Genomic DNA, 102,694 nt, shown 5'->3' on the forward strand with positions numbered 1-102,694 from the left:
GGTGTTATCTAGCTCCTGCAGGGAGGGCACTGTGCAAAGATCACCGGTGCTGAAAATCCCGCTAATAGCAATTCCATCCTCTTAGGAACTCCATACCATCACTACCATGACATTACAGTGGGGAAAAAAAGTATTTAGTCAGCCACCAATTGTGCAAGTTCTCCCACTTAAAAAGATGAGAGAGGCCTGTAATTTTCATCATAGGTACACGTCAACTATGACAGACAAAATGAGAAAAAATATTCCAGAAAATCACATTGTAGGATTTTTAATGAATTTATTTGCAAATTATGGTGGAAAATAAGTATTTGGTCAATAACAAAAGTTTCTCAATACTTTGTTATATACCCTTTGTTGGCAATGACACAGGTCAAACGTTTTCTGTAAGTCTTCACAAGGTTTTCACACACTGTTGCTGGTATTTTGGCCCATTCCTCCATGCAGATCTCCTCTAGAGCAGTGATGTTTTGGGGCTGTCGCTGGGCAACACGGACTTTCAACTCCCTCCAAAGATTTTCTATGGGGTTGAGATCTGGAGACTCCAGGACCTTGAAATGCTTCTTACGAAGCCACTCCTTCGTTGCCCGGGTGGTGTGTTTGGGATCATTGTCATGCTGAAAGACCCAGCCACGTTTCATCTTCAATGCCCTTGCTGATGGAAGGAGGTTTTCACTCAAAATCTCACGATACATGGCCCCATTCATTTTTCCTTTACACGGATCAGTCGTCCTGGTCCCTTTGCAGAAAAACAGCCCCAAAGTATGATGTTTTCCCTCCCATGCTTCACAGTAGGTATGGTGTTCTTTGGATGCAACTCAGCATTCTTTGTCCTCCAAACACGACAAGTTGAGTTTTTACCAAAAAGTTATATTTTGGTTTCATCTGACCATATGACTTTCTCCCAATCCTCTTCTGGATGCACTCTAGCAAACTTCAGACGGGCCTGGACATGTACTGGCTTAAGCAGGGGGACACGTCTAGCACTGCAGGATTTGAGTCCCTGGCGGCGTAGTGTGTTACTGATGGTAGGCTTTGTTACTTTGGTCCCAGCTCTCTGCAGGTCATTCACTAGGTCCCCCCGTGTGGTTCTGGGATTTTTGCTCACCGTTCTTGTGATCATTTTGACCCCACGGGGTGAGATCTTGCGTGGAGCCCCAGATCGAGGGAGATTATCAGTGGTCTTGTATGTCTTCCATTTCCTAATAATTGCTCCCACAGTTGATTTCTTCAAACCAAGCTGCTTACCTATTGCAGATTCAGTCTTCCCAGCCTGGTGCAGGTCTACAATTTTGTTTCTGGTGTCCTTTGACAGCTCTTTGGTCTTGGCCATAGTGGAGTTTGGAGTGTGACTGTTTGAAGTTGTGGACAGGTGTCTTTTATACTGATAACAAGTTCAAACAGGTGCCATTAATACAGGGAACGAGTGGAGGACAGAGGAGCCTCTTAATGAATAAGTTACAGGTCTGTGAAAGCCAGAAATCTTGCTTGTTTGTAGGTGACCAAATACTTATTTTCCACCATAATTTGCAAATAAATTCATAAAAAATCCTACAATGTGATTTTCTGGAATTTCTTTTCTCAATTTGTCTGTCATAGTTGACGTGTACCTATGATGAAAATTACAGGCCTCTCTCATCTTTTTAAGTGGGAGAACTTGCACAATTGGTGGCTGACTAAATACTTTTTTTCCCCACTGTATTTTACTTTCCATCCTGCTAATATTATTTCCTGCACTGGACCGGTTTCATACTGTTACTGTATTCCTTCTATCCAATTGACTCCTACCAATGCTTATAGGCTAACTGACTAACATAAAACATGAGCTGAGTCTCTGTTTTCCTAAACCAATTACAGTGGGGGAAAAAAGTATTTAGTCAGCCACCAATTGTGCAAGTTCTCCCACTTAAAAAGATGAGAGGCCTGTAATTTTCATCATAGGTACACATCAACTATGACAGACAAAATGAGAAAAAAAAATCCAGAAAATCACATTGTAGGATTTTTTATGAATTTATTTGCAAATTATGGTGGAAAATAAGTATTTGGTCAATAACAAAAGTTTCTCAATACTTTGTTATATACCCTTTGTTGGCAATGACACAGGTCAAACGTTTTATGTAAGTCTTCACAAGGTTTTCACACACTGTTGCTGGTATTTTGGCCCATTCCTCCATGCAGATTTCCTCTAGAGCAGTGATGTTTTGTGGCTGTCGCTGGGCAACACGGACTAACAACTCCCTCCAAAGATTTTCTATGGGGTTGAGATCTGGAGACTGGCTAGGCCACTCCAGGACCTTGAAATGCTTCTTACGAAGCCACTCCTTCGTTGCCCGGGCGGTGTGTTTGGGATCATTGTCATGCTGAAAGACCCAGCCACGTTTCATCTTCAATGCCCTTGCTGATGGAAGGAGGTTTTCACTCAAAATCTCACGATACATGGCCCCATTCATTCTTTCCTTTACACGGATCAGTCGTCCTGGTCCCTTTGCAGAAAAACAGCCCCAAAGCATGATGTTTACACCCCCATGCTTCACAGTAGGTATGGTGTTCTTTGGATGCAACTCAGCATTCTTTGTCCTCCAAACACAACAAGTTGAGTTTTTACCAAAAAGTTCTATTTTGGTTTCATCTGACCATATGACATTCTCCCAATCCTCTTCTGGATCATCCAAATGCACTCTAGCAAACTTCAGACGGGCCTGGACATGTACTGGCTTAAGCAGGGGGACACGTCTGGCACTGCAGGATTTGAGTCCCTGGCGGCGTAGTGTGTTACTGATGGTAGGCTTTGTTACTTTGGTCCCAGCTCTCTGCAGGTCATTCACTAGGTCCCCCTGTGTGGTTCTGGGATTTTTGCTCACCGTTCTTGTGATCATTTTGACCCCACGGGGTGAGATCTTGCGTGGAGCCCCAGATCGAGGGAGATTATCAGTGGTCTTGTATGTCTTCCATTTCCTAATAATTGCTCCCACAGTTGATTTCTTCAAACCAAGCTGCTTACCTATTGCAGATTCAGTCTTCCCAGCCTGGTGCAGGTCTACAATTTTGTTTCTGGTGTCCTTTGACAGCTCTTTGGTCTTGGCCATAGTGGAGTTTGGAGTGTGACTGTTTGAGGTTGTGGACAGGTGTCTTTTATACTGATAACAAGTTCAAACAGGTGCCATTAATACAGGTAACGAGTGGAGGACAGAGGAGCCTCTTAAAGAAGAAGTTACAGGTCTGTGAGAGCCATAAATCTTGCATGTTTGTAGGTGACCAAATACTTATTTTCCACCATAATTTGCAAATAAATTCATTAAAAATCCTACAATGTGATTTTCTGGAGAAAAAAAAATTCTCAATTTGTCTGTCATAGTTGATGTGTACCTATCATGAAAATTACAGGCCTCTCTCATCTTTTTAAGTGGGAGAACTTGCACAATTGGTGGCTGACTAAATACTTTTTTCCCCCACTGTATAGGCTAACTGACTAACATGAAACATGAGCTGAGTCTCTGATATCCTTTGACCTTTCTGTTGCCACTGATGCACACACACACCCTTGAGCTCTATTAATCATGGAACAACGTCAGGGGTGAATAAAGTCAACGTAGAGGACAGGCACGGCTTACACCGTGAATACACAACACCTGCCTGTGTGCTGTGAGCATACTAATACTTGTAGAGAAGAGACTAGCATAGACCTTCTTTGCTAGTAGGAGTATAGAAGGTGGATATTCCACAGCTCTGAGGTTCAGGGGAAAAGGGACATCAAGTAAAGAGAAGTTGCATCTCAGTTCAGGGAAGTCATAACACATACCTCCACAGGAGGGGAAATCCCGCCGTTGTTCCATATGTCTGTGGACTGTACAGGACAGTTTCTCCAAACCAAAATACGGCTACTACTGGGTTCAATGGAGAATCTCCATCAAAAGTGCTTTTTAGACCAGGAATGATCTTAATCTGGGTCAGAGAAACCGACCCAAGTATTTCCTCACCAAATAAAGTAAACAGGTAACAGGGCTGACTGACAGTGCAGGTAACGGGGCTGACTGACCTGGCTGCTATCTTCTGGTTGCAGGGAACATGGGGTCGGTGGTGGTGTCGGTGGTCCCGGCCTGTGGCCTCTTCGCCTGGCAGGGCCTCAGGGCTGGCTGCGTAGATAGTGCATCCCATTAACCCCTGCGCTGTCGGCTGCCGCACCCTCGTCGTCGCAGAGCAAGAAGAGCTTCCGCTGCGTACTACCGTGCCGTCCCGCGTTGTCCCTGCCAGTGAGTCTCTACCCTGCTCCTCCTACTCCCAGGCGCCTGCTGTAAAAGCCATTGCCTCAGCACATCTCCACCCCCTCAACACCCTCTCTCCTCTAGCTAACCCCTCTCACCCACCTCCCCCCGGACCTTACGCTCTCCCTCCGCCACTGGGAACACAGGGGATAATCAGATTTCACATTTACACTGAACAAAATCATCCTTGCATAATCTCTCCCCCGCTGTTACAGCAGAATCATCACGTTGTTGCACGCGGAGCACCCTGGATGGGCAGAAGGCACTTGGGGGCATTTAGGAAAATGTCCTAACTGTTGGCTGGGCTGGTTCAGCAGCCATTAAGACAAACTACACATTTGAAAGGTTTACCAAAAGGTGAAAGGTGCATTGAAGTATGGATGAAGTGGGGATAGTCAATGAAAATGTTCTCAAAATGTTATTTGTACTAAGCCTCAAACTTTTAGAAAGCCTTGAATTTCACATTGAGGTAAGTTTATGTAAATTGTTTAGGTCAATGGAGGCTTTTGTTACTGGTGCGTATTATGACATTCTATATGGATAATTTGCATAATACCTACTTCTCAATTATTTGGGAAGATAACCCTCTAGTGGTTATTTGAGCTCATTGCTTTAATACATCCCTGTAAGGGACCAATCAGCAACATCCCAGGGGCCAGTGCTGGTCCTGTACCCAGCTGTTGAGAAACCGTGCCAAGTCAACACACTGTAGTATCATATCTTCATGTATTTGATCATATTAACGGAAGTCTGTTGAGTATTGACATTCAACTTAATGAAGAAGAAGCATTGACACGCATTTGATAAACAAAATAATTTCGCAACATATGCAATAGCTATTATTTAGCTGTCCCACTTCCAACCCCTGATAATGACATGTCAGAATGAAGCAAGCCACTCAGATATAACAGATATGATTGTCTTATAAAAAGATTTATTTTTCGCCCAAATGTACAAAGGCAAATTACAGTATTGTATAAAAAAAAAAAGAACTGTGGTGGTAATGCACACTTTCCATAAAGTCCTGAAGGGGAGGATGGAGGAGGAGGAGAGGGATGGAAGGGGTGAGACCACAGGAGACAGGCTTCAACCATAGAAATGAAAACCGTTGTAAACATCCTTACAAGTACCAGTGACTGATACTTTGAGGGTTTCGAGAGAGAGAGAGGCCCGTGAGGGAGGTGAGGAGTGAGACGAGACATGCTCTGGTCATTTAAGATGTCGGAAAGAGTGTCTTTGTTCCCAAGGGATAAAGGATGTTTTTATAAGCACCAATTGAGATGACTGAAGCAACTGCCTTTCTGGAGAACAAAAAACAACTAAATCAAAGAGTAGCTAACAAAGAAAGGAAGTCCTCCAAAAATAACACAGAATCAAGAGCTTTTTCCTTTAAGTGGCTGGATAGCAAGTACTCGCTTGTGTGGCTTTATCATACCCCCAAGGCAATATGATTCTTATTCAACCTACTACCAAGTCTAAATCACTGTCCTCTGGAGCGATGCACTAGTCTCTTCCTCCAGTGTAGTGGAAAGCGGTTCTTACACCACCTGCTAGTGACATGTAGAAATTACACTCCACTGACGCGTCAGACAACATCACAGCGGCCTATATTTCTATTAGATATTAGCTGTACAGGACATCTCAAACACGGTCACATTCAGATATACAGGTCAGAACACCGTTCAATTTAAGAACGCTGACACTCGTGGACAAGAAACCAGCAACACAATGAGACTAATATGTTAACTGTCCTAGTCCTTTACCAGGGGATTCATCACCAAGCTTGCAGTTTCAAGTTAGTGAGATAGAGGTGTATATATGTTCTTCAATACTGTAAAAAACAAAAAACTAAGAAGCTACCTGACAATCGTGATAATGTTCTGGCCAGCAGTATGTTGACTTCTGGAACATTCAACTTTTGTTTCTTACAGGCCTGACCGTCAACAAGCCTTGTTTGTATGGCGGAAGTACCCCTCCCTGAAAATATAAAAAATAAAATATACATCTTTCACTTTTAATGACTGGTTTAGCTTCACTCTCACCGACTCCGTCTCACGCACCGTATGAAGCCTTTTCTATACACTGTATAGCGACTACTTTGTGTGAATAGGAAAGGAGCTGGCTATAAGGTGTATGCACCAATGTGTAAGTGGCTCTGGATAAGAGCGTCTGCTAAATGACGTAAATGTAAATGAGTCTTTTTGCAGCGCCTGCATTAGTGGAGGGGAGGACATTGTGTTGTGTTTTAAGTGCTATACCACACCAGAGGTATAATTGCATGGCTCCTGGCTTAAATGGACACAAAAGGTTAAATGAAGCTTCTCAACTCAAGAGTTCATCCAGCATCCCTAGCTCTTCTTCAAAAAGGGTTCTTGAATAAATAACAGGTTAAGAACAACCTAAGATCACTGTGACTGTTTTGAAACAACTGTTGATGTACACCCCGTCCTCATCTCCAAAACCCCTACTGCCCCACTGGTCTGATAGATACTACACTCCCCCCTCATGTCCTCCTCTTCCAAGTCAAGGAGGACCTTCGAACCCTCCATCCCATCACTTCTATCCCAGCCTGGTTGTCCTGCCATTCTTTGACCAACCTAGGTCCAGGCAGAGGCTATGATCCCTGCAGTTTGCCTTGGTTTCCACAGCGAGTCCCCTGGTTTCTAATGTCACTGTTATACTGTATCACACATATCTTTGTTTCTCAGAGATCCCAAAGCAGGAGCCCAATAACTAATACCAATCATCATAGTGATATAATTAATCTTTTGAGAGCAAGCAAGAGGGGGTTGAATGAGGTGAGTGGCAGAGAGGGGGTTGAATGAGGTGAGTGGCAGAGAGGGGGTTGAATGAGGTGAGTGGGAGAGAGGGGGTTGAATGAGGCGTGTGGGAGAGAGGGGGTTGAATGAGGTGAGTGGGAGAGAGGGGGTTGAATGAGGTGAGTGGGAGAGAGGGGGTTGAATGAGGTGAGTGGCAGAGAGGGGGTTGAATGAGGGGAGTGGGAGAGAGGGGGTTGAATGAGGGGAGTGGGAGAGAGGGGGTTGAATGAGGGGAGTGGGAGAGAGGGGGTTGAATGAGGGGAGTGGCAGAGAGGGGGTTGAATGAGGGGAGTGGGAGAGAGGGGGTTGAATGAGGTGAGTGGGAGAGAGGGGGTTGAATGAGGGGAGTGGGAGAGAGGGGGTTGAATGAGGGGAGTGGCAGAGAGGGGGTTGAATGAGGGGAGTGGGAGAGAGGGGGTTGAATGAGGTGAGTGGGAGAGAGGGGGTTGAATGAGGTGAGTGGCAGAGAGGGGGTTGAATGAGGTGAGTGGGAGAGAGGGGGTTGAATGAGGTGAGTGGGAGAGAGGGGGTTGAATGAGGGGAGTGGGAGAGAGGGGGTTGAATGAGGGGAGTGGCAGAGAGGGGGTTGAATGAGGGGAGTGGGAGAGAGGGGGTTGAATGAGGTGAGTGGGAGAGAGGGGGTTGAATGAGGGGAGTGGGAGAGAGGGGGTTGAATGAGGGGAGTGGGAGAGAGGGGGTTGAATGAGGGGAGTGGGAGAGAGGGGGTTGAATGAGGGGAGTGGGAGAGAGGGGGTTGAATGAGGGGAGTGGGAGAGAGGGGGTTGAATGAGGGGAGTGGGAGAGAGGGGGTTGAATGAGGGGAGTGGGAGAGAGGGGGTTGAATGAGGGGAGTGGGAGAGAGGGGGTTGAATGAGGGGAGTGGGAGTCAAGACAGGTGATGTTCCTCTACTGAGGGGCTCCCAGCTGTAATGTGACCATGTAACAGTCTCTGGCAGTTGTCACCTGAGGGGCCACCCAGTGATAGGAGGGCCAGACATTGGCCAGGCTTGGTTGAATCAACTGGGGCTCCCCCATTGGCTCAGTGCTGCACTACTGTAATACCAAGGGAAGGGTTCCTAAGGCAAGGATATGTAGGAGTGAAGCGCTGCCCACACAGGTGGTGTTGCTGACGGGATGGGGTCGCTCTGTGAGCTAGCAGCCAGATGTGCGTGGTTGGTTGTGTGTTGTATGGTCGGGCGCCGCTCCTCCCTGGTTCTGCCTTGACTTTACGTTGTGCATCCTTCCTCCTCCTCCTCCTCCTCTGCAATCAGTTGTTTGATACTTCCTCCATGGAAATTGACAGGATAACGAGCTGGTCCATTTGCTGTGCCGATTGAAGGACCAGTACTGTACTGTAGGCTGACAGGTGAAAATGGCCGACCTCTTCAGTAGATGATCCCCAGTGTTCTGAGGTAACAAACAGCTCTACACTTCTGAACAGAAACCATGGTTACAACTGTCCATCAGTCAGTGCAATATTGATCAGACTGAGCCACGGTATGCGTGTGGTTTGGTTGATTCAGTGAAGTAAGACTGGCATATCAAAAACACATTAAAAGGATGGATTGGGAAGTGGGGAGGAATCAAATTAACTGAAAAAAGTCACTCATGCCGTGAAATGAACAATACAAATGTCAGGAAAACACAAAACATGAACTGTATTGAGGTGAATGTGTTCCCTTCACACAATAATTATGTCTATCCCTGAAAAGTGAACCAAGAGGTGGTTAAGTGAGCAAATGTCTGAGGGAGGAGAAAACAAACCCTTCAACACCTATAGAAGTCTGAAGAGGTTGAGCAGCTCCCCTCAAGCTTCATCTCACCACACACAGTAAACCTACTAATGACAATAGTCAGGATATACTGGCACATTGCGTACAACAGGCCAACGACAGCAAGTTCAAACATTTCAACATGATTCACTTGTTTAGTTTTGTCAGTCTTTATTTTAGTTTGACCCCTCCCCCATCATCCCTCCAGCCACCCAACCCCCTGCCCCGTTCTGCAAGGGACAAAAAAATTACTAAGCAGTCAAAACACCTTTTTAGCTTTTCAGGCAGTCAGTTGGTCTATTTTTGCATGTGTTTGTTCATCAACAGTGCAAAGACCGATAGATATCAGCGGTGGGGTGCACGTGGGCAGAGAGTGATGGCTTTGAACCTTGGGTGTGGTCAGTCCTAGTCCACGGTGGGGCCGGAGGGAACCGAGGAAGAGAGATGCTGCTAGGAGAAGAAGAATAAAAATCTGCCGGACATTCAGGCAGAGAACTAAAAATATAGAAACACCATTCAACTGATGTCTAAAATGGACTCGGAGCCGAGGGCTTCCTCATGTGAGCCAGTCACATGAATCTTTGCAGGGTGGTGAGGTGCCGGTCACGTCTCCCTGTGGCAATGACACAAAAGAGACAGAAAACGGTTGGTTTAATTCACGTTCAAAACCATGTTCAAGACATGTAGATTACCCAATATAATGATTAGTATCACTACTATGGTAAATTACAATATTAGTTCAAAATGTAAAATCGCTAAAATATTTAAATGCAGTTGTTTTGACCACTGTGATGTCTACTTGAGTGACATTTTACACTTGAATAGCAAGCTGAGGAGCAAAATACAGAAGTCCAGAGGTCCAGAAACAAGGCAGAGCTCTGCCACTAGAGGTCAGGGCAGCCTGTGATAACAGAGCTCTGCCACTAGAGGTCAGGGCAGCCTGTGATAACAGAGCTCTGCCACTAGAGGTCAGGGCAGCCTGTGATAACACGGTGGATCCCACTGCGGACACCACGTCTATTACCACAGTATCACCACTGTGATTCACTGGGCTCTGCTGCTGTCCTACCTGATTAGGATGAACAACTGAACTGAAGGCATAAGAGCTGTTGCTGCTGCATACAAAGGCTTCTAGCTAGCACAGTCTGGCCTATATCAAAGTATTTTCCCAGGGAGCTGTGTATCAGACTGTTATACAGTAGTACTAAGTATTTTCCCAGAGAGCTGTGTATCAGACTGTTATACAGTAGTACTAAGTATTTTCCCAGAGAGCTGTGTATCAGACTGTTATACAGTAGTACTAAGTATTTTCCCAGGGAGCTGTGTATCAGACTGTTATACAGGACAGTAGTACTAAGTATTTTCCCAGGGAGCTGTGTATCAGACTGTTATACAGGACAGTAGTACTAAGTATTTTCCCAGGGAGCTGTGTATCAGACTGTTATACAGGACAGTAGTACTAAGTATTTTCCCAGGGAGCTGTGTATCAGACTGTTATACAGGACAGTAGTACTAAGTATTTTCCCAGGGAGCTGTGTATCAGACTGTTATACAGGACAGTAGTACTAAGTATTTTCCCAGGGAGCTGTGTATCAGACTGTTATACAGGACAGTAGTACTAAGTATTTTCCCAGGGAGCTGTGTATCAGACTGTTATACAGGACAGTAGTACTACGTATTTTCCCAGGGAGCTGTGTATCAGACTGTTATACAGGACAGTAGTACTAAGTATTTTCCCAGGGAGCTGTGTATCAGACTGTTATACAGTAGTACTAAGTATTTTCCCAGGGAGCTGTGTATCAGACTGTTATACAGGACAGTAGTACTAAGTATTTTCCCAGGGAGCTGTGTATCAGACTGTTATACAGGACAGTAGTACTAAGTATTTTCCCAGGGAGCTGTGTATCAGACTGTTATACAGTAGTACTAAGTATTTTCCCAGGGAGCTGTGTATCAGACTGTTATACAGGACAGTAGTACTAAGTATTTTCCCAGGGAGCTGTGTATCAGACTGTTATACAGGACAGTAGTACTAAGTATTTTCCCAGGGAGCTGTGTATCAGACTGTTATACAGGACAGTAGTACTAAGTATTTTCCCAGAGAGCTGTGTATCAGACTGTTATACAGGACAGTAGTACGAAGTATTTTCCCAGGGAGCTGTGTATCAGACTGTTATACAGGACAGTAGTACTAAGTATTTTCCCAGGGAGCTGTGTATCAGACTGTTATACAGGACAGTAGTACTAAGTATTTTCCCAAGGAGCTGTGTATCAGACTGTTATACAGTAGTACTAAGTATTTTCCCAGGGAGCTGTGTATCAGACTGTTATACAGGACAGTAGTACTAAGTATTTTCCCAGGGAGCTGTGTATCAGACTGTTATACAGGACAGTAGTACTAAGTATTTTCCCAGGGAGCTGTGTATCAGACTGTTATACAGGACAGTAGTACTAAGTATTTTCCCAGGGAGCTGTGTATCAGACTGTTATACAGTAGTACTAAGTATTTTTCCAGGGAGCTGTGTATCAGACTGTTATACAGGACAGTAGTACTAAGTATTTTCCCAGGGAGCTGTGTATCAGACTGTTATACAGGACAGTAGTACTAAGTATTTTCCCAGGGAGCTGTGTATCAGACTGTTATACAGTAGTACTAAGTATTTTCCCAGAGAGCTGTGTATCAGACTGTTATACAGGACAGTAGTACTACGTATTTTCCCAGGGAGCTGTGTATCAGACTGTTATACAGGACAGTAGTACTACGTATTTTCCCAGGGAGCTGTGTATCAGACTGTTATACAGGACAGTAGTACTACGTATTTTCCCAGGGAGCTGTGTATCAGACTGTTATACAGGACAGTAGTACTAAGTATTTTCCCAGGGAGCTGTGTATCAGACTGTTATACAGTAGTACTAAGTATTTTTCCAGGGAGCTGTGTATCAGACTGTTATACAGGACAGTAGTACTAAGTATTTTCCCAGGGAGCTGTGTATCAGACTGTTATACAGGACAGTAGTACTAAGTATTTTCCCAGGGAGCTGTGTATCAGACTGTTATACAGGACAGTAGTACTAAGTATTTTCCCAGGGAGCTGTGTATCAGACTGTTATACAGTAGTACTAAGTATTTTCCCAGAGAGCTGTGTATCAGACTGTTATACAGGACAGTAGTACTAAGTATTTTCCCAGGGAGCTGTGTATCAGACTGTTATACAGGACAGTAGTACTAAGTATTTTCCCAGAGAGCTGTGTATCAGACTGTTATACAGGACAGTAGTACTAAGTATTTTCCCAGGGAGCTGTGTATCAGACTGTTATACAGGACAGTAGTACTAAGTATTTTCCCAGGGAGCTGTGTATCAGACTGTTATACAGGACAGTAGTACTAAGTATTTTCCCAGGGAGCTGTGTATCAGACTGTTATACAGGACAGTAGTACTAAGTATTTTCCCAGGGAGCTGTGTATCAGACTGTTATACAGGACAGTAGCACTAAGTCAGTGCGATGGTAAAGAAGGAAAGCATCATTTATCATATGCAATGAAGCATAGAAGCTATGGGTTGTCAAAGTACTGCATGTCTACATCTTTTCCTCCCACGCTTTCTGTCCAAAAGGCCACATCTGACCCCAGCGTCTGTCTGTCTGTCTGACCCCAGTGTCTGTCTGTCTGTCTGACCCCAGTGTCTGTCTGTCTGACCCCAGTGTCTGTCTGTCTGTCTGACCCCATTGTCTGTCTGTCTGTCTGTCTGTCTGACCCCAGTGTCTGTCTGTCTGTCTGACCCCAGTGTCTGTCTGTCTGTCTGACCCCAGTGTCCGTCCGTCTGTCTGTCTGTCTGTCTAGGGGCTTTACCGTTTTCATCTCCGCGCCGGGGGGTAGAGGGAAGGGGCTGCGGCTTGCTGACTGGCAACAATAGCTGATGACGAGAGACCTGTGCGAGGTGGAAAATGTATGTACATCAGTCAGGGTTGGTACATCAGTCAGGGTTGGTACATCAGTCAGGGTTGGTACATCAGTCAGGGTTGGTACATCAGTCAGGGTTGGTACATCAGTCAGGGTTGGTACATCAGTCAGGGTTGGTACATCAGTCAGGGTTGGTACATCAGTCAGGGTTAGTACATCAGTCAGGGTTTCTGAGAACCCCGCCAGTCATAACAGTGAGAGTGGTGATTGGCTGAGGCTGACCTGTGGTGCAGGACAGATCATACTGGCCCGAGAGCAGCGGGTAGCCCAGGTGGTGATGGGAGGGCATGATGCGCTGGGAGGGCGAGGAGCGTGGCCGCTCCATGTCCCTCTCTCGTTCCCTCTCCCCGCCAGTCCTCTCTCCCCTGTCCCTCTCATGGGACGGCTTGTCGCCCACTGTGGGGGACTTGCTCTTGTACTGGCTGGCGTGCTGCTGCAGGATGTCCAGGGCCTTGGAGTCCACCGCTTTGCTGCTCACCGTGGGGCTGGCGCGCGACTTGTCACCTCCCCTCGCCTCCTCCTCACCTCCGGCCATCTTGCCGCCGTAAGGTGAGAACGGGTAGCCTGCGGGCAGGTAGGGGGAACCTAACAGGGGGGGGGGACAGGTCATTGTGTTAATTCCATTTATGGCTTAATATTTAAAACATTGTATAGTGTATAGAGATTTTTTGGGCAAATGCGCTTTCCCCCAAGTGGTTCCTTTCTATACCAATAGTTGATCTGGTTACCTGGGTAGTTGTGCATCATGACCGTGGGCATGCCTCTGTACCCGGGGTGGCTGGGGTCATAGCCCTGCCCATAAGGGTAACCATGCATGTAGGGCATGTATCCCTGATGCTGCGCCAGGGCCGAGGAGAACTGCATGTGGGCATTGGCGCGAGGGTCTTTGCCCATGGCCCGGTGGTCCTCAGTGGAAGACGTTCGGGGGTCTGTGCCCTCTTTGGGACCAGCGCCATCCTCCTCTTTGGGACCACCACTCTCCTTGGGCCTGCTGGGCCTGTCATCCTTTCCTTTACGGTCCCGCTCTCGCTCTCTGTCTCGCTCGTCTTTCCACCGCGGTGGTTGTTGCTGCTGGAGCTCGTCCTCCTGCTGGGTCTGCTTGGGGTGACAGAAGGTGGGAAGGAGTTAACTCAGGGCTTCCTCTCCCAAACAACTACACAACTCTCTAGAAGGGCTACAAGTGATCTAAACATGATCTAAAATTAACGTCAATCACCACATTACACTGCATTAATTCACATAAAATATGTACAAATAATAGAATATAAGAACACATACAAGTATGAAATATAATAGTTTTTTCTTTTTACCTGTCTGTACCACATGGCTTGCTCTATCCCCGCTCTGGTGTCCAGTCCTGGCTTGGAGTCCTCCTTCCCATGGTGCCCCCCTTCGCTCAGCTTCATCTTCAGCCCCTCGGACTTGGATACCTCTCCTTTCAGGCCTGTGGCAGAGGCCTTGGAGGGCTCCGAGGGAGAGTCTCTGGTCTTACCCTGGTTCTGTTGGGTCTTGTTGGCCAGGCTGTCTGTTTTGCTGGGCGCCTTTGAGAGAGTGGGCGGCCCAGAGGCCTTCTGCTTCCACTCCTCCTTCATGGAGGCCTCGCGTTCCTTCATGGCCGCCACGTCAGAGCTCTTCTTCTCCGCCACTGCCGCCCGGTGCTGCTCGGAGAGCACCTGGCGCTGGCGCTCCTCGTACTGCTGCCGGTAGGCCGGGTTGGTGTTGAGCAGGTGGTTGTGGTAGGCCTGGTCCGGGTGGTAGGCGTACGGGGGAACGTAGGCGTACTGGTTGTAGTAGAGAGGCTGCATGTACATGTTGGAGCGCTGTTGAATGACTGACTGCTGCTGCTGTTGTTGTTGTTGTTGTTGTTGATGATGATGTTGTTGACTGGAGGCGTTCATCTCGAGTTTGCGCTCTTCGTGAGGCTCCACTTTGACCTTGTCCTCCACATGCTCCTGGTCGTCCTCACGCTTCACTTTCACCACCGGACTTTCGCTGTGCGGCATGCCCGGGTTGGCGGCACCGGGGCTGGGGCAGGTGTAGTTGGGTGAGTAGTAGGCCTCGTAGCCGGCGTAGTACGGAGACTCCTTGTTGGGCGTCTGGTTGGGGAACAGGGCTTTCTTGGCTCCTTCTCTGATGCCTTGGTCCTCCACCTTGACCTTCACCCCTTCCACTAGTCTGCCCTCGCCGTCCTCCCCTGCGTCTGAGATGTCCGAGTACGCCGGGCTGTTGGTCTTGACCGAGGAGTTGTCGGCTCCGCCACCATTCTGGGTGACCACGTGGAGGGGCGTGAGGGGCTGAGGCATTCCCGTGCCGTCTATCCGGCTGGCCACCCCTATGGACAGACTGGGGGCGTTGTCGGTGAAGCTGTAGATCTTATCCGCCTCGGCCTTGATGCTTGCCAGACGGCTCTGGTGGGGGTCCGAGGAGCCGTTAAGGAGCCCGTCTCCTTTGCCCGGCTCCGAGGACTCAGAGTAGGGGCTCTTGCCCTCCTCTGGTTTCCCCCCTTTCCCCAGAGGCTTGGGACTGTCTGCCTCCTTCCCACTCTCTTTCTTCTTCTTCTCCTTCTTCTTCTTCTCTTTTGAAGCACCGGAAGCAGGGTTCAGAGCGGCAGGGTCTCCCATCGCGGCGGGGGGTTTGGGGGGCTGGGCGCCCTTCATCTGGGGGCTTTTGGGGACACCCTGCATCATAGGGGGCATCCCTAAGGAGGCATTGGGGTTCCCCCCTGCAGGGAAAGAGGAGGCCTGCAGGGAGTAGAGCTGCTGGGAGGCTAAGCTCCCTGGGGGTACGGGCCGGGATGATGACTTCATGTTCTTCTGAGAAGGTTTGTCGGTCTTGGACTTTTTGTGAGACTTGGACTTTTCCATGCCGTCATTGCTGGCCTCGTCGGTGAGACAGGGCGCGTCGTCGCAGCCTTCCATTGGCGTGCCGCTTGCTTCAGGGTCAGCGTCACCACCCTTCTTTTTACTCTGTTTGGAACTAAACTTGCCCGGGGAAGGGGACGGACTCTGGCAGTCAAAACCCCTGCCTTTGGGGGTGACGGACCGTGCAGGAGACAGGCAGCCTTTGTGAGAGCTGGAGGCCCCGTTGCAGTTCCCCGGCTCAGGGTGAAGCGTGGAGTCCTCCCCGTACTCACTGTCCCCATCCAGGTCCAGCTTGATGTCCTCGTCGTCGTTGTGGGCGCGTGCCTGGTGGTACTTGAGTCCGTTGATGTGCTTGTACTTCTTGTTGCAGCCGGGGTGCGGGCAGTCGATGAGGACCGGCGAGGGGCAGTTGCGGTCGAGCGTCGGGGGCTGGGGCTCAGTTTTAACAGAGGGGACGGGGGGAAGGATTGGAGGAGGCACCCCTCCTCCTCCGCTGTTGGAGTTGGTGCGCATGCGCTTGTTGCCTTTGGTGTCCTCAGAGCTGGAGTTGGGCTCCATGTCGGAGGCGGGTTTGGACTTGCGCTTGCTGGCTGACGAGGGGCTGGCCTTGACGTCCTCTGTGTTGCTGTTGGGCGGCGTGCGGCGCTCTGACGACGTCTGGCTGCCCCGCCGGCCCTTGCTGTTGTTGTTGTTGGCAGCACGCGTCTTGCTGGTGCCGCTGCCCTTGTTGTCCGAGGAGTTGCTGTTCTCGTTGACGGGTGTGTTGCTGTTGGGTCTCATCCTCTTGCCCCGGCCCTTCCTCATCTCCAAGTCACTGGTGGGGGACTCACAGAACCTGAGCAGACAAGAGGACGTAGACGTTAGCAAATTACATTATGCATGCCAAAGACTAAATGTCATTTAAAAAGGGTTGACTGACAGAAATGTAGGCAGAATACAAAATTACACTAAATAGCTAGGTTCCATCCAATTTGCAACAGATTTTGATGAGAATATTTTAAGATCTCCATAAAACAATATGCGCATTTACCACCAGAGATGCGTTTCCATCAAAATGACTTGTTGCGGATAAAAGGCTGTGCGTGATGACATAGTGCACATAAAAATAACTTTTGTCACAAAAACTGTTGGTTATATAGCGAGGGTGCCCACTCTGATCTTGGCACGTGCACTTTACCCAACAGTGTGGGTCGGCTACCCACATTACGAGATTATTATTTGTATTTGTCAAAACGGCAGCCAAGCATCGATCATCATGTCATCAGAATAAGACCCTTGATATTTATTGGAAAGGAGCATCAACCTTTTCACCTTGCACTTTCACCACCCTGTGAAGCTCATCATCATTTTAAATTCATCTGTAGCCTAATAAACGGCATGCTTTCCCGAGTCGTAATGGGAGGACCACACAACATACGTTTATTTCGATATGATGGTTATTACATCAATATTTGCGCATAAAGGCGTATCCACCGCCATTTCTCGCATAATCAATTTTACCGACACAAAAAGACTCCACCATGTCGAGTGAACAAATAGTCTGTCGCCGTTTATAAAATTGTACCGGCACATCCTGTTTCCATCAGCCCGGTTGTGAATTTTTTCATGCGTCAGGTAATTCAATCGCATTAAATGTTTGGATGGAAACCTGGTTAATGATATGCTCCAAAGTAATGCTCAAATTCTACATTTCTAGATAAGACAACATTAAATTGGGTCTGTAACATCAAGCCTTACACAAAAAATATAGGGTGAAATTCCTTTTCTGTTTTAACCAAATAATGAGTGAACATTAGTTGCAGAAGAAAGAGTGAACATCTACACTATATATTTGAAAGTATGTGGACACCCCTTCAAATTAGTGGATTCGGCTATTTCCGCCACACCCATTGCTGACAGGTGTATAAAATCGAGCACACAGCCATGCAATCTCCATGGACAAACCATGGCAGTAAAATGGCCTTACTGAAGTGCACAGTGACTTTCAATGTGGCACCGTCATAGGATGCCACCTTTCCAACAAGTCAGTTCGTCAAATTTCAGCCCTGCAAGAGCTTCCCCGGTCAACTGTAAGTGCTGTTATTGTGAAGTGGAAAAGTCTAGGAGCAACAACGGCTCAGCCACGAAGTGGTAGGCCACACAAGCTCACAGAACGGGACCGCCGAGTGCTGAAGCGCGTAAAAAAGGTTGCAACCCTCACTACAGAGTTCCAAACTGCCTCTGGAAGCAACGTCAGCACAATAACTGTTCATTGGGAGCTTCACAAAATGGGTTTCCATGGCCGTGCAGCCGCACACAAGCCTAAGATCACCATGCACAATGGCAAGTGTCGGCTGGAGTGGTGTAAAGCTCGCCGCCATTGGACTCTGGAGCAGTGGAAACGCGTTCTCTGGAGTGATGAATCAAGGTTCACCATCTGACAGTCCAACGGACGAAATTGGGTTTGGCAGATGCCAGGAGAACGCTACCTGTGCCCCAATGCATAGTGCCAACTGTAAAGTTTGGTGGAGGAGGAATAACGGCCTGGGGCTGTTTTTCATGGTTCGGGCTAGGCCCCTTAGTTCCAGTGAAGGGAAATCTTAACGCTACAGCATACAGTCATGGTAAAAAGTTTTGAGAATGACACAAATATACATTTTCACAAAGTCTGCTGCCTCAGTTTTTATGATGGCAATTTGCATATACTCCAGAATGTTATGAAGAGTGATTAGATGAATTGCAATTAATTGCAAAGTCCCTCTTTGCCATGAAAATGAACTTAATCCCCCCAAAACATTTCCACTGCATTTCAGCCCTGCCACAAAAGGACCAGCTGACATCATGTCAGTGATTCTCTCCTTAACACAGGTGAGAGTGTTGACGAGGACAAGGCTGGAGATCACTCTGTCATGCTGATTGAGTTAGAATAACAGACTGAAAGCTTTAAAAGGAGGGTGGTGCTTGAAATCATTGTTCTTCCTCTGTTAACCATGGTTGCCTGCAAGGAAACACGTGCCGTCATCATTGCATTGCACAAAAAGGGCTTCACAGGCAAGGATATTGCTGCTAGTAAGATTGCACCTAAATCAACCATTTATCGGATCATCAAGAACTTCAAGGAGAGAGGTTAAATTGTTGTGAAGAAGGCTTCAGGGCGCCCAAGAAAGTCCAGCAAGCGCCAGGACCGTCTCCTAAAGTTGATTCAGCTGCAGGATCGGGGCACCACCAGTGCAGAGCTTGCTCAGGAATGTCAGCAGGCAGGTATGAGTGCATCTGCACGCACAGTGAGGCAAATACTTTTGGAGGATGGCCCTGGTGTCAAGAAAGGCAGCGAGGAAGCCACTTCTCTCCAGGAAAAACATCAGGGACAGACTGATATTCTGCAAAAGGTACAGGGATTGGACTGCTGAGGACTGGGGTAAAGTAATTTTCTCTGATGAATCTCCTTTCCGATTGTTTGGGGCATCCGGAAAAAAGCTTGTCCGGAGAAGACAAGGTGAGCGCTACCATCAGTCCTGTGTCATGCCAACAGTAAAGCATCCTGAGACCATTCATGTGTGGGGTTGCTTCTCAGCCAAGGGAGTGGGCTCACTCACAATTTTGCCTAAGAACACAGCCATGAATAAAGAATGGTACCAACACGTCCTCCGAGAGCAACTTCTCCCAACCATCCAAGAACAGTTTGGTGACAAACAATGCCTTTTACAGCATGATGGAGCACCTTGCCATAAGGCAAAAGTGATAACTAAGTGGCTCGGGGAACAAAACATCAACATTTTGGGTCCACGGCCAGGAAACTCCCCAGACCTTAATCTCATTGAGAACTTGTGGTCAATCCTCAAGAGGCGGGTGGACAAACAAAAACCCACAAATTCTGACAAACTCCAAGCATTGATTATGCAAGAATGGGCTGCCATCAGTCAGGATGTGGCCCAGAAGTTAATTGACAGCATGTCAGGGCGGATTGCAGAGGTCTTGAAAAAGAAGGGTCAACACTGCAAATATTGACTCTTTGCATAAACTTAATGTAATTGTCAATAAAAGCCTTTGACACTTATGGAATGCTTGTAATATACTTCAGTATACCATAGTAACAAATGACAAAAAATATCTAAAAACACTGAAGCAGCAAACTTTGTGAAGACCAATACTTGTGTCATTCTCAAAACTTTTCACCACGACTGTACAATGACATTCTAGACAATTCTGTGCTTCCAACTTTGTGGCAACAGTTTGGGGAAGGCCCTTTCCTGTTTCAGAATGACAATGCCCCTGTGCACAAAGCGAGGTCCATACAGAAATGGTTTGTCGAGATCGATGTGGAAGAATGGCCTGCACAGAGCCCTGACCTTAACCTCATCGAACACCTTTGGGATGAATTGGAACGTCGACTGCGAGCCAGACCTAATCGCCCTACATCAGTGCCCGACCTCACTAATGCTCGTGGCTGAATGGAAGCAAGTCCCCACAGCAATGTTCCAACATCTAGTGGCAAGCCTTCCCCGAATAGTGGAGGATGTTATAGTAGCAAAGAGTGGACCAACTCCATATTAATGCCCATACTTTTGGTCATGTAGTGTACCTGCCTGGCAAATAATAAGTGGCATAATTCCCATCCCTAAAATAGAGTTGGGCCCCATGTCTCTTTGATAATAATGTAATTATCCCAGCAGTGAAGGTTAACAGTCTGTGACAAAGACACCGGTGCCCGGGATGACTCATAACTTCCCCCCTCCAACCACTCCAAACTATTTCACCAGCAGCAGGGGATGAGAGTAAATCCGTAGGCCCACGGAGATGGAGGAATACAGACTCATTACTCATCGTGGAGCAGGAGAGAAGGCGGATTTGGTTTCCTGAAAGTTTGTTGAGCTGTTACTTTGCTGAGAGCCTTCAAATCAAACTGTCACAGTAAGCCCAGCTACAATGCAATTCTGAAAGCCAGTCTGTCGCAGGATAAAAGTGATAGAACACACTGTCATTCTCCCACGTCTCCTAGTACACAGTGAGACGTTTTGACTAAAGGTGGATGTGGCTGTGCAGAGCTTGAGTGGTATGGTCTTATCAAAAAATGTAAGCTAAACTCTCTGCGGTAGTTAAATGAGATGGGGATTCCAGGAATTAAAGAGCATGAGAAAATGAGCCAGTGCTGAGACAATGCTGCTGATAGGCGTTCTGGTCCCACCACGGCACTGGAGAATGTGATACAGTGTTGGGAAAAGCTATTAGCGCAATAATTGGATCCGGCAATCTGGCTTGGTGGACGATTCTATTTCTATCACGTCCTCTCGGGACGTCAGCAGTTTGCAGAACGTATCTCCGAGCCCAAGATAAAGACTACAGTGGATAGGCAAGCACTGCTGCCCCCCTAGAGACGGGAGGTGAGGACTAACATCCAACAGCTAGCGTGATATAGATGGCAGATGGGCAGATTCATATCGGAGGAAAGGTGAGAGACCAAGTGCTAGAAGGGTAAATGATTTGTTTTAAATTGAGTATCTGATGTTTGATGGCCCCTGGAAATGCTCATATTTAACATCAAACACTACTAAGTACAAGACTTATGGTACTGTGGAAAGATTATGGCCAGCGACCATTTTTCAATTACAATTCAGTATACGGAAGCCGTATGCCTAACGCCGATACCCGATTTCAAAATGTTCAGTTGAATCCAATGAATGTTTAAAGAGACAAAGTACCTAAAAATGTGAACAGTCTAGAATGAAAGTGGAGAGAACTAATAAATGGTGGCGATGTGCTTACCTGGGAGGTGCCCAATCGTGTCGAGTACAGTCCAACAGGGTGCCGACGTAGCTCTTGTTTCTCCAGGTCACATTCACCACCAGCATGCCTGTGGGAAAACAACACCAAAAAGTCTTCATTTTTCATTGACAAGAGTCACGAGACTCCTATACATCTGGACTAATGCTCTCACAACACCACCAAAGGGATAAGGCAGAAGAGAACGGTTGCTCCATCATTAAGAATGACCTCACGTTGTATTCTTCAACTCACCGGGGCCACTGCAACAGATCAGACAGGGGTTCCTGGGCATACTCTCAGAGCAGCCTCCCTATTATAATGTGTCAGTTCCCCCATTACTGCTGTCTATTATAATGGGTCAGTTCTCCATTACTGCTGTCTATTATAATGTGTCAGTTCCCCATTACTGCTGTCTATTATAATGTGTCAGTTCTCCATTACTGCTGTCTATTATAATGTGTCAGTTCTCCATTACTGCTGTCTATTATAATGTGTCAGTTCCCCATTACTGCTGTCTATTATAATGTGTCAGTTCTCCATTACTGCTGTCTATTATAATGTGTCAGTTCTCCATTACTGCTGTCTATTATAATGTGTCAGTTCTCCATTCCTGCTGTCTATTATAATGTGTCAGTTCTCCATTCCTGCTGTCTATTATAATGTGTCAGTTCTCCATTACTGCTGTCTATTATAATGTGTCAGTTCTCCATTACTGCTGTCTATTATAATGTGTCAGTTCTCCATTACTGCTGTCTATTATAATGGGTCAGTTCTCCATTACTGCTGTCTATTATAATGTGTCAGTTCCCCATTACTGCTGTCTATTATAATGTGTCAGTTCCCCATTACTGCTGTCTATTATAATGTGTCAGTTCTCCATTACTGCTGTCTATTATAATGTGTGTCAGTTCTCCATTACTGCTGTCTATTATAATGTGTCAGTTCCCCATTACTGATGTCTATTATAATGTGTCAGTTCTCCATTACTGCTGTCTATTATAATGTGTCAGTTCTCCATTACTGCTGTCTATTATAATGTGTGTCAGTTCTCCATTACTGCTGTCTATTATAATGTGTGTCAGTTCTCCATTACTGCTGTCTATTATAATGTGTGTCAGTTCTCCATTACTGCTGTCTATTATAATGTGTGTCAGTTCTCCATTACTGCTGTCTATTATAATGTGTCAGTTCTCCATTACTGATGTCTATTATAATGTGTCAGTTCTCCATTACTGCTGTCTATTATAATGTGTCAGTTCTCCATTACTGCTGTCTATTATAATGTGTCAGTTCTCCATTACTGCTGTCTATTATAATGTGTCAGTTCCCCATTACTGCTGTCTATTATAATGGGTCAGTTCTCCATTACTGCTGTCTATTATAATGGGTCAGTTCTCCATTACGGCTGTCTATTATAATGTGTCAGTTCCCCATTACTGCTGTCTATTATAATGTGTCAGTTCTCCATTACTGCTGTCTATTATAATGTGTGTCAGTTCTCCATTACTGCTGTCTATTATAATGTGTCAGTTCTCCATTACTGCTGTCTATTATAATGTGTCAGTTCTCCATTACCGCTGTCTATTATAATGTGTCAGTTCTCCATTACTGCTGTCTATTATAATGTGTCAGTTCTCCATTACTGCTGTCTATTATAATGTGTCAGTTCTCCATTACTGCTGTCTATTATAATGTGTCAGTTCCCCATTACTGCTGTCTATTATAATGGGTCAGTTCTCCATTACTGCTGTCTATTATAATGGGTCAGTTCTCCATTACGGCTGTCTATTATAATGTGTCAGTTCCCCATTACTGCTGTCTATTATAATGTGTGTCAGTTCTCCATTACTGCTGTCTATTATAATGTGTCAGTTCTCCATTACTGCTGTCTATTATAATGTGTCAGTTCTCCATTACTGCTGTCTATTATAATGTGTCAGTTCTCCATTACTGCGGTCTATTATAATGTGTCAGTTCTCCATTATTCGGTAGCACCGAGGGTTCCTTCTTATTTGTATGTAAAATGATTTGCTGTCCTCCATCTTAACTTTGCTACCAAGCAACATATGAGGCCTTTGCTTTAGTGATGGCTCTGTAGTTCATATTCAGCCTGCGGGTTTAACGATCCAGCCGAGCTTAATGATTCTGCTAGGAGCCCTTAGCGGAGTGCCAAAGCAAAGATATTGTTAAATGAATGTCTGATGTTCTGGGCATCAGCAGCCAGCGCCGCAAGAGAGAAGCTGGAACCCGATATAGGAATATCCTCCACTTTGCTGGTATGGGGCCGACTGTGGGGCCGACTGTGGGGCCGACTAGGGGGGCCGACTGTGGGGGCCGACTGTGGGGCCGAATAGGGGGCCGACTGTGGGGGCCGACTGTGGGGCCGAATAGGGGGCCGACTGTGGGGGCCGACTGTGGGGGCCGACTGTGGGGGCCGACTGTGGGGCCGAATAGGGGGCCGACTGTGGGGGCCGACTGTGGGGGCCGACTAGGGGGGCCGACTAGGGGGGCCGACTGTGGGGGCCGACTGTGGGGCCGAATAGGGGGCCGACTGTGGGGGCCGACTGTGGGGGCCGACTGTGGGGCCGAATAGGGGGCCGACTGTGGGGGCCGACTGTGGGGCCGAATAGGGGGTCGACTGTGGGGGCCGACTGGCGTTAAGTTGGCAGTATTCAGAACTACTAGAATTTCTAGGCATGCATGGCCAGGCTAGGAGATATATGACCTGGCATGTTAAATCCAAGTTTAGCTTGAGGTGAGATCATCCAATGGGATGACTGGCCTAGATCACACACAGTGGTGGAAATCACAGATCAGTTTGGAGGATAACAAGATACACCAACACTGATAGGTTAGGAAGTCTGCCTTACAGGTATAGGCTATACTTCCCTCCCTAACTTTGTTGCTCTTCTTCAATGACCAAGCATAAAAGAAAAACATGCAGTAACTGTTTAAGGCTGATCATAATATACGACACACAGACTGATCTAAAGCTGATGAGGATTTATGACAGGTGATAACTTGCAAGGAAAGTCATTCTTTTTCTCAGACAAATTCAATAATAAAAGCACCTACCAAAAAGCATAGGGTTGCAGACGAGAGCAAGTAGTCTCCCGGTTTAACAGCAGCCTAGATGTATTACCCCATACCCAGCCCAGCCCCGCCCGGTGACCTCAGCATGCCATCTCAGCACTGCAGTAGAAACTGGAGTCTGCAGTGAAGTAACTTGTCTAATAGCACAAGAATGCTGGCTGGCAGCTTCCATTCCTGCCCGTATTTTATTAGCTCAGGAAACCTCTCTTTCTCCCCCGCTCTGTCCCCCTCTCCCTTTCCTGTGTCGACCCCCGTCCCCTCCAGCTTCTCTTCCCCAGTTCAGGTGTTGTTTGTCTTTCTGCTGCAGGACTGCCTCTGTGAGTGTATAAGGCATTTATACACAAGTTTACAGGAAACTGGAAAGCATTGTGATGGCCGGGTCATTGAGTTGGGCCTCCCTCTCTCCCTCTCTCCCCTAATGCAAAATGATACTGCCAGCCAATCCTGGCTGAATAGGAAAAAGCAACTGAACAGCTATCTTACACAGCAACATCTATGTTGTATTTGGCATTTGGTCAGCTTTTAGCTCACTAAGTGAGTATGCGCTGTGCTCCAATATTGGCAGAATTTGTGTGCGCGTATTAAAATAAAAATATTGTCATTGAAATACTGAAATGTAAACTGTACAGCTAATCAGTTTAGGAGAGTGGTTTATTGTAGCCATGTCGCAATGCCAATATCAGCAAACAAAGACATCATACGACATAACAACTTAAGCTGATTATTTCAACAGTTAACAATGCAGTTACAAACTGACAAAAGCTGAAATCCAGAATGTTCTTGTAGCTTGATTATCTGTTTATTCACAGGGGTGATCTCTCTGTGTAGGCTCTGGACTTGTTTGCGCGTGATCTCTCTGTGTAGTCTCTGGACTTGTTTGCGCGTGATCTCTCTGTGTATTCTGTGGACTTGTTTGCGCGTGATCTCTCTGTGTAGTCTCTGGACCTGTTTGCACGTGATCTCTCTGTGTAGTCTCTGGACTTGTTTGCGGTAAAACGACCAGACGGGGTCAGTAAGAAAAACAAGGCCAACCTTTTGAAATGAGAGTTCAGTGGGGGAAGCAGGCAGAGATATCAGCGGTAGCACTTCCTCCACCCAATCTCCCACTTTCTCTCACTCCTCCCCCCACCATCTCCCCTTCCCTCCCTCCCCCCTTTCTATTAACCTCATTAGGGTCGCCTGAGCCAAGTGATTGAAATCAACATTAATGAGAACGATTGGCCTGTAATTTCACCTCTAATTTCCTCTCAGTTCCACTGAGCAACAAATGGCGCCCCTGTCCCTGAACCCTCCACCACTGGACTCCTTGGTTCCTGTATACTATTAATGAATAAGACCCTAATGGCAGAGAATATCAGTCAGGGGGTTGTTCCTGGCTGCATGGGTCAGCGGCTCCCAGGTCTCCACTGACGTGTTTCATTAGGTTACTGGGAGCTCCATATTCAGCTCCCCTGCAGCTGGTCAAGTCTGCAGGCCACAGGGCCTCGGCCGACCCCTGACCTCTCCTACTCAACACACCTCTAACCGCTTCTCAGCATTCTCCGACCGCGATTATGAAGGTTTAAAGCTAATAGAAGTCCTTTAGGTACCTCAGATTTCTCCTGCTCCACACATCTCAGTGGTTTTGGCCTTTTTCTCTGACCATTCCAATTAAAAAGGGGAAATCTGCAGTTGAAACAACAACAAAGTGGACACCCCGCCACTTGTTTTGCCCCTTTCAAGGTTCAGCTCTAATATGAGTTTGTTACAATCTCTTTAACTGCTACAAATGTAGCTAAGACAAATATGAAAGATCATGTCACTGAAATAAGAGAAGGTTGAAGACATTTGTCAATGTACATCATTCACCAACAGTTTTAATTAAAGTTTAGGTTGTTAAGAGAAAAGGTTGTGTAAAATTGCTTTAATAATCCTGCTAAAAGCCTTGAGCAAAAGCTCAAATCGTTCATATGCGCCGTTCAACCAGCTGAGGTAATTATCACGGTACACACACACAGCGAGTGACTGATGTAAACCTGGCTGCTAATAAGGTTTGGAAACCTCGACGTGTCCCTGTGGGGGTTGGCACTTTGCTCACACCAGCCATTTTGCTACGACAGACTGGTTCATCAAGGGACCGTGGAGACAAGAAAGTGAGAACTCAGAGAAAAAGGTTGTGTTAGAAATGCTGGTATGTAGTGAACACACATCAGTTAACTACAGGGGAATGATACAGGCATTGTACTAATAACTGAAGCTTGCATTAATGGTGTACAACAAAAAAAGCTAGCGAGAAAGATTAAATTCATGTGGCATTTGAAACACTTTTGATATGCGCAAGATGCATATCGAACACAGTAGCATTCAAATTACAATATGAGTCTCAATTTAAAGAACACACCAGTAGCTATATTTCTTGTAGTGTCAATGTCAGAAAGCCTACTAGTAACATTGACTTCCCACCAGCCACCACACATTCAAATCAGAGTGGAGGTTGAAATCAAAGGCTTGTGTCATCATGCATTGTATCACATCGGGTGATGAAGGGTTAATACACACACACACACACACACACACACACACACACACAGCGCCCAATAGAAATGTATGTAACACATGCTCAAACTATAACCTCAGCATCTGATTAACTTGCCGATTCAACATTTTCACCAGAAAAGCGAAGTCTGAAAAGGTCACATAATTCCATTCTTCCATGGTTTGAGTGATAACTGGGTTATTTGTATGCCTTTCACATGGTTATAATGTTGTTAGCAGAATGATGTTTTCCTCCTGAAAATGAGCTCCTGTCGGGTCTTATTGTGTGTCAGTCACGCTGTATGAATGTGCACTAAACATTCTGAAAGCAAGATGCATACAGGAGAGGAGAGGATAAATTGATAACATTTCCTGTTTGACATTTATATTGAATGTAAGTGATAGATGATTTCTGGAGCGGCACTGAACAAAGAAATTACTGATGTCTTGGCTAAATCTCAACGTTCATGTCCAAAACGTCCAATATGGGTTGAAGCCAGATCCATCTCTTTATGATACAGTTATTTTGGTGGGGAATCGAGTTTTTAAAAGGAACATTAGTCAAATGGTAGTTGTGGTGTGTAACATGGTATCTCTTAATGACTTCAGTGGTCAGGGGCCATTGGAGCTCCCTCTGGGCCCTCTATTGCTTTTACATCAAGGCTATTGGAGTGGGCTAGGGTCTATTGGAGTGGGCTAGGGTCTATTGGAGTGGGCTAGGGTCTATTGGAGTGGGCTAGGGTCTATTGGAGTGGGCTAGGGTCTATTGGAGTGGGTTAGGGTCTATTGGAGTGGGTTAGGGTCTATTGGAGTGGGTTAGGGTATATTGGAGTGGGCTAGGGTCTATTGGAGTGGGTTAGGGTCTATTGGAGTGGGTTAGGGTCTATTGGAGTGGGCTAGGGTCTATTGGAGTGGGCTAGGGTCTATTGGAGTGGGCTAGGGTCTATTGGAGTGGGCTAGGGTCTATTGGAGTGGGTTAGGGTCTATTGGAGTGGGCTAGGGTCTATTGGAGTGGGCTAGGGTCTATTGGAGTGGGTTAGGGTCTATTGGAGTGGGCTAGGGTCTATTGGAGTGGGCTAGGGTCTATTGGAGTGGGCTAGGGTCTATTGGAGTGGGCTAGGGTCTATTGGAGTGGGCTAGGGTCTATTGGAGTGGGCTAGGGTCTATTGGAGTGGGTTAGGGTCTATTGGAGTGGGCTAGGGTCTATTGGAGTGGGTTAAGGTCTATTGGAGTGGGCTAGGGTCTATTGGAGTGGGCTAGGGTCTATTGGAGTGGGTTAAGGTCTATTGGAGTGGGTTAGGGTCTATTGGAGTGGGCTAGGGTCTATTGGAGTGGGCTAGGGTCTATTGGAGTGGGTTAGGGTCTATTGGAGTGGGCTAGGGTCTATTGGAGTGGGCTAGGGTCTATTGGAGTGGGTTAAGGTCTATTGGAGTGGGTTAGGGTCTATTGGAGTGGGCTAGGGTCTATTGGAGTGGGTTAAGGTCTATTGGAGTGGGCTAGGGTCTATTGGAGTGGGCTAGGGTCTATTGGAGTGGGTTAAGGTCTATTGGAGTGGGTTAGGGTCTATTGGAGTGGGCTAGGGTCTATTGGAGTGGGCTAGGGTCTATTGGAGTGGGTTAGGGTCTATTGGAGTGGGCTAGGGTCTATTGGAGTGGGCTAGGGTCTATTGGAGTGGGTTAAGGTCTATTGGAGTGGGTTAGGGTCTATTGGAGTGGGCTAGGGTCTATTGGAGTGGGTTAGGGTCTATTGGAGTGGGCTAGGGTCTATTGGAGTGGGCTAGGGTCTATTGGAGTGGGCTAGGGTCTATTGGAGTGGGTTAGGGTCTATTGGAGTGGGTTAGGGTCTATTGGAGTGGGCTAGGGTCTATTGGAGTGGGTTAGGGTCTATTGGAGTGGGCTAGGGTCTATTGGAGTGGGTTAGGGTCTATTGGAGTGGGCTAGGGTCTATTGGAGTGGGTTAAGGTTAGGGTCTATTTGAGTGGGCTAAGGTTAGGGTCTATTGGAGTGGGCTAAGGTTAGGGTCTATTGGAGTGGGCTAGGGTCTATTGGAGTGGGCTAGGGTCTATTGGAGTGGGCTAGGGTCTATTGGAGTGGGCTAGGGTCTATTGGAGTGGGCTAGGGTCTATTGGAGTGGGTTAGGGTCTATTGGAGTGGGTTAGGGTCTATTGGAGTGGGTTAGGGTCTATTGGAGTGGGCTAGGGTCTATTGGAGTGGGTTAAGGTTAGGGTCTATTTGAGTGGGCTAAGGTTAGGGTCTATTGGAGTGGGCTAGGGTCTATTGGAGTGGGTTAAGGTCTATTGGAGTGGGCTAGGGTCTATTGGAGTGGGCTAGGGTCTATTGGAGTGGGCTAGGGTCTATTGGAGTGGGTTAGGGTCTATTGGAGTGGGTTAGGGTCTATTGGAGTGGGCTAGGGTCTATTGGAGTGGGTTAGGGTCTATTGGAGTGGGCTAGGGTCTATTGGAGTGGGCTAGGGTCTATTGGAGTGGGTTAAGGTCTATTGGAGTGGGTTAGGGTCTATTGGAGTGGGCTAGGGTCTATTGGAGTGGGTTAGGGTCTATTGGAGTGGGCTAGGGTCTATTGGAGTGGGCTAGGGTCTATTGGAGTGGGCTAGGGTCTATTGGAGTGGGTTAGGGTCTATTGGAGTGGGTTAGGGTCTATTGGAGTGGGCTAGGGTCTATTGGAGTGGGTTAGGGTCTATTGGAGTGGGCTAGGGTCTATTGGAGTGGGTTAGGGTCTATTGGAGTGGGCTAGGGTCTATTGGAGTGGGTTAAGGTTAGGGTCTATTTGAGTGGGCTAAGGTTAGGGTCTATTGGAGTGGGCTAAGGTTAGGGTCTATTGGAGTGGGCTAGGGTCTATTGGAGTGGGCTAGGGTCTATTGGAGTGGGCTAGGGTCTATTGGAGTGGGCTAGGGTCTATTGGAGTGGGCTAGGGTCTATTGGAGTGGGTTAGGGTCTATTGGAGTGGGTTAGGGTCTATTGGAGTGGGTTAGGGTCTATTGGAGTGGGCTAGGGTCTATTGGAGTGGGTTAAGGTTAGGGTCTATTTGAGTGGGCTAAGGTTAGGGTCTATTGGAGTGGGCTAAGGTTAGGGTCTATTGGAGTGGGCTAGGGTCTATTGGAGTGGGCTAGGGTCTATTGGAGTGGGTTAGGGTCTATTGGAGTGGGTTAGGGTCTATTGGAGTGGGTTAAGAGTAGGGTCTATTGGAGTGGGTTAAGGTTAGGGTCTATTGGAGTGGGTTAAGGTTAGGGTCTATTGGAGTGGGCTAGGGTCTATTGGAGTGGGCTAGGGTTAGGGTCTATTGGAGTGGGCTAGGGTCTATTGGAGTGGGTTAAGGTTAGGGTCTATTGGAGTGGGCTAAGGTTAGGGTCTATTGGAGTGGGTTAGGGTCTATTGGAGTGGGTTAAGGCTAGGGTCTATTGGAGTGGGTTAAGGTTAGGGTCTATTGGAGTGGGCTAAGGTTAGGGTCTATTGGAGTGGGCTAGGGTCTATTGGAGTGGGTTAGGGTCTATTGGAGTGGGCTAGGGTCTATTGGAGTGGGCTAGGGTCTATTGGAGTGGGTCAAGGTCTATTGGAGTGGGTCAAGGTCTATTGGAGTGGGATAGGGTCTATTGGAGTGGGTTAGGGTCTATTGGAGTGGGCTAGGGTCTATTGGAGTGGGTCAAGGTCTATTGGAGTGGGTCAAGGTCTATTGGAGTGGGTCAAGGTCTATTGGAGTGGGTCAAGGTCTATTGGAGTGGGTTAAGGTTAGGGTCTATTGGAGTGGGCTAAGGTTAGGGTCTATTGGAGTGGGCTAAGGTTAGGGTCTATTGGAGTGGGCTAGGGTCTATTGGAGTGGGCTAGGGTCTATTGGAGTGGGCTAGGGTCTATTGGAGTGGGCTAGGGTCTATTGGAGTGGGTCAAGGTCTATTGGAGTGGGTCAAGGTCTATTGGAGTGGGTTAGGGTCTATTGGAGTGGGTCAAGGTCTATTGGAGTGGGTCAAGGTCTATTGGAGTGGGCTAGGGTCTATTGGAGTGGGCTAGGGTTAGGGTCTATTGGAGTGGGTTAGGATCTATTGGAGTGGGTTAGGGTCTATTGGAGTGGGTTAGGGTCTATTGGAGTGGGTTAGGATCTATTGGAGTGGGTTAGGGTCTATTGGAGTGGGTTAGGGTCTATTGGAGTGGGTCAAGGTCTATTGGAGTGGGTCAAGGTCTATTGGAGTGGGTCAAGGTCTAATGGAGTGGGTCAAGGTCTATTGGAGTGGGTCAATGTCTATTGGAGTGGGTTAGGGTCTATTGGAGTGGGTCAAGGTCTATTGGAGTGGGCTAGGGTCTATTGGAGTGGGCTAGGGTCTATTGGAGTGGGCTAGGGTCTATTGGAGTGGGTTAGGGTCTATTGGAGTGGGTTAGGATCTATTGGAGTGGGTTAGGGTCTATTGGAGTGGGATAAGGTATATTGGAGTGGGATAAGGTCTATTGGAGTGGGTTAGGGTCTATTGGAGTGGGTTAAGGTATATTGGAGTGGGTTAGGGTCTATTGGAGTGTATGGAAGAATGCAGTTGTCAGCCAGAAAGAATGGGCCTGCCCTTTAGCCAGCATGGAATTTCAATTCCAAATGGGTCTTGTGTGGTGAGCTGCAAACAGCACCAGGGAAATTGGCCACTTCGACTATTGGACAAAGCCCATTGATATGAAGGGAAGACTACAGAAGGGAGGGGGGGAGGGAGGGAGAAAGCGAAGGCTCAATTGAACATCCATTTAATTTTTCCTTTCTTCCTGACATGTTAAAACAAGAGCTCTTTCGTGTTTCATTTTTTCCTACCCTTCTTTTTCCTCTCTGGCCAGTGTAGACCGCTACGGGCCTCTTGTCAACGTTCTCTCCGGTACGTCAAGGGCATAGCACTGAGCAAGCTCAAGGAGAGCAAGGCTCCTTTGTAAAAACATTTTCAACAAAGCCTTTGACAGGTGGCGGTGTTCAAAAGAGCAAGAGAGCACGTCCGGCAGTGAGCTACAGAACCGACCGCTCCTTTCATGAAAATAAAAGTCAGCGCTGCTTAAAAGACTTCTCCAAATGTTTAGACAGTAATATCAGTTTCCGTAGCGACCTTTCTGCTCCGACGCCAAATAACTAACTACGGCGGCTAAAACTGACAGTCTTAATCCTCCAATTATGTAAAAGTATAAATAATCCACAAAACATGTTTCCCAAACAGCCTGTATTATTGATCTATTAAGGCAGAGTGCCTGTGGGACCGCTAGGGGAATAGCCTGCTGTGTGTGGAGAGGGAAAGAGAGCGGTTGACAGGGGTAACACAGCTTTGGCGGGGGCTGCAGCGTTGGCTGGGAATCAGCTATGTTCCCTGGCCCTCGGAGCGTGAGGCTTTCTGGGCCGCGCTTCAAGAGCAATAAACTTCCCTACGATTTTCAGAGCTGACATTTTGGAGGTATCGGCGGCGTGCGAGGCCTGGGCGGGTTGGCTCGCTGCACTGCCGCGGAGACACTAGCCTGTCACCATATCCACGCTGAGGGATTTGTGTCAGAGCTCAGCCTTAAAATACCATTCCTGCTCCTCCCCTGGTCTTCATTTCCCACACTGCAAGCCGTCTGACTCAAACACCTCTCCCTCTCTCATTTCTCCTCTCTCATGTTAAGGGTTGAATGAGTCAGAGAGGGTGGAGACCGTACCAGCACCTTGACACGGGTGAAAAGCTCATTGGCTCACATACGGATGCATAACTTCTCTTTAAAGGTCGCCATTTGGATGTCAAATCTATCTATCTTGGTTGTTACCTTTAAGCGCAAATTATGTTGGATAAATCATTCATGCCGAGACTAGACATAATATCCGAAGCCTGGAGAAAAAGGTGAATCCGGCAGGGCATGTCCTTTCGGGACTAGCTTCTTTTATTTACCTCAACCACCATTCCTTTCTCCGGTGCTCTTTTATTCCGGCGAGGTGCAGACGTTTAACTGGAGTCTGTTGTTCATTGACTCCCACAAGGGCAAAAGGCAGAGGTGAAAATGCAGCTGTTGTGCATCGTGCTAAACCGGCTCCATACTCGCCACATTGCACGCCTGAGCAGCTCCATGTGAGAGTTGCCATGCAGGAGGCAGAACTGCTTAACATCACGGCTAATCACAGTGTTCTCCGATTGGCTCTGGGGCTCTGCTTACTCATTTGGTTCCCATGTGTTAGGCTGTCTGTTTTTAAGTCTCTTTCGGGGGAGGAGAAGGGGAACACTGGCTAATATGGAGCCTTGAAAAGGAACTCTCAGTAACTGGGCTTCTCCAATTAAACCCTAGCCAGTAGGTTGTTGTATGAGTTCAACCGTGGATACAACTTGCATAGGAGTATCTTCAACACGTAAGGAAAATGATGCTATTATAAGAGAATTTGTTCTCTTACCCGACTAAATAAAGGTTTAAAGGAAATGTCATAATCACAAATAAAGGTAGAGATGTGTTACAAGCTATGGGGAGGTGTTTTAAAGTGCTTTTATCTATAATGATATTTCTCTACCAGAATACTTGTTTGTTCCACTGCCCACCCACACAGGGTGACACTGAGATATAGATCTGTCCACTTCAGAGAGACAAAACACTGGCTTCAAAGCGAGGGGATATGCACTCCGGCAACCCCAATGTTTCTCCAGCACCGGGGACCGTAACAACAGTCTACACCTGCAGAACAGAGTGCTTCTCCTCCCAATCCCCCCTCCCACCTCCCCCCTGAGCCCAGCAGAGTGGAATCAGATGAAAACACTGGGGTCTATCAACTAACCCCCAAACAGCACCTGGGGAGAGAAAAAGACCCGAGGGCGGAGGGGGCGTTCTCTCTCTCCAAAGGAGACAGAACCAAAGAGCACACATAGTAGGTGCTGGCTGGCTGGCTGGCTGGCTGGCTTGCAGCCACGGTCATGTCACTAACAGATGTAGTAGCCTTGTCTGGAGCCGCCTCCCCCATCCTCCCACCAATCTCCCTGACCCGGCAGTCGCTTTCTCTTCCCTTGCTGGGAGACAGTCAGGGGGCAGCTGGCTATGTGCTCTCCTAGAGGCTGGAGCCGCCATGGAGGACTCGGATGAATAAGACACAGTTGCCCACGGCTGGAGCGAGAAGCAAAACAGAAATAAACACTTAAAGAGGCTGGAGCCGCGGTGCACTGGGAATGTTGATGAGGCGGCAGCCTTTATATTCAGTGGCTCGGAGCGGGCGCTTAAAGGACTGTGGCTGTGTGGCCGATTTGTACCCTGCATGCCTACCGAGTGATTAAAAAATGCACCGCTTTGAAGATTAGGTGTTTGCATTATTTTTGCATGTGTGACAGAAGATTAGGGGAAGTTATTCAGACCCTGTGACCTGGATCTGCTAGAGACACACATTTAAAATGGATTGAATGCATAGCATGTGTGTGATCAAAGGAGTAGCGTTTCACTTGGACCTACGTTGTGGGAGAGTTGCCAATGACCTACTACCCATCAGGCAGGGTTGAAAAGAAGTCTGGCTTTATGTTGCCAGGGGTTTTGTTGGATATTAACAAACTGCACTCCTGGGAAAAATAAGTCAATAAAGGCCATCTAGGAACTGGCCATCTTTTTATCCAGGAAGATTCCATCTGCCTGCCAAGTGCCAACTGCTGTTATAATTGGCCGAATTGTGTAACATGGAGAGTACGAGGACAAATCCTTATAAAGTTAGGCTAAAGTGTGATTTAAAGCAGCTTCAACAGTCATGGTTTGAGTCAGGAGACCTTCAATAGGTCAGCCTTTGCAGCATGACATGAAACTTTAGGCAAATTCCTGACAAAACTAGTGTGACTATAATAACAACAGAACTTGAACTTTGACCTTAGCGAAAGGCTTGAATGAGCCAATGTTAGAGATGATGCACTTGTGCGTCTTTACCCGTGGGCAAAGTAAAAAGGTCTGAATTGCTTTCTATTATTTTCAAGACCCAGACTAAATGCGTTGAGGCCCAGTACACAACACTGCTGTTTTGTCTGTTCAAAAGGAACACCAGTGGAACAACAATTGGAACAACAATTGTCGGGCTCTGCAGTGGCTAACGTTAGCCTACTCACCGTCTTCGGTCTCTTGCCACACAATGCCCTCCAGGTTGACGCTGGTCCCGGGCTCGCAGGGCCCAAGGCACTCGGGCTCCGTGGCCAGGGCCGCGTCCGATGTGTTGGACGCCACCGAGCGCGTACGCACCATGATCTGCTCGCACGGGGACGCGATGTTGTCGCTGTTGTTGCCCGCGGCGGCCAGGAGGTGGAGGGGGGGAGGGGCCGGCGTGGAGACGGGAGATTCCATCTGCAAGAGAGAACGGGGAAGACAAGAGACACGTAACTTAAAAAGCGCTGAATACACCAGCAGACACTGTACGGGAGGGGATGCCACAAAGACAGGAAGTGCATCTGAACACACGGGAGATATCCAGGCATGCCAGCAGGCCCTTGATGTAAACTGATGCCTTGATTAGTCAAAGGGTGGTGGTTGTGTGGACTTGGCCCTTCTCTCTCCTTCTTTCCTCCCTGCTCCACCACCATGATTAGCGGGCAGGAAGGCATTGAACTGCTTCAATCCCAACCACTGGAGGTCAGAGAAGGAGAGAGAGCGAGAGAGACTGGTCTCCCTCTCGTCTCTCCCTCTCGCCACACAGATCTCTGACACCACATCCTCTCATGGACTGATCGTCACTAATTCAGCCAGATCTCTGACACCACATCCTCTCATGGACTGATCATCACTAATTCAGCCAGATCTCTGACACCACATCCTCTCATGGACTGATCATCACTAATTCAGCCAGATCTCTGACACCACATCCTCTCATGGACTGATCATCACTAATTCAGCCAGATCTCTGACACCACATCCTCTCATGGACTGATCATCACTAATTCAGCCAGATCTGACACCACATCCTCTCATGGACTGATCATCACTAATTCAGCCAGATCTCTGACACCACATCCTTTCATGGACCGATCACTAATTCTCTCAATGAAGGACTTGGTTGTGGTGAAGGAACAGGCGGCAAGGGACAGTAATTGATTCCACAGGCTTCGAGGCACTATGACGTTACAGGAGAAAAGGAGGCAAGTGTGTGCGCTCAACGAATCAGAGAGCGAGCGAGCGAGCGAGCGAGAGAGAGAGAGAGAGCTACAGTGCGAGAGAGCCTGGCTGATTTAAGCTCCATGGTGACACTGAGCTTAGCACTCATTAATTCAAGGCAGTCAACATTAGAGTGCTTCAAATCATTAGCTCTGAGCTGCGTGAGGAACAGGCCACAGCCAAACACTGTGCATTAATTGGGCATAAACCCCTCCCTGCTCCAAAAATATGTTGCAAATGCAGGATCCAATTAGACTTGAGTAAATAACAATTGACACACAGCTTAATAGGCCTATTGACCACATGAATAATGTTTAAATACAACATTCTGCTAAATCTGCCTGCCACTCCTGGGCATTTCCATCAAAAAGAACACATAAGCATCAACATGTGAAGTTCATAGGAGCATATCAAATTGGGTGTCAAATGAAAGCTAAGAGTCTATATTTTGGGGAAATGAAGGCATAGATACATTTTTCAACCTTTTTCCATCTTAAAAATTAGGCAGAAGTAAAGGCTTTGATTTCTGGATAAACAGATGGAAAAGGGTTTTTAGAAAACATACCAGAAAAAGTTGTAAAAAAGTATCAGAAATACATCAAAACACATTAACGTTAACGTAAAGCCTCCTGCCAACTAATATCAACACATATTTCGTTTGAGAAATTGTTTACTTTCTGTAAGTTTAAGAAATATGGCTTTCCGCCTTGTAATTCCATTACCAAAAACCCATAAGATATTTTCTCATTTCTCTCCCTCATGAGGGAGGATAATGAAAGTTCACTGAAGTAACAAGTAATGGTAGACCTCCCAATTAGTTAGTGATTTTACTGATATACATTTGATTTATAAATGATTAAAACTCTTAATTCTGTTACCAAATCGGTAACAGAATTACCAAAAAAATCTGTACCAGAATTACTGCAACTGAATTGGCTACAATGGGAACTCAAAATGGTCACACAGTTGGGTCACCTGCTACTGTCCCGCCTTCCACTGGCATACTGTTATGTTCAGCTCATAATGGTTTTCTTTGTCTTTCTGTTGTCTGGTGGTCAAACCAAGAGTATTCAAACAGTTCTCTCTCCTTCTCCCTCCACTTAATGTCACCTCTCCCAGCTCTTACAGACACCTACCCATGAGCCTCCTCCCTTTCCATGAACTGAAACCAGCATCCTCACCCACTGAGCACCGACCGACACCGGACGTCCACGGATGTTGAAAAGTAGTAGAAATTTCGTCAGCCCACCCTGGCCTTGATGTTAACGTCCACAGACGGACCGGACTGGACCAAATCTGAACTTATCATAGATGTATGTTTCACAAGTTTGGATAGCACAGTACAATGAGTAGAGCACAGTAGAGTACAGTACAACAGTACAGTAGAGTATAGTACAGTACAGTATATTGTACTGTACAGAACTCTACTACTCTGTATTGTACTGTACAGAACTCCAGTCTACTATTCTGTATTGTACTGTACAGAACTCCACTCTACTATTCTGTATTGTATTGTACTGTACTCTACTGTGCAGTGATGTCCAAACTTGTAAAACATGGAGAATAACATTCATTTCCATAATTATGTAAATCCACTTCACTTACTGTAGTTCAATAACCAAAATAGATTTTTTTCAAACTCAAGGTGCAATGTCATAGCTGACAACCCATTCTTTCTGCAGACACCTTTGAATCTTAATCCGGAGCAGATATTAGAGTTTTTGGAAAACATGTTCGCATAATAACCTGGGGGAGATTTTCCCGTAATTTAGTTATCAGAGTTTGCATCTGCACAGTTCTTCCACTGAATTTGTTTGTGTACATTTTACTGTGTAAATTGTTAACAGTAATCCTTGTGCATAGAGTTGTATAGTTTGTTAAACTTTGAAATCAATGGTTTTTGTTTTGCATACATTTTAATGTTTAAAAAAATTACTGAATCAAAGCGTAATTCCGTTACCGTGGAATTGCCCTACTAATAAGACATGAACCAATATGAAGAGAAGGCATTCCATCTGATATTGAAAGTGTGACAGAATGTAGCCTGAACAGTGTGACAGAATGTAGCCTGAACAGTGTGACAGAATGTAGCCTGAACAGTGTGACAGAATGTAGCCTGAACAGTGTGACAGAATGTAGCCTGAACAGTGTGACTGAATGTAGCCTGAACAGTGTGACTGAATGTAGACTGAATACTCAAAACACCATCAATTACAGTTTTATCTGTATTTGTGGGGAGACGATATCTGTTCACCTCCTGTACTGTAAAAAATATGAATCTTTCCAAATTGCTTTTGAAATACGCTCGAAAGGCCATTTCCCCCTACTAGCCTCCGAAAGGTCTTTGTTGACTCCCTGGGAGAGACGAGCGAGCAAATCAATGTGGCGGCGAGCTGCGGTGAGAGGGGCCTAATGACATCGTAATCACTCTGTGTCAGTTTATGATGCATGACGTGGCCAAGCTGTGGCTGCAGTGTGTTGAGTGAATGGGACAGGACAGGTAATCAGCCTGCTGTCAACCTGCTCTGTTCCTGGGCTTTATGGAGACACAGTGAGCCCACAGACAAGCCTACAACAAAGAACCCCTCTCCTCAAAGTGAAAGCCATGTAAAGAGAGACGCTAACAGAACCGAGCACAGCTCTTCTAACGCACTTTGCTTCTCAAACCATGTTTCCAGACACGCGTTTTCTACACTGCAGTCCTCTCACCGCTCATTCTTGATTTCTAGTTCGGCTAGATGGAAAGTAAATCAAAACAAAACAAGCAGGCTACAACAGAGGGTTAAAACAAACTACCCTGGAGAAAATCAGCCGCTCTTCCTCCATCATATTTCATTTGTAAATTGGAGGCAAGTATGATCACAAGTCGGACTGTGACTTATTTTACAGCCTCCTTTAGATCCCTGGGAAACTAATGAGGCCGTCGTGGTGGCATGGAAACAACATTAGCAACAACAGTATGACGATGACAGGTTAAGTGTCCAGGAAGTGTTGAATTAAAGGGATTCCCCAGATGGCAACCAATAAGCCTCAGTAGGAGAGGCCTTTTGTTCACCACAAGTCTCAGAGAGCTCCTTTAAGACACTGGGAGCTGAGGCCTCAGCAGAGTCGGTTGTTGGTGTCTCAGGCTGTTGGAGTGTAATCATGATATACTGTACATGTCTAAGAAATTCTAGTGGGATTTTAATACTGGTGAAGGTTTTGGAGTACATTTTCTCATGTTCACAGTGGATTAACCTAGCCAATCTCTGAACTGAAGAGTTTAAAGGTCACTGAAGCCATTAACATCCTCTGTACTTTGAGCATAGTACAGTAGTAGTGTTCACTTAGGCACAGGGCAGAGTGGTGAACAGAACAGACAAGCACATTTTGCATTATTGCTTGTTCCACTCAAGTTCAAGGCAAATGTTAAGTGATCCTCTATGAGAGCAGAGAGGCAGAAGGGGATCAACAATGAAAGCATGGTTGGTTCCTGGTCCTTGGGTGGTTGTTTCCTTGTGCGTGTGGGTGTTGAGAGGATGGAACAGTTGGGTTCGTCACCAACATGAGGATCTCTGAGGGTGATATAATGATTTAGATACTCTTGAATGCTCTTACTGTCTGAATGATACGGGACTGTGAAATTCTATTCACCATGCCTGTCCAAGAACATGAAGTACCATGATAAATTACCTGATACATTTAGTACCATGATAAATTACCTGATACATTTAGACTACTTTCATTGATAAGTTGCTTCATGTATTGAATGACTAAGGAGAATTAAATGGGAAGGACGTCCTCCTGAACCAGAGGCACAGGGAAAATGACTTTAGCTCCCTAATTCTAGGTTCCCTCCGCGCAAAACAACAAACACTTTCATTCCGTGGCAGGCAGTACGCACACAGTCAAGTGCTTGTCCATTCTGGGGTTCCAAAAGCCGCATGCTGAGGAAACGACAAAACTGATAGATTAAACAAGCCTCTGCCTCAACACTCAGCCAACGCTGAATTGCGTAGCTTTACCCTCTCACAGGATTTACAGTCTGGTTTATAAAAACTCCCCCAAACCACAATGTTTGAGAGGTTTCTGCAGTGTCACGCAAGCCTTCCCTTCAAAAACAGCACCCTGCCAATTCCTTGAGAAAGCCACAGCGGCTAAGAAAGATGTTTAGCTGAGGGAAAGGATTTTGAATGGATTGGGGAGTGATGTGGAGCATACCAAGTTGCTGACAGAATGACTTCATGTATTAAATTGAGAGGAAAATCTTTGCATGGATTTTCAGTTCATCATCTCACAGTAATTTCCCGACTGGGGATGCTGCTGAACTTTTTGCCGGACATAAACCTTGGCTTCATTTTGTTTATTGGAATTGGGATTTAGAAACTGAGCGCATGGCTCGGGCAAGGATTACAAGGGGATTACTCTGTAGTGTCATATCAAGACACCTGTCTGGGTTGCTCCACCCTTCCTATAGGCAGAAACTCAAAACAGGAAGTACCTATGCTAAGGTCTATTCAAGCTGGTCTGACCAATCGGAATCCATGCTTCAAGACTGTTTTGATCACGCGGACTGGGACATGCTGCGGGTTGCATCTGAGAATAACATTGACGTATACACTGAGACGGTGACTGAGTTCATCAGGAAGTGTATAGGGGATGTTGTTCCCACTGTGACGATTAAAACCTATCCAAACAAAAAAACGTGCAAAACAAAGCGTGAACCACCGCATTTAACCATGGCAAGGTGACTGGGAATATGATCGAATACAAAACAGTCCAGCTATGCCCTCCGTAAAGCAATCAAATACATCAGTACAGAGACAAAGTGGAGTCGCATTTTAACGGCTCAGACACAAGATGTATGTGGCAGGGACTCCAGAGAATCACAGATTATAAAGGGAAAACCAGCCACGTCGCAGACACCGACGTCTTGCTCCCGGACAAGCTAAACACCTTCTTCGCACGCTTAGAGGATAACACAGTGCCGCCGTCACGGGCCACTCCGAGGACTGTGAGCTCTCGTTCACAGTGGCCGATGTGAGTAAGACATTAAAGCGTTTATTACAGTCGCAAGGCTGCCGGCCCAGACAGCATCCCTAGCTGCGTCCTCAGAGCATGCGTAGACCAGCTGGCTGGAGTGTTTACGGACCTATTCAATCACTCCCTATCCCAGACTGCTGTCCTCACTTGCTTCAAGATGTTCAACATTGTTCCTGTACCCAAGAAAGCGAAGGTAACTGAATGACTACTGCCCCGTAGCACTCACTTCTGTCATCATGAAGTGCATTGAGAGGCTAGTTAAGGATCATATCACCTCTACCTTACCGACACCCGCAGGACTCTCCAGAGGGTGGTGCGGTCAGCCCAACGCATCACCGGGAGCACACTGCCTGCCCTTCAGGACATCTACAGCACCTGGTGTCACAGGAAGGCCAAGAAGATCATCAAGGACCTCAGCCACCCAAGCCACAGCCTGTTCACCCCGCTATCATCCAGAAGGTCAGTACAGGTACATCAAAGCTGGGACCGAGAGACTGAAAAACAGCTTCTATCAAGGCCATCAGACTGTGAAATATCCATCACTAGCCGGCCCCCACCCAGTACCCTGCCCAGAACTTAGTCACTGTCACTAGCCGGCTACCACCTGGTTACTCATCCCTGCATCTTAGAGTCTGCTGCCCTATAGACATGGAACACTGGTCACTGTAATAATGTTTACATACGGTTCTACCCATTTCTTATGTACAGTGCATTTGGAAAGTATACAGACCCCTTGACGCTTTTCACATTTTGTTACGTTACAGCCTTATTCTAAAATAAAAAATAAAAAAATTCCCCTCTTCAATCTACACACAATACCCCATAATGTCAAAGCAAAAACAGGTTTGGATTTTTTGTGGAAAAAAACAAAAAAATAACATTACATAAGTATTCAGACCCTTTACTCAGTACTTTGGCAGCGATTACAGCCTCAAGTCTTCATGGGTATGACGCTACAAGCTTGGTACACCTGTATTTGGGGAGTTCCTCCCATTCATCTCTGCATATCCTCTCAAGCTCTGTCAGGTTGGATGGGGAGCATCACTGCACAGCTTTTTTCAGGTATCTCCTGAGATATTTGATTGGGTTAAAGTCTGGAGCAGGTTTTCATCAAGGATCTCTGTACTTTGCTCCATTAATCTTTCCCTCGATCCTGACTAGTCTCCCAGTTTCTGCCGCTGAAAAACATCCCCAAAGCATGATGCCGCCACCACCATGCTTCACCGTAGGGATGGTGCCAGGGTTTCTCCAGACGTGACCCTTGGCATTCAGGCCAAAGAGTTCAATCTTGGTTTCTTCAGACCAGAGAAGCTTGTTTCTCATGGTCTGAGAGTCTTTAGGTGCCTTTTGGCAAACTCCAAGCGGGCTGTCATGTGCCTTTTACTGAAGAGTGGCTTCTGTCTGGTCACGCTACCATAAAGGCCTGATTGGTGGAGTGCTGCAGAGATGGTTGTCCTTCTGGAAGATTATCCCATCTCCACAGAGGAACTTTGGAGCTCTGTCAGAGTGACCATCGGGTTCTTGGTCACCTCCATGACCAAGGCCCTTCTCCCCCGATTGCTCAGTATGGCCGGGCAGCCAGCTCTAGGAAGAGTCTTGGTGGTTGCAAACTTCCATTTAAGAATGATGGAGACCACTGTGTTCTTGGGGACTTTCAATACTGCATACATTTTTTGGTACTGTTCCCCAGATCTGTACCTCGACACAATCTTGTCTCGGAGCTCTACGGACAATTCCTTTGGCCTCATGGCTTGGTTTTTGCTCTGACATGCACTGTCAACTGTGGGACCTTATATAGACAGGTGTGTCCCTTTCCAAATCATGTCCAATCAATGGAATTTACCACAGGTAGATTCCAAATCAAGTTGATCAATGGAATGATCAATGGAAACAGGATGCACGTGAGCTCAATTTTGAGTCTCATAGCAAAGGGTCTGAATACTTTTGTAAATAAGGTATGTTTTTTCATTTTTAATACATTTGCAAAAATTTCTAAAAACCTGTTTTTGTTTTGTCATTATGGGCTATTGTGTGTAGATTGATGAGGAACATTTTTAATTTACTCCATTTTAGAATAAGGCTGAAACGTAACAAAATGTGGAAAAGGGGGTCTGAATACTTGCACTGTATATACTGTATTCTAGTCAAGGCCATCCTATTCAACTGTTGCGGTTCATATACTATTCTATCCACGTATTCTTCCGATATACTATATATTCTATCAACATACTGTCCTTAATGTCTATACATCCCATCACACATATACAGTACATACACTACCAGTCAAAAGTTTGGACACACCTACTCATTCAAGGGTTTTTCTTTATTTTTACAGTTTTTTACATTTTAGAATAATAGTGAAGACATCAAAACTATGAAATAACACATGAAATCATGTAGTAACCAAAAAAGTGTTAAACAAATCCAAATATATTTTATATTTAAGATTCTTCAAATAGCCACCCTTTGCCTTGATGACAGCTTTGCAAACTCTTGGCATTCTCTCAACCAGCTTCACCTGGAATGCTTTTCCAACAGTCTTGAAGGAGTTCCCACATATGCTGAGCACTTGTTGGCTGCTTTTCCTTCACTCTGCGGTCCGACTCATCCCAATTGGGTTGAGGTCGGGGGATTGTGGAGGTCAGCTCATCTGATGCAGCACTCCATCACTCTCCTTCTTGGTAAAGGAGTCCCCTGTAGCTCAGTTGGTAGAGCATGGCGCTTGCAATGCCAGGGTTGTGGGATTGTTTCCCACGGGGGGCCAGTATGAAAATGTATGCACTCACTAAGTCGCTCTAGATAAGAGCGTCTTCTAAATGACTAAAATGTAAATGTAAAATAGCCCTTAGACAGCCTGGCGGTGTGTTGGGTCATTGTCCTGTTGAAAAACAAATGATAGTCCCACTAAGCCCAAACCAGATGGGATGGCATATCGCTGCAGAGTGCTGTGGTAACCATGCTGGTTAAGTGTGCCTTGAATTCTGAATAAATCACTGACAGTGTCACCAGCAAAGCACCCCCACACCATAACACCACCTCCTCCATGCTTTACGGTGGGAACTACACATGCGGAGATCATCCGTTCACCCACACCGCGTCTCACAAAGTCACGGCAGTTGAACCAAAAATCTCTAATTTGGACTCGAGACGAAATAACACATTTCCACCGGTCTAATTGCTCGTGTTACTTGGCCCAAGCAGGTCTCTTTTTCTTATTGGTGTCCTTTAGTAGTGGTTTCTTTGCAGCAATTCAACCATGAAGGCCTGATTCACACAGTCTCCTCTGAAGAGTGTTGAGATGTTGAGCTGTGTCTGTGACTTGAACTCTGAAGCATTTATTTGGGCTGCAATTTATGAGGCTGGTAACTAATGAACTTATCCTCTGCAGCGGAGGTAACTCTGGGTCTTCCATTCCTGTTGCAGTCCTCATGAGAGCCAGTTTCATCATAGCGCTTGATGGTTTTTGCAACTGCACTTGAAGAAACTTTTAAAGTTATTGAAATGTTCCGTATTGACTGACCTTCATGTCTTAAAGTAATGATGGACTGTCGTTTCTCTTTGCTTATTTGAGCTGTTCTTGCCATAATATGGACTTGGTCTTTTACTAAATAGGGCTATCTTCTGTATACCCCCCCCCCACCTTGTCACAACTCAGTATGAAAATGTATGCACTCACTAACTGTAAGTCGTTCTGGATAAGAGCGTCTGCTAAATGACTAAAATGTAAAATGTAACAACACAACTGATTGGCTCAATCGCATTAAGGAGGAAAGAAATTCCACAAATTAACTTTTAAGAAGGCACACCTGTTAATTGAAATGCATTCCAGGTGACTACCTCATGAAGCTGGTTGAGAGAATGCTAAGAGTGTGCAAAGCTGTCATCAAGGCAAAGGGTGGCTACTTTGAAGATTCTCAAATACAAAATATATTTTGATTTGTTTAACACTTTTTTGGTTACTACATGATTCCATATGTGTTACTTCATAGTTTTGATGTCTTCACTATTATTCTACAATGTAAAAAAGTCAAAATAAAGAAAAACCCTTGAATGAGTAGGTGTGTCCAAACTTTTGACTCGTAGTGTACATACATACTCCGGACTGCGACATTGCTCATCCTAATATTTATATATTTCTAAATTACATTATTTTACTTTTAGATGTGTGTATTGTTAGATATTACTGCACTGTTGGAGCTAGGCACACCAGCATGTCGCTACACCCACAATAACATCTGCTAGACATGTGTACGCGACCAATAAAATGTGATTTGATACTGTCGTGTCATATCAACACACCTGTCTGGGTTGTTACGCTGTAGTGTCACATCAACACCTGTCTGGGTTGTTACGCTGTAGTGTCATATCAACACCTGTCTGGGTTGTTACGCTGTAGTGTCATATCAACACCTGTCTGGGTTGTTCCGCTTCAGTGTCACATCAACACCTGTCTGGGTTGTTACGCTGTAGTGTCATATCAACGCCTGTCTGGGTTGTTACGTTGTAGTGTCATATCAACACCTGTCTGGGTTGTTACGCTGTAGTGTCATATCAACACCTGTCTGGGTTGTTACGCTGTAGTGTCATATCAACGCCTGTCTGGGTTGTTACGTTGTAGTGTCATATCAACACCTGTCTGGGTTGTTACGCTGTAGTGTCATATCAACACCTGTCTGGGTTGTTACGTTGTAGTGTCATATCAACACATGTCTGGGTTGTTATGCTTCAGTGTCATATCAACACCTGTCTGGGTTGTTCTGCTTCAGTGTCATATCAACACCTGTCTGGGTTGTTACGCTGTAGTGTCATATCAACACCTGTCTGGGTTGTTCCGCTTCAGTGTCATATCAACACCTGTCTGGGTTGTTACGTTGTAGTGTCATATCAACACCTGTCTGGGTTGTTACGCTTCAGTGTCATATCAACACCTGTCTGGGTTGTTACGTTGTAGTGTCATATCAACACCTGTCTGGGTTGTTACGCTGTAGTGTCACATCAACACCTGTCTGGGTTGTTACTCTGTAGTGTCATATCAACACCTGTCTGGGTTGTTCCGCTTCAGTGTCACATCAACACCTGTCTGGGTTGTTACTCTGTAGTGTCATATCAACACCTGTCTGGGTTGTTACACTGTAGTGTCATATCAACACCTGTCTGGGTTGTTACACTGTAGTGTCATATCAACACCTGTCTGGGTTGTTACGCTGTAGTGTCATATCAACACCTGTCTGGGTTGTTACGCTGTAGTGTCATATCAACACCTGTCTGGGTTGTTACGTTGTAGTGTCATATCAACACCTGTCTGGGTTGTTCCGCTTCAGTGTCATATCAACACCTGTCTGGGTTGTTACGCTTCAGTGTCATATCAACGCCTGTCTGGGTTGTTACGGTGTAGTGTCATATCAACACCTGTCTGGGTTGTTACGCTGTAGTGTCATATCAACACCTGTCTGGGTTGTTACGCTGTAGTGTCATATCAACACCTGTCTGGGTTGTTACGTTGTAGTGTCATATCAACACCTGTCTGGGTTGTTACGCTGTAGTGTCATATCAACACCTGTCTGGGTTGTTACTCTGTAGTGTCATATCAACACCTGTCTGGGTTGTTACGCTGTAGTGTCATATCAACACCTGTCTGGGTTGTTACGCTTCAGTGTCACATCAACACCTGTCTGGGTTGTTACTCTGTAGTGTCATATCAACACCTGTCTGGGTTGTTACGCTGTAGTGTCATATCAACACCTGTCTGGGTTGTTACGCTGTAGTGTCATATCAACACCTGTCTGGGTTGTTACGTTGTAGTGTCATATCAACACCTGTCTGGGTTGTTACGCTGTAGTGTCATATCAACACCTGTCTGGGTTGTTACGCTGTAGTGTCATATCAACACCTGTCTGGGTTGTTACGCTGTAGTGTCATATCAACACCTGTCTGGGTTGTTACGCTGTAGTGTCATATCAATGCCTGTCTGGGTTGTTACGTTGTAGTGTCATATCAACACCTGTCTGGGTTGTTACGCTTCAGTGTCACATCAACACCTGTCTGGGTTGTTACTCTGTAGTGTCATATCAACGCCTGTCTGGGTTGTTACGTTGTAGTGTCATATCAACACCTGTCTGGGTTGTTACGTTGTAGTGTCATATCAACACCTGTCTGGGTTGTACTCGTTTATTAACGCATCCACACTACCTTAAAATATCTGTTATGTCTGGACCAAACAGTCAAGTGTTCCATCAAATAGGCTACTACTAAACCTGAATCAGTTATGTTAAGGCTGCTACTGGACCCACATAGACCATCCATAATGTGCTCATAAAAAGCAGCCGAATGATGTTGACTTAATTTTCAGTTAAGCTCAAGCATGCCAAAAGTTGAGTAAATAGGATCCACCCCATGCCAAAAGTTGAGTAAATAGGATCCACCCCATGCCAAAAGTTGAGTAAGTAGGATCCACCCCATGACAAAGGTTGAGTAAGTAGGATCCACCCCATGCCAAAGGTTGAGTAAGTAGGATCCACCCCATGCCAAAAGTTGAGTAAGTAGGATCCACCCCATGACAAAGGTTGAGTAAGTAGGATCCACCCCATGACAAAGGTTGAGTAAGTAGGATCCACCCCATGACAAAGGTTGAGTAAGTAGGATCCACCCCATGACAAAGGTTGAGTAAGTAGGATACACCAGTACGGAAGAGTAGGCTATGCTTTCTGGAAACAACATAGGCCTACTTCTAGATTCACAGGTTGAGATATCCCAGATGGATCCACTGGCTGTGGATTCATTTGAACCCCAAATTAAATCAACTTAGCTACAGTACAAACTCATCCAGAGATACAACCCCGTGACAAAACACAAAGACAAGACCCATCTTTGTCTGTCATTTGCAGAGTCAAGGGTACAATTAGTGGTTTGGAAAAGGGAGTAGTTAACCTAATCTTTATAACATTTAGCAAAACCTTGGAGCTTGCCTTGGACCTGATGGGTTTCTCTTCTGTGGATCGAATAACCGTATCAGAACGGCCAAATCAGATAGTCCTCTGAAATGAATAACAATGCAAGCTGAATCAAATTAGGCCATGTTTGGACTGGAACGCAAGCTCTCTTGGCGCATCCCAGTAATTTGTCATTCGCTTGCACTCATGGACATAAATATTCGGTGTAGTTTCTTTGAAAGCCATATTCATTAGGTGCACAATGGGATGAAAAAGAATGAAACGGCAAATCCCATAGACACAGTACCAAGGTTACACTATCAACTGTAATGCCTCCTGCCCTGCTGAAACTTAGCGACGAACACACCTCCAGGCCTTAAACATTGGCCCCTGGCTTACGCAAAACACCAGTTACTATGTGGTATGTTGAGCATTGAACTGTCATCTGTATCCATTTTCAGCGTGGGTGAGGTATGAGGAATTCAATCTTAACACCAGAGAAAGAAAGAAAGAAAGAAAGCACAATTGTTCTTGAAAGAAGAGGAGGAAACTGGTGAGTTCTCAGAGGCAAGAGGGTATGATTGATTAAGCAGGAAAGAATCTCCCCGTAGTCTTAGAAAATAGCCAAACTGCATGTTTCCACTTCAATTCAGTTCTACAATTACTTTTGACCCCAGGGAAAGTGCTTTGTGGATCGGTGGCTTCCCTGGAGTCAGGCCATCAGAGGTGACGTCACCCTCTGTCGGCTTCACCTGAATGCCTGAGCCCTGAGAGTCCAGAGTCCCCCTCTCTGAATCATCGGCTACCAGTCAAGCACAGGCGTTCATGGAGAACAGCAGCCATGTTCCTTATTAGGATCAGTCAGTACATATTTATGTTTACTTTGACACACAGTAGCTTAGTTTCCTGGTACAAGACAGTGGATGAAAACAGCCGTGCTTGATGTTCTCTTGAACTAAAGCCACCCTTCAATCCAACGCTAATGGGAATATTGCCACACTGATTGTGTCTCTACACTGCACAGTGTCAATGAGGACACAACATCTCGGCTAAGTCATGTCATCCTCTCAAGCCAATGTCAGCCTACTTAGAGATTCTCTAGTACTGCATTGATTGCGATGACTCATACGCAAAAGATAGACTTGGACCGAGTGTAGAAAGAGTGCACAAATTGCATACACTTTGCAGTACACCTATAGTGAACAAATGATCCTCAGAAAACAAATCAAAAATGGTTATACATCTCACATTTGAGGACACTAAAAGCCTAGTATGACTATCAAACCAGACAGCCTTGGATGTCGGAAGCTTCTAGAGAGCTAGGCTGTTTAAAGCTGCTTGACAATATTGTAGACGCTGAAGCTTACAGACGTTGCAAGAGAACTACACAGAGAATACAAAAACAACCTGAAGTAGGCCTATTACCACCATCTGCTAAAAGGCACTTTCGGTTTCTAGGCAACTCTCTGTTTCAGCTGCTAACTGCAGGCTTTTGGGACCACACTTGTAACACTCATAAATAATACAGAAGAGCAACTAAGCTGTGATGAAATCAGTCACCCATAACCATGAAGAGTAAAGCCAGTTGCTCATTTCAAGTAGATGATAATATACAGGAAATCTGCTCTATGCCATATGGCTCCTTTGCATGCATAGGCCTGCGCCAAGGATGCACATTGAATCTCTCTCTCCGAAGATGAAATGGCCTACATCAAACGAGATTAGACGGCTGATGATATGGTGTATAGGCTACTAGGCTAGATGTCAAAAACACTAATTACAGTTCTGCTTCTTCACAAGAACATCTCACGAGGCCTGAAACTTCAGATCAAACATATATTTAAAGGAACTAAAATGTTGCCTAGAAGCCAAGCAAGACAGCCTAGGCATAAAAACTATGTGACTAGGTGAGCCAAACAGGGGAATCTGAGACATGAACACATCAAAAAAAAAAAAACTAAAACATGAGGAGAGGTGAATGTACCAGGTGGGTTCCCATCAATCTAACAGTGCTTAACAATCACTTTGGATTGCAGCTCACGTGTTACTAAGTGGAACAAAACATAGCACTTCCTTCCAAATTAAGGAAGTCTTTCTAAGCAAACAAAAGACAGTGTCAACCTGACAACACCACCTACCCAACGTTGCCCAAGGCTAAAGCACAACCTGACAACACCACCAACCCAACGTTGCCCAAGGCTAAAGCACAACCTGACAACACCACCTACCCAACGTTGCCCAAGGCTAAAGCACAACCTGACAACACCACCTACCCAACGTTGCCCAAGGCTAAAGCACAACCTGACAACACCACCAACCCAACGTTGCCCAAGGCTAAAGCACAACCTCACAACACCACCTACCCAACGTTGCCCGAGGCTAAAGCACAACCTGACAACACCACCTACCCAACGTTGCCCAAGGCTAAAGCACAACCTGACAACACCACCTACCCAACGTTGCCCAAGGCTAAAGCACAACCTGACAACACCACCTACCCAACGTTGCCCGAGGCTAAAGCACAGAGGCTGGGAAGGTAAACCAGCCTTACTAAACATGAAGAGGAGCCACTTGAGGCAGATGTGAAAATCTTTACCTGAAAAGACATCTGTATTCAGTGATGAAAGGACAGCAGGTGCATCACATAGAGAGACTAGATTCCTCCCTGTCTTACAAGAAATGTGAATGAGTGAAGGTGTCCGAGAAAGACAGAGGGCCTAAGGCAGTGTGTGGATAAGGGAGGTATTTTCGTTAGTCGTCGTGAGCATAGTTTGAGGATGGGAACAGTCTTTCATCTGTCAGACAGAGTGAGAGAAGCTCCTCAAAAAGCTGGTACTGGGGTGAAACGTGCTTTTATAAGCCCAGTCACCATTCTAAATGCAATCGTATGTCAACTGTTTTGATGAACACGACAAAAAAAATAATAATCTCAATCTCAATTTGTAATTAAAAGTGCACCTCCCATTCACCATTCGAGTGCATAGGATGTATTCAATGGTAGGCAGGCTATCAGCGCGTCACCCACCACTTTATAACGTGTCTTTGAGGGAGAATAATTATTTTCATATCAACTTTATTTCGTTGTCCAGAAGCCAAAGGCCTAGTCATATTAGCAACCCATCCTAGTTGTTGCTATTGAATTCCCCCTCTTTCTACGTTTCTAACGGAGAGCTTCATTTCTGTCACATATGGAACCGCTGCACTGTTTAGAACTGTGTTTTCCTACTAACTGAATTTTGGCAAATGATTGAAAATAACGTTTTATTAGCTGCTTTATTAGGCCCTGTAAGACAAAAGGCTTGCTCTTGTTCCATGTTTTCATTCAGCTCTTGTTCCATGTTTTCATTAAGATCTTGTTCCATGTTTTCATTAAGATCTTGTTGCATGTTTTGATTCAGTTCTTGTTCCATGTTTTCATTAAGATCTTGTTCCATGTTTTCATTAAGATCTTGTTCCATGTTTTCATTCAGTTCTTGTTCCATGTTTTCATTCAGTTCTTGTTCCATGTTTTCATTCAGCTCTTGTTGCATGTTTTCATTCAGCTCTTGTTCCATGTTTTCATTCAGTTCTTGTTCCATGTTTTCATTAAGTTCTTGTTCCATGTTTTCATTAAGTTCTTGTTCCATGTTTTCATTCAGCTCTTGTTCCATGTTTTCATCAAGTTCTTGTTCCATGTTTTCATTAAGCTCTTACTGCATGTTTTCTGTTGGTCACAGCATTTAATTTTTTGGGGTGGAAATTAACCGTTTGTTGACCGGTTAATGAGGGCCGGTTAGTCAGCAGCAAAATTGACAGAAATGCATATTCATAACTTCTACCTTTAGTAGCTCTGCGTTCAAAGAGAAACAGATTGTCTGGTCTAATGGAGACAAACACACAAAATCTGATTTAAATCCCAACCAGCGTAACTGACAGGCACATCAAACAAACAACTGAACCAACACTCTGGCAAAGCATTGAAGGCGCCGAAGCACAACACAGCTCAGCCTAAATCATAAAACGGCAGCTAGGTCAGGCAGAAGAGAGGGGGAAATTAGCAACCACTAATTTAGCACTTTCAACATTGACAATGAAAGATGAAGCACCCAGTCTAAAAGCAGTGCCTCATTGGGGCATCCAGATGGGCCACACATTCCCCAAGCGACTCCACTCCACCCTTATGAAAGAAAGCAGAAGCGCTTTTCATTTGTGGGACTGTCTTGACAACATTCTCCTTATATGCCCTTTTTCTTTCTTAGGTTTTTACTGCTGCCAACACCCACCTCGGGCACAATTCAGTTTTCACTCAAGCGTGTAGACGCCCAAGAGAGCTACGGGGCTTTGCCTCCGAGAGGGGAAACGGTGGTTTGCTCGAGAAGAAAAAAACAGCAGTTGTTTCTTTATGTGATGTGGTCTTAACAGACGATTGGAGACAGAGGAGGCTGAGCATCTTATCTGTGGGCGGCACAACAATCAAGATAAGCTTACAGCTTAAAGCTTACCATTCAGTTGTAGGCCTCCATCAAATCAGCCGGTACTGACCATGCTGTTCCACAATAAAGAACCTCCTTGGGATTGTCAAAGTATTGCTTTGGCTCTTCATGAAGGCCATACTACAGCTTCTACTGTGTCCAAGGGTTGGGCAAAAGAAACTAGGCCAGACCAAAAAAAACTAAAAATACAAATTTTAAAAAATGCCACGATAGCTTTTTCTCCAGAATAGACCTAGTTTGATCAATCCAAAACCTACTTTCAAATCACTCCAATCAAACATAAATTCCAACTACAGAGTTAAAATGTGCTTGATGTTCATATCTACCTACCTACAGTGGGGAGAACAAGTATTTGATACACTGCCGATTTTGCAGGTTTTCCTACTTACAAAGCATGTAGAGGTCTGTAATTTTTATCATAGGTACACTTCAACTGTGAGAGACGGAATCTAAAACAAAAATCCAGAAAATCACATTGTATGATTTTTAAGTAATTCATTTGCATTTTATTGCATGACATAAGTATTTGATCACCTACCAACCAGTAAGAATTCCGGCTCTCACAGACCTGTTAGTTTTTCTTTAAGAAGCCCTCCTGTTCTCCACTCATTACCTGTATTAACTGCACCTGTTTGAACTCGTTACCTGTATAAAAGACACCTGTCCACACACTCAATCAAACAGACTCCAACCTCTCCACAATGGCCAAGACCAGAGAGCTGTGTAAGGACATCAGGGATAAAATTGTAGACCTGCACAGGGCTGGGATGGGCTACAGGACAATAGGCAAGCAGCTTGGTGAGAAGGCAACAACTGTTGGCTCAATTATTAGAAAATGGAAGAAGTTCAAGATAATTGTAATTGCAAACAAAGGTTACTGTACCATATATTAAGTTCTGCTTTTCTGATGTATCAAATACTTATGTCATGCAATAACATGCAAATTAATTACTTAAAAATCATACAATGTGATTTTCTGGATTTTTGTTTTAGATTCTGTCTCTCACAGTTGAAGTGTACCTATGATAAAAATTACAGACCTCTACATGCTTTGTAAGTAGGAAAACCTGCAAAATCGGCAGTGTATCAAATACTTGTTCCCCCCACTGTAACTCCAAAGCACTGATCTGCAGCTAAGAGAGCAAGACTTGAAATAATTCCAATTCCACGAGGTGGTCATCTTTCTCCATTAGCCACAACAGCATCCTGGCAATAGACTAACTTGCACAGCTTTGAGAAAAGCTCATTCTAATTTGCTAACGTAAACTCATTTTCAGGGAGGTGGACTGCAGCTGTTACTCCTCAGCTCTGAGATTTGTCTGGCTGGCTGGTTGGCCGGCTGGTTGGCTGGCTGGTTGGCTGGCTGGTTGGCTGGCTGGCTTGCACCCAGCAGGTGCTTTGCTACACTATTCTCTTGTCAAAGTTAGATCCAGCTCGACCCTGCCCCCCCAAACCTCCCACTTTCCTCTGGCGCAGCTGGCTGGCCTGTGCCTGCTATTGTTTGCTAGCTGTCAGGGTGGGGGTTGCGCAGGACTCTGGAGTATGCCGTGGTAGGCTGGCGTCAGAGTCTATATTGTGAAGACTGGAAGCCCCCCTCCTTTCTTTAGTAGCAACCTGAACTATGCACTGCTGCAGACCAAGGTGGTGGATGACCGCATGGGAAAACTCCCCCACTGCTATAACAGAAACAGGAAGTATTTCCCTTGCCTCGTTCGCAAGCTCGGCTGTGTGGAGTTTCATTCATAGTGCTACTGGTAGTTAAACAACAGAGAATGTGATTCTACTGTTGGGCAGCCTTGGTTATAGGGCCGGGACGATACCAGTATCGCAATACTCGTTAGTATAATGAAGAGTTGTCTGCTTCCTGTTTACATTTTTGGCATGGAAAAAATATTGCGATACTGGTGTCGTTACAGCCCTATTTGGTTATCAACTAAAATATCTACTGTGAACATCCAATTAATTGAGTCTGGCCTTGTTATAAGAAACTCATCAAATGTCAATACTACCATGTCCTGTTCCAACTAAGTTCCATCTGTGTGGTGGAAAATACTGGATATTCCCTCCCCCATGCCCAGACTCCCCCATGCACAGCCTCCCACTCTGACAGCAAGTAATTCGACAACAACGGCATCGCTTACAATAATAAGCCACATTCTTGTCAAGGTCACCCACTCAAGCGCTGAAAGAGAGAGAGGCTGGGTCTGGGAGCAGAAATCCAGATAAGCTGTGCTGAGCCTCTGAGGATTCTGTCTCCCCGCCCTCTCCATAGTCATAAACCTTATCTCACACCAAAGGGAAAACCGGACAACAAACCAGGAAGTCGCCATCCACTGCTCAGCTGGCTGAATTCCCACCCAAACACAACCTATGTTAACCAAACGGTCATTGATAGTGTCTATCTCCCCAATCTTATTGGAGGCTTTCACACAAAAACACCCTTGAGCCTACAGTGGGGAGAACAAGTATTTGATACACTGCCGATTTTGCAGGTTTTCCTACTTACAAAGCATGTAGAGGTCTGTAATTTGTATCATAGGTACACTTCAACTGTGAGAGACGGAATCTAAAACAAAAATCCAGAAAATCACATTGTATGAATTTTAAGTAATTAATTTGCATTTAATTGCATGACATAAGTATTTGATACATCAGAAAAGCAGAACTTAATATTTGGTACAGAAACCTTTGTTTGCAATTACAGACATCATACGTTTCCTGTAGGTCTTGACCAGGTTTGCACACACTGCAGCAGGGATTTTGGCCCACTCCTCCATACAGACCTTCTCCAGATCCTTCAGGTTTCGGGGCTGTCGCTGGGCAATATGGACTTTCAGCTCCCTCCAAAGATGTTCTATTGGGTTCAGGTCTGGAGACTGACTAGGCCACTCCAGGACCTTGAGATGCTTCTTACGGAGCCACTCCTTAGTTGCCCTGGCTGTGTGTTTCGGGTGCTGGAAGACCCAGCCACGACCCATCTTCAATGCTCTTACTGATTGAAGGAGGTTGTTGGCCAAGATCTCGCGATACATGGCCCCATCCATCCTCCCCTCAATACGGTGCAGTCGTCCTGTCCCCTTTGTAGAAAAGCATCCCCAAAAAATTGTGTTTCCACCTCCATGCTTCACGGTTGGGATGGTGTTCTTGGGGTTGTACTCATCCTTCTTCTTCCTCCAAACACGGCGAGTGGAGTTTTGTCTCATCAGACCACATTACCTTCTCCCATTCCTCCTCTGGATCATCCAGATGGTCATTGGCAAACTTCAGACGGGCCTGCACATGCGCTGGCTTGAGCAGGGGGACCTTGCGTGCGCTGCAGGATTTTAATCCATGACGGCGTAGTGTGTTACTAATGGTTTTCTTTGAGACTGTGGTCCCAACTCTCTTCAGGTCATTGACCAGGTCCTGCCATGTAGTTCTGGGCTGATCCCTCACCTTCCTCATGATCATTGATGCCCCACAAGGTGAGATCTTGCATGGAGCCCCAGACCGAGGGTGATTGACCGTCATCTTGAACTTCTTCCATTTTCGAATAATTGCGCCAACAGTTGTTGCCTTCTCACCAAGCTGCTTGCCTATTGTCCTGTAGCCCATCCCAGCCTTGTGCAGGTCTACAATTTTATCCCTGATGTCCTTACACAGCTCTCTGGTCTTGGCCATTGTGGAGAGGTTGGAGTCTGTTTGTTTGAGTGTGTGGACAGGTGTCTTTTATACAGGTAACGAGTTCAAACAGGTGCAGTTAATACAGGTAATGAGTGGAGAACAGGAGGGCTTCTTAAAGAAAAACTAACAGGTCTGTGAGAGCCGGAATTCTTACTGGTTGGTAGGTGATCAAGTACTTATGTCATGCAATAAAATGCAAATTAATTACTTAAAAATCATACAATGTGATTTTCTGGATTTTTGTTTTAGTTTCCGTCTCTCACAGTTGAAGTGTACCTATGATAAAAATTACAGACCTCTACATGCTTTGTAAGTAGGAAAACCTGCAAAATCGGGCCGTGTATCAAATACTTGTTCTCCCCACTGTATATTAGGTTCTTCTTTGAAACTAAGAGAAGGGTGCTTGGCTTCCTCGAGACTAAACGCCTGAAGGGTTTTGTATGGTCAAATTACAATGATAAGCGGTTTGTCTTCAAGTTACTACTGGATGGATCCTATGAGGTAGTGAACGGCTACAGCACAATAGACATTTTACTAGCCCGCATATTAAAACAAGGAAAACAAGTTGTTATTCAGTCTGTGAGATTTCACCAGAGACCACAACCACAACACTATTTAGAGAGATGTTCCGCATTTGCATGTTTCCCTTGTACAGAGGCTCCTCTGTGAGTGGTGCTTCATCCAACCACATGAACTACAAAACCCTATCCTTCAGTTGAGCATCGATGCTTTGATAAGTTTGGTTGCATTTCTAGACAACGGTTAAAAATAATTTGCTTACGGAAAGAAATCTGATGAAAAAATTTAATCACCCATCAACCGAAATTGGCGTCCCATAACCTTACTACATTGTGATTTCAAAATAAAAGTATAATTCTGGAGGATGTTTCAGGAGCTATGGCTATAGCTACAATATTATCCAGACAAAACAAAATAAAAGCCTATGGGGGGGTCTTCTACAGGGCAGACAGATGAGCAGATGAGCTAGGAGTGAACTATGACCTTTTGTATGGGGGTTAGTCCCTGTCTGCAGACAGGATAGACACACTAACACAGTCCCCTGTTCTATCACACAGACTGGATCCTGTTTCTCTGCTGAACCTCTTCTGTTGGGAGTCTCACAACGGTCCTATTGAGCCATGTCTAGGCCCTCATGTCTAGGGCCTCATGTCTAGGGCCTCATGTCTAGGGCCTCATGTCTAGGGCCTCATGTCTAGGGCCTCATGTCTAGGGCCTCATGTCTAGGGCCTCATGTCTAGGGCCTCATGTCTAGGCCTACAGCTTGATGGATAGTGATGTGCACTATACTGCAAAGAGCAGTTCCTGGGCTATGGCATTACTATAGTAGAAACACACACACCAAAGGCCATAGAGCAGGGGTGTCAAACTCATTCCACGGAGGGCCGAGTGCATGTGGGTTTTTGGTTTTTCCTTTCAATTAAGACCTAGACAACCAGGTGAGGGGAGTTCCTTACTAATTAGTGACCTTAATTCCTCAAATCAAGTACAAGGTTGGAGTGAAAACCCGCAGACACTCGGCCCTCCGTGGAATGAGCTTGACACACGTGCCATAGAGTGATGAGCAGCATCACAGCAGGTGGTCCTCTGCTCCAAGCATCATTCCATACTGATGAAATAGGCTACTTGCTTCTACTAGTATTGTTCTACTTGGAGGTAGAAACATGGAGGAGGAAGGAGGGTAGGCGGGTGTGAATTCATGTGCCAATAAAGCCACTCCAATCTGACAAACCATGTTGCTCCTAAATCTAGCCTAGTGTAATCTGCCTGTCAAGGTTTTTCAGGTGGATACGATGGACTACGGTGTAACAACAAAAGATAGGGGTTTATCTGTGATCCCAGAAGGAGGCCCCTGAAATCCCCAAGACATTTGCTTAATCAGAGGCCGTGCAGAGAGACGTGTGGGTCGACCACAGCGAGCGGCCACTGGTAGGCCGTGCAGAGAGACATGTGGGTCGACCACAGCAAACGGCCACTGGTAGGCCGTGCAGAGAGACGTGTGGGTCGACCACAGCGAGCGGCCACTGGTAGGCCGTGCAGAGAGACGTGTGGGTCGACCACAGCGAGCGGCCACTGGTAGGCCGTGCAGAGAGACGTGTGGGTCGACCACAGCGAGCGGCCACTGGTAGGCCGTGCAGAGAGACGTGTGGGTCGACCACAGCGAGCGGCCACTGGTAGGCCGTGCAGAGAGACGTGTGGGTTGACCACAGCGAGCGGCCACTTGTAGGCCGTGCAGAGAGACGTGTGGGTCAACCAAAGCGAGCTGCCACTGGTAGGCCGTGCAGAGAGACGTGTGGGTCGACCACAGCGAGCGGCCACTGGTAGGGGATCACACTAAACAAATGACATCTACATGCCCTTAAAATCATTAAGGAACAGTGGAGTCAGTAGGAGGTGTCAAGGAAGAGAAAATGAAGTGAATTACCCCTGAAAATACAGCTCTAATTCTCCCTCTGACAGTCCCTTAGCAGAAGTCTGCACAGCCATCATAGTTTGATGACCTCGTTAGTTGGAGTGCCTAATCTGCTAATGCCCTGATAAAAAGAACCGGGGAGGGCGGCTGCCTGCTAGTATTCCCCCCTCTACAGCTGCTATCCACGGGCACAGCTGATACCGTCATGGCCATTTAGGTTACAGCAGGGAGCACGGTCAAACGGGCAAACTGCATGAACCAATCTCTCAGTGAGTGAAGGGGTTGGCACCAAGTCCTTAATGGCACAAACCTGCATAAGGAGGAGCGAGCATTGTGCCTTAAGACCTAATATCAACACCAAATAAAACTAGTGGGTAGTGCTTCAGGTCTGCATAAAATCAACCCAATCTCTGACGTCAACAACTCCGTTTCTAATGTATTTTATCAGAATGGAAAAGGATGAAAACGGAGGCTATTCTCAGAGGTCAAAACCAAGAGCAGCTGATCTGGAGGTGGTGGGATGATTAAGGCCAGCAGCCGTTCATCTAGCGGAGCATGAGGATATGTCTTTTATCAGTTGATCCTATAGGCAGTTTAATACATTACATGAGTTCTCCGCTATTAGCATTAGCTAAGTTGTTAACAATTGAAATATTCCATAATGATTACATTTGACCTGAGTGACTAGACTTCACAGCAGGCCGTCTCATTCTCTTAAAGACATAAAGCTAATTGATATGATTAAATACAATTTGGTTTTCCAGATGGGAGAGCCCCCATTTCTAGAACATAATGGAGTGTGTGAGCTCAGTATAATCCAAGTACAGAACAACTCCCCAGCCTCTTCAATAAAGAGGAACGCATTTCCATTCTAACTTCACCTTTATTGATCCAGGGCCTTTTCATCATCTCTCTGCAGAAAACACAGCATAGAAACCACCAGTGTTATTACATTAACATTTTAGTCATTTGGCAGGCGCTCTTATCCAGAGTGTTATTTTACATTAACATTTGAGTCATTTGGCAGTTATTTTCTCATAGATAGGCTTTTGTAAATAGAGCAGAGCGTGCCGTTCCTAAATAATGCGGATAAGTAAATGCTTTGTTTATTTTTGAAAAGAATGCAGCATAGCCCTGCGTCAACACATTCTGGATGTCAGATCAAAGTTACCAGATCAAAGTCAATCAATAATTCAGGAATTTGATACTGCACATTGAGTTATCAGAGAGTACATACATACATACATACATACATACATACATACATACATACATACATACATACATACATACATACAATAGGTACACGTCAACTATGACAGACAAAATGAGGAAAAAAATCCAGAAAATCACATTGTAGGATTTGTAATGAATTTATTTGCACATTATGGTGGAAAATAAGTATTTGGTCAATAACAAAAGTTTATACATACACACACACACACACACATACTCTACCATGTTGAAACTACCCCAGGGTTCATTTCTAAATCCCTTCAATCTAGAAACACCACAGGGAATACAGAGAAACCAAAAATATCTAATCATCACAAATATCCCTGTAGTTTAATTTAAAAAATGGGCTGCGTCTGCGTGGCAAAGATGAAAGAATTTGGAATGAGTTGGTAGAATCCATTCCTATCAGGTTATTGATCAGGATCCACACCTTATGGTCGGGTTGGAGGAGGAAGAAAAGTGTCAAGAGGAGATGGAGCAAAGAGATAAGAGTTTGGACAAGGAGTGTAAGAGACAGCTTATTCAAGGACACTGAGCACATCAGCATTCATCAGAGCGCTCATCAGAGAGCTCTTCCTTGGCTAGGTGACTGATGCATGTGGTACTATCGTCTGAAGAAAATAGCAGTGAGGGGGAAAAAAATAAAATAAATCAAACCTTCTCCTTCCTGAGAACATAAAATCCACTGAGACACAACCAAGTTTAGAGGACAGGAGTAAGAGGGAGATGAACTACAGTTTTACTGATGGCATTTAGTGCTTTTCATGTGGTAACTCATTTATAAATATGAATTCAAATGTAATTTATTCAGAGATCAACAATCTAGATGCGATATGCTGGGGATGTCTTCTGAAAAGCAGACCCGTGACAGAAAAGGGTTTCTTCTCACCTCAACTGTAAAGAAATACCATTAGACTTCCTGAACCATTTTTCACTGGCTGCTTTATAGAAATGGAAATGTATCATGAAGTTAGTATGAGATGTCAATGTTGCCTGACTAGCACTTATGAATAAAGATATATATATGATTTTTTTTAATGGTTTCCTTAAACTGTTTGCCTTTCACAGAAAGACAAACATCACAAATTGCACGCCGACAGAAAGGAGAGCACGATTCAGCTGGGCTGTGTAAACATGCAATGGCTCGTGTTTGGCAATAAATATCTCGCAACTCAGCGTGCACTCCAAACTCTATGTTTGACTAGGTTGTTTACGGTGTACGGTGAGTTTATACACCCTCCCTGCACTGCCGGTCCCTCGTAACTATATGAGTATTATGAGGCATCTATAGGCCACTTCTCTTGACATGCCTTATTCGAATGCATTCAGCCAAGTTGGCAGTGTGTGTGCCAATTTAATAAATGGAAATGTCATGTAAACACCAACGGACTGGTGGACTATGCCAAAGCCAATGGCTCCATGTTGCAGGGCTTAGAATGACTTGGCAGCAACCAGTGCTGAAAGGAAATAGAAAAACTATTCAACAGGGTTGGGATGTTAATGCTCCAATAAAAATCTGATCTGGGAGCATTTGATTTGGGTGAGGATTTAGCGATTCTGTGGTGATGAGGCATTAGCACTGGTCTTTGGACTGAGGCCCAGGACAGTATTCTCCCCCCCCCCCCCCCGCTCACTCTCGGTCACACACACACACACACACACAGTCTATCCTCCATGTTCTCCAACAACAGCTCTACTGTGCTACTCTGAAGACAAGCCTTGTAGCCATGACTACTGTGCAGCTCAGGGCTCAATCAAGCCTGTTCTCTATCAAAAGAGCTCCCACGATGATCTCAAATTAAATTAATTCCTTTAAACCAATTAGCAGAGGCTTTAAAAAAGGGACAGCCTTCGTTGTAAGATCATTTTACCATCTGATTAAGAAAAATTACGGAACAGGCAACTGGAAACAGAAAATAACGATTAAAATGTATAACAGTCTAATCTCTTCCATTTCATACTAGCAGGCCAGTGGGTTAAGGTTATTACAGTTGGAACGGAGTGGGGGGGATGGGGGTAGCTCTGGTTTCCAATATGAGCAGCACCAGTTACAGCATCTCAGAATAAAAATCCCATACTGTGCACTGTGCAAGCTTTCCACAAATAATCATGAGTGTTAGACATTGCTCCCCAAGGACGGCCATGTTCCCTCTTTCATTTCTATCAGCAGCATAATCCCCTTTTGAAACCCTTTTTAGGGTGAATTAGAAAGGCGCCGTATTCAAAGAGATGAGTGGAGAGAGAAGGGGCTGGTAATAATCCCAAGGGCCTAGCAGTCTACGTGGATTAGAATGGCAAAGAATATCCTTTCATCTCAGAGCCACACTTCCCAGCTAGCTCTCTCTCTCTCTCTCTCTCTCACACACACACACAAACACAGTGTTTTATTGACACATACACCAGATGGTGAAATGTGTTAGTGATATTCTCCTTTGTTAAGAAAACAAGTCATTCTTTGCCTTTTGTAAATAGATGATACAATTATGTTTATAAAAAGAGACACGATAGTTAATCTACTGGATTGAAGACAAGCTGATATGAAAGACTTGCTCTCTGGACTGACCTCAGTGTGGAGGCGTTTTGTCAGGACAGACTATTGGTCGTAATAACACATTATATGGGTGTTTTCTGCAACCGAGAAACTAGAGGAAGGAGCAGGTGCGACAAACCAAAGTCTCCCTGACAAAGTCTATGCCTAGACTATAATCGCAAACAATGGACCCCCAATTCTTTAGGGTTACTAATGAAAAACATAGGTAACCACGATTCCCACAAGTTGATATTCCTAGATCATTACAGATTATCTACAGTTAAAACAGTGACTGTTAAATGTTCTGCATGGTATATTGAAGGCCCATGACCATCACTTGTTTGTCTGCGATTGTTTGGCAATCTCATTTTAGAGAGACATGTTTCATCTGAGTGTGATTTCTGAGAAGACATTCTTCAAACAATTACAGAAGTGCTGCTTGCGGTAAACATGCTGCTTGCGGAGTGAGTGACTTCTCTAAAGGCGTCCACATGCTTCCCAGCCGAAACGGTTCGGAATAGTTTGTGCATATTATGATACAATTTTGTGACGTTTTCATTAGTTTTGGACTTATGTGAGTTATTATATTTTGGCTGTTCGGGCACACGCCATTTTTTCTGGGGGCAAGCCGAAGTTCGGAGCCGAAGTCTACGCCCCTTCGTCCGTGATTGGTCAACAGTAGGGATTCTTCAATAAAGTCTGTTGTCATTCAACGAGAGAAATACTGCATCAAACATCTTAGACGTAAAATTGCGCGACTACGATCTCCTCTGCAAAAACTTCCAAATTGATGACAGATTTCTTGAGATATTAGATTAATTCTGACTATTTTGAGGAAGTGTATACTGGCTACGGCGTCTCAAAATGGACGAACCGTACTACGCCACTTTTTTCTTGTTTTTCAATCGAAGGTCTTTTAAGGGAGTATGCTAGCACACTTGTTCGGTTCGGCTATCCGACTTCGGCTAGGCGCCAGCCAACCTGTAGCATGCTAACGCCTTAAGTGGAGGAAACAAACTGCAAGTCTTTCCCCCTCATGTCTGTTGCCACGGTTTTAAGAATGCTTTTAAATCACATTAAAGGATTCCTAGGTGACACTAACCTCATTAGAGCAGAGCAAGTTCAAACCACAAAGTCACTGCACAAAACTGTTAGATGTGTCAAGGTTGGCCTACATATTGCACTAGGGGTATCAAATTGGCTATGTAACACTATTGTGGTTAGTCAATTATGCTTCGGCTAATTTTGTATGGAGGACAAATATCTGGGAAGCAGGTTTATTTTGTATTTAAAAAAGCCCACAGTGACCAACATGTCTATTAACAATTACACCGACAAAGTATTTTAGAGGATTATGCAGATATACAGCTGCGGAAAAAATTAAGAGACCACTGCAAAATTATCAGTTTCTCTGGTTTTACTATTTATAGGTATGTGTTTGGGTAAAAATAACATTTTTGTTTTATTCTATAAACTACTGACAACATTTCTCCCAAATTCCAAATAATAATATTGTCATTTGGAGCATTTATTTGCAGAAAATGACAACTGGTCGAAATAACAAAAAAGATGCAGTGTTGTCAGACCTCGAATAATGCAAAGAAAATAAGTTCATGTTAATTTTTAAACAACACAATAGTAATGTTTTAACTTAGGAAGAGTTCAGAAATCAATATTTGGTGGAATAACCCTGATTTTCAATCACAGCTTTCATGCGTGTTGGCATGCTCTCCACCAGTCTTTCACATTGATGTTGGGTGACTTTATGCCACTCCTGGCGCAAAAATTCAAGCAGCTCGGCTTTGTTTGATGGCTTGTGACCATCCATCTTCCTCTTGATCACATTCCAGAAGTTTTCAATGGGGTTCAGGTCTGGAGATTGGGCTGGCCATGACTGGGTCTTGATCTGGTGGTCTTCCATCCACACCTTGATTGACCTGGCTGTGTGGCATGGCGCATTGTCCTGCTGGAAAAACCAATCCTCAGAGTTGGGGAACAATGTCAGAGCAAAAGGAAGCACGTTTTTTTTCTCCAGGACAACCTTGTACGTGGCTTGATTCATGCGTCCTTCACAAAGACAAATCTGCCCGATTCCAGCCTTGCTGAAGCACCCCCAGATCATCACCGATCCTCCACCAAATTTCACAGTGGGTGCGAGACACTGTGGCTTGTAGGCCTCTGTCTAACCATTAGACGACGAGGTGTTGGGCAAAGCTGAAAATTGGACTCATCAGAGAAGATGACCTTACTCCAGTCCTCTACGGTCCAATCCTTATGGTCATTTGCAAACCTCAGCCTGGCTCTTCTTTGCTTCTCATTGATGAAGGGCTTTTTTCTAGCTTTGCATGACTTCAGCCCGGCCCCTAGGAGCCTGTTTCGAACTGTCCTCGCCGTGCACTTCACCCCAGCTGCCGTTTGCCATTATTTTTGTAGGTCACTTGATGTCATCCTACGGTTGTTGAGTGACATTCGAATGAATTGGCGGTCATCCCGGTCAGTAGAGAGTCGTTTTCGCCCTCTGCCGGACTGTAGCTTTGTTGTCTTCTATGTCTGCTGCTTGACCTTGTTCTTATGAACCGCCGTCTTTGAAATTTTAAGGATGGAAGCAACCTGACGCTCACTGTATCCCTCTGCCAGTAAAGCCAGAATTGAACCCTTTTCCTCACTCAAAACTTTCCTTTTCAACTCTTTTGGCATGGTCAATAGTTATTTTTTGATTAATATTACTTTTGAGGTACTATTAGCACTGTTTTTGCCATCCAGCTGGTCCTATTGCAAGAGGATAGTGATGACCACAGCAGTGGTTTTTATACTTTTCCTTGTTAAATAAGATTTGGTTCATGTGATCACCTAATCAGTTCCTAATTCAGTAGAATGAGGTGTGCCTGTGTTGGAATTCAACAGACACTGGAATGGAATGGCTGTCATACATGTAGAGATGCTGATTTAAGAACAATTTGCAGCGGTCTCTTAATTTTTTCCACGGCTGTAGGCTACACGGCATCGATTAAAACAGCAACAACGTAGTTAGACATTGTGGTTAGAGTAAAATAGGGTTTGTGTAATGTGATGGAGTAGTGGTTTAACATAGAATACATTGTGGTTGGAGCTTGAAGACTGGTGATAAATGACAGCAAGAGAGAGAGGGTCTTCAAAATGCCTTTTCATGGTCTGTTTCTAATACAGAACAACCCTTTATTTGATAGAATTCCAAAGGTCAACTAACCTAGGTTGAACAAAAACAGATTTGCAAATATTGGCGTACTTTCACTAGTTTTGCCAAAATATGTGTTTTTTCCTGAAGAAACACTTCTAAACGACTGTCCCTATTTGTTTCACATAAAGTAGTATTTGCACATTAATATTTTGTCGTTTCTTAATTAGATCCACCAATGGCTAATGCTAATGTTAGCTGTTTCGCTAATTCACATATAAATAACTGTATTCAATCATCCCGCGTTGGACATATTTAAAATGTAGGGAGCCGAAACCAGCCCAGCCAGACTGAACCCATTTGCCCAAAAATGTAGCCCACCTCACTGACGTATACAATTCCTCAGCAATTTCCTGAAGTTAACCGTAGGACAGTACAATGCAAGTGTGCTTTAATTTGTATGTTTGAAAAAGCCTATGGGGTAACAAGGCAAACAGTCTCAGTCACAGGGCTAAGTCCATGTTGCAAATATGGTGAATTTCTCCTTCTTCCTCCTATGTAGGTTCACCAGTATTTCAATGTGAAAACAGAGTGGTGTCTATTGGTAAGAGACAGTTGCTAAGGTACAGTTGCTAAGGTACAGAGGCCCAACGGCAAGAGGAAAAGAAACGCATTAGGCTAGACTTCACAGCTAACCACCCTTATTGTATTGAGCAGCTGGCACTAACTCTGCAGAGTGTAGTTTTTAAATGACGGTAGTGATTTCAGTTCCAGGGTGAAATGTGAGGTCCTGACACCTTGCTACCCTGGTTCTTACCAATCAATGAGACACAGGTTTTGGAATTTTCCTAAGAGGACAGGGTAGAATGGAGCCTCAGTCACTAGCAAAATACCAAAGCCTCTCTTTCACGGAGAGCAGAACTGGATATATAGCCTACCTTTATGAAGATAATCCTATTTGAAACCAGACTCTTTCAATCTGCAGTAAAATGACTTGCTACAAGGGAAAGGAACGGGGAACGACACCTCAGGTTGAACAACAGGCTAACCTGTAAACGCTCACTTGCATTTCAAGCCTATAAGAGTGGCTTGAGAAACAGGGTAATAAATATAAGATGAATGCCAGTGGTTTCATTCTGACTTACTGGATTTAACGGACCAATTAGACTAACCACACAGGCAAGCTGAGCCAAGCAAATAGCAGGCATTCTTTGGCCACTGGACACAGCACAACCATTTGACTGCAGTATATAGTACAGCAGAGTAGCAGATCTCAGCCAGTCTCAACTAATAGTAAGGATGAGCATTCAATTGACGCAGGAGGCTTTAAGTGGAAATAAGATTTGCCAAGGGATTAGGGTATTTTCCAAGAAGTGGCCAACATCAGGTATTTTTAAACAACAAGCGGAAATCTAGGTGATTTCCAATGTACTGTGTATGTTCTCAAAACCAAACCAGGCTAAAAAACTATCCCTGTAAATTGACTGTTAATAGGCAATCCTCTGGTTTACCCATAATGTAAAAATAACCCCTCTTAGTTGAAGTAGAAACCTCTGAAATCATAATTTTTTTTTCTAACGCAAAGTGGTGAGAAAGGGAAAAAGACAAGATTACTAATGGCAGCCGCAGGTTGGCAGCACACACAGACATCAATCTCTCTTCCAGCTCCCCGTCTTATAGAAGCTGCCTCCAGTCTTTCTTCTCTCCCACTACACTTCTTTATGGAGGAAAGTTCCTCACACAGAGGAACTCAATGGGGGGGGGGGGGGGGGTTCACATTCCTACCTTGAAAGCCCTAGCTAGCTAAACCTTTTTGAAGAGTTGCCTCACCAACACCTACAGTACGCACAAATCTACATTTCTTTCAAGCTGAAAATAAACTGGTGAGTTTTTCCATGAGCGATCGAGTCATGAATGTCTCCTTGTGGAGGAAGCTTGTCCAACAGTGAGTGGTTTCATAATGCAGCTAACACTTTCAACAAAATGACAAACCACTAAATGAGCTAAGGCCTGGAGGAAGAAAGACAGTTTCATGTATTGTACAGCCTAGGTCTAAACTAGTGACACACCACAGAATGCACTAAGCCAAACCCTTCGAAAACAGGCAACAATCCTGAAACACACAATACAACAAGACTGACTCTGTAACAGACTGCCAGCTTTCCCCTCACAGGCAGAACATTCCAGGCCAGAGGCAAGCCACGTCTGCTCCTCCCCACTGTGTGGGTTTTGTTCTGCTAATCAGACCACATGCCTCAAGGATTCAGGAACCCTAGAACTGTGTTTGCCTTAATAGAGCAGCCCTTTCAGCCAGCCTCTCCTTTCAGCCAGCCTCTCCCTCCACCAGCCCCATGCAGCAGAAGCAGCGCAGACAAACCATTCAGTGTGTAGGGGGTTAAAGACTTCATCCATTCATAACCTAACGTAGCAGGCGTAAAAGAAACGCCTGAGCGGAATTCTCACATCCGGTTTTCAGCGGAAAATGAAGCTAGGATGAAGATGGTTGTATCCCTGAAAACCGGATGCATCAGGTTATTGGTAACTCCGCTAACGGTGATCCATTCATAACGCTGTCCTCCCCTCCCCCCTCCCTTAACCCCAGTTTGTCCCCTCTACCCATTTCCCTCCTCTACCCCCCCATTTCCCTCTTCTACCCATCACGTGCCCTATCTTCCCTCACCACAGCAGAGCCCCTATTTCCTTGTGTAGCTGGCGTATGAATAGATTCATGGTTTATTATTAGAACGTTGACCCAACTCCACATTCACCCCACCCCTAAGTAGAGAAAATACATCGACTCAAGACCATCAAAACCTCAAAATCTGAGCTTCTCCTTTTTCTCTCTCGTTCTTTGTTTGTTTGTTTGTTCGTTCCCCTTTGCCCCCCCCCCCCCCCCACCCGGCTTTCCTGCTACTCACGCATTGAGAGGCGAAATGAGGCGCGTTGGAAATTTGCTGTCTGACAATGGAAGACAGCTGCTCTCACTGCTTAAGTCTTTCATGAGCTGAATTAGCAGCACGGGCTAGCCGCCTCCCCCCCCCCCCCCCCAGCGCGGGCTCCCCTCCCCCCCCCAGCGCGGGCTCCCCTCCCCCCCCCAGCGCGGGCTAGCCGCCTCCCCCCCCCCCAGCGTGGGCTAGCCTCTCTCCCTTCCCCCCCCAACATGCTTCCCTGACAGCACACTGATCCACAGACTCACACACACACACACACGCCTAGCCTTGTACAAAGCTTAGGAGACAGAGGCGGCTGGGGAAAGACGAGGCATGAAAGGGCTTTGTGTCGCAGATCTGTGATCACTTTTGCAGGACTAGCCAAAGATGTTTTGCGACCTTGAAGCCAACCTCCCCATACATTTTCTATGAGGATATTGCTGCTAGGTGTACACAGGGAAAGCTCACGTTTTAACATAAATAGCCTATGGTACCTGAGGAAAACACGAGGGCATTCAAATAAGACTTACTCAGTAACTCAAACAATATGAACACAGATCAATTCACAGGCTTATTCACTATTATTATAAGCCTACTCTTCCATTAACTTTACATTAGTGTGGTCCTCTGTAGCTCAGCTGGTAGAGCACGGCGCTTGTAACGCCAAGGTAGTGGGTTCGATCCCCGGGACCACCCATACACAAAAAAAATGTATGCACGCATGACTGTAAGTCGCTTTGGATAAAAGCGTCTGCTAAATGGCATATTATTATTATTATTATTATTATTATTAGCCTAATCTACAATCTAGCCTCAGAGGTGGTAGCCAGCTTATCACTCAATAGGAAAGTAAATAACTGTATCCCTCTGTTAGATTTCAGAACATCATGAATTTGGAAAAACTCAAATCTAAAAAACAGAAATTATCCCAATGGACACCGATAGTGACAGCATGGAGGCTCAGACCACAGTGCTGCCATTCCCACCAAAGTCTCCTTGTTATCCCAATAGAGGAGGGACAAAATAGCATGTGGCCTCCCAGCATGGTGCAGCAAGGTTTTTAGGCTTCTCGACAAGCTTTGTGAAAGTCAACATTTTATTGCGACACCTTCAGGAGCAAATTAAAAACAGGCACATTCCCCTGTTGACAAAAGACCCCATATGTAAAAAAAAAAAAAAAAAAAAAAAGTAGGTTACAGAACATGCACAGGCCAACAGTTTTCCATTTTCAAAAGATCTATGATTAAAAGGGTTACAATGATTAGGCCAACAATGGCTAGCCTAAATAGACTGTTCCAAACCGTTCTAGGTTATGAGCAACAGCAAATGGAATGCAGAACGTACACATTTCAACTGTTCTTTAAGACAATGGTGTTGTTGTCTTACGGAACACATCGTAATCCTTGTGATGACGATGAGTTTGTTTAATTCAATGTAAACCTAGCTGGAAGTAAATGTCTTCTGTTGTGTGCAAAAGCAGATCTTTCACTGCTCTCAGCAGCCTTTAGAAAGGAACAAGAGGGCACAAATCAAGCCCGGGGTTCTCCAGGTCAAGGGGGCTGCTAAATGTCTACAGACACAGTTTATGACCAGCGAGGACTGGCTTCCAATATGAAATAGTTCCACACAAGGGTCTCTCATGGCTCTTGACAAGGATTTCCTGGAACACTGTCCAACCGGTCTATAAACTTAGTGGCCCGCAGCTTTCCCATTCCCATTCACTGACGAGGCCTCTGGACTGACCGTGGGGGATGGGGAACGACCCTGTTCCTGAGGCAGAATCAGCTCTGGGAATGGCTCTGCTACAGGTGGAGTCACTGTCCTCGCAGCGCTTTCATCCCCACCACGGTAAAGAGACACTGAACACTACGAATACGACAACCCAATAAAAAAAAATAGCCATGAGCTAAGGCTCCTTTTGTAGCGGTACATTGAGGCCACCGCACAAACATTCGGTAAGATGTTCTTGGCAGTAATGCAAATTCTCCCAGCTGTACCCTTTTGAAAAGGACAAGAGAGAACTGTGCTAGCTGACAGCAAACTGCAACGTTTTGGCAAATTGCTGGTTAAATATAGACATCTTTGAGGGTAGACATGTGACCTCGACTGTTAACGAATCATTCACGCCATCTAGCCTACAGAACAAAGAAACACAATTGTATGGGAAGGAGTTTCTGAGCGGGAGACTGTAAAGAGAGAGCAAAAGGCTAAGTGGTGACTATACAGCAGAATATGCCATGACAGGATTTCAGCCGCTTGCTTGCTGAGTATAAATCAGTATTTCCCACTTCATCTTGTTGCCTCATCACCCTACACAATAGCAAACACAGATAAGACTTTCTTAAGTGGGGAAAGTTGTAAAGGAAACAAGACCCACATACCGAAGCCAACTTCTTCCTGCTGCAGAGCAGCCAGTAGCAACACTGACACACATTCCAGTTTCAAAGCTGTTTTCTTCTGGGACGCCAAAATGAATCTAGCATAATATTGATGTGAATGGATTATGCCGACATCTGCACCAATTTTGAGCATTAAGATTGTGACAAATGTTGGGTATTTTTCTCAGTATTATGAACGCTTGTCTGATCTCAATTTACATAAACACTTGAAAGGACAGTTTGAGAAATTCAGAAGAGCCCAGACAAAGGCATTTAACAGCTTGCCTGCACGTGCTTTGAGGAAACAAAGGGAGAATGAATAAAATGTGTCCTTTTCATAAGGAGACAAAGGCAACACATTAAACAGTGAATTCCACCGCAACCTCAGGCAAACTCAAGCCTAAATGTTTCTGGATCTGAGAGAAATAGTCTAGCTCAACCAAGAAGTGGTTGGAGATCAGTTTACACAATCCTTATCTCCTTAACACCATTAAGGGGTCAAAAGTTAACTGACCTTAGATCTAGCCTCAATAATCCAAGTCTATAGCTTTATCTAAATAGGTGGGCAAAGTAGAATTGCTGTCACTAACCCTCCCTTTTTTAAAGCCCTGTGTTTGTGCTTAGCCTCACAGCCTTTTACATTGTTGTGGAGACAGAGGCTAATGACAGACGTGGAAAACAATTAGTGTTGAGTGTTTTTACTGGGGGGGGGGGGGGGGGGGGGCTCCCTGAGGGCGAGCGTTTCTAACAGACAGAGGTAGCACTACAGGAATCACAGCAGCACTGACTGAGTCCGCTGCTGCAAAATACCTCCCTTCATCTGTTCCTCACACACACACACACACGTATCTAAACACACACGCAGGTTCTCTCAACAGTAGGTTGTCAAATCAACTAAAAATAGGCATGATGGGCCAACAAGCTTTGTTTCCAATGTAATTACAGTCGGGCAATGGTCGAGGCCAAGCACAAGCCAAAGAGCTAGGGAGAGCCAGGGAAAGGAGGAGGCCAAGCACAAGCCAAAGAGCTAGGGAGAGCCAGGGAAAGGAGGAGGCCAAGCACAAGCCAAAGAGCTAGGGAGAGCCAGGGAAAGGAGGAGGCCAAGCACAAGCCAAAGAGCTAGGGAGAGCCAGGGAAAGGAGGAGGCCAAGCACAAGCCAAAGAGCTAGGGAGAGCCAGGGAAAGGAGGAGGCCAAGCACAAGCCAAAGAGCTAGGGAGAGCCAGGGAAAGGAGGAGGCCAAGCACAAGCCAAAGAGCTAGGGAGAGCCAGGGAAAGGAGGAGGCCAAGCACAAGCCAAAGAGCTAGGGAGAGCCAGGGAAAGGAGGAGGCCAAGCACAAGCCAAAGAGCTAGGGAGAGCCAGGGAAAGGAGGAGGCCAAGCACAAGCCAAAGAGCTAGGGAGAGCCAGGGAAAGGAGGAGGCCAAGCACAAGCCAAAGAGCTAGGGAGAGCCAGGGAAAGGTGGAGGCCAAGCACAAGCCAAAGAGCTAGGGAGAGCCAGGGAAAGGTGGAGGCCAAGCACAAGCCAAAGAGCTAGGGAGAGCCAGGGAAAGGAGTGTGGCTTGTTCCTTTTCACATTGGATGTTCATTATTGGCAATGAATTATACCACTGACACATAGCTGTGAGGACCCTAGTGAACAGAATAACACCTTGAGGAATAACAAGTCAAGGCTGCTAATACCAGGAAAAGCAATTCAAGCATGGATGGTTACCACCAAGGCAAAGAAAACGCCATTGATTAGACACAGTAAAAACTATGACGAAACACACTTCCAAGCATTAGGTCATTCAATCATTCTTGCCCTTCAAAGCATTTAACAAGATAACCATTTGAGCTCAATTTTGAGATTCCAATTACCTACAGAGGCCTCTCACGCCAGCCTGAATGGGGGCTCTTCATTTGCTGCAATCACACGGAACATACAAGTCTGCTGATCAAGAGGAATCACTTCTCCACGCTCGCCTGAGGCGACAACAGAGCACTGCACTGCTTGCCTCTTTATCGGATGATGGCGGGCCATCTCTGCTTTGAAAATAGGGCTTAGAATTCAGTCCCTGTCCGCTCCACGGGGCGAAGTCTAGTCATTTAACAGTAGATTTAGGCTACATTTCATAATGCTTTGTTTAACCAAGACTGATATTGGTGAGGCAGCAGCTGAAAAGGAACAGGTCTAGGCTAGGCTGAAAAGAAGGCTACGTCATGGGGCTAAAACAATGTGGCTTCACGGCAAGGTGCCTCAGCAGGACCAAGCAAGTTCACATTCCAGGTAGGATTTGGCTGAACGGATTGGGGAAATATGTTTATTCCCAATCCCTGTTTGCTGCGTCGCCTTGTTTTTCCACACAAAAATTACAACAATGGGACAACAGCAAAGTTTCTGTGTTTAGGCCTACACATCAAGTCTGGTTAGAATTAGGCTAACCAGCCTATATGAACAGGTATAGCCTACCCTCGTCTACGTAACTGACACTCCCTTCAAAACCACTCATCATCCCTTCTCTTCTAGAGTCCTCAAAGCCCTGGTGCTAGTTAAAAGGAATGAGCTGTCACACAATAGCACCAGTCAGTCGATCAAAGGCAAGAAAAGGAAAAAAAGCTAGCTCTCGTGAGACCCCTTTCTCCCCTAACTGCACATCAGCGACTACACCGAGTGGTGGCCAGGCCCTTTCTCCCCTAACTGCACATCAGCGACTACACCGAGTGGTGGCCAGGCCCTTTCTCCCCTAACTGCACATCAGCGACTACACCGAGTGGTGGCCAGGCCCTTTCTCCCCTAACTGCACATCAGCGACTACACCGAGTGGTGGCCAGGCCCTTTCTCCCCTAACTGCACATCAGCGACTACACCGAGTGGTGGCCTGGCCCTTTCTCCCCTAACTGCACATCAGCGACTACACCGAGTGGTGGCCTGGCCCTTTCTCCCCTAACTGCACATCAGCGACTACACCGAGTGGTGACCAGGCCCTTTCTCTCCTAACTGCACATCAGCGACTACACCGAGTGGTGGCCAGGCCCTTTCTCTCCTAACTGCACATCAGCGACTACACCGAGTGGTGACCAGGCCCTTTCTCTCCTAACTGCACATCAGCGACTACACCGAGTGGTGGCCAGGCCCTTTCTCCCCTAACTGCACATCAGCGACTACACCGAGTGGTGGCCAGGCCCTTTCTCTCTCAAGCGCAGACCCTTTTTTTTCTCCTCCTTCCTCTATTGAACTGACATTGCTAATGTAATTTTCCATGAGAGCTGCTCCATTCGTCAAGGTCCTGCATCACGTCGAGGCAGCTGACGAATGCCTGGCTCCTCCAGGCTTGTATAATGAGCGAGAGAGCGCAGTGCTGTCGTTGAGGGAGCAGAGATGATTTATTCCAGAATCAAGAGCCAATGCTTTAGGAGCTCTGTCCTAAGATGGAGACAGTGCGATCACACAGCGGCACACTCATTCAAAGAGGATAAGAGCATGAGTAAGTAACTCATCATTAAAGAGAAAGAATGACTGCATTTGAGATGGCAAATAACAATCACATTACCGTCAAATGTCTAGAAGGCAGAGCACTTGCCTCATCACGTACAACACCTTTATTAAAGATCAGAACCTCTAATAAGCTACTAACTGGATGACTTAACATGCTATTCAAATCTCTTCTTGACTTTTATTATTGATACTGTTTACAGTTTGGGAAAATGTGATTTGAACTCTGGAACACCCATCACATGGAGAAGAGAGACATGTTGGACAACATTGATCAAGATTAGGTTAATTTTAGCATTTGAAAAACAAACATTGTACATGTCAATGTCATAAAACGGGGCAGTACATATTGTTTTCATCATTAACGTGGTCTAGACGTCCATTGTATCTAGGCCTTAGTTTCAATGTAGGCCTTGAGCTTACAAATCTAGAACGTGGCATGGGACAACTTCCATAGGGTCTCAAGGAATCAGATATTAATTCAGTGAAACACTTCTATCGGCAACCGTTTTCTGGAGACCCTCGTTTGTCTATGAACCCAGTGCTTAGACTGACCCTTTCCCTTTGTTCAAGGTCGTCACCCAATCCACGCTGAGCTCATTGGGTTGCCTGAGTACTTTCTGATTGCTAAGCCTTTTGCCCTTAGATTTCCTTCCCTGTTTGAGTTATCTGAGGAGACTCCACGGCTTTGCATTCCTGACAGGGGAAACTTGCCTCTTCGAAGGCCCTTCCCCCCCACTTCACTTTCAGAGCAGCAGCGAAAGGGAGGGCGTGCTCTGCCACCCCCTCCCCCACCCACCAGGCATTGCTGGGGCTTGTGGGATTAAGAATGGAACACGACGACAGACAAAACAGTCCCCAGCACCTCCCTCCACTGCTGGTACTAACAGAGCATGAAAAGGCTGTTTCTGAGCACACAATACACACACTGACAGACCAGCTCAATGAGGAAACAGGATCAGTACGGGTAAATAGTTAAGCAACTGTTCATGAGTTTCTTGCATGACAATGTCTATGTTTGAAGAAGGAAAAACTAGCGCTGCCATTAGAAATCAGCTAGCTAGTCAGCAGGCTAATTGATTCATTTGGGAAAACAAATATCCTGTGTAGAACATGTTATGATATTTATGAAGTTTAATAACCACAGACAATTTTAATAATAATGAACCGTAGCCAAGCTCTTCAAATGATTCTAGGATATTCCTGTTTGATGAGATATTTCAAAAAAGCCATCATGATCAGATTGTACTTACTGATACTCACAACTGACGTGAAATGAGGGCAATGTCTTCAAGTAGATAATAAACTGAACTGAAGTGGTGAGAAATAGATGGCACAGCTCCAAACCCCTGACTAGGCTACATCATGTTCCAATAAAGACTTAAAAGTTAAAACATAGTTCAACCAAAAACCAAATCTCAAATGGAATGGAATGAAATCTGAACCTACAGCTTGGCAAAGGTTTTTGCAAATTGGTCTTGCATAGTGATACACATTCAGCAGAAACATTCCAAGCAATAATTTGTTTAACAGCACTCTTACCTTTTCATTTTTAACCTTCTTCAATGTTCGGCATTCAATATTGTCCAGCTCCTCAGGTTCAGTTTTAATTGTCAATGCTGGGACTATCCCAACAGACTCAAGTGCAATATTTCCCAACTGATCGGCCCCTACCAAGTCCGTAGATTGTGTGTTCTCAAAGGGGGCACCACGGTTACCCCCCAAAGCTACTTGAGCTTGAGAAACCACTTCCTTTTCAGTGGCAGCTATTACCACCACGGGCACTCCCTCGCTTTTCTCCTTCTTACTTTTCCCACTTGCCCCTTCCTTATCTTTTTTACCACTGTTCCGAGATACTTTTCCACCCTTCTCCATTCCTTTGCCAGTGGTGGAGTTGTTGCTAGTGGCTAATGCAGTAGCTGCAGTGTTTGTCGGTTCCCCTTGGGTTCGTGTCTGCGCTTCTTTCTTGGCCCCGTCTCCAGCTGAGACCTTGCTACTATTGTCTTTTGAGTTTTTGCTGCGTTTGGATTTAGATTTGCTCTCCTTGCCTTGAGGGCCAGGTACAGGACTAACCAATCGTATGTTGTCAGGCAAAGCTGCGACAGCACTGGGCGGAGCCGTCATACCCCCTCCGTCCTTGGTTCCAGACATCTCGAGTTTGTCCTTTTCTAAGTCAGCGTCAAGGTCGATAATCAGATTTCCTACACCGATGTCCCACTCATCACCGCTGTCGTAAGTGTCCACCGCATTCGAGTCCACACCTTTCCCGCCTGCAGTGCCACCACTTAGGGACATTTTAGTGCCAACGGCCCAGGTTTGCCTCAATGAGGTCCGCCACCTTCTCTGACTGCTGAGGGACTGGGTTGAGAGAATCCTTAGGGTCTAGGTATCCCCTTCCTATTTACCCACATTTTGCCCTGAGGGGAAAAGAGAAAAATTGTTACATCTATCCAATACACTAGGTAATGCTCAGCCAACCAATACCATAAAACAAAAAGGGCTGAGTAGCACCACAGAAGACAACTATAATTCACAGAAAGTTTGAAGGTGCTAAAACATTTCAACTCCTCACAGCAATGAAGAATAAAGGTTCAAGACTTGTTTTAATTGCCAATGAAAAAACGACCTAAAGGCTCGCACACATTGCACTAATGTGGATCTAGCGTTCGTCTGCCAATCGTTCAGTTCGTTGTGTTTAAGGGACCACCTGCTGTAGATGTCTGACTGCTGACATTTTCATGCAATTCTACATGTAAAAAAATCAGTGCACACTCGGTTGGCAAATTACAGCCGGCACTCTGTTCAGAGGTGCCAAGGACTCTCGGTCAGCAATCGCTACTGGAGTGTCTGAGACCTACATCTACAATGAAATGACTCAAACTAAACCCAAACTGTATAGAAATGAAAACACACCTACATTGGTCACTTCACTCTGTCCAGCTTGTAAACAACTACTGGAACAAAAGCTACAGAGTCAAGGGGGCATCTTATTTTTTTTAATGGATAGAGGGCTATCGCAAATTCTGATGAGAAAATATAAAAACATTTTAGACCCGCCAGACCTTGTTGAAGACAGTGCAGACCGCAATCCAAAAAACGAAGCACCTGTCCTCTATTCTTGCAACTGACATAGGCCTACAGCTTGATCTAACCCTATTCACAACTGCCATAGGCCTACAGCTTGATCTAACCCTATTCACAACTGCCATAGGCCTACAGCTTGATCTAACCCTATTCACAACTGCCAGAGGCCTACAGCTTGATCTAACCCTATTCACGAACTATCATGGTCCAAACACACCAAGACAGTCGTGAAGAGGGCACGACAAAGCCTATTCCCCCTCAGGAGACTGAAAAGATTTGGCATGGGTCCTCAGATCCTCAAAAGATTCTACAGCTGCACCATCGAGAGCATCCTGACTGGTTGCATCACCGCCTGGTATGGCAACTGCTTGGCCTCCGACCGCAAGGCACTACAGAGGGTAGTGCGTACGGCCCAGTACATCACTGGGGCCAAGCTTCCTGCCATCCAGGACCTCTATACCAGGCGGTGTCAGAGGAAGGCCCTCAAAATTGTCAAAGACTCCAGCCACCCTAGTCATAGACTGTTCTCTCTGCTACCGCACGGCAAGCGGTACCGGAGTGCCAAGTCTAGGTCCAAAATACTTCTCAACAGCTTCTACCCCCAAGCCATAAGACTCCTGAACAGCTAATCATGGCTACCCGGACAATTTGCACTGCCCCCCCACCCCATCCTTTTTACGCTGCTGCTACTCTGTTAATTATTTATGCATAGTCACTTTAACTCTACCCACATGTACATATTACCTCAACTACCTCAACTAGCCGGTGCCCCCGCACATTGACTCTGCACCGGTACCCCCCTGTATATATAGCCTCCCTACTGTCACTTTATTTTACTTCTGCTCTTTTTTCTCTCAACACTTTTTTTGTTGTCGTTTTATTTTTTTACTTTTTTTGTAAAAAATAAATGCACTGTTGGTTAAGGGCTGTAAGTAAGCATTTCACTGTGATGTCTGCACCTGTTGTATTCGGCGCATGTGACCAATAAAATTTGATTTGATTTGATCTAACCCTATTCACAACTGCCATAGGCCTACAGCTTGATCTAACCCTATTCGGATCAGGGAGGCTTGTGATGTCTTTACTGGCAAGAAAAGAGAATAAAAAACCCACACCATTACATTGGGACCTATTCAATCAAACTGGTAGTCCAGAATGTCGGGGGTAAGGTAAAGAAAGTAAATAGCTGTAAAATAGGCTTATTTAGCCTGGAGCCACATGTATCTTTACCCAGTAGTAGAGACATTGTTTTCTTGATTAAATACAACCAAATGCTTGTAGCAAAAGATGCATTTTGTTTCCGAAATTTTGACTGAACTGGGACAATTATCCATCCTTTTCAACACTACATTATCTGAAAGCTGCCCAAACTCCACCATAATCCCAAAGGTGCTATAGCGTTGCACAGAAATCCTGGGGTCTTCATAACCATTTCCCAGTCACCATGGCAACCCTGGGAAACGCAAATCCTGATTGACGGCCAAATGTGGCCCCACTGTTCTGAGTGACTGGCTCATTCCACAAGGACTGCTGATAGTGTCACTGGTGACGGATGAAGAATAACTGGCCTCACTACTCACCCTCACAGGGTTAACATAGCCGTGCTCTGTCAAGTGGACACTGACAACCCTGCATCAACAGGGCAGCTTAAGAAAACACTTGAATGATGCCAGACGAAAGGCATAGCCTAACACCATCATTTAGGCTAAATAAAGCGCAGCTAATATGCATGCCTTACACGAGCACATTGTGATCATGTTAGCACTTAGCTTAATATAGCCTAGGTCTACCATTTTTTTCCAATCCAGTCTATTCCACCAGATGTGATAGCCTAGTCTTCTCGGACATGGCCTTTGTATTTGTAATTCAGAAAGAGAAGGGGAATTGAGCTTCTGTTAAATTATAATGGATAAGTATCTCAAAAAAATACAATTGACACTTTTAAATGATCCATAATGTCCATCTTATCCAAGAGACATCATGTTCTTAAACACATGCCTGCTCATCTCTAACAGACAATAACTCCCTCTACCCCAAACAGGTGGTCCTTTCCACAGCGTCCTATAAAAGCTCCACAAGCAGCGGGTTTTTAGCATGTCTGCTGCTACTGCTGCCCTTTCACGGGCTGTAAATAACATCCATAAACGGATTTCTCTTTGTGCTGCAAACGGCCACTGACAAAAACACAGGGCCAAACAGCGTACACAATAGGACTTCAGCCAACCTGTTTGTGGAGAGAAGGCTCTACCTCTGACAGTTGGCCTGTTGCTGAGATGTAATTTAGGATCTGAAATAAACAATGAAAATAATGTCAAAGTGCACCATTTGGAAGGTCATTGCTGTGAAAACGTTTGAATTGCTGCTCCCAGAAGCGTGCTCAGCAGGCGCCTGCCTATGTGAGGAGGGAGGAAAGCGTCAGCCATGATAAAATCAATTGCATCTTTTCCCCTAATTGAGCAGACAAAGCCTTTTGGATCTTCTGTCTGATTGTAAACACCTTTTTTTATTCAGTTGGCCACTTTCTCCAATGACTTCAGACCAGTGGAGGCTGCTGAGTGGCTGGAACAGAGTGAATGGTAAGGCATCAAACACATGGAAATCATGTGTGTGGGGGCTTGCGGCCAAAGGAAGAGCAGTCAGTGGGGGGGGGGGGGGTTGCAGCTGTGGCGTTTGGCTGGCTAAACAGTTGTGGGGTCTAATTCGTCCGACACCTCCACAAAAGAGTGTTTGTAATTATATTTGTGGTTGACCTACTGTACTGCCCTTCGCCAGAACTGCAGAGCAAGCCTTTTGAAAAGACCCACTGAGGAAACGTCCCAGTGAGTGGCCTGTTGACTGAAGGCATGAGGCTATGTACCTCCCTTAGTGCTTGTCTTTTTATAAGAGATCCAATTTCCTCCAGCGATCCATCACAGACACCCATGTCAGGGTGGGGATTATATCTGGCCTGTCCAAAGAGAAACGCGTCTTTACAGAAAGGATTTGTCCACTTTCTATTAATTTGCACACAGAATAGACCAATTTATTTTCTTAAAATCTCTACAAGAGTTGCCCTTAAAATGAAGCCATTTTTCTACTTACCCAGAGTCAGATGAACTTGTGGTATCATTTATACGTCTATGTGTGCACTATGAAGGAAGTTGAAGGAAGTTTCATGAGTGCTAACTAACGTTAGCGCAATGACTGGAAGTCTATAAGTACGCTAGCGTATGCTACTGTACCTGTAGACTTCCAGTTATTGCGCTAACACTAGTTAGTTGGCTCGCGAAACAACCTCTTAACTTCCTTCATACTGCACGCATAGACATATAAATGGTATCCACAAGTTCATCTGACTCTGGGTAAGTAGAAAAACTTGCAGTATCCCTTGAATGAAATGACCCGATGTAGGCTAGTATCAACATCCTAATGTTAGAGGATACCATCTGTGCAGACACCAGGGACTATGACATGTAGCCCAGGCTAATCAGTCATGGATAACCAGACACCAACCGTACCTGAATGGAATCAGTTACAAGCAACACCGCTAGACCCATTCAGCCCTTCTCTCCTAACCCTGTCTTATTGGAATCCATCTGATGTTAAAGCTGCCTGAACACCCTGTTCTTAGTGAGCAGAATACCACGTTACCACTCCCAAGTTCAGTGAACAGTTCCAGGGTAAGAGTTTCTCAACAACACCAGTGTGCAAAAAGTCACAGGGGTATGATGCAGAGAAAGCTGACGGTCGTCGGCAGATTAAAGATATATTCTGTGGCACCTGCCAAGAGCTTCCCAATAATTTACTGCGGCAGAGTAATAACCCAATAACAACCTAAATTGAATAGTGCAGAGCCTGGCACAGGAGCAATTTTTCCCTGCCTCCTGGTATAAAGACAGGTCCCCGTCCAGACAGCCAAACAGTAACCTCCATGTAATTGGATTGTGTGCTTGGAGCTGGTTACCATAAATAGAACTGCTCAGGGCACGCCAGGCGATGGGAATCAGGAGCCTTTGGGTCAGCCAGCTTCCATATCAGCAAAATGTCAACCTGGGGAGCACAAGCTCCCATTCACAGTGGGACTTCCATTTCCTGTGGCATGCAGCAGAGCTCATTAAAGAGTCCAGTCTGTCCACTACTGGTTTGTGTCAGCAAGGCGGCAATGGTTCCTGCTATACTGACACACAATACTGCCAGTATTAACTTGCTACTGCCTTTCTGACATGTTGTGCGTTAGCTGGGAAGCCCTGCATCAATACGACAAGAGTAATGCTCCGCTGCCACATCACAATCTGATCGACACATTTTATCTGGATTCAGCTGTAGTATGTAGACTAACCAGACTCCCCATCTTGTGTGTGTGAAGTGTCTACAGTGCTTTGAAAACATCCCCATTGCTCAGACGGTGGTGAAGTACAGCCTAAAACCTAAGCAGTGAAAACACTTCAAGTATTTCCTGTATATTTTATCTAGTCCCAGAGTACACATAACTAAAGCAATATAATTTTGTTATGAAAAGTAATCTTTTCCATTGCCGGTTTTGTGTCTGTGTGGAAAAAACTGAAGCCAGACATCGCTTAACATTATCAAGAAATGCAGTGTCTTTTCAACAGCACATGAGCCAAACGGGTGACAAACAATATATTGGTTAACAATAGTGTAATGGTAGGTGCTGACCCATGGCCAGCTGCCTCTGAATGTAGACCATCACTCACAATCAATAAAATGGTTCAATGATGCTGCATAATAAAGAATATTCTGTATTTTCATTTTCAATTGTGCCACTATGGCTAGACTCGGGAGATAATGTACTGCCACTATGGCTAGACTCTGGAGATAATGTACTGCCACTATGGCTAGACTCGGGAGATAATGTACTGCCACTATGGCTAGACTCGGGAGATAATGTACTGCCACTATGGCTAGACTCGGGAGATAATGTACTGCCACTATGGCTAGACCCGGGAGATAATGTACTGCCACTATGGCTAGACTCGGGAGATAATGTACTGCCACTATGGCTAGACTCGGGAGATAATGTACTGCCACTATGGCTAGACTCGGGAGATAATGTACTGCCACTATGGCTAGGCTCAGGCAATAGCGTACTTTAGTCAAAGAACGTTTATTGTTATCACACCTCCAGTCCAAGGGGAAAATGCTTTAGTAAATTTTCTGTGGCCCTCATGTCACTGATCTCTTCCAGACAGTTGATACAGTAGAGTGTGGGGGTGGGGTGGAAGGGAGGCCCCTTCTTCAGAGGCTGACAAGTTGGCAGTAACAAGAGCAACTCCATTAACAGGCTCAGCAGAGCCATTCAGACATGATTCCTTCATAACAACAGGCAATCTCAGAGAACTCCCCAGACACAGGGAGACATTACTGCACCTTAGCCTTCTGCTTCCCTCTCTCTCTCCCTCCGTATGGTCCCTTCTTTCCCTCTCTCTTCCTCCATATGGCCTCTTCTTTCCCTCTCTCTCCCTCCGTATGGTCCCTTCTTTCCTTACCTCTACCTTTCTCAATCCTTCCTTCTGGCCTTCCTTGTCTACTTTCAGCCAAAATAATTTTCAAGGAAAACTCCCAGTTGTGATCTTCTCAGATGGTGTAAGGAATGTAAAGACATACAAGCATGTTGACGCAGCTGTTAAAAGATGTAGGCCAAATGCATCAGCGCTAAACCTGCACTGAATCAAACCTAGGCTAATCAACTGACTTCAGATCCTCAAGTCCAACTGAAATGTGAGCAGCATGATCAGTGTTTCTCCTATATTAATTTAGCAACGGCGCACAGCTAAATAATTGTTAGCTAAAATGTTGTAAGCCAGGACCTTTTTAATTGAATGTAGTATTGTCTAAATGTAACTGTGAATTCTGCATAATTCGTGTAGACAGCGAGCATGAATGAAATAAATCAAATCCAGTAACGTTACGCTAGCCAAATAGGTTTTGTGCTTAATATTGAATTGGCTGGTGATGTCATTAAGATCAAATTAAACTGTCCTGGATTTTCAGATGAGTTTCGAAGGATTTTCAAAGGATTTTTGGAGTAGAATGATCTTTAAAACTGTAACCAGAAGTGACCTTGCCACAGTCGTGGACTCTCCCAGTAATACCCCACACACCAATTGTGAGAATGAAGGTTGTTCTGAACTTGAACCTTATCCACTTCGATGGATAAGTCGACTCAATGCTGCTTTTCAAGACCAATTTCTCGGCACACCATCTTTATTTTGAGTTGGCCAAAAGAACAAGGGCCTACATGAGATTATTACATCGGTCGAAGCAAGATTACTTTTCCTTGTAAATGGTCATGGCTGAAATAGGCTACACCTTGACCAAAATCTAGTGAGGCCGGAAACAACCATTAGGCAATAATCAATAGGCTAACGTAACTTAATAACGTAGCCTATGTGGAGTAACTTAAATGGAGTCAAGTAGGCCTAAATCAAGCACCGTCTGATCCTGGAGGACAGCATTACCCTAGATAATGTAACATTTCCAAATTACAACAAAAACACCTTAAGGAATACCAGCTGCTCATAAAAGCTATCTCTAGGCCTATTCCATCACAGCAACCTGGACGATTCTTCCCGGTACAAGGTATCTGACCTTCATTTTACACCCAAAGGAACTACATTACGTGCCAATGTTGAATTAGAGGAATTCAAGCAAAGAGATCCTTCACTTGGTTGACAGGCCTCCTCATGTTCCATGTGTTAGCATACCTTTTTAACAGCTGGCAAAACAGTTTATCGCTATCAGTTATAATCATGAGAAGAGAAGACATGTTCATAAAAAGGGAAACCTCCAATGCAATCTTGGCATGAAAATGAAAAACACATGCCTGAGTACTATCAAGTGGCTATTTCTGAAACCAAAAAGGTCTAGGTAATAGGCTACTTCAGGTAGCCAAAGTTAAATATTTGCCTAACTCGAATAAAACCCACTGAAACATAACAACAATCATTGATCTGATTGGGTTTGAACACATCCAAATGATAGCTATATGGCTGGAAATTGCCAGGGACCTCATGGTTCGATCTTATCACGACCCTTAGAGGTGCCGATACGATATGTATTGCGATTCTCACGGTTCCATGTATTGCGATTCAATGTTCCAAACATATTGGTCACCATAGGTCTGCTGCAGAGGGACAAGAGAGAGCATGAGAAAATTAGATTTGATCAGTCATGGATATAAAAGTGCCGAAAACATGTTGGCTCACTATTATTATTATTTTTAGATGGAGAACAAGCTCTAAGATGAAAAAGTGTTGGCGCAGGTACAGCCGACTGGCGCTAACGCTACCAAAAAAACTAAAAAATGACCATTGGGGATCAGTTACTTGTGCTAATTGTGTTAGCATTCTGGTAATAGCGAATTTCCGTGGAGGCTGCTAGCTAAATATGCTAACGAGCGCAAACGAAAATAAATACATTTCAAATCCAGCCAATCCAGCTCATAAAGTTATACATGTATAGGTAGGTGCTACATAATGTAATTTTTGGTGAGTTTGGACACTTACAAGTGAATGTGAACGAGAGACATTGTCCAAATGAACAACGTTTTGGATGCTGTTAGATTAATTTGGATTTTAAGAATAATGACTAAAGGATTTCACCCCAAATACAGTATAAATGTTAGAATTATCATGTAGTGTCAACCCACTAACAGAGGGGGCGGTACTAAACATTCAAGGGAGAAGGCGGAAACTGTTTAGAAAAATCACCTAAAGGTGGGAGGAGTCAAGTCCAGGAGGTATAAAATCGTATGTTTGTGTCTTTGGCGCCAGAGCTCTCCATGAATAAACATACAAAAAATCCTTCTTCGTGGTTATGGACCTTGAATCATTGATGATTAAAACCAGAGCCTTACAACCTCTGGTAATGATTCAAGCTTAGGTTGAATTAGAGATAGAAATTCACATGACAGATGCATACTTGTCTGCTCTGAAGCAGCATGTATACACACCGTGTGTCTGGAGTCGCTAGGGCAACCGGAGGGGGGGGAGGGGCAGACGGGCCGGGAATAGAGAAGAGAAAAAAGGTCAAGAAATCAAGATGGTGGCAGCTGTACAGATAACTCCTCCAAGGGCTTTGACTTCTCAAACACGGCAGAAAGCTTACACAATATGATGCCCCGTCACCTTATTAAGTAACTTGCTTAGATAACTAGCAAGTTAAACTTACAGGTCTCATTCATGCAGAATTCTTTATTTTTCCACGCAGGAAAAAAAGATACAATTCGTAAGAAATCTCTTGCTGCGTTTTGTAAACGCAGATCAAAAATGCTTCTTATTGTAATTTCTGCTCGGCATCAGACTAATGCTGTGCTTCAGTTGCACTTCTCCACTCAGGATGAGAATTCAAAACAGGCATTCTAATCAGCAGACAGCCCTCTGATGTGGAGCTTTTTTTCTCAGCCAGCCTACTTTAAGCAAAACATTAGGAAATGTAGCTGGCTACATTCTTTCTATGATAAACATTAGAAATATGATGGCCATGCATCGTTTTAGCAAAAAAAAAGACCTTGCTTTTTCATTGTAAGCTCATTTACTAATTTACTGTGGCTGCCAGCCAAATAGCATTGCACTTCTGTTGTCATCTGATGAAAATTAAGCTATTTTCTGCAAAATGTGTTGCACTGATGTATTTTCTGTGAAGGAAAACAATAGTTGCATGTCCCTGTTCACTATTTAAGCAAAAAAACACTTGACATTCAATATAAAACGCGACCCCTGTCAATAGACAGCTTGACTCACCTGCTCCCGCTTTCACTGTTGTGCTATTTACAAACAAATAAGTGACTGGCTCAACTGTTCTGGGGAACTATGGTAAAAGCTTCATGATGTAAAATAATGTGACAGGTGAAATGAAGAACGTGATCCGCTTTATCTCCTAACATATTGCACCAGTTGACTGCAGGTATTCACTGAAGTAGCTACAAATATAAAAATGTATTGAAAAACTTCAAAGAAATAGTTACAAAAGGTATATATGGTATACTGCCCAAGCTTAAATGTAATAACCAATGCTGCGTTGAACAACAGTGACTCAAATGTGTGTCAATCTTCTGAACTGGGCTGAATCGAGGCTCTGGGCCATTCACCACACATCATTCATTTCCAACGGACTTGAGAGTTGACCAATTCAAGGGACATTCCTTGTGTTCGGCATGATAAAGGAGAATGACTACCATTTAGACCTAAATATTACATTCAAACCAGTATCTGGTCAATCAATACTGTACCTACAATTGGATTACAGGACATAGGCCAAATACCTTATTGGAAACAGAAACTATTCCTTTCATAAGTCTGTATGGGGGACATTGAACATCTCACCTAACAATGAGTCTAACCAGAACGGTAGGGTTAGTCATACGCTAAAACACGCTGAATGTAGACTTGCCCCTAGTATTTATTTTATTAGGATCCCATTAGATGTTGCTAAAGCAGCAGCTACTCTTCCTGGGGTTCCTAGGCCTGGACAACAGCAGCATCTCGATGTGGATTGTGAAAAATAACTAACAGAGAGAAAATAGCTTAAAATGTCAAACATGCCATGTGGTGCAATGGAACGATGATTAGTGTCAGGTCTGAGTGAGGTGAGTGATTAATGTTGCCATGTAGCTCAGAGCTATAAGGGGGTTTAAAGACAGTTCTAAAAGCCCCGGTATCACTCACACACATTTCAAAAGCAATAGCGTGTTGAATGTATTTAATGCAATCAGACAAGCACCTTATTTTAACAGTTCGTCAACAGCCCGTCACCTGTCTAGAAACAGGCCAATTGAATCATAATTAGTCTACCAAGGGGGACACCACAAGGCCATGGCTTATTCTATGAACTGAATTGCGCTACTGTCTCATCATAAGCAACATCTTTGTTTGCAGTGACTGTACATTGAGGTTAGACCAAGTCCCCATAATGAATCTTTTGCAATGACAATAATCCTTCTGTTTGACACAACTGGCATTGCAAATCACTTGCTGCGAACAATGTAAACCGCTAGGAAAAGACAGACAGAACTAAGCCTAATCAACTGTCCTAGTCTTATGCATTTCAGTCAGATGGCTAGATCAAACCAGGCATCAGGTACTAATAGCACAGATAGAACAATGAGACAGATATTTCACCGGATGTATAAATGTGAAGCATCCGGTTGGCGTTTCCACTCACTACCAAATATGGTAGTGAGAGGAAGCCCAGTGGCTTGCAGTGGGAAAAGATGGAATGAGATGGATTTTGCCAATTTACTCATCGATTAAACATTTGATCTCAATACAGTTTTCTGTTCCCAAAACTACAATCTGTTACGGACAGAGTGGACTAAGTTTAGTAGACTTTACCCTTTGCCAAAGTTTCAAAAAAAGTGCGTTGTTTAGAAGGCGTGCAAAGGCGAATTGAGTTATTGTACGCACAGAGTAGGCGTTCCCCAACGGAAATATGCAAATTCATGCTAGAACACGCCAATAGGTTCTTCCTAGCTCGTGCTTGGCTCTGCCCACCTCCTTACTTGTTCTGCCCACTATGGCTCATTTGTTCCCATTTGAAACGACAGGCTGTGGTGTATATTGGTTTGGTTATAAAAAATCTTCGGTAATAGGCCTAACCAAACCAGAACTAGGTAGGTTGTGTGTGTTTATGTCCAACAGAAGTAGATAGATAGATAACGTCGTTATAGGGTTGGTCATTTAGGCCTAGTGCGATTAGCATGAAAACACTGGAATCCTTTTCCATTTGGCAGGAAGCAGTCTACAGCAAAACGTTGCCCCGCTCTCACTTATCCAATTATCTGCTGAGGCCACAATAAACTAGGGGGCAAGTACTGTGGGCTCCCGGGTGGCGCAGTGGTCTAAGGCACTGCATCTCAGTGCTAGAGGCGTCACTACAGACCCTGGTTCGATCCCGGGCTGTATCGCAACCGGCCGTGATCGGGAGTCCCACAGGGCGGAGCACAATTGGCCAAGCGTCGTCTGGGTTAGGGGATGCCATCATTGTAAATAAGAATTTGTTCTTAACTGACTTGCCTAGTTAAATAAAGGCTAAATAAAATAAAACGAATAAAAGTACAGAGACGTGTTGTTAATCCAGACAGTGGCTCACACTGACCAATAACTAGAAAACCCCTACAGACTTTACCTTCTGCATTGACAGGACTCCCTGCTGTGTAAATCAGTACCAATGCAAAGTGGCACAGCCAGACCACTGGGTGGATTGGCCACAAACCGGTATTCTGCAAAGTGAGCTCAGTAAGGGAGAAGTAATACAGAAATCTGTGGACAATTGAAAACCTCACTAGCCTGAATGATGAGAAAGGTCCTTTGATAGTCTAACAGAATGGCAATACGCACCAGGTCATCGCAGTCAACTACCCTGTACCAAACATTAGGAACACCTTCCTAATATTGAGTTGCACCCCCTTTTTGCCCTCAGAACAGCCTCAATTCGACGGGGCATGGACTCTACAAGGTGTCGAAAGCATTCCACAGGGATGCTGGCCCATGTTGACAGAAAATGCTTCCCACAGTTGTGTCAAGTTGGCTGGATGTCCTTTGGGTGGTGGACCATTCTTGATACACATGGGAAACTGTTGAGCGTGAAAAACCCATCAGCGTTGCAGTTCTTGACAAAAACCTACTACCATACGCCGTTCAAAGGCACTTATATCCTTTATATAATAATATAATATAATATGCCATTTAGCAGACACTTTTATCCAAAGCGACTTACAGTCATGTGTGCATACATTTTTACGTATGGGTGGTTCCGGGGATCGAACCCACTACCCTGGCGTTACAAGCGCCATGCTCTACCAATTGAGCTACAGAGGACCCATTCACTCTCTGAATGGTACACATACAAAATCCATGTCCAAATTGTCTCAAGGCTTAAAAATCCTTCTTTAAACCTGTCTCCTCCCCTTCATCTACACTGATTGAAGTAAATTTAACAAGTGAAATCAATAAGTGATCATAGCTTTCACCTGGATTGACCTGGTCAGTCCATGTCATGGAAAGAGCACGTGTCCTGAATGCTTTTTATACCACCGCGTTTTGGATGTTCTAGAACGGACAATTAAACCAGATAACTGGACAGTTGGAAATGATATCGGCCCCGTGTAGCTCAGTTGGTAGAGCATGGCGCTTGCAACGCCAGGGTTGTGGGTTCGTTTCCCACGGGGGGCCAGTATGAAAATGTATGCACTCACTAACTGTAAGTCGCTCTGGATAAGAGCGTCTGATAAATGACTAAAATGTAAATGTAAATAACGGGACACCTTGCAATCATGATGCAATCATGATGCAATATGCGCCTACACATGCAGACCGTACTTACTAGAAAGTTACAGAAAGCTAAACCAACTACCACACAAACTGAAATTTGATACATTGTAAACACAGATCCAACGAGGAGGAAAAAACGTAACTAGCTAGCATTGATTTGTTTTTACAGAGATATTTTTTTGAGCGTCTGATGACCTAACTTGGTGAGTGATTAACAGGAATTTCTCCTGTCCCCTCCGCCGCTAAAGCTGTCATCCTCCCACGTTTAGTTTGAGAAGCTGTTTTCAGCAACTATTTTTGAATTCGGTTGTCATTTTGGCAGTTTTGCTAACAACAAACTATTTAGCTAGCGTCTAGCCTAGTGTTTGATATGCAATGCAATCTCCTCGTAATTAAGTCAGTGTTGAAAAGTGTCCTGACGAGAAGACAAACTTTTCTAGCTATGCCAGGCAAAAATCGGCCATTATCAGCTCATTGTTATGGATGTATCCAAATGAATGTCAATAGAAAACAGCTAATTTGCTGTTATTCTGACTGTAGAGGTCGTGACTGCGTTAGCCGTAGCTAGTTGGCTAGCTAGCAAGCAAGAGAAGAACGTTGCCAGCGAGCATGGCAACGGAACATAAAGAAAGAACGACTGGGTGCCGTCCATAAATATCAAACTAATCGAACGAACGACTGGTCGCGTCTATAGCAACCAAAAGATGAGAAAGTATGAATTAGCTTAAACGAAAACAAGTAATTATTATTTTCTTCCTACCGGTAAATGTGTGCTTTTATATTGCTTTCTTAGGCAACTGTGGTATAAACGGGATAAACAGATTAAACAAACGCAATGGAATAAACGTTTCTGTTTTTTGGGCTGCAGAGGTCGTGATTGCGTTAGCCGTAGCTAGTTGGCAAGCGGTTTAGAACGTTGCCACTGAGCATGGCAATGGAACATAAAGAACGAACGACTGGGTCGCGTCCGTAAATATCCAACGACTTGGTCACGTCTCTAGTAACCAAAATATGAGAAAGTATGAATTCGCGTTTAAAAATATCAATGAAAAATTGATTTTCTACCGGTAAATGTGTGCTTTCATATCGTTTTCTTTGGCAACTGTGGTATATGCGGGATAAACGCCTCCGTTCTGTACATTACCTTGGAAAAATGAACTCCGCAAAGGGACTCGGCTCCGCCTCTTCCCGCTGCGTCGTCTATTAATTCCAAGGTAATGTACAGAACGTTGGCGTTTATCCCTTACGTATACTCAGTGTATGTGAGTAGTGTGTCCAATAACGGCTTACAGAGTGATAAAAAAAAAGTACACAAACCAGACACATTCTTGACATAAAGACTTCAGAAAGGCTAAATGTTAAGTTAGAAAAGTAATGCAGCTAAGCCTACTGAATATAAATTGAGGTTCTCACAAAACTAAATATCTCACCACCCGCGCTCTGCTATTCAATCATATTGAGCTGTTAATGACACTTAAAGCAATGCAATTAAACAGGGCAAGATTCAAGTTACAAGAACATAAAAATCCATAAATGGATCAATGTAAAAAATCTGGATAAAAATTGCTGCATTTGCCGGTTCCCACAGAGTCCATTGGTGTTTTAATGAGACGTCACCCTGTGGTCAATAGGCTTTGAAGTTGTATACCTATAACTTTTGTTGGGGAGGGGAGCACTGTGTGTGTTGGCCGGTGGGAATCTGTGTATTTATAAGAGATGCTGATGTACAGTAAAGAAGCTGTGTTACTCATGACCTGTCAGTAAAGGTAAAGCCCACTGGACTGAAAGCTTTTGTCAAACTGTAATAGGAAGTGGCAGGGGAGCAGAAAAATGTGTGCAAAACACACTTCAAGTAAGGCTATAGGCTAGGCCTAGGTCAGAAATACACGTCCTTGAATTAGGCTAAGCAAACACAACTGAGAGAACAAATCATTCATAAAAATCGGCACATTTCAAAACAGAAAATGTGGATCAATTGGAACCCTCCTTTTAGCCTCATTTCAATTCCAGCCAACCTAGGCGAATTGGCTTTGTTCAAGTGATTGTAAGTGATTCCCCTGAGAGGTTTCAAATTGCCAGCTACCTTTTAGGATGTAAATCCTCTCTAGTTTTTCATCAGCTGGTGTTTTATCAGATGACTGGAGCCCCACTGACGTAATCCCTTTCCTGAAATAAAACTATCATCAGATGCTTCAGGCCTCTAAACAAACAGGCTGAAAATCCCTGTCCAGTGTCCAGTGTAGTTTAATGCTCTACTGCAGTTTAATGCTCTACTGTTCCTGGTTCTCAAAGTGTCCTCATAGGTGAATGGCTGATCAAAGCCAGGTAAGATGAAAACATGTTTGTTACTGAGCCATAACATGCCATCATATCCCATGGAACAGAGTCACTGTAGAATTCACTCCTTCTGTGGGTCCACACTCCAGATCAAAGTCCTGCTACCAAGCTTGATTTCTCCATTGTCAGAATAGAGTATTCCTTGTTATGGCACCGGAGGTGATGGCTGCCGTTTTACTTTTTTTTGTGTGTGTTGTTTGTAACTTATTTTTCAACTTATTTTGTACATTTGTACATAATGTTGCTGCTACCGTCTCTTATGACCAAAAAGAGCTTCTGGACATCAGAACAGCGATTACTCACCTCGAACTGAACAAAGATTTTTTCTTTAATGAGTCCGACGCGAAGCATATACTGCTTTCTCGAGACCCGGCCCAAATCCCCGTAATTTGCGTGAAGAAAAGATGGAGAAAAAGGGGGCGGAGGTCGGGCTGCCTTCTGAGAATTCATAGGCCAGTGAGTAAACCTCCACTACCATCTGTTCAATTGGCCAATGTGCAATCATTGGAAAATAAAATGGACGATCTACGATTAAGACTATCCTACCAACAGGACATTAAAAACAGTAATGTCTTATGTTTCAACGAGTCGTGGCTGAACGACAACATCGTCTGCTTAATGGCATATTATTATAATATAGAGCTGGCTGGGTTTTCAGTGCATCGGCAGGACAGAGAAGCTACATCTGGTAAGATGAGGGGCGGGGGGTGTGTCTATTTGTCAATAACAGCTGGTGTGCAATGTCTAATATTAAAGAAGTCTCGAGGGATTGCTCGCCTGAGGTAGAGTACGTCATAATTAGCTGTAGACCACACTATTTACCAAGAGAGTTCTCATCTATATTATTCGTAGCCGATGCTGGCACTAAGAACGCACTCAACGAGCTGTATAAGGCCATAAGCAAACAAGAAAATGCTCACCCAGAAGCAGCGTTCCTAGTGGCCGGGGACTTTAATGCAGGGAAACTTAAATCCGTTCTACCAGCATGTCACATGTGCAATCAGAGGGGGAAAAAAACTCTAGACCACCTTTACTCCACACACAGAGACACATACAAAGCTCTCCCTCGCCCTCCATTTGGCAAAGCTGACCATAATTCTATCCTCCTGATTCCTGCTTACAAGCAAAAACTAAAGTCATATACCACCTCAGTCACCGGCTCCATCAATAATATGCCATTTAGCAGACGCTTTTATCCAAAGCGACTTAGTCATGTGTGCATACATTTTTACGTATGGGTGGTCCCGGGGATCGAACCCACTACCCTGGCGTTACAAGCGCCATGCTCTACCAATTGAGCTACAGAGGACCAATTGAGCTACAGAGGATCAATAAGTGCATCGACGACGTCGTCCCCACAGTGACCGTACGTACATATCCCAACCAGAAGCCATGGATTACAGCCAACATCCGCATTGAGCTAAAGGCTAGAGCTGCCGCTTTCAAGGAGCGGGACACTAATCCGGACGCTTATATGAAATCCCGCTACGCCCTCAGAAAAACCTTCAATCAAGCAAAGCATCAATACAGGATTAAGATTGAATCCTACTACATCGGCTCTGAAGCTCGTCGGATGTGACAGGGCTTGAAAACTATTACGGACTACAATGGGAAACCCAGGCACGAGCTGCCCAGAGATGCGAGCCTACAAGACGAGCTAAATGCCTATTATGCTTGCTTCGAGGCAAGCAAAACTGAAACATGCATGAGAGCACCAGCTGTTCCGGACGACTGTGTGATCGCGCTCTTGGTAGCCGATGTGAGCAAGACCTTTAAACAGGTGAACATTCACAAAGCTGCGGGGCCAGACGGATTACCAGGACGTGTACGCACAGCATGCGAGGACCAACTGGCAGGTGTCAGTTTTAACCTCTCCCTGACCGAGTCTGTATTACCTACATGTTTCAAGCAGACCACCATAGTCCTTGTGCCCAAGAAAGCGAAGGTAACCTGCCTAAATGACTACCGCCCCGTAGCACTCACGTCGGTAGCCATGAAGTGCTTTGAAAGGCTGGTCATGGCTCACATCAACACCATCATCCCGGAAACCCTAGACCCACTCCAATTCGCATACCGCCCCAACAGATCCACAGATGACGCAATCTCAATTGCACTCCACACTGCCCTTTCCCACCTGGACAAAAGGAACAACAATGTGAGAATGCTGTTCATTGACTACAGCTCAATGTTCAACACCATAGTGCCCACAAAGCTCATCTCTAAGCTAAGGACCCTGGGACTAAACACCTCCCTCTGCAACTGGATCCTGGACTTCCTGACGAGCCACCCCCAGGTGGTAAGGGTAGGCAACAACATCTGCCACACTGATCCTCAACACTGGGGCCCCTCAGGGGTGCGTGCTTAGTCCCCTCCTGTACTCCCTGTTCACCCACGACTGCGTGGCCAAACACGACTCCAACACCATCATTCAATTAGCTGACAACACAACAGTGGTAGGCCTGATCACCGACAACGATGAGAACGCCTATAGGGAGGAGGTCAGAGACCTGGCAGTGTAGTGCCAGGACAACCTCTCCCTCAATGTGAGTAAGACAAAGGTGCTGATCGTGGACTACAGGAAAAATGCGGTGTCAGAGGAAGGCCCAAAAAAAACGGTCAAAGACTCCAGTCACCCAAGTCATAGACTGTTCTCTCTGCTACCGCACGGCAAGCGGTACCGGAGCGCCAAGTCTAGGTTCAAAAGGCTCCTTAACAGCTTCTACCCCCAAGCCGTAAGACTGCTGAACAATTAATAAAATGTCCACCCAGACTATTTACATTGACACCCCCCCCCCCCCCCCCTTTGTTTTTACACTGCTGCTACGCTCTGTTTATTACTTATGCATAGTCACTTTACCCCTACCTACATGTACTAACCTGTACCCTTGCACATTGACAGTACCGGTACCCCCTGTATATAGCCTTGTTATTGTTATTTTAATGTGTTACTTTTTATTTGTCATCATTTTGTTTTACTTTAGTTTATTTAGTAAATATTTTCTTAACTCTTTCATTAACTGCATTGTTGGTTAAGGGCTTGTAAGCATTTCACGGTAAGGTCTACACCTGTTGTATTTGGCGCATGTGACAAATACAATTTGATTAGACTACAAATCACTGATTCACCCATGTGGGCAAGTCCAAGGTAATGGAACTACGCAGAGACTCAGATTTTCCACTTTAAAATGTATGCCAAACAAAAACCATTGATTACAAAAGTTTAACAAACCATACAGCTCTATGAACAATGAACAGTAAAATAAAAAACATTTACTGGAAAAACGGTGCAAAGTTTGGTAACAGAATTATGCTAAAAAATTCAATAGTTTTTGTTTGATTTACATTTTAAAGTGAAAAATCAGAGTCTCATCGTACTCCATTACCATGGAATTGCCCACATGCATTGAACCTGTAGCCTTTACAATTCGTTGACTCAAGGCTACACTAGGGATATCTAGCAGTAATGTGGAATACACACAAAACTATTGGGAAAGTACTGTCTACTATGTATTAGGGAAGGTAATGATAAGGAACCAAGATAAGTGTGGCTCACAACAAACAATGTTGTTTTTCCCCACATCTGGTTTGATTAGCTAGTAGTGGACATTTTTCAAAAAGCCAACATGGGCCTAATTTTAACATTTACGTCATTTAGCAGACGCTCTTATCCAGAGCGACTTACAAATTGGTGCATTCACCTTATGATAAACAGTGGGACAACCACTTTTTTTTATTGGGGGGGGGGGGGGTGAGACATTCAAGGAATTCGGCCAAGGTCATGTTATTTTTCATATGAATTGCAAGTGCTAGAATAACTTCATACCATGTTGTTGACATTGTACTCATTTTACTAGACAGCGAGTGTTCTCAAAGCCTATACCAGCATTTGGCTGCTGAAACCCACAGCCATGTCCAAACCAACTAGCTAAATCATCTGGTATTGTCTCTAGCATGTGGTGCTTACTGTAATAATAGCAGATATGTTTGAGATTGGGAAATGGTATGCGATTTGAACACGGTGTTTAGCTAGCAAGCTTACACATGCAGAGCCAGGGAGAGTTGCATTGGCATGCAATGTTCTGTTGGCCGACAAGCTCCACTCTAGGCAATCCCTGCAATGCATGTGGTTGAGCAATCAAATAATGTCACAGCGTGCATGAGGTGTTAATCTCAGCACTGACATTGCTGCTCGAGTTGACCTTAGGTTACTGGTTAGCAGAGAACCAAAATATGAACCCCAATCACCTCACAGTTTATAAATGTAAATAATGCCAATATGGCTAGCTAGCTAACTACCAGACTTGTTATTTCCCTGTCGCATATTGTGAAATAAGCGTGTCAAGCTAGCTTGCTAACTAGCTACGCTAGTTGGCTTCTAGCTGAACGAGCTGATATCCATATTCAGAATATTGTTGTTCTGTGTTCATGGCAAAAGGGCTTCTTCGGAAATAAATAGTGGTTAGTTAGTTCCTTAATTTCGTAGCTAGCATTAAACTGTATCCATGTCAAATAACATTGCTTTCTGTGACAAACTTATTGCTAGTTAGCTTGCTAGCTAGGTGTCTCAAACAATGAGCTCTCAGGGCACAGCTAACGTTAGTTAGCTAGCTCCATTGCTAGCTGGCTAGCAGTCTCTCCCAGTCCCACCACATATCAAAATACAAGATAATTATATTTAGACGACACTTACCCCGCGTGCAAACCCCAGTACAACGACGGATTACGTACACTCCATAGATAGAAAGAGTAAAAGTAATTGACAAGAATGACAACAAAATCTGTCAAAATAACCACAGACCAATGCACTCCCCAAGAAATCCAACTGCAAGGGAAAGAGAGGCCAGCAATTCACTGGACTGCTGCCATCACACTTTGAGATCCCGTTCCAAATCGAAAATACCGGCTCGGGCGAGCATTTTTAGGTTCAATCTCAAACCATTAAAGGATTTAATATTTCCCCTTGGTCCCCTGTAGAGTAAATCCAACATTGAACAGACTTCCTCCCCAGGTTAATTCCTCCGCTTTCGTTGTATCTTTATCTTGTTGATTGTTCGTACCCTCCAATGCTGGAGATTGATACAATGTCACCAACAAGCAGAACGAGCTGCTAAGAAATCCAGGACAAACGCTCCACTCGGATTGAACTATCTGTCAGGAGGGGTGCGCTTCAGTAAAAAGAGACAGAACTGGAATTTGACTGGATTATATTGTTGTTTGACCAAATGTTTGCTAAAATGTCATGAAATCTGCACACATCTCCATAGAATACATTCATAACACATAAACTATATGGCAAAAAAACATTAGCTTAATAAATTAATGATGTGTCTTTCTGCACTACGAGTGACAATTTATCATAACATTTGACTAAACATGCGTAACATAATAAGAACATGTAATAAAACATTCATGACCTATTTATTTCCTAAAGGGAATTGTATTTTATAGAGTGCCTCCTTCAATTAGGGATAATAAAAACAATTTCCCCAGTGCCTTTTTGACACCATGTACTCATAACTGTATATTTAGAGAGCAGAATACGTTTCCCATGTGGATGCCATAACATATTTCAGGGTAGAATATATCTGTCAGCTATTGGTTTTGAGGAGATGAGAATAAATATCTTATTGGGGGAAAAATTGAATGAGAGAACGATATTACCAGCAAATACTGTTATGTCTTGACTCTTGAGTTGTTCTGTTCTTTACTGTCTTTAAACAGGCCCAGTCCAGAAACAACTCCTAGCCCACTACCCTGTAGGCACTTTGTATATCTGAATGAATTGGATAGCTAAAAGTGGAAGCCGCTGAGGGGAGGACGGCTCATAATAACGGCTGGAATGGAGTGAAAGGAATGGTATCAAACACATGAAGAAAATAAAAAAACATGTCCTTGATACCATTCCATTTACTCCATTCCGGACATTATTATGAGCCGTCCTCCCCTCAGCAGCCTCCACTGATAGCTAAATATAAGCAATATAGTAGCTCCACTTAATTTCTCTGGAATTAATGTTCCCGTGTTGCTTATACTTATTCAAGCCTTTTCAGAAGTGCCTAAGTGACGTTCCTGGACCAGGTCAGTGTGGCACTTCATTTATGGCCGGGACCTCTCTGGTATAGTGTGGTGTACACTGGATTGATGTATCCCCAAGAGTTTTCACTGCAGGGTTGATGGTTTTGATTGCACACAGCAAGGTAATTACACAACAATTGACACAGGAAGGAATTTCATTGAGGTGAAAGCAAAAATGTTTGATCCTCAATTCTTTTTTGGATTTAACTATTTGAAGTGCAGGTCAGTTGGAGATTTTATGTAAGCCTAACTTTGATGGAATTAGCAGTCTGAAGGCCTCACAAGATTCACTCACAGTACCTAAATTCCATTGTTCAGAAAGACTTACATCTCAACCAAGATATTTTATGTTGTATCATTTTAGGAAGCAGTCAGGAGAAGAATTACAGTACAGGAAGGAGACACAAGGAAAATAATGTGTCTGTCATGTTGCCATTTCTCATAAAGCGCCACAGATAACCTCTCATGTTTACCCGCTTCAAACGGCTTAAAAGAGATCCTCACCCTCTCTCTGGCTGCTGCACGGTTTCCCCGGCAACAAGAATATGATAATGTTCCCTTTGACGTGACAGAAGGAATCATCTCACTAACAAACAGAGACAACAGGCACAGGGAGGCCTGGGGGGAAACGGAATTAATGGGCTCATTTTCACACAGAGCCAAAGCAGCAGTCAGCCACCGTCCTCCATCTTCCCATGCGTTCCCCGCTGGCAGGCACACATCCTTCCCCAAGGAGCAGCCAGTATCCATTGGAAAGATAAATAACAGTCAGTGAATGAGCACAGTGGGGAGAGAGAGATCGCTGATGACTCGCCCTTCAAGTCGCAGGCATTGACCAGGCCCCTCTCTGTCTGTCTGTCTGACGTGCCAGCCAGAACCCAAATGAACAAGCTGTGTCGACAGTGTAATATTTTTTCCCTTGCTGAAAAATGGCAAATCAATCAGTCATTTGAAATAACAGAGGCACCGGTTTGATTTGTGGAGTAAGATCTTCCATTACCACATTAAAGACACGGTTAGCCTTGAAGCTCACCCAGGAATGATAAACACTATTTTAATTTATGCATTGTTGTAACACTGTGTTTTTATGAATAATTTGATCCAATATAGATTTTTTTTCTTCTTCAAATAATTAACCTTTCTTTTTTGTCCACAACACTGCTTGTCACAACAATGGGATTGTTGATAAACATGAATTAATTTAGAAAGAGGAAAGAAAGGATAGATGATGGCTCCAATTCAGTCTAGCAAAGGATGTGTTTTTAATACAAATATGGTTGATAGAGGTAGATGAAAGAGTAACAAGCATGGGATCATGTACATCATACACTAAAGATGAACAAGGCAGGGTTGGGGTCAATTCCATTTAAATTCCAGTCAATTCAGGAAGTACACTAAAATTCTAATTCTCTTCAATGCTTTTCAATGAGGAAAAATTTGAATTTGAATTGGAGTTTGGTTCACTTTTTGAATTGACTGGAATTGAAATGGAATTGACCCCAACCTTGGAACAAGGTGTTCCAGATAGGAGTGAGGTCATCAGCATATCTTGGTGATATACCTGTACTTAATGTCAGTTGAGCCTGACTGCATCACCGTATCTGATTACAGGATGTTCTCTCTGTGGTTGCTGTCTAAAAGGCATTGTGTGTGTCTCTAACCAAACAATGTAAATACTGTTTACTCCTGTCCTGGCCACATTAATCATACATTTAAAGTCCTATAATGGAGGACTCAGAGGAGAATGTTACCTCTTCAGACTGCCATGATGTGTCTGAGATGGATGGAAACACTACACATTAATCCAAGAGGGAAAATGCAGAAACAACATGGCAGGTAGGCAAGGGCATTTTGTCACAACCACACATTGTTTCCAGTACAGTCATGAGGAGGCGACTGTGTATTCAATTTGATCTCCCTGACAGGTGTTGAAAAACACTTCAGAAGACGTTGACTACAGTTTTGGGATGGAGATGGCAGGGTGTTTCTTATCCATCTCAGCTGGGGCTCTTTCGCTCCTTCTCTCTCTCTCTCTCTCTCTCTCCTGGCAAATTGCACCAATTATTCCATCTATCATTCCATCACAGTTTTGAGGTCAAGGAAATGAATGGCAAAACTACAGTCTCTAGCTCCTGCAGTAAACAACCGCAGTACATTGCTTTCCCATCACGTTGTCAAAGAACCCATCCCTAAGGCTTAGAAGATGGAAAGCTACGGTTCTTTCCTTTGCATTTCTTACAGACCAAACCATGTGACCCGATTTAGTTCTGATGACAGATTGGGTCCCAAATTGGAGTGACTCGTCTGCACAGATGTCTCTGCAGCTGATAGTAATAAAATCCAGTTCTGAAAAGCTCCATAAAAAGTCCCAGTAGGAAGCTTAGTATTGAGAGTAGAACTGTCCAGGTATGATAATGATGTTGGTGTTCATATAGTCTAGCCTGCATATCTGCTTTGTATCTCTGCAAGTGGTTGAGATTAATTGTCAGCTAAAGCTAAAGGACTGCTTTGGCTATTCCGTGCGTGTCAAGGGGATACTATGCCTGTACCATTTTGAGTATTCCCCATAGAATTTGACAATTGTTGCAGCTGAGTTGGTCAGGTCAAAAGGGCCCAAGACAAATTGGGCCAGTTGAATTGCCTGACGATAAAACCAATTTGTAATGGACATGTCCATAAGGTATAGATCAATTAATCTGCACAGCTGTCGGATGCTCTGAAACCAATACCCATGATCAAGTGGAGCCGGAGGAGTTGTTCACTAGGGTTGGTTTGAGCCAGAAGCTGCACAGATTCACTTATCTTTGCCTAGCACGTATGTCTTTATGCCCTGTTGTTTGGAGGTTTGGCTGATTTATCGATCTCAGTATCTGCCGCGGACGGGGCCTAGCTCAAGCCCGCCCTGGAGGACAATCACGTCTGCTCTACAGCTGCCTTCTCCATAACATTAGAACGTCAGATAAAAAATGATCTCCCTCTCTATCTTACACACTGACTTGCCTTTAGGGAGCCAGCCGGGCAGTTAGTTCAAAAGTTAATGTGCTTCACTTCCTCTGACTGGGCCTGCCTACGACCTCCTGACTAACCGAAGCCGACGAGCCATGAGCCACAATGCGGGCTGGGCAGATGAACACTGGAGCTGGCAGGCTACGGCTGTAGACAGGACTTCTGCTCTACTTAACAGCTTTATCAGCCAGTCTTACGTCAAGGAATCCGTGGCATGCCGAAAACACAGGCAATCAAGGGTGTGATGAGGAAATGATGCATTCCACACACAAGACCTTGGGAGGAGGGTTTGGATGAGACAGAGAGCAGACAATACTGACTGAATCTGTGGTTGGTTTCACAAGTGGTGAACACGTTCTGTTGTTTTTTGCTGTGGAAAAAAATAGGTTTGTTTAGACGTTGGCAGCTTGAGAACAAATTTCAGCCAATTTCAAGGTGATTCAAAATACCATTCTCAGACATCTGCATTTTTAAGACGATGAAGAATTTTAAATGAAGGTACATTGTTCCCAAATAGGAGGGGCGGTTTACGACAGAGTAATGGATGATGCGCCACAAGCCGTTCCTGTGTTGCATTGTTCCCCAGCCGCCTCCTCCAATTCCTCATTCCACATCCAAGCCTAGGGGGGAGGGATTTCCCCCAATCCCCTTTCCAATCAACCTTCGGCCAACAACACAAAAGCCCTGCTTCTACCACTACTAGAGCCTACCCCAATTCATTATTATTAATTACATTTCAATTGATCTACATTCAAACTCAGAGATTCAATTGGACATTCAAGTGAATATAATCGAAAAAGACCAATATGGCATTTTTGCTGCTACTTATTGCATATTAGTCCATTTATTGGATTGGAAATAATTGAATAGGAATTGGAACCCCCACTATAAAGCAGGTGGTCGCTGGGTGTCTTTAGCTCGTGAGAGGCCTGGGTGTAGCCCCTCTTATTCATAGCCTCAGGTACAGTGATGTGTCTGTCCTCTCCCATTCAGGGAAGTGGATAACAGAGGGGGGGACGTGTGGAGTAGTTGCACCAGCAGCAGCTTCGGGCAGGGGAGAGAGGGGGAAACTGCTGCTAGGAAGCTGGCGTGACTGAGAACAGGAAGAGAACAGGAAGAGCCGCTGCTGCTCACATTCCATCCTATTAGAGTTCATTCTCCTTTCAGAGAGCAGAGGACCGGGCCCTTTCTCATTATAATGTCTCACACTGGGCCCTTTGTTAACATCATTAGATCTCTCTGTCATTTTGCGCACGAGGAACGCCGTGAGTGATCTAAGTCGTGTTTATTTAAACATGCTTAGTGACATTGCAAATGTTTGAACGTCGGAATAACACAAACAGGGCCTGTGTTTGTGTGAACTGGGTGTCTGTTCTTATCCAGTGAAAGCCCTGATCTGGTGGGGGGAGGGAAGAAAGGCCACCCACAGGGCAAGTAGCTGTCATCATTGATTCAGTGAGGCTGACATTTTGAGAATTCTTGTACACCTTTACGGGGGGGGGGGGGACTTTTACAAAGGAGAGCTCTTGCGCTCTCTGGGTGGCAAAGACGACTGAGAGATTTGCTGCAATTAGGTAGGCTCATGCTGAAC

The 102,694-nt window shown here is 44.9% G+C and overlaps 1 protein-coding gene across 4 annotated transcripts; it reads right to left on the reverse strand.

Annotated features, from left to right (window-relative positions):
- Positions 1 to 8,714: 8,714 nt before the first annotated feature.
- Positions 8,715 to 97,140, reverse strand: LOC311111712 (zinc finger protein 609-like). Of its 4 annotated transcripts, none has more exons than XM_084154515.1 (9): positions 96,713 to 97,140; positions 75,875 to 76,749; positions 35,077 to 35,308; positions 21,418 to 21,505; positions 14,125 to 16,510; positions 13,543 to 13,912; positions 13,037 to 13,399; positions 12,704 to 12,782; positions 8,715 to 9,466 (listed from the first exon to the last, which is right to left on the reverse strand). In XM_084154515.1, the coding sequence occupies exons 2-8, from the start codon at positions 76,625 to 76,627 to the stop codon at positions 12,709 to 12,711; spliced, it is 4,266 nt and encodes a 1,421-aa protein (XP_084010641.1). In that variant the 5' UTR covers positions 76,628 to 76,749; positions 96,713 to 97,140; the 3' UTR covers positions 8,715 to 9,466; positions 12,704 to 12,708. The 4 variants fall into 4 exon arrangements, with proteins under 4 accessions (XP_084010641.1, XP_084010642.1, XP_084010644.1 ...); XM_084154516.1 differs by having other exon boundaries at positions 8,717 to 9,466; positions 13,543 to 13,909; XM_084154518.1 differs by lacking the exon at positions 12,704 to 12,782 and having other exon boundaries at positions 9,017 to 9,466; positions 13,543 to 13,909.
- Between the last annotated feature and the right edge of the window lie 5,554 nt (positions 97,141 to 102,694).

The sequence above is a fragment of the Coregonus lavaretus genome, assembly GCF_964263955.1.
Source record: "Coregonus lavaretus genome assembly, chromosome: 37".
NCBI lineage: Eukaryota > Metazoa > Chordata > Actinopteri > Salmoniformes > Salmonidae > Coregonus > Coregonus lavaretus.

Excerpts from the sequence above, each read along its gene's own strand:
- LOC311111712 (XM_084154515.1), bottom strand. The coding sequence starts at position 76,627 with ATGTCCCTAAGTGGTGGCACTGCAGGCGGGAAAGGTGTGGACTCGAAT. Across the intron at positions 16,511-21,417 it reads CACGATTGGGCACCTCCCAG|GTTCTGTGAGTCCCCCACCA; the intron begins GTAAGCACATCG and ends TTGTCTGCTCAG. Across the intron at positions 13,400-13,542 it reads CATGATGCACAACTACCCAG|GTTCCCCCTACCTGCCCGCA; the intron begins GTAACCAGATCA and ends CCCCCCTGTTAG.